Source organism: Zingiber officinale, chromosome 10A (genome assembly GCF_018446385.1).
Source record: "Zingiber officinale cultivar Zhangliang chromosome 10A, Zo_v1.1, whole genome shotgun sequence".
Classification (NCBI taxonomy): Eukaryota; Viridiplantae; Streptophyta; class Magnoliopsida; order Zingiberales; family Zingiberaceae; genus Zingiber; species Zingiber officinale.
Genome location: NC_056004.1, coordinates 63,070,719 through 63,214,897, shown reverse-complemented (window position 1 = coordinate 63,214,897; position 144,179 = coordinate 63,070,719). Strand labels below are relative to the sequence as shown.

Below are 144,179 nucleotides of genomic sequence, written 5' to 3'. Positions count from 1 at the left end.
TTCTTTAGCCGCCTCAGAGGCTGCTACATACTCGGCTTCCATGGTTGAGTCCGAAACACATTTCTGCTTAACACTCCTCCATTGAATGGCTCCACCTCCTAAAGTAAACACATAGCCTGATGTAGACTTACTGTTGTCCCTATCTGATTGGAAATCTGAATCCGTGTAACCTACAGGGAGCAAATCGTCTGCTTGGTAAACTAACATATAATCTCTAGTCCTTCTCAGGTACTTTAATATATGCTTTACCGCAGTTCAATATCCTTGTCCAGGGTTACTCTGATATTTGCTAACCATGCCCACGGTAAAACAGATATCAGGTCTCGTACATAGCATTGCATACATTAGGCTTCCTACAGGCGAAGCATAAGGAAATGCTTTCATGCCCTCTATCTCCTTTGATGTCTTCGGAGACATCTCTTTAGATAGAGCTACTCCATGCCTAAAAGGTAAAAAACCTTTCTTGGAATCCTGCATGCTAAAACGAGCAAGGATTGTATCTATATATGAAGCTTGGGACAGACACAACATTCTTTTCTTGCGATCCCTTATAACTTTGATCCCAAGAATGTGTGCACAATCTCCTAAGTCCTTCATATCAAATTATTTGGATAACCATACCCTTACGTCCGATAATACCTTGACATTGTTGCCAATTAACAAAATATCATCTACGTATAGTACAAGAAATACCACCATGTTTCCGTTACGCTTCTTGTATACACAAGACTCGTCCGGACACTGAATAAATCCATATGACTGGATTACTTCGTTAAATCGGATGTTCCAAGATTTGAAGCTTGCTTCAATCCGTAAATGGACCGATTAAGCTTGCACACTAGATGCTCTTTGCCTTTTTCAATGAACCCTTCTGGTTGCTTCATATGGATGTTTTCTTCAAGACTTCCATTAAGGAAAGCTATCTTGATATCCATTTGCCAAATCTCATAATCCATATGAGCAGCAATGGATAAGAGTATCCGGATAGACTTAAGCATGGCTACCGGCGAAAAAGTCTCCTCATAGTCGATTCCCTCTTTCTGAGTATACCCTTTCGCAACAAGCCTTGCTTTAAAGGTTTCTACCTTCCCATCTGTCCCTCTTTTCCTTTTGTAGATTCACTTGCATCCAACGAATTTTACACTATCTGGTGGTTCTACAAGCTCCCAGACCTTATTAGAGTACATTGACTCTATTTCAGAATTCATTGCCTTTTGCCAAGATACTGCATCTATATCTTAGAGTGCTTTATCATATGTCCGGGGATCAGGTTCATGTTTACCCAGGATCAAGTCCGAAGACTCTCCCAAAAACATGAATCTCTCAGGTTGCCTTACAACCCTCCCACTACAACGAGGCACCGTCTGTGGTTGTGTATCATGTGCAACACGTGTTGCAGTCTCTTGTGGTACTTCATCTTGTACTGTTGGTACTGAAGTAGACGTGTCCTCTCTAATTTCTTCTAGAACTATTTCACTCATGGGCTTATGGTTCATTACATAATCTTCTTCTAAAAAATGAGCATTGGTGCTAACAATGATCTTCTGATTTTTAGGATTATAAAACAAATCACCTTTCGTTTCCTTAGGATATCCAACAAACAGACAAACTTCTGTACGTGATTCCAACTTGTCAGTATCTCCCTTCAGCACATGTGCTGGACTACCCCATATCCAGATATGATTCAGACTAGGCTTACGCCCATTCCATAATTCCATGGGAGTAGAAGGAACTGTTTTAGAAGGTACCATATTCAGAATGTACACTGCTGTTTCTAAAGCATATCCCCAAAATGAATTTGGTAATTCTGAATAATTCATCATTGATCTAACCATTTCCATAAGAATCCTATTTCTTCGTTCTGTCACACCATTCTGCTGGGGTGTACCAGGTGCAGACAATTAGGATTAAATCCCGACTTCTGATAAGTAATTCCTAAACTCTCCAAAGAGGTATTCGTCATCACGGTCAGACCGTAGTGTCTTGATACTTTTACCAAGACGTTTCTCCACATCAGCCCTATATTCTTTGAACTTGTCAAAGCATTCAGACTTGCGGCGCATCAGGTAAATGTATCCGTATCTTGAATAATCGTCTATAAAGGAGACGAAGTATTCATAACCTCATCTTTCCTGGATAGACATAGGACCACACAAATCAGAATGAACCAGTTCTAACGCATCTTTGGCTCTATACCCCTTGGCCTTAAAAGGTCTCTTGGTCATTTTACCTTCCAAGCAGGATTCACATGTTGGAAAGTTTTCCAACTCTAATGAACCCAAGAGTCCATCGGCTACAAGCCTTTGAATCCTACTTAGGTTAATATGTCCAAGCCTTAGATGCCAAAGATATGTTTGGTTCATTTCCGAAGGTTCTTTTCTCTTATTAGAGTTAGAAGAAGTGTTATTAATTTCCATATTTTGCTTTGTGGGAGAAATTGGATTTAAAGTGTATAAATTGCCAACTAATGCACCAGAACAGATAATCACCTTATTTCTCTTTATAACGACATTGTTACTAAAAGAGACTGAATATCCATCCAAATACAGTTTAGAAACTGAAATTAAATTCTTTCTAAAACTGGGTACATAAAGACAATTTCTTAAAATCAAATTTCTATTCCTATCAAAAGATAAGTAGACGTTTCCCACTGCAATAGCCACCACCTTAGTAGCATTGCCCATGTAGACAGTTATCTCTCCATCAAATAGTCGTCGGGTTTCCTGGAACCCCTGACACACCAGGTGCTGGTAGATAACACCGCTAAACATGTTTCAACTACTAGAGTATGAGATATACTTTTATTGTTCTGGTTCCTACGAGGACGATCCGCCTTCCAATGTCCAGTCTGTTTGCAAATCCTATATTCTGAGATTTATTCACCTTCTTTGCTGAAAAGACCGGTTTCTTCTTCTTCTTGCCTTTCGACTTAGTAGTAGAACCATTTTCAGCATAGTGAATCTGAGAATTGTGACGAAATATTCCTTCTGCTACCTGTAGTTCTGTCAGAAGTTCCGCCAACGTATATTCTCTTTTGTTCATGTTATAGTTCAGGCGGAACTGCTCAAAACTTCTGGGTAGCGTTTGGAGAATTATATCGACCTGGGTTTCCCCATCGATTTCTCCTCCAAGGACTTGTATTTCATTCAGATAAGCCATCATTTTGAGGATATGATCCCTTACGGGTGTCCCCTCAGACATGGTGGCTCATTGCCTCTTGCCTAGCAGTCTGACTCTGGTGCCCAAAGAGTTCTTTGAGATTGTTTATTATATCATAAGCTGTTGGTAAATCTTGATGCTGATGTTGCAATATATTTAACATTGATGCCAAAATGTAACACCGCGCCATCTCATCAACTTTACCCATTTCTTATGATACTCAATCTCCTCTGGGGTAGAGTCACCGTCAGGTGCATCAGGGCAAGCCTCATAGCTTTCAGCAGTAAGAACTATGTCCAGGTTTCTTTTCCAATGAATATAGTTGGGACCAGTAAGTTTGTTCTCTTTCAGTATAATGGCTAGTGGGTTGAAAGTCATCCTAAGAATCACAAAAGTAAACTTTGGTCAAGACTCTAAATTTAGAATAATATTGATTCCTCAAATAATACTATTTTAAATTAACCAACACCTCAAATCACCGTGAATATTGCATGTCACGTTAGTGTGGACGTATACAAATTCATCATTTGTAAGAGGAGGGTGTGACCCATTAATTTTATTATCTTGTCATCCTAACTTTATGACAAATAAAATTAATAGTTGGTTTCACTTTGGTCACACAAGACAATAGCAGTGACTCCGTTGGGGAGGATATTATTGAATGCGTCTAAGTGTATACCATTACTTGATACTAAGTCTATTAAATAGGATTGTGCCCCTTCAGTTGGAGAAGATCACACACTCCTAAATAATTTCCTTTAACCATCCATAAAAGGAAGTTTGATCTAGTGATCCGCAACAAACTCATCCGTTGTGGAGGGAGGCACTCAGAGCCAACACGTAAGCTTGTTGCATCACTTACAAACCAGTAATGGAGACTATGAGATTTATTAAAATCCCTCTCCCACTTAGTTATTTAGAAATGAGGATTTTAACCTATGCTAGCATACATCACATGCATATAAACATCACAGTAAATAAAAGCAATAAATTTGGAAATTAATTTTCCAACTATTATGACCTTTTCCATCACTGTCTTCAGTATGCTCCAACCCTAGCTGCTGCCGCCATCTTTAGCCACCGCCATCGGGTCGAGTTGTCGCATCCTTCTTGCTTCTTATTCCGCTGCGTGTCTGGTGCTCCGAAAGTACCTCGCCTCGCAAGAATCCGATCCGCGATAAAAATAGAATTTTACATATATCGATCCTATATTCCACGAGGGAATGTACATGTATTCTAGATCGAACAAAAATAAAATTCTAAAAATAATACAGCTCTTGCTGTATTTTTTTACATACAATCATGCACACAAATAATGCCCTTGACATGTCCAAGGGTCCAATCACACACAATATCAATAAGCCATAATAGTTGGAGCCTGCAACCAAAGAGTTAGCACATCCTACTATTTTCCTGCATAAATTATGTATGACATGTGCATAACCTATTTGAATTCTAAAAATACACAGAGGCAAACCCTAGCTCTGATACCAATTGTTGGTTGCTACTCGAAAAACCTAATGGTTCCACTGTACAAAAATTTTGTACAAAGGTCTGAACCTTTTCCTAGCTACCATGTGTTCTTTTAAATTAAACTTGGATCGTCTGCGGAACTTAACACGTTTGATCCAAAGTTTAATCTATTTGTTCTTTTAGGTTTAGACTTGGATCTCCTGCGGAACTTAACATGTTCGATCCAAATCACCTAGGTTATTAATTCCATTAAATATTAATTTCCAAAATTGGCTTCCAGGACTGCATGGCGAGGCACATGACCTTCTTGGATATGGGAACAACCACCACCGCCTAGACAAAGCCTTTTAAGGAAAGCTAATATTTAATTTCCTTAAATAACTTTAGGTCAACCGAAAAGAACAATCAAATCACAAGGAAAAGAAAAACAAAGAACACAACATTGAAAATAAATTCGAAATACTAGAATCGCATGCCTCTTGTATTTGGTATTTTTTTACATGAAGATGAAACTAGTATGATGCGGAAATAAAATACTAGTATACCTTTTCTTTTGCAAGCAAAAACCTCTAGGTCTTCTACCGTATTCCTCTTCTAACCTCGGACGTTGTGTGGGCAACGATCTTCCGAGATGAGAAACCACCAAAGCACCTTCTTCTCCTCCTTGCAAGATTCGGCCAAACCAAGTGCACCTCCAAGGAAGAAGAGAAACCACCACCAATGCTCCAAGGGATGAAAGCTTTCTCTCCTTCTTCTCCAAGCTAGAAAACCGGCCACCACTTGATCTCCAAGAGGAAGAAGAGATTCGGCCACAACAAGGAGAAGAGAGATCTTGAAGGGGCCGGCCACACCAAGGAAGAAAAGAGGGAGAAGAATAATAAAGTTGTGTGTCATGAAGGCACCCCAACCCCCTCTTTTATATGTTGGTGCGGGAAGCATCCGACGATCGAACTCGTGTTTTGATAATGGCAAAGGATTCAAAGTTAAGGTGTTTTGTAATCTAACAAGTCTGCTTGAGGATTTCAGGAAAGTCCTAGCTGCGGTTAGACAAAGGAAAATCCCTAGGGGGTGGTAACCCTAGGTCATAGGGAGTGGTAACCCTATGCGGAAAGTCTTGGCAGGTCGATGGCTTCAGGCAAAAGTCCTAGGGGGTGGTAACCCTAGATGGAAAGTCCCGTGTCGCGAACTGGGCCGGGAAGCGGAAGTCCAGCAGAAAGTCCGGAGCCTCGAGTGTCGAGCAAAGTCCGGATCCGGAGGATCGAACCGGCATCGTAATCTCTCCCGGGGAGTAGGAGGACACGTTCCTGTAGCAGTGGCATCAGTCGACCTAGGGTTTTTGATCATCGAGACTGTCTATACTTCATTTATCATGTTTATTGTGCTAACTTTGTGTTGCAGGATAGTGTTTGGGACTAACGTATCTTGCAGGAGCAAAGGAGCAACCTAAAGCCTTGGATGAACAGTGTCCGAGGCGCCTTCATGGAGCTTGGAGGCGCCTCGGGTGCAAGGCAGAAGCTGCGCTGGAAGCAACATTGGAGGCGCCCTCATGGAAGCTTGAGGCACCTCTCTCCTTATCTCCGCGGCTGACTCGGCCTATTCAAGGCGCCTTGGGTAGCATTCAAGGCGCCTTGAACACTATTTATAAAGGGGGTTCGACCAGCAGCTTGTATTAAAAACAAATTCCAAGTCTTCCTTCTGCATTCAGCTGCTAACGAACTCATCTCGAAGTGCTGCAACTTGACGACGACGACCCGAACCTTCAATTTAGAATTTCCTATTGTCGGTATAATTTATTTATTGCATTTCTTGTAAATCATCTTTTGTAAATTTACGATCTTATAGTTGTTACTCACCAGAAGCGATCAAGGATTGCGGGCCTTCGAGTAGGAGTCGCCTTAGGCTCCGAACGAAGTAAATCCTCCGTGTTCTTCTATGTGTGTTTCTCTATTTTATTTCCGCTGCATTAATTTCTGAACGACGATTTAATTACTCCGATAGTTTTACGATTCCGATACGAACGAAATAGCCACGAGCGCTATTCACCCCCCCTCTAGCGCGTCTCGATCCAACAATTGGTATCAGAGCGGGGTTGTTTTTGAATTGGTGCAACCACCATTCAAAACAGTTTTTTTTCGTGGTATTTTTGTTTATTTTTCTTTCGGAGTCAATTAGAAATTAGCTAATTAGCTAAATTTCTAATTCTTTTCAAATCGGTGTTGCTTAATGTTGGTCAATACCACTTGGGCTCGTTATTTTTTCTTCTTCATCCCGCACTACTAATCCAAGACTCAGTCTTGGAATAGATCTTCTTGTTTATGTTTTTTTTAGATCTAAATGGCCCAACAAGAAGGATATAGCACTGTTCGTCCCCCACTATTTTCCGGAGAAGACTTCGGATATTGGAAGGGGCGAATGGAGATATATCTGAAGATCCAGTTCGACACCTGGATGATAGTCAAATGCATCCTGTGAGAACTGGGAGCCATCCTTTATCAAAAAGGTGGAAGCCGACGCCAAAGCTACCTGCACCATCCAGTGCGGTCTTACCAAGGAAGAGCTCAACAGAGTCGGTCCGTTCTCTTCCGCAAAGGAGCTGTGGGAGAAACTGCTTGAACTTCACGAAGGCACCTCGGAAACCAAGGTAAGTAAGCGTGATTTGTTACTTAATAAACTATACAATTTAAAAATGCAGGAATGCGAGACGGCAAGTTCGTTACACGCTAGAATTCAAGATATTCTGAATTCTCTTCATGGAATCGGGCAGAAGGTAGAAAATAGGGACATTATAAGGTATGCTCTTAACTCGTTTCCTAGGAGTACATTGTGGGCATCGATGGTAGATGCCTACAAAGTCTCCAAGGATTTATCTTCTTTAAAATTAGATGAATTGTTTAGTGAATTTGAACTTCATGAACAAACTAATGCACAGCCATCCGAGAAGGGTATTACTTTGGTTGCAGGTACGAGTCGAACACGGGAATCAAGAGTACGGCGAAAAATTGAATCAGAATCAGAAGAACTAGTGAATCTCGTGAAGAAGCTCTACAAGAAGAAGAAGGGCTTCAACAAGAAAGATCTGAAGAAGGCAGTTCAATCCAAGGAGGCCCAACCGAACTCGAAGGTAAAGTTTGAAGTCACCTGCTACGGGTGTAACCAGAAGGGGCACATCAAAGCAAACTGCCCCAACCAAAAGGAAGCCAAGAAGCAAAGAAGAAAGAAGGCCCTAAAGGCAACGTGGGACGAATCTTCCTCGGATGACGACGACGACGAACTCGATCAGACGAGTCTACTCGCACTGATGGCCAGGGACCAGATCATCGAGAGCGAGAGCGAGTCAAAGGCCGAGTCCGAGCAAAGCCACGGATCCGCATCCGTTTCAGAAGTGCCAGACTCCACTGTAAGTATTCCAAGGCTCAATAATTTAGTTAATTACTTATTACGCAAGTTAGCTAAGTCAAACATTAGGATTAAATCACTTCTAAAGGAAGTAGCTGTCCTTAAAGAAGTGACTAACACTAATTTCTTACCTGATCAAGTTTAGACTGGAAATTCAACTCAAGTTCAAAAACTTGAGGAAGAAAATTCTAGTTTGAAAAATCAGGTAAAAGATTTAAAAAATACCTTAGAACGGTTTTCTATGGGCTCCAAGAATTTGGACCTAATTCTTGGGACACAAAGAGCCGTCTACAACAGAACTGGGCTAGGATATAAAAGTAAAAAGAAATATAGATCTTATCTATCCTTAATAAACAAACAAAGTAGTAAATTAGTCCAAGCATGGGTCCCCAAGTCCAAATTGATCAATCAAGTTGGACTTGGCCAATACTGGGTTCCGAAGGATCAAATACACTACCTCGATAGACCATATCAAGGCTATGCTCCAGGGAGATCTAAAAGAAAAATGATCTTAAAAATTTAAAATTCAAAATCAAGTTAAAAAATTCGAAATTAACTTAAAAATTTTAAATTCAAAATTCAAAATCAAATTAAAAAATTCAAAATTAAATTATAAATTCAAAATTCAAAATTCAAAATCAAATTAAAAAATTTGAAATTAACTTAAAAATTTAAAATTCAAAATTTAAAATCAAATTAAAAAATTCGAAATTAACTTATAAATTCTAAATTCAAAAAAAATAGCTGGAGGATCCAAACTAGCTGGCACCTCCAACTGAACTACCCGACAGGGTAACTGAACCTAATTTACCCGAAATGGGTAAAACAAGAGTAGATAACCCGGCAGGGTAATTAAGGTTAGATTAAAACGGGCTAAGTTTAACTTGAACCACAGTACTGGTGAAATTTTTGGATGATAGTACGTTAGGGAAGCTTGGGCATCGCATGTCTAGGAAGATATGACCTGGACCTGGTGCATTTGGCCAAGTGAAACTGACCGAAGCTACCCTTAAATGGATCCAAACTAGTTAGACCAAAGATTAGTATTAAGTTCAATGGGTAGGACTATTTGGAAAACCTCGAAGGCATGGTTACTTTAATGAGCTCCTTGTGACTCACCATTGCTCAGAAGTTTATCCAAAGAATGCTTACTTGTTGAACCCAAAAGCTAAACTTGAATCTAACATAAAGTTAAACCAGACCCTTAAATTAAACAATAATTCATCTCACAGTAATTATAGGATTTCCTAATTGACAATTTAAATTGGGTGAGATGACTAAGAAACAAAATTGTTTTAAAAACTTAAATAAAAAAAATTGTTTTAAAGTCTTAAATTTCAAAATTATTTTAAAACTCAATTTCAAAATTATTTTAAAACTCAATTTCAAAAATTGTTTTAAAAACTTAAATTTCAAAAATATTCTAAAACTCAATTTCAAAATTATTTTAAAACTCAATTTCAAAATTATTTTAAAACTTAAATTTGAAAATTATTTTAAAAACTTAAATAACAAAAATTATTTTAAAGTCTTAAATTTCAAAATTATTTTAAAACTCAATTTCAAAAGTATTTTAAAACTCAATTTCAAAAATTGTTTTAAAAACTTAAATAACAAAATTGTTTTAAAAACTTAAATTTCAAAATTATTTTAAAACTCAATTTCAAAATTATTTTAAAACTCAATTTAAAATTATTCTAAAAACTTTAATTTTAAAATTATTTTACCTTAAATTTCAAAATTAATTAAACATATTTCAAAATTAATTAACTATAAAATCTTTTTTTTTAAAAAAACGTTAATTGAAAATAACCATAGGATTAAGTGTTTGCTAAATTACTTCGAATACAATTGAGATAGAAAATCTAAGGAGTCTACTTCAATTAAGCTATCTTTAAATCCATTAAAAACCAATTCAAACTACTTCATGTGTAGGAATTGGATCAATGGATGTTGGATAGTGGATGCTCCAGACATATGACTGGAGATAAGTTGAAGTTTACTAAACTCAAGTACAAGAAGTTAGGATCAGTTGCATTCGGCAACGACGGTAAACTTAAAGTAATCGGAAAAGGTAATATTGAACTTAGTTCCGATTTCATTATTCGAAATGTTTTATTTGTTGAAAATTTTAACTTTAACTTACTAAGTATAAGTCAATTATGTGACAGCGGATATCTAGTTAATTTTGATAAATCTGGATGTCTAGTTAAAAACATCGAAAACTCTGAAATTAGACTTAAGGGACTTAGGAAGAATAACATCTACACAATTGACTTATCAATATCCTCAATAAAATGTCTCCTGACACAACAAGAGGAAACCCGACTATGGCACAGAAGACTGGGTCACACTCACACAAGACTCATTTCAAAACTGAGTCAAAATGGTCTAGTTAGAGGTTTGCCCAAATTAAAATTTATTGAAAACTCAACCTGTGATGTGTGTCAAAAAGGAAAACAAACCAAGTCAACCCACAAATCAACCAACCTAGAAAGAACTAACTCCTTACTTGAGCTCCTTCATCTTGACCTATTTGATTCCCATGGAGCCAAATCATTAAGCAAGAACCAATATTGCCTAGTGATAATTGATGACTACTCTAGGTACACATGGGTAAAATTCCTAAAAACAAAAGATGAAACCTATGAAATATTTAGTAATTTTTGAAAATTAACAGAAAATGAAAAAGATACTAAAATTAAAAGAATAAGAAGTGATCACGGGGGGGGGGGGGGGATTTGAAAATCATAGGTTTACCCAATTTTGTAAAATAAATGGATATCAACATGAATTTTCATGTCCTAGAACCCCCAACAAAATGGTCTAGTGGAACGTAAAAATAGAACATTACAAGAAGCCGCTAGAACTATGTTAAACGAATATCATTTAAATCATCAATTTTGGGCTGAAGCGATAAATACTGCAAATTATATTCAAAACAGAATTTTAATTAACAAATCTCACAATAAAACACCATATAAACTCTACTATCATAAAATTCCCAATCTAAACTATCTAAAAGTATTTGGGGGTGTAAAGTTCACATTTTAAATACTAAAGATTACTTAGGAAAATTTACACCCAAGTCTAACCAAGGAATATTCTTAGGATACTCCTCTACCAGTAGGGCCTTTAGAGTATATAATCAAAATACCTTGAAAGTTGAAGAAACAACTAATGTAATATTTGATGAAGAAAACAGCTTACCTAATATAAACGAAAATATTGACATTAATCCAAGAGCTATAGAAGATGATGAAATCCAACCTAATCTTAATGAGTCAGAAGAACCAGTTTCTGACCCACAGATAAGACCAACTAGAGTAAGTACCTCTCACCCACCTGACCAAATTTTGGGTGACCCAAATCTAGGAGTCAGAACTAGATCATCCTATAGAAACCTTAGTCAGATTGCCCTTATTTCTAAAATTGAACCTAAGACTATAGAAGAAGCCCTACCTGACCCAGACTAGATCATTGTAATGCAGGAAGAATTAGCACAATTTGAGAGAAACCAAGTCTGGGACCTTGTACCTAAACCCATAGATAAATCAATAATAGACACCAAATGGGTTTTTAGGAACAAGTTGGATGATCACGGTGATATAATAAGAAACAAAGCTAGGCTAGTAGCCAAAGGGTTTAGTCAAGTCGAAGGCTTAGACTATGATGAAACCTATACTCCGGTAGCTAGACTTGAGTCCATTAGGATGTTATTAGCCTATGCAGCAAATAAAGGGTTCAAATTGTACCAAATGGACGCTAAGTCAGCCTTTTTAAATGGATTTATCAAGGAAGAGGTCTACGTAAGCCAACCTCCAGGGTTTGAAGACATAGACTACCCAAACCATGTATTTAAATTAAAAAAGGCGTTATATGGACTAAAACAAGCCCCTAGAGCATGGTATGAAATATTATCCAATTACTTAATATCCAAAGACTTTAACCAAGGATAAATCGATCCGACCTTGTTCGTGAAAACTATAGAAAAATACATCTTTATAGCCCAAATCTATGTTGACGACATAATTTTTGCCTCAACTAACTCAAAATTTCTAAAATAATTTGTTAAATTAATGGAAAGTGAATTTGAAATGAGTATGGTTGGGGAACTCAACTTTTTCTTAGGCTTACAAATAAAACAAACCAAAGATGGAATCTACATTTATCAAACTAAATATGCTAAGGAGTTAATTAAAAAATTCAGCATGGAAAATTCAAAAATTATAAATACTCCAATGACAACCAACATAAACATTGACTCTGACCCTGAAGGAAAACCTGTAGACAATACTATAGGAGTGCCATAGGTAGTTTACTTTATCTAACTGCAAGTCGACCCGACATATTGTTTGCAGTAGGTATGTGCGCAAGATACCAATCCTGTGCAAAAGAGTCACACCTAACATATGTTAAAAGAATACTTAGGTATATTAAAGAAACTCTAAATGTAGGACTCTGGTACCCAAGAACTTGCACCTTTGACCTTTATGGCTATTCTGATTCAGACTATGCTGGGTGCAAATTAGATAGGAAAAGTATAAGTGGTAGCTGCCAGATTCTAGGTTAGTTCCTAGTAAGTTGGTCAAGCAGAAAGCAACATTGTGTTGCTCTATCCACTACAGAAGCTGAATACATAGCCCTAGGAGAATGTGCATCCCAATTGTTATGGATGATGCATACATTAAAAGACTATCAACTAGAATATAAAAATATAAAAATCTTTATTGATAATATCAGCTCAATTAATCTGACCAAAAATCCTATTCACCATTCTAGGACTAAACACATAGAGGTAAAATACCACTTTGTAAGGGATCACGTAGCTAAAGGTGAAATTGCACTCAACCATGTTGAGTCCAAATCAAACCTAGCTGACATCTTTACAAAATCCTTACCTGAACTTGAGTTCAGTGCACTTAGAAGGCAAATAGGAATGTGTTGGGTAGAGTAGGTGTCTTATCTTGTTTTTATTATTATTTCTCAAATTCTAGGAAAAATAAATTTCAAAATTCAACTTTATTAGACTTTACAAAAGATGGACTTAGCCTAAGCTTTCCCCTAGAAATCATGTTCCCCTAGAATTAAGACAGAGCATCTCACAAACACCTAGGTATACCTTGATTGTGATTGAAAAACATAGAATGGTGTGAGATGCATAGGGTACAGCCTGGACTCAAGAATGCTTATATCTGTGCATCAATATAAGTCTGGGCGTTAAACATGCAATATACATTAATCAAGTCAAGTCTTCCAGCTCTAGTCAAATCTAACTGGACCAAATTGACTTGACTTGACTAACCATGTGAAAGTTGTTGCTCTATAGGCAATCAACAAGTAGCTAAAGGTTAGACAGTTGGTAAGGGATACTCAATTTTCTAGTTAAGCATGTTTTGATCTTTAGGGCTCTCATACCTAGTAAGTTAATCTATTGAACATGATTCATGCTTGGACTTAAGGACCAACTGCCTTTGAATGAATAACCTAAACCAAATTATTAGCTACTCTGCTCCTTCCTAGCCCCAAAATTTAATAAGTATTGTTTAAAATTAAGCTAAGTTTTTTAAGCCATAGTCTTCAAATCCAATACTTGCAAAGAACTTAGTTTTATTTTCAAAATTTAAAAACTGAGCTTACTTTGAAATCTAACTTTATAAATTCCTGTTTTCTTAAGTAGAGCAATGATTTCAAAGCTACTTCAAAGATTACAAAATAAAGATTATTGTTTTACTAGCTTTTTAACTATCAAAAAGATCCACTTTCTAGAAACTTTTTCTAAGTTTCTAAAATATTTTCTCACTTAGATAAACTGTTAAATTTTTTTTTTCGAAACCTTGTTAAATCAAAATGACTATTTTTTATTTTTTTTGATATATGGCAAAGAGGGAGAATAGCAATAAAATTCAAAATTAAAATAAAAAGGGGGAGCAATAGTTAAGGGGGAGCATATAGTTGGCGCTAAACTTTAAATTCGTAGGGTTTACTTTATCAAATTTGCTTTGTTAAATGTGTTGATCTATTTTTAGCAAATTTGCCTGTGTTAAAAGTATTCATCTATTTCATCTATTCGTTTGTTTACTTAACTTTGAATTTGAGTTGCCATAATCAAAAAGGGGGAGATTGTTGGTGCGGGAAGCATCCGACGATCGAACTCGTGTTTTGATAATGGCAAAGGATTCAAAGTTAAGGTATTTTGTAATCTAACAAGTTTGCTTGAGGATTTCAGGAAAGTCCTAGCTGCGGTTAGGCAAAGGAAAAACCCTAGGGGGTGGTAACCCTAGGTCATAGGGGGTGGTAACCCTATGCGGAAAGTCTTGGCAGGTCGATGGCTTCAGGCAAAAGTCCTAGGGGGCGGTAACCCTAGGTGGAAAGTCCTGGTGTCGCGAACCAGGTGAAAGACTGGATCAGCCGGGAAGCGGAAGTCCAGCAGAAAGTCCTGGAGCCTCGAGTGCCGAGCAAAAGTCCAGTCGATCTGGAGGATCGAACTGGCATCAGGTAATCTCTCTTGAGGGGAGTAGGTGAGGACGCGTTCCCCGTAGAGGGAACAGTAGGCGTCGGGTTGACCTAGGATTTCCGGAAACCCGAACAGACTTGGAGCTACCGAGACCCTATACTTCATTTATCATGTTTATTGTGCTAACTTTGTGTTGCAGGATAGTGTTTGGGACTAACGTATCTTGCAGGTGCAAAAGAGCAACCTAAAGCCTCGGATGAACAGTGTCCGAGGCACCTTCATGGAGCTTGGAGGTGCCTCGGGTGTAAGGCGCTGGAGTCAAGAAGGCTTCAAGGCGCCTTGATGAGCGATGGAAGGCGCCTTGACAGATGAAGCGCCTGTGTGGAAGGCGCCTTGAATCTGTGATAAGATTCGACCAGTTCGCTCCTTATCTCCGCGGCTGACTCGGCCTATTCAAGGCGCCTTGGGTAGCATTCAAGGCGCCTTGAACACTATTTATAAAGGGGGTTCGACCAGTAGCTTGTATTAAAAACAAATTCCAAGTCTTCCTTCTGCATTCAGCTGCTAACGAACTCATCTCGAAGTGCTGCAACTTGACGCCGACGACCCGAACCTTCAATTTAGAATTTCCTATTGTCGGTATAATTTATTTATTGCATTTTTTGTAAATCATCTTTTGTAAATTTACGATCTTATAGTTGTTGCCCACCGGAAGCGATCAAGGATCGCGGGCCTTCGAGTAGGTGTCGCCTTAGGCTCCGAACGAAGTAAATCCTCCGTGTTCTTCTGTGTGTGTTTCTCTATTTTATTTCCACTGCATTAATTTCTGAACGATGATTTAATTACTCTGATAGTTTTACGATTCCGATATGAACGAAATAGCCGTGAGCGCTATTCACCCCCCCTCTAGCGCGTGTCGATCCAACATTATATTCCTTAGCTTTGGTAAATAAGGAAATTTAATTACAATAAAATTTCCTTAACTTTCCTTGACATGAATTAATTAAGAAAAAATTAAACAAAATTTCCTTAACCTCCATGTCATGGCCGACCACATCAATAAGAGCAAACAAGGTAATTTCAATCAACAATTTAAAATTCCTTATTTGTCTTCGGATATTTTAAAAAATAAAATTTCCCTTTAAAATCCCTTCATGGTTGATAAAGAAATTTCTATAGTTTTAATTTTTCAACATGTGAATAATTTACAAAGAAGAAAAATAAAATATCTTTCCAATCTACAAATAAGGAAAGAGATCTAATCTCTTTCTTTAATCTTTTGTAGATCCTTTTAAGAGATATTTTAATTTTTAATCTCTCAAATTAAATTATATCTTTCACATAAGAAAATTTTAAAATTAAAATTCTTTTTAATTTAATAGGGGGCCGACTACCTAAGCTTGGGTTCAAGCTAGGGCCGGCCACCCATGAACCAAGGCTTGGCCGACCCTAGCTTGATCCACAAGCTAGCTTGGCCGACTCCTATATCATGGGTATGAAGGTGGGTATAGGTGGGTATAGTACTCTATAAATAAGAGGCTACGATAGAGATCGAGAGGAGGAATTGGTTTTGGTCTCCCGATAAAATTAAGCATCCCATGTTCGCCCCGAACACACAACTTAATTTTATCAATAATAATTCATTCCACTAGAGAACTATTATTGAACTACCGCACCAATCCCAAATTACATTTTTGGGCTCCTTCTTATTATGAGTGTGTTCGTCTCCCTATGTTTAAGATGTCAAATGTCCACTAATTAAGTGAGTTACTGACAACTCATTTAATTAGTATCTTAGTCCAAGAATAGTACCACTCAACCTTATCGTCATGTCGGACTAAGTCCACCTGCAGGGTTTAACATGACAATCCTTATGAGCTCATCTTGGGGACATTATCAACCTAGATCACTAGGACACAGTTTCCTTTTATAATCAACAACACACACTATAAGTGATATCATTTCCCAACTTATCGGGCTTATTGATTTATCGAACTAAATCTCACCCATTGATAAATTAAAGAAATAAATATCAAATATATGTGCTTGTTATTATATTAGGATTAAGAGCACACACTTCCATAATAACTGAGGTCTTTGTTCCTTTATAAAGTCAGTATAAAAGAAACGACCTCTAATGGTCCTACTCAATACACTCTAAGTATACTAGTGTAACTATATAGTTAAGATAAACTAATTCTTAATTACACTACGAACTTCCAATGGTTTGTTCCTTTCCATTTTGGTCGTGAGCTGCTGTTTATAATTTATAAGGTACTGATAACATCATCTTCTGTATGTGACACCACATACTATGTTATCTACAATATAAATTAATTGAACAACTACAAACAAATGTAGATAATTTGACCAAATGTGATTCTTTATTCAAAATAAATGTTTACAAAAAGTTAGGCTTTCAGTATACACTCTAACATAACACACTCATAATAAGAAGGAGCCCAAAATGTAATTTGGGATTGGTGCGGTAGTTCAATAATAGTTCTTTAGTGGAATGAATTATTATTGATGGAATTAAGTTGTGTGTTCGGGGCGAACACGGGAAGCTTAATTACATCGAGAGACCAAAACTAATTCCTCCTCTCGGTCCCTATCGTAGCCTCTTGTATATAGAGATTTATACCCACCATATACCCACCTTCTTACCCAACCTATAGGGGCCGGCCAAGCCAAGCAAGCCTAAAGGTTGAGCCTTAAGGTGGCCGGCCAATTGCTTGGAGCCCAAGCTTAGGTGGCCGGCCACATCATATTAAAAAGGGTTTTTATTAAAATTATTTCTTATGTGGATATCATGGTTTTAAAAGAGAGTTTGAAATTTAAATCTTTCCTTTTATAGCTTTCTACAAAAGATTAAGAAAAGATTTGAAACTTTTCTTATTTGTAGATTGAAAGGAGATTTTAATTTTGAGAAAACTTTCCTTTTTTAACCATGTTCATAATTTAAAAGAGAGTTTAAAAATTAAATATCTCTTTTATAACTTTCTACAAAAGATTAAGAAAAGATTTGATATCTTTCCTTATTTGTAGATTGAAAGAAGATTTTAATTTTTAGAGATAACTTTCCTTTTGAAAATTATCCACATGTTTAAAAGAAAGATTTTAATTTATAAAATTTCCTTTTTATAATCCACCATGAAGGGAAAAATTATTGGAGAAATTTTTATAAATTTCCGGAAGCAAATAAGGAAATTTTAATTTGTGTTTAAAATTTTATTTGCTTGGAGATTTTAATGTGGCCGACCATTGTAATTGGAAAAATAAATTTAATTTTAATTAATTAAAATTTTCTTTTTCATGGCAAAAGAATTAAGGAAGTTTTTATTTAAATTTCCTTATTTGCCAATACCAAGGATTATATAAGAGGGGGTAGAGGTGTCTTCATGGTTAACGACTCTATTAGTCTTTTCCTCCCTCTCTTCCTTGGTGTGGTGGCCGGCCTCTTCCTCTTCTCTCTTCTCCTTCTTGTGGCCAAACCATCTTGTTCTCTTGGAGTCCTTGTGGTGGCCGGATCTAGCTTGGAGAAAAGGAGAGAAAGGAGGCTTCGTTCTTGCATCCCTTGGAGCTTGGTGGTGGTGGTCGAACCTCATCCTCTCTTGGAGTCTTGTGGTGGCCGAACCTTGCAAAGAAGAAGAAGGTGCTTGGTGTTTCTCATCTCGAAAGATCGTTGCCCACACAACGTCTGAGGTTAGAAGAGGAATACGGTAGAAGATCAAGAGGTTATTTTTGCTTACAAAGAAAGGTATAACTAGTAATTATTTTCCGTATCATACTAGTTTTCTTTGTATAGTTATTTATGGAAATACCAAACACAAGAGGCATATGATTCTAGAGTTTTTTCGAAATAGTTTTTTTTTCCAAGTTTGTGTTTTCTTCTTTTTCGAATTTGTTATTCGATTGTTCTTTTTGGTTAACCTAGAGTTATTTAAGGAAATAAATATTAACTTTCCTTAAAAGGCTTTGCCTAGGCGGTGATGGTTGCTCCCATATCCAAGAAGGCCATGTGCCTCGCCATGCAGTCCTGGAAGCCAATTTTGAAAATTAATATTTATGGAATTAATAACTTAGGTAGATTTGAATCAATAGTGTTAAGTTCCGCTTGCGATTAAGAACAGATAAGTTAAATTTGGAATCAATGATGTTAAGTTCCATCTGTGATTCCTAATTTAACTTCTAAAGAACACAATAGGTTATTTAAGGAAAGATTCGACATTTGTACAAAAAAAATTTTGTACAGTGGAACCAGTACGATTTTCTTAGGACTAACCAACAATTGGTATCAGAGCTAGGGTTTGCCTCTATGTGTTTGGTTTTCAAATAGGTAATGCACATGTCATACATAATTTAGGCAGAATAATAGTAGGATGTGCTAACTTTGTGGTTGCAGGCTGCAACTAATATGACATATTTTTATTGTGTGTGATTGGACCCTTGGACAAGTCAAGGGCATTTAATTGTGTGTGCATGATTGTAAAATTAAATACAGTAGGAGCTGTATTAGTTATTAAGATTTTACATTTTTTGTTCGATCTAGAATATATGTACATTCCTTTATGGAATATAGGATCAATGCATGTAAAATTCTATATTTGTCGCGGATCGTATCCTTGCGAGGCGTGGTGCTATCGGAGGACCAGAGGCGCAGCGGAATAAGACGCAAGATAGATACGACAACTCGACCCGATGGCGGTGGATAAAGATGGCAGCAGCTAGAGTTGGAGCACACGGAGGACAGTGATGAAAATGCCATAATAGTTGGAAAATTAATTTCCATGTTTATTGCTTTTATTTATTGTGATGTGTGTGTATGCATGTGTTATATGCTAGTATAGGTTAAAATTCCTCACCTTAAATAACTAAGTGGGAGAGGGATTAGTATATTAATCCCACGGTCTCCATTACTGGTTTGTAAGTGATGCAACAAGCTTACGTGTTGGCTCTGAGTGCCTCCCTCCACAACGGATGAGTTTGTTTGCGGATCATTAGATCAAACTTCCTTAATGGATGGTTATAGGAAGTTATTTAGGATGTGTGTGATCTTCTCTAACTGAAGGGGCACAATTCTATTTAATGGACTTAGTATCAAGTAATGGTATACACTTAGACACATTTAATAGTATCCTCCCCAACGGAGTCACTGCTATCACTTGTGTGACCAAAGGGAAACCAACTATTAATTTGTCATAAAACTAGGGTGACAAGATAATAAAATTAATGGGTTAAAATCCCTCTTACAAATGATTGATTTTGTATACGTCCACACTAACGTGGCATACAAGATTAACGGTGTTTGAGATAATTTTATTTGTCATAAAGTTAGGTTGACAAGATAGTTAATGGGTAAAACCCTCCTCTTACAAATGATGATTTTGTATACGTCCACACTAACGTGGCATGCAAAATTCACGGTGTTTTGAGGTGTTGGTAAATTTAAATAGTATTGTTAGAGGAATCAATATTATTTTAAATTTAGAGTCTTGACCTAATATTTGATCAAAGACAGATCAACTATTAATTTTATTTGTCATAGGTTGACAAGATAATAAAATTAATGGGTAAAATCTCTTTTTAGAATTTGTATATATCCACACTAACGTGGCATACAAAATTCACGGGGATTTTGAAATGTTGGTCTTGACCACATAATTTTGTGCTTCTTAGGTTTTCAAATGTTAGTCAATCCCTTAGCTGTTATACTAGAGAATAGACTTAGTAGTCCCAATTGTAATTATTGGAAAACTTGGACATTATGGTAGACTGTTCTCACAAAACTGAGAACAATAACGATGTATTTTATTGAAACATATTTAGTGGTGTTATCTAATAGTACCTGGTGTGTAGATACAGGAACCACTGATTATGTCTGCAATTTATTGCAGGGGTTCCAGGAAATCTGACAACTATATAAATCACCGTCCACATGGGCACTGCTGTAAAAATAGCAGCTGATGCAGTGGGAGATGTTTATCCTTTGATAGGAATAAAATATGGATTATTAGAAATTGTCTTTACGTACTAAGTTTAGAAAGAACCTGATTTCAGTTTCTAAACTATTAAAGAATAGATATTCTGTCTATTTTGATAATAAACTTGTTATCAAGAAAAATAGGGAAGTTATCTGTTCTAGTATGTTGGTTGACAATTTATAATCCAATAACTCTCACGATGCAATAAATGGAAATTAATAACACACTTTCTAACTTTAAGAGAAAGTAACCTTCGGAAATAAACCAATTATATCTTTGGCATCTAAGGCTAGGTTATATTAACTTGAGTAGGATTCATTGGTAATCAATGAACTCTTGGGTTCATTGGTAGTGGAAATCTTTCCAACCTGAGAGTCTTACTTGGAAGGAAAAATAACCAAGAAGCTTTTAAGTCTAAGAGATATGGAACCAAAGATATAATGGAATTGGTTCATTCTAATTTGTGTGGTCCTATGACTATCCAGATAAGAGGTAGTTTTGAATAGTTTGTCTATTTTATAGACAACTATTCGAGACACAGATAGATTTACTTGATATACCGCAAGTCTAAGTGCTTTGATTAGTTCAAAGAGTATGAGGCTGATGCGGAGAAATGTCAAAGTAAAAATATCGAGACACTACGGTGAGATCGTAGTAGCAAATACCTCTGGGGAGAATTTAGGAGTCACTTATCAGAAGTAGGGATTCAATCCCAACTAACTACACTTGGTACATCCCAATAGAATGGTGTAGTAGAAAGAAGGTATAAGGCTCTTATGGAATAATTAGAATGATGATGAGTTATTTAGAAAATTACCAAATTCATTTTAAGGATATACACGGAAAATGGAAGTGAACATAGTACCTTCTAAGTCAGAACTCTCTACTCCCACAGAATTGCAGAATGGACGTAAGCCTAGTCTGAAGTATATTCGGATTTGGGTGGTCTAGCACGTGAGAGACACTGAAAAGTTGGACATGAGTTCACTTGTTTGTGAGTTATCCTAGAAAAACGAAAAGAGGTTTGTAGTCCTTAAAATTGGAAGGCCATTGTTTGTAACACCCACGAACTTCTTAAGCTAAGTATGTGAAGATTTTCTCTTAAGAATAAAAGAAGATAAGATGGAAAAAAAAAAAATATATATATATATATATATAAAGAATTGGTCAAGGATTGAACCTTGAACCTTCTTAAGCTAAGAATTATAGAATTACCACTAGACCATCATGAGTTATTGTTAAATAGAGAATGGATATTGTAGATAAAGATAAAACCATGATTAAGAGATGAAAGCAAGAAAACATCAAGTAGCTTCTTCCTCCTTCTCTTGATCAAGAAGCAAGACAAGTTGTCTTTTTCTTCCTCACTCTTTTTTTTCATTTTCGTGGATGACAAGAGAGAAGGAGAGGAGAGGAAGTAGGGATGAATGAAGACATTTCTTCATCATTAAGAGAATAAAAGATGAGTTAAGAAGAGGGGAAAGCAAAGCCTCTTTTTGCTTCTTACTTCCACCTAGCATAAGAGGGAAAATCAAGAAGGGACTTCATTTTTTCTTCCCTTCCCTCATCTTGCCGTGACCTAGAGCCTCCTCTTTTCTTTTCCCAAAAATCCAACTAAGGTTTTCTCCCTAAGAAAACCAAACCACAAGAAGGAACTCTCAAGATCTACCTCTCACAAGCAAGAAGAACACAAGGAGCACTAGGAGGAGGAGCTCTCTTCTTTCTTTTCACCAAAGGGTACCTTCTCTTAGGAAAAGACCAAGCAAGAGGATGTGAGTATCCCCTCACCTGTGGTACAAGTGGTTATATGATTTTTGTTGAGTTTATATGAATTTATAACCTAGACTTTTCCTATAGTAATTTCGGTTATGATACTTGTAAAGTTTATGGAAGCTTAAAAACAAAAACCAATATGTTTAAGTTTTCCTCATGATATGTTAGGAACATGATTTTGATATTTCATTCTTGCATAAGGCTTAGAGTTAGGTAATACTCTACCTTAGGGTTCGGCCATGAAGAGGCTTAAAAACCTAGGGAAGCTCAATTTAAAAAACTAACATGTCTATGATCTCTTCTATAATGTTATGTGAATATTTTCCTTGATGTTTATACTTTTATGTTGCTTAGAACTAGTAGGAACCTATCACAAGGTTTCGGCCATGAAGGGATTTAATACCTTAAGGAGGCTAAACCTCAAATCTAGCTTGCTTATGTTTTACCTTATGAAAAGATATGAAAAATAACATAAAGCACTTGAGATTCATGTTGCTTAGGGTTAGGTTTTTACATGGTAAACATTCGGCCACCATGAAATGTAGGGCTTAGGCAAGCCTAAATTCAACCCTAACATGTTTATGTTCCTCCCCATGATATGCTATGAAATTCATAAGGTACTCACATGCTTGTAAATTCTAGAAGAGGTATCAAGTATGAAGTTCTCCACTATATGTTGTGAATGCTCTCTTGATGTTTCATACTTGTATGTTGCTTAGAACTAGTAGGACCCTATCACAAGGTTTCGGCCATTGAGGGATTTAATACCTTAATAAGGCTCAACCTCAAATCTAGCTTGCTTATGTTTTACCTTAAGAAAAGATATGAAGATAACATTATGCACTTGAGATTTCATGTTACTTAGGGTTATGTTTTTTTTTCACATGTTGAACATTCGGCCACCATGAAATGTAGGACTTAGGCAAGCCTAAATTTAATCCTAACATGTTTATGTTCCTCTCCATGATATGATATGAAATTTATAGGGTACTCATATGTTTAGAATCCATGCTTTGTAGCATTCGGCCACTTACACTTGGTGAAATTAGGAATCTTGAACTTTAACCTAATATGCTCATGTGAATGCCTAGGATAAATGCATGGAAAAATTTATTTAGATTCACATGCTTACATGCTATTGTAACCAAGTTTGGACCTTGTATGTTTCGGCCAAGGTGGGTTTAAAACCCTAGGAAGCATAGAACCTAAATCACATATGCTTATGATGTTCCTTATGTTAAATGTATGGAAATGAATATGGGTTCATATGCTTGTATGATTTCATGAAACCTAAATGAGCCTATGCATGTTTCGGCCACCCTTAGTGGGTTGAGAATTTAGACTAAGTTATGACTCAATATGTACTTCCCTTGCTATGACTTTAATTGGAAGAAGTTAACTTGTGATCCATGCATGATTATGTTTTCTTTTTGTGTTATATTGCTCATTTGAATATGTTTATGAACCATGCATGAGAATGATATCTAAATGGCTATGTGCCAAAATATGATGGCTATGTGCCCAAGACAAGTATGATGGCTATGTGCCCAAGTATGCATGGCTATGTGCCCATTTATGCATACCTTATGAATGACATGAATGATATGAACATGATATGCCATGAATGACATGAATGAAATATGCTATGCTATGAATGACATGAACATGATATGCTATGAATGACATGAACATGATATGCTATGAATGACATGAACATGATATGCTATGATTGACATGAATAAGATATGCTATAAACGACATGAATACGTTATGAAATGATAGAGATATGATATGACATGTATTTTACTTTGATGGCTTGTACCAAAAGGGTGCCTGTAACGACCCGCCTTCTGGGTACTGGCTGTAAGGCCGGTCGCTACAATATTGCTAAACTATACTGTGCGAAAAGCTGGGCTAATTAAAATTTTGCTCTACTAAGGATGGATACAACTGATAAGAAAGGTCTAAAGACCTTCTTTGCTGGTGTACACATGCTAAGGAGAAACCAACATCCCCAGCGAGCTAGGGACTGATAAACTTCCAACTACCACGGATGCAATTGATCCTGCATCCATCGATCGGGAGGCTATGACTCATCTTGTTCCCACGATCGGTCGGTGGACCGATCCGTGTGGGCTCGGTCGGCGGCGGGGCCGATCCAGTATGTCTAGATCGGTCGGTGCCGATCCGAGCACCTGAAACTCTCACGCTCTCATATCGTCTTTGGATCGGTCGGGATCGATCCGGGGAGGATATAGTAATATCTTGTATCTGTTTGGATCGGTCGTGGCCGATCCATGCTTCGCAGGCCTTGATCGGTGCAGGCCGATCATTGTTACGATTCGGGAACTACGATTTGACACTTTGGCGTGCCAAAACCTCACACAACAACTCTAAACCAATGCAAATCACACTAATATAAAACTACTAACATTCTAAACTGACATACTACATAGTCGGTTTACTATTTCATAACACTTAACAATCAAACTGAATAATGAAAACTAAAGCAAGTGCTATATGTAAAGCTGTTTGGATCCCGTAGATCTTTATTCCAACTCACCTTACACACATCTTGATAGCATTGCCCATTTCCTGCTCACTGATCCAATTTTTCCTTTACCTTTATCGCGGTATAAGAAAAGTAGTATCTATAAGCTAAAAAGCTTAGTAAGAAACCATCTACCTCACAAAACACGCATTACATGATGCAAATATGATTTTAAATCATCTTGTTTAAAACATATCTTTGGATATCTTGAATAAACTAAGCATGGCATAGCATATAAGCATACAATCATTGCATATCTAAAGTCAACATAAAGTCATTCACGCATATTCAGGAAAAGTTATTTCTGAGACTTAATCTGATCTCTTGCTAAAATCTGAATTCACAAACTAATTTGTGAAAGGTTCGTATACATATAGTAAGTGAAAATACTAAACACTTTCTTTGAGGGCCGGCTTATTTGTCGTACTATCGCGCATCTACTAGACAGGGTTGCAAGTCCCAAAATTTAGTGGGAGCTACTGGGTTATCTAAACACAAGGGATGACTATAGAATGACCCGACCCAGTGGATATCTAATCCGGTCACGGTGCCAAGCTGAAAAGTAAAATCTTGAGTATAGCTAAAAGCTATTTCTAAATTACTTGTTCTAGGTTATACGAACCTAGAGTTAGGTTATCTGAACCTAGAAGTATTTGTAGGGGCCACCCAGGTATAGTATAAATGGATCTGGCAGTTTCTTGATTTAGTGTCTAATGCATTTCATTGTGTAATAAAAATAACTAGGTTGCATTTTTTCTAAGCTAGTTATTTAATCGACCACCTAGTGTGCTTTAACTCCCCACCTCTCTATTGGGGACTACCTTTAAGCACTTGACGCACTCTAAAGCGCGAAGGAGAAAAACGTCTGTCTTTAGGCACCCATCTAAAAGGTACTCTCTAAATCCCCAAACACTACAGAACGGTCCGCCCATCTAAAGGTACTAGGTAAACTCACCGCGAGGAAGGTTAATATATGAGAATAATCCCATGTCGACTACATAGCACATAACTAAGCGGTAGCTTCTCTGCGCAGGAGTGTAGGGGTTTTCTTAAATTCGTAATTTAGCTCACGATTATAACGCTAGAGTTCCTGGAAGGAGAATGATCCTTCTCGACGATTCGTAATTTCACGCCTCATGCTCTTTCGCGCTAGAGTCTCGGTACGGGAGAAGGACCTTTTCTTTTTTGTGTGTCTGGGCCCCTGCCAAGAGTTCCCGTCCCTTCGACCCCCTCGTTCTCAGGCCGAAAGGAGGAAAGAGGGTGGTTCATGTCTTGTCATGAGGGTTGAGGAGAGGGAGGTGGTCACGTTTGGAACCCAAAAGGTGGTCACCCACCCCACTTAGAGGTTAAGTGGTAGTTAGGTTCCTAAAACCCAACTTAAATAGAATTAAATTTCCTTTCCTAAAGTTCAAATGGCAACTAGGTTTCATTGGCCTTGCCCTTTCCGCATTTCCATGCTTCTAAGCTTCAAGTTTAGTTTAGTGGGTATGATCTTCATAAGTCTCGGGTTCAATCCCTTATTCTTTTATAAAATTATAGCGCTGTGCATCATGGCCTACTGCCGGGTCTCAATTCCGTTCAAAGCATTATCCCTAAATTTCTCAGGTTCAACCCCGCTAAGCTATTTTATTTCTAATGCAAGTTTAATGCAATATTGCCGATATAAAATTCCTTATAAGTTAGTTCGTTCGCCTAGCTAGAAGTCCTAGAACGAACATCTGCACTTATTGTCGGCAAGTCTGCCGTCCAGTCATCGATCTAAATTCCGGACTTTGATTCTCACTGGTACTTCCTCCTGTTACTTGGCCTTTTCTGTCAGGTCTATTATCGTGCTGAATGACTTTGCCGGTCTCCCTTGTTCCGCAAGGCCGACTATCGATATTCTCTAATAGGCCTGCCGGCTAATAGTCCCTTCTCACCGATGGCATCTCATCAAAGAAGAGATAGAAGGAATATCGTTATGGACGCTATGGATTTATCCAGGTAGGTTCTATGCTCGTCATATGCTATGTGCCTTCATTGATAAGTGTAGTCATATATATGGGACTTACGCTTGCCCTTTTTTCCAAAACAAAAACGCGATTACTCCCTCTATGCCACCCACTCTCCAATCACCACTTTAAGAAGAAACTCTAGGAGTGTCGCCTCTTGCCAGACAAGCGACCTCATGTGTACACTGAATCCTGTCGCAAGTGCTGCTGGCCCTACAGTATTTGCCTAGATGCATCTGCTGCCTGTGGTTAGTTCCATACTCGTATGCAGAGATTGGCAGATCTATCTACTCACTCCGCCGCCATAGAGAGCTCGTGGTGAGGCCGATGGGTGCCATGGCCGATGAGTCGTGTGTGTGGTCTGAATGCATGCATGCATGCTATTTGCTTTATATTTAAACCCTAGAGCCATGGCCAGGAGCATCATATGGCACAGGTTACCTCCGCGTCCCGTCCGACCATCCGTCTGAGGACGGAATGCTGTACAACTTTAACTTAGTGCCCAACGCCGACCGCATACACTCCCTGCAAGTGTGATGTGAATCATTGCCTGCCTAAACATGTCTGTGACCCATGTAGTCTCGACCTATCTCCGGAGATACAACCTATTAGCTTCTCCACGGAGTAAGAGCATCTCGATAGCTGGGCTATGGGCCGACGTAGTCAACCTGCCGACTATTACCCAGACGGCGTTAAAACCATTCGTGGCTCGGGGCAAATTCCCACTATGAAATCCTTAGAGATATCCTCCCACTTCCACTGAATCAGAGGCCACATGTTCCGCCTTGACCCTCTGACAGGTGAGGTAGATGCTAACATATCTGGCGATGTCTCGCTTCATCCGGGCCACCAAAAATGGTTCTTGGTCTTGGTACATTTGGTGGAACACGGATGCATCGCATAAAGTCTTGTGAGCCTCATCTAAAATCTGTCTCCGTCACCCCGCTATCGGACACTCTGAATTCTCTACTTTCTGATTCTGCTAGCCCTTGCATGATTTTCTGAATTTCAGGGTCCTGCTCCTGAGCTGACTGAATATCACCAAGCAAGGTAGACTCTAAGGTCATAGTAGAGAGCTGTCCAACGATGAGTTCGAGACCAAAATCTACAATCTCCTTCTGTAGGGGCGGCGACATGGCTGTAAGAGATAACAAGGTAGCACTGGATTTTCTGCTAAGTGCGTCGGCTACCTTATTTGCTTTCCCTGGGTGGTAGAGGATGTCTATATCGTAGTCTTTGACTAGCTCAAGCCATCTTCCTTCTGAGTGAAGAAGTACTTCAAACTCTGATGATCTGTATACACTCTGCACTGAACTCCATATAAGTAATGTCTCCAAAGTTTGAGAGCGAACACTACTGCTGCAAGCTCGAGGTCATGAGTAGGGTAATTCTTCTCATAATCCTTGAGTTGTCTGGAGGCATAGGCGATCACCTTGCCGTTTTGCATGATCCTAGTCCCAACTTAGAGGCATCACTATAGATGTCAAAGCTCTTGTGTTGCGTAGAGCCAAAATGGGAGCTTTCAATCTCCTTTTAGCTCACAAGCTATTCTCACACAATTTCTGTTCTTTACGGTAAGAGTCACGGGAGGCTATCTGGAGAAGTCCTCTGACTTTCTGTAGTATCCTGCTAATCCCGAGCTCCGATTTGGCGTTCTTAGGTCTCTTCCAGTTACTTACTACTTCTATCTTGCTGAGATCTACCATAATACCATCCTTGGAGATGATGTGACCTAGGAAGGACACTGATCTAACCAAAATTCACATTTCGTGAACTTTCTTAGGTGCTCTGCATGTTCTTCCTGAGTTCCCGAGTAGATAAGAATGTCATCGATAAACACAATAACAAAATTATCTAAATACTCCCAGAATACTGTTCATGAGATCCATGAATGTAGCTGGAGCATTGGTAACACCAAAGGGCATGACTATGAACTCGTAGTGTCCAGTTCTCAATCTGTCTTGGGTATATCCTTCTTTAACCTTGACTGATGATAACGATCTAAGATCTATCTTGAGAACACTGCTCCCTTGATGGTCGAGCAGTCATCGATTCAGGAAGGGATACTGTTCTTGATGGTGACTTGGTTCAGTGATATCTATGCATAGGCGCATGCTTCCATCCTTCTTCTTCACGAACAACACCCCCATGGTGAGTGACTAGGCATATGAAGCCCTTGTCAAGCAGCTCATGTTCCTTCAGTTCTGTTGGAGCCATGCGATATGGCGCTTTGGAAATAGGATTGGTGCCGGGAAGAGCTCTATCTCAAATTCAATCTCACTGTCTGGTGCAGGGAAGACCGCTGGGTAGTCACATACAACTCGGACTCCTACTAGGCTGTTGGTCCTTGTCTGCCGTATTGACTACATGTGCTTTTAACCCGAATCCATCAACTGCCTTCGAGAAATTTTACGGCTTTTCTCTTTGGTTCCCGATGTAGCCGGGTTGGAATCGATTTACGGCACTCTATGGAAGCAATCGATCAGAAGTCCATTCCAAGGATGGTGTCATTTCTAGCGGATCGATTAGAAGAGTTCACATGATAATGACCGCGACCGTGGATGCCATGATCTCAAGGTAGTGTCATCAAAATCACCACCGAGTACCTCGAGGGTATTTCTAATTTTGGAGAACACCACGGCTATATATGAATGGGTTGCCCAGATCAAATAGAACAGTGCTAAAAATGCTAATCGACCTGTGACAACTGCCGAGGCATTGGCTACGTCCTCTCTGGTGAGTGAGTAGATCCTTGCATTCGTCGTAGCCCGGCGATAAGTGGACCTTCTGAGCTGGCTGGCCTGCATACTGAATCTGCTGTGGCGGAGGAAGACCGGTCTTGTTCGGACGGCCATGTGCCCTTCTTGTCCACATTCAAAGCATCCTCGTGTGCCCTTGCGACAAACCCCACGGTGGAATTTCCCACAAGTAGCACACTTTGGATAACTGGGTCGCTTGCTAGATGGTCCTCCTTTTGGGTCACTCCCTGATTTGCGCTTGTTGTTGGAGTTCCCTTTCCAGTTAGAGCTGTGGCCTTGCTGTTTCTGAGTGTGGACTCTGAGGAGACTTGCTTCTGTGCTTTATCTTGTTCGGTAATGCTCTGTGGTCAAGGCACCGCTCACTAACTCCTCTGTGGTTTGTGGCCTATGTATGCCACCATTGCTATCTCCGGCCTCAGCATCTTGAGCATCAACCGGATTCGTTCCTTTTCTGGCACAGACGAGCCAACCTGTTGAATTTCTTCAGGGCCTGATGAAACTCGGTGAACTCGTCGTAGTGGAAATTTGACATATGAAAGAACTCCTCGAAGAACTCCTTCTCAAGTCAGCCCATAACATCCGGTTTCTTGGGTGCTTTCGATCCTTTCCCACCACACGCGCGTCTCTGTGTAGGAGGCACACTTCACCTTCTCGTGTTCGGCCAGTCCAGCTCCATCGTGCTCTCCAGTGTTTTGAACCAGGCTTGTGCATCCCATGGTTCACTAGTGCACGAGAAGTTATCCGCTTGACTCGCCTTTGGATCGGATAGGCTTCCTTTCTTAGCTCACCTTGAGCTTTGTCAGTCGGTAGGTGGTGGAACCTCTAAGAGTCGTCTGGTTCGGGTGTGGGGGTATGATTAGCCTTTAAGGTGGCTATTTCTGTTCTGCTCAATTAGCTATGAATCGAGCCACTAATCAGAGTCGGAGGAGGCACGCCTCTTGCTTGGGCTTTAGTCTAGTCCTCGTGCCATTTCTAACGACATAGAGAACATAACATAACTAATGTAATCGCAGTTATATAACTCGATATCATGTTTAAAACATACTAGCAAGCGGTAGGCATATGAACATGAACCGTAATAACAAAACAAGGAGCATAAATTAAGTATAGGTATTCTTACTTGGAAGCTGCAGGTACAATCTGATGTGTGTGTAGGAAGTATAGAACACTGCTCTGATACCACTCTAATATTGCTAAACTATACTTGCGGAAAGCTGGGCTAATTAAAATTTTGCTCTACTAAGGATAGATACAAGCGATAAGAAAGGTCTAAAGACCTTCTTTGCTGTGTACACATGCTAAGGAGGAAGCTGAACATCCCAATCGAGCTAGGGACTAGAAACTAAACTTCCCAACTACCTACGGACCTGTCGATCGATCCACGGATCGATCCAACTGGATCGATCGACTGACCGATCCAGGAGGATACAGTAGCATACTGTATCTGTCTGGATCGGTCGGCTGACCGATCCAGTGGCACTGCTCAGGCCCTGATCGGTCTGGAGACCGATCAGAGTTCTGATTTCGCTCGGGAACTCTGATTTCAGCACTTTGGCGTGCCAAAACCTCACACACCAACTCTAAACCAATGCAAATCACACTAATATAAAACTACTAACATTCTAAACCTGCCATACTACATAGTGCATGGTTTACTATTTCATAACACTTAATAATCAAAACTGAATAATGAAAACTAAAACGTAAAGTGCTAATACTAAAGTAAAACTGTTTAGATCCCAAAGATCTTTATTCCAACTCCTGCCCACACACATCTTGATAGCATTGCCCTCCAGCCTCCGCTACTGATCCAATTTTCCTTTACCTTTATCTGCAGTATAAGAAAAGTAGTATCTATAAGCTAAAAAGCTTAGTAAGAAACCATCTACCTCACAAAAACATGCAACGATGCAAATATGATTTTAAATCATGCTGTTTAAAATCTGGATATCTTGAATAAACTAAGCATGGCATGGCATATAAGCATACAATCATGGCATATCTAAAGTGAACATAAAGTCATCATGCATATTAATACTAAGAACTGAGCTACGCTAATACTGAGCTACTGCTAGAACTGCATCAATTCACGAACTAATTTGTGAAAGGTTGAAAACCATATACATATAGTAAGTGAAAATACTAAACATGTTGTTGAGGGCTAACTAGACCCGGGTTGCAAGTCCCGAATTTAGTAGAGCTACTAGGTTATCTAAACCTAGGGACCGACTATGGAAGCCCAACCCAATGGATATCTAATCCAACTGTTCTAAATTGCTGTTTCTAGGTTATCTGAACCTAGAGTTAGGTTGTCTGAACCTAGAGGCGACTGTGGGAGCCCACCCATTGGACCGTGGCCCCATATAAGCTAGGATAACTGATTTACTGATTTAGATGCTTCTAATGCATTCAACTGTGCTAATAAAAATAACTAGGTTGCATTTTTTCTAAGCTAGTTATTTAATCGACCACCTAGTGTGCTTTAACTCCCCTCTCTATTAGGGGGACTACCTTTAGGCACCCAACAACATCTAAACCTCCAACTGAAGGAGAAAAGACGTGTCCGGCCCATCTAAAGGTACTCACTAAATCCCTAAACCTGCGAGGAAGGTTAAATACACCCTATATGTCGAAAACATACGCATATAACTAAACTAATGCACAGAAAATCAAACGGTAGCTATTATACTGCAGGTGAGGGGTTTCTTACCTCCTATTCGTAATTTCTTACGATTCTAATCGCTAGAGTTCCGGTGGAGATAACCTTCTCGACGATCCGCTCACGTCTTTGCGTTCCTCTCGCGGAGAAGAACCTTTTTCGTGTTGGAGTCGTCGCCGGAAGATGTTCCCTTGACCCTTGGCTTAGTGTGCCGAGAGGAGGAGGAGGGAAAAAGGGGTGGTTGGCGGAACTAGGTTGGGGAGGAGGAAAGGTCACGAACCCAAATAGAAAATAAACCAAACCCCACTTAAATTTTCTATTTATATTAAGTGGTAAAGTTCCGCCCAAATCCAACTTAAATAAAATTGTTTCCCTTTCCTTTCAGCACGGCCTTGCTGGGTTCAACTGGTTACTAGCATTATCCCTAAGCCATAGGTCTCGGGTTCAATTCCCGCCTAAGCTATTTTATTCTTTTAATTATTTTTGCTACTTCCGCTACTCGAAAAATTCCGAAAAAATATCTAAAAATTTCAGAAAAATCATAGAATAATTCTAATGCAAGTTTGAGAATTTTCGGGTGTTACAGTTCCCCTAGGACGAGCTACGGGCCTAGTTTCCTAGTAGGTTCAAGACTTGCTACCTTGGGTCTACTTAGGATGCGCGCATTATGTATGTATGTGGTACTAAGCCGGGCCCCTTTCATGTTGAGATTCTTTTCAAGTACTATATGATATTGTTTTAAGACATCTCACACATGACATAAATCATGTTTTGAAAGGCATATTGCACATGACATATACATTTCCCATGTTTTAAAGGACATCTTGCATCCATGCTCATGATATGATGAAAAGTAATGCTTACAAGATATGCTATGATATGATGCCTTGATGTTATGAAAAGAAATGTCATGATGTTTTCACTATGCTATGATGTACACTTATGTTATGATATGATCTATACCATGATATGGTGATTTTCTTATGTTATGATAGTACCTCCATGCTATGATAGGATCTATGCCATGATACGCTGATTTTCTTATGTCATGATAGTACCTCCATGTTATGATATGAATTATACCATGATATAATGATTTCTTATGTTATGATGTGATTTATGCTATGATAGGATGTTACTTGTACCATGATAAGAATTAGACCATAATATGTTGTTTACTTTACCTTATGTCATTACTGAGATTCATGCCATGATTTGATATGTTTTAATTACATGATGATATGAGCACCAATTACTCTATAATGTATGATATGATGATGTTGCATGATACGTTGGTTTTTGTGAGTAGGAAAGGATCTCACTAATCCTTGAGTGCTTACAGATACTTTTCCTTGTACCACAGATAAAGGTAAAGAATGGAGAAACTAGAGGCGCAGCAGGAAGGGGCAAGAGATGTGTGATGGTGACTTGGCTAAAGAAACAAAATAACCTGCTTAAGTGAACTTAGAATAATATGTTATGTCATGGGATGTCTTTTATGATTCTCTATGCATGAGTTAGAAATGAATACTATGACTATTTAAGTTGAACTATGTTATTTCTTATACATATGCTTACTATGTTACTCTATGCTTAGAAACATAGATATGCTTCCGCTGTATGTATGTATGAATGTTTAAGTTACTAAGTCTAAGGATAAGGAAAGTAACCCCACCCACACTAGGCAGGAGTGGTAGTAAAGGGGCGGGCGTTACAGGTTGGTATCAGAGCCAAGTTAGCCATCTCACTACACACATCAAGCCTCCATCCTGCCGCTCCAAGTAAGAATTTTCTATGCTTACTTTATTTTTTGTCTGATGTGTTTATTTAAATATGCATGCCTATTTTATTGTGATGATTTTTAGTCTAGGGAATATATGATGGTAGGATAGGATTGACGATAACATATGTTAGGTCGTGTTAAGAATGATAACTACCTTATGTTATTCTAGTTGGGAACTATAACGACTTATGCTAGCATTGTTATTATTTATGAAGATAATCATGGCTACTAGAAGACACGGTGGTAGACCTGAGGAGACAGTAACTCCACCAGACCTAACTCAGGTAGTCACAGACCTCCAGCGTCAGATCACCGAACAACAACAATTGATTACTACTCTGATGGGTCAGCAGGGAAATCCGGTCACCCCGCCAGCAAATCAAAACACTATGCTCGTTATACCTGCAGCTGCCCCGGTGCCACCGGCAGCCCCTGTTCCAGTAGTCCGACAGGAAACTTATCTGATACAGTGGCTAAGATCAAGTGCGTGTCTTTCTGTTTTTCTGGAGACGCAAGGATGTGGTGGGAAAGAGTTAAGGCCAAGAGACAAGTCAATCTGATGAACTGGGCAGATTTCGAAGTAGAATTTTTGGAGGAATATTTTCATATGCGAGTGACAAATCGGCATTATGACGAGTTCACCGAATTTCGACAAGGCGATTTATCAGTTAGTGATGCTGTGAAGCGCTTCAACCGCCTCGCACGCCTATGTCCAGAGTTAGTCAGCACGAAAAGATGAAAATGCTCCGATCTGAAATAGCTTTGAATGTGGCCGTGGAGTTAATAGACCGCAAACCATGGAAGAGCTAGTCAGCTTTGATCACCGAACATTATCAAAAGGCGATGAGCGAAGGAAAGAGTCAAGAAGGACGGTACCAAGACGAACTGGAAAGGAAATTCCACTGGAAAAAGAAAACAATGGAGCAAAGTGGTCCAACAAACAAGCGAGGTACCCTCTGTGCCACTTGTGGAAAGCGATTCGGGAGTATGCCATGGTACGAGGAAGTGCTACGAGCGGAAGGACATATGGTCGAGATTGCCTAATCGATTCCGGTACCATCTTAGCGATGACCGAATAGTAATATGCCTACATCAGATGTAACTTTAGAAGGACTCGATTGGAGATTAGAAGCCCACAGAATGCCGTGGTTTTCTCTCACCAAGGAAGGCGTGGCAAGTGCTTCTACCGTGGTCACAGGTTTTAGTCTACTGTATTATTTGATACCGGAGCAACCCACTCGTTTGTCTCCATACCCTTCATGACAAAGTTAGAAGTACCACCACAAGTCATAAAAGGCAAATTCTTAACAAACTTACCTTCGGGAGAAGTGATGCCTTCCGATCAGATGCTGCGAGCCGTACCTATCCGAATCAAAGATAGAGAACTCTACTGTGATCTGATAATACTCAACATGCAGGATTTTGATATTATACTAGGCATGGATTTCCTGAGCAAATACGGCGCTTCAATCGAGTGTCGTAAAAGAAAATTAGTCTTCCAACCGGAAGCCGAACTAAGGTTCGAATTTATTAGAGAACCAAGAAAAGGCATTGAGGGATTCTTATCAGCTATAAAGGCGCAGAAGATTCTAGACAAAGGATGTACTACCTTTTTAGCACAAATGGTCGACGCGAGTCGAACTAATGACCAGAAACTAGAAGATGTCCCGGTAGTATGCAAATATCCAGGGGTATTTCCCGATGAACTACCCGGATTAGCCCCTGATAGAGAGATAGAATTCGATATTGAATTGATTCCTGGCACTAAACCTTTCTCTAAAGCACCCTACCGAATGGCGCCGGCTGAGTTGAAGGAACTACAGGGACAACTATCAGAGTTACTTGACAAGGGACTTGTCCGCCCTAGTCACTCCCCATGGGGAGCTCCGATACTGTTCGTAAAGAAGAAGGACGGAACCATGCGAATGTGTATAGACTACCGAGAATTAAATAAGGTGACAATCAAGAACCGGTACCCTCTTCCACGGATCGACGACTTGTTCGACCAATTGAAGGGTGCAACGTCTTCTCAAAGATTGACTTGAGATCCGGCTATCATCAGGTGAAAGTGAAACAGGGTGATATTTCGAAGATGAGATTTCGAACAAGATACGGACACTATGAGTTTATAGTTATGCCCTTTGGCGTAACTAATGCTCCTGCTACATTTATGGATCTGATGAATCGGGTATTTACGGCGTATCTCAACAAATTTGTGATCGTCTTCATTGATGATATCCTCATCTATTCCAGAACCCCAGAGGAACACGTTGAACGCTTGAACACAGTACTACAGATCCTTCAGGAGAAACAACTATATGCAAAGTTTTCCAAATGCGAGTTCTAGCTTGATCGAATATCATTCTTGGGTCATGTTATCTCCAAAGACGGAGTAATGGTGGATCCAAGTAAGATCGAAGCTATAAGTAACTTGAACAGGCCGAAAAGTGCCAGCAAAGTCAGGAGCTTTCTCGGACTTGCAGGCTATTATAGGAAATATGTAGAAGATTTTTCCAAAATTACAGCCCCTATGACATGTCTCACCAAAAAGAACAAAAGGTATGAATGGACGGATGACTGCGAGAAGAGTTTCACAGAATTAAAAAGGAGACTGACTAGTGCGCCGATCCTTACTCTTCCGGAATGTGACAAGGGCTTCGATATGTACAGCGATGCCTCTATATTAGGATTGGGAGCTGTACTCATGCAAGACGGCAAGGTCATTGCCTACGCCTCTAGACAACTTAAGGAACATGAAAAGAATTACCCCACCCATGATCTGGAACTAGCAGTTGTGGTCTTTGCACTCAAAACATGGAGACATTATTTATATGGAGTGCAGTGTAAGATTTACACCGACCACCAGAGTCTGAAATACTTCTTCACCCAGAAAGACCTGAATATGAGACAACGTAGATGGCTCGAACTAGTCAAGGACTATGACTGTGAGATCTTTTATCATCCAGGAAAGGCAAACAAGGTGGCTGATGCACTCAGCAGGAAGTCTTGTGCCACCTGATGTCGCTATTTTAAAGTTCGAGGACGAACTTTCTATGAGGTATGGGGTACTGTAACACCCATGAACTTCTTAAGCTAAGTATGTGAAGATTTTCTCTTAAGAATAAAAGAAGATAAGATGGAAAAAAAAAATATATATATATATATATAAAGAATTGGTCAAGGATTGAACCTTGAACCTTCTTAAGCTAAGAATTATAGAATTACCACTAGACCATCATGAGTTATTGTTAAATAGAGAATGGATATTGTAGATAAAGATAAAATCATGATTAAGAGAAGAAAGCAAGAAAACATCAAGTAGCTTCTTCCTCCTTCTCATGATCAAGAAGCAAGACAAGTTGTCTTTTTCTTCCTCACTCTTTTTTTTCATTTTCGTGGATGACAAGAGAGAAGGAGAGGAGAGGAAGTAGGGGGATGAATGAAGACATTTCTTCATCATTAAGAGAATAAAAGATGAGTTAAGAAGAGGGGAAAGCAAAGTCTCTTTTTGCTTCTTACTTCCACCTAGCATAAGAGGTAAAATCAAGAAGGGACTTCATTTTTTCTTCCCTTCCCTCATCTTGCCGTGACCTAGAGCCTCCTCTCTTCTTTTCCCAAAAATCCAACTAAGGTTTTCTCCCTAAGAAAACCAAACCACAAGAAGGAACCCTCAAGATCTACCTCTCACAAGCAAGAAGAACACAAGGAGCACTAGGAGGAGGAGATCTCTTCTTTCTTTTCACCAAAGGGTACCTTCTCTTAGGAAAAGACCAAGCAAGAGGATGTGAGTATCCCCTCACCTGTGGTACAAGTGGTTATATGATTTTTGTTGAGTTTATATGAATTTATAACCTAGACTTTTCCCATAGTAATTTCGGTTATGATACTTGTAAAGTTTATGGAAGCTTAAAAACCAAAACCAATATGTTTAAGTTTTCCTCATGATATGTTAGGAATATGATTTTGATATTTCATTCTTGCATAAGGCTTAGAGTTAGGTAATACTCTACCTTAGGGTTCAGCCATGAAGAGGCTTAAAAATCTAGGGAGGCTCAATTTAAAAACTAACATGTCTATGATCTCTTCTATGATGTTATGTGAATATTTTCCTTGATGTTTATACTTTTATGTTGCTTAGAACTATTAGGAACCTATCACAAGGTTTCGGCCATGAAGGGATTTAATACCTTAAGGAGGCTAAACCTCAAATCTAGCTTGCTTATGTTTTACCTTATGAAAAGATATGAAAAATAACATAAAGCACTTGAGATTCATGTTGCTTAGGGTTAGGTTTTTACATGGTAAACATTCGGACACCATGAAATGTAGGGCTTAGGCAAGCCTAAATTCAACCCTAACATGTTTATGTTCCTCCTCATGATATGCTATGAAATTCATAAGGTACTCATGTTCCGAAGAACCCAACAGTGGTATCAGAGCCACGTGCAAAGACTACTACGAGTTCGTTTGTATTTTTAAGAAAAATATACCTTCTATGATTTTCTGTAAAAATTGAGCTTTTAGGGCTTCGGCTATCGGAAAGTTTTCTTTTAAACGGCTTCGTTTTGCCCCAAATTCGTTTGGGACAGCGGGGTCGGGTGCCATTAGATCGCAAAGGAGCAACTCACGATGGTTAGATCGTGGGTAGGGGCATTGCCCCTAACCCCGCAAGGGAATTTGCTCCGCGATTGCACCCGAAATCGCTAAAAACGAACCCGCCGGGAAGATTTTTCCGAAACGGCAATGTCTCGACCCAAATCGTTTTGGGACAGCGGGTTTAGGCACTGTTGGATCGCAAAGGAACCCTCGCGATGGTTAGATCGCGGGTAGGGGCGCTGCCCCTGGGCCCCGCAAGGGGATCCGTTCCGGCTAAACGGGACCGCTGGGAAATTTTACTTATAAAAATTGTAAAAATTATTTTTAAAATTACAGAAAAATTATAAAAATATATAATTTTGAATTATATATTAATTTGTGATAGTCATGGCCCAAAATACCCAATAAGATTGGATTTGTGTTGTAATTCATAATACGGTCTGCGTGCTGTCATATGATTATTTTCCACGGCCTGCGCGTCGTGCCTTTCTCTTATTCTGGTTGTAAATTAGATTTAGACTCGAATGTAACTCGAGTTTCAAATTGTAATGTACAAATTGGAGCAGTGGAGGGTCCACACGAGACGGAGTTCCGAGGCGGGCACGAGCAACACAAGGTGGTCAAAGGGAGGAGCTTGGAGAAGCTGTTGACCCTAGGTTGACCATTCGATCTTCTCATTGGCTTGAGAAGATCGTAGTAGGGCCATGACTAAATCACAAATAGATTAATTAATTAATTGTTATGTATCTGATGCATGTTTAATAATTAATTAATTAATTAGTGCCTTAACGATTAGATTAGATCTAAGTCATGCACATGATGCACCCTTGCGATTAGATTAGATCTAAGTCGTGCACAAGATGCATCCTTCTCGATTAGATTAGATCTAGATCGAACCAACTCTAAATGCCTAACCGTGCCGTGATACCTATCACTACCTCGATCACATGTATTGTTGAAAGCAGAGCAATACATATTATCTTGGTAGGGTACGGAGGGACAATCTTGGTCCCGCCTATCAACGCATGGGTGAATACAAACTCAATTAGATTGAGTATTCCTAGTTACTCGGTTGGATCGAGTCAACTATAGGCATTATTCCAACGGTTGGAAAAGATAGGTCAAAATCACATCTATATTAACTCTCGGGTATTAGCCAAAGCTAACTCGAGTTTTAATATAAATATTGATTCTATAAACAAGAGTTGCATAGAGATGTAATTGGTAATCGTTATCTACCGATCATACTAAGCCTTGGGCGTATTAGCCAAAGCTAACTCAAGGGTTAGTATGATGTGGATCTTGTCCCACATGAATTATAGTATTCGAGCATCTTTAATTAAAGGCCTAATTAAATGATTTTAAAAGAATATGATATTTATTTCAAATTTTTCTTTGTAGATAACCATGACGTCGAATCCGAACTCTTTCTCCCTGCGTTACGTCCTTAAGAAGGACAAGCTCAAGAGCAAATTTCCGTGATGCAGAACCGAGAATTGTTCTCACTCAGCGTATGTTGAGCAGCCCATTTCGAGGCTCCTCACCCTGCCACTTGTGAGATGCTTACAAGAAGCATCAAGATGACTCATTAGATGTGTCCTGTCTTATGCTCGCGACCATGAACTCTGAGCTTCAGAAGCAACATGAGTTGATGGGCGCTTACGATATGGTTGAGCATCTTTGTCACCTATATCAAGAACAAGCAAGGCACTGGAAGAGGAACTCCAAAGAATACCGGGAAGATCTTAAGAAGAAGAGAAATAAGATTTCTACTTCAGGTATACATGTTATAGAAATCAACCTCTCTATTTCTTCATCGTGGGTATTAGATACCGGATGTGCTTCGCACATTTGTACTAGGGTGAGATAGACCTACGAGTAGGCAATGGAGCATGAGTTGCTGCTATTGCTATAGGAACTTATCATCTATCTCTTCCCTCTGGGCTTGTACTAGAATTAGATGATTGTTGTTATGTGCCTGCCTTGACTAAGAACATTATATCAGTTTCTTGTTTGGACAAGAAAGGATTCTCGTTTATAATAAAGAACAAATGTTGTTTTGTCTATTTAAACGATATGTTCTATTGTAGTGGACCTCTGATAAACGGACTCTATATTCTAGATCTAGAGAGCCCTATCTATAACGTTAGTACCAAGAGGTTCAAATCGAACGATATGAACCACACCTATCTCATCGCTTAGGTCATATAAATGACAAGCGCTTATCCCACTCCATTATGGACTCATTTGATTTTGAATCATATGAGATATGCGAGTCATGCCTCACGAGGCAAGATGACCAAGACTCCCTTTAGTGGGCAGAGCGATTTGTTAGGACTCATACATAGTGATGTATGTGGCTCTTTCAATGTTGCTAGAGGCGGTTATAGGTACTTCATCACATTTAATGACTGTAGATATGGTTATGTTTATTTGATGACATAAATCTGAATCCTTTGAAAAGTTCAAAGAATTCAAGAATGAAGAACCAACTTGGCAAGAGTATTAAGGTACTTGATCGATCGAGGTGGTGAATACCTTAGCCATGAGTTTCGTGACTACCTAGTGTGGGATTTTATCTCAACTCACTCCTCCGGAACACCACGGTGGAATGGTGTATCGAAAGGTGGAATCGTACCCTATTAGATATGGTACGATCTATGATGAGTCACAGATCTTCCGACATATCTATGGGGATATGCTCTAGACACAGCTTTCATTCTCAACCGAGTTCCATCCAAGGCCGTGATAAAGACACCATATAGGATATGGACCGGGAGAGATGCCAGGTGTCTTTCATGAGGATTTGGGGTTGTGAGGCTTACGTCAGACGTCTCGGACAAATTAGGACCCAAATCCGACAAGTGCTATTTCATCGGATATCCCAAGGAAACTAAGGGATATTACTTCAACATTCCCAGTCAGGTAGTTGTGGCAAAGATCGGGGTCTTTCTAGAAAGGGACTTTGTTTCTAGAAAGACTAGTGGGAGCGCGTTCGATCTTGAAGAAGTTCAAGATGCGAACAATAGCACTAATGCCTCGATGGAAGTTGAACTAGAACCACAAAGTGTTGTGGATGATGTTGTTACACAAAGAGTTGAGGAACAACAACCAGTTCAAGTAGACATATATGGTACGTCGTCAGCCTGAGAGATACTCATTTCTCTTGTCTGACCATGATGACGTTGTGCTCATAGAGGATGAGCCTACCACCTATCAGGAAGTTGTGATGAGACCAGATTCCGAGAAATGGCTAGAAGCCATGAGATCCGAAATGGATTCCATGTACACCAACCAAGTATGGACTTTGGTTGATCCACCTGAAGGGGTAAAACCCATTGGGTGTAAGTGGGTCTTTAAGAGAAAGACTGACATGGATGGACTTATCTATAAGGGTCGCTTGGTAGCTAAAGGTTTCAAGCAAATTCATGGTATTGACTATGATGAAACCTTTTCTCCAGTAGCGATGTTTAAGTTTATTCGGATCATGCTTGCTATTGCAGCCTACCATGACTATAAGATATGGCAGATGGATGTCAAAACCGCGTTTCTGAATGGAAACCTACTCGAGGATGTGTACATGACACAACCTGAGGGTTTTGTAGATCCACAGCATACTAGCAGAGTATGCAAGCTGCATAGGTCCATTTATGGACTAAAGCAAGCTTCTCGGAGCTGGAATCTTCGATTCGATGATGCAATCAAATAGTTTGGTTTCATCAAGAACGAAGATGAGCCTTGTGTCTACAAGAAGGTTGTAGGGGATATAGTTGTCTTCCTCATATTGTATGTGGATGACATACTACTCATTGGGAAGGACATCCCTTTGTTTGATCAAGACTGGCTAGGGAGTTGCTTCTCAATGAAGTGGTGAGGAACCAGGGATCTGATCAGATCTATAGAGATAGATCTAAGTTGCTTGGCCAAGAGTCGGTAGTCATACATGGCAATACTCTCGCTTGCCGCGTAACTCCAAGAAGATTTCGATGATTCACATGGCGTGCAGTCTTCGAAGACTCAAGGTCCCTCTTCTAGAGAGGAGAGAGACGCATCGGATCGCAGACATACGATCGATCATGTACGCCATGCTATCTCAATATCGCGATGTCTCAGATGCTTGCGGCGGCCGGACGTCGGAGATCCGTGAAAGTCATCGGATAGCGGCAAGAATATACTTAAGTACTTAAGAAGGACTAAAGAATATTTCTTGATATATGGAGCAATGATGAGCTAACTGAAGGTTATGTTAGCTGTGAGCCTTCGGATCGATCGATGATTACCGATCGCAATGGTTCGTGTTTTGCTTAAATGGTGGTGCAGTGATTCTACAACAGAGGCCGAGTATATTGCTTCATCAGAGGCAGCAAGTTCATCACTGAACTTGGGGTGGTTCCTAGCATCGTTGACCAGTTGAGCTCTATTGTGACAACAATGGAGCTATAGCACAGGCGAAGGCACATACTACGGCGCTTCCATCTCATTCGAGAGATTATCGATAGAGGAGATGTGAAGATTTGCAGAGTACCTACAGAGGCTAACATCGCAGATCCCTTGACCAAGGCTTTGGCACAGAGGAAGCATGATGGTCACACTAGGTCTTTAGGCCTTAGAGCCTATACTGATTGGCACTAGTGCTAGTGGGAGATTGTTAGTTAGAGCCCTAGAGCCAATCATTTTGATGATTGTATGGACTCATGTATATCATATTCTTGTGTATTAATAAAGGCATTTGTTTAGTTATTATACTTATTTGTATTAGTGCCAAATAGACTAAGTATAATAGCGTCCTTGAGTAGAAGGTTCATACCTATATCAATCGATTAGTTGAATCGATAGTGAGATGATATAGGGAACACTACTCTAAATCATTCCTAGTCGAGTATTAACATTCAGGGACAATGTTAATGCAATAAGACTAGCATGTAGGTCAACTCGATGACTTGATCTCACAAGTCATGGATATGGAGATATCAAGTTGACACATGGGTATATATTGGAGAATGTATACTGAATGACCCGCCATGAGAAAGTATCATGGATCGTTATATGAGTGTCATATACTTTCTCATGTGGCTATTAGTATGACTATTAGTCCTTGGACCTGAAGTCACCATGGATCCCTACATAAGGAGTTATGTACTTTGGTTTCGTCACCCGTAACTGGGTGGACTACTGGGTATGTAACGAATTATGCAGAGGGATGTGAGTGATGTAGATGGGATCTATCCCTCCCATATGACGGGAGCGACATCGCTATTCTTGATAGAGTGAGACCACTAAGTGCATGGCCATGCCCAAATGAGTCAACATTAGATGTTGAGCTCATTTGATCGAGTGAGTCTACTTGGAGTTCAAGATTTAGATTGATTAGAGGATGACACAGTCTATGCCTCACATTGATCAATCTAGATGTCTAGGATAGAAGGACAATGTCATTATTTTGTGAGGAGTCACAATTGGTAGTCACAAGGTGATGTCGGATCTCGACATTCTTGTAACTTGGGTAGTAATGATGTGTTGCTAGATACCGCTCATTACTTATGCTCCTAAATGGGTTTAGGGCATTACCAACGTTACAAGAACCTATAGGGTCACACACTAAGGACAATTAGATGGAGATTTGGTTCATATGATGAACCAAGAGGATTAGATTCATTTGATGAATCATATTGGATTAAGAGTAATCCAAATTGGGCTAATTGAGTTGGACTCAAGTTGATTCATGTATTTAATGAGTCTAATTTAGATTATGACTCATTAAATCAACTTAATTTAATGAATTAGATTCATTATATTAAGTTGGCTTGAATCATATGGTTGGATTAGATCAACCATGAGAGAGATTTGATCAAGTTTGACTTGATTTGAGAGGAAGAGAAAAAGTCATGTTTGACTTGACTTTTTGCCACATCACTAGTGAGTTGGCAAGATGTGGACCAATAGGATTGCTCCACATCATCAATGTGTGCCACCTCATGGAGGTTACAAGCCTCCATAGCATTTAATGTGGTCGGCCCACATTAAATGAGGAGGTTACACTTGTTGCCATGTCATTTAGTGAGGTGGCAAGATGTGGACCAATAGTGTTGATCCACATCATCCTAGAGTGCCACCTCATGGGGGTTACAACTCTTAATGGTCTCCACATTAATTGGAATTAATGTGGAGAGTTACACCTCCAAGATGTGGCCGGCCACTCTAGTGAGGAATGAAAATATTCATTTTTCATTCAAGTGTGATTAAGTCATCTTCTTCCTCTAGAACTCTCTCTTCTCCCTCTCCTCCTCTCTTGGCCGAACAAGACAAGGTGCTAGCACACCTTTGTTTGGTCTTCTCCATCAAGGATTGTTCGTGTGGATACTTCTAGAGGACCGTACACTTGACGGTCTAGAGATCCGGCACCTTGGACGAGCGGGAACGCGAAGGGCTTCGCTACAAGGGTAATGATCTTAACTTTAGTGTAGATCTAAAGTTTTTACAAACTCGTACAAGAAAAAGGTTTTTCGAAAAGTTTTGTTTACGAATCTTTGCACGAGATCCATGGCTTTGGGTGACTCGGGGTTTCCGCGACGTGAAAAAGCGGTTTTCGCGGCCCGACGAACCCAACAACTCACATGCTTGTAAATTCTAGAAGAGGTATCAAGTATGAAGTTCTCCACTATATGTTGTGAATGTTCTCTTGATGTTTCATACTTGTATGTTGCTTAGAACTGTTAGGATCCTTCGTACGGCTAGAGAGGGGGTGTGAATAGCCGACCCCAATCTTTCGCGTTTCTTCCTACGATTAGGTTAGTTGCAGCGGAAATACAAGGAAGAAACTAAGAAGAAGAAAGCAAACCTCAAACGCAAGGATGTAACGAGGTTCGGAGATGAACTCCTACTCCTCGGCGTGTCCGTGAGGTGGACGAGCCCTATCAATCCGTCGGTGGATGAGCCCCCGGAAAACCGGCTAATACAATATACTCCTTGTGGGTGGAGAAACCTCGCCACAAACGTTTGCAACAGCAGACTAGAATACAAGGAATACAAGTAGAAAGACAAGAACAATGTATAAACACTAACTCGCCTTCTCGTCGATTGCCTGTGAAGCAACAACTTCTTGGACAACAGCAACAGCTACACAGAAGCAGAAGCTTCAATCGCAAGGAAGAAGAAGAAGTAGAAGAAGAAAAATCAGAGAAGCTCTCACCCTTTATACCGCGAAGAAGAAACAAAGAAAGAACTAGAACCCCCGATCGGACCGAGTATCGCGATCGAACCATCGTGGACCGATCAGCAACATGATCTGGATCGGGAAAAAAGCCTATGCTTCTTTGGTCCCTGATCGGTCCGCCCGATCGGAGAACCTCTGATCGGTCCACCATCGTGGAACTTCTGATCGGCCCACGGACCGATTTTCTCCGCCGCCACGGGCGATCGATCATTCGATGATCGGTCACCACCGATCATGAGCCATATCATTGGATCGGCCGATCCAAACTTTTCACCCTAAACCTAAGGCTTCCACACCAACATCCGGTCAACCTTGACTGTTGGTACATCACTCCCTTGACCTGCTAGCACTCCCCGCTAAGTGTCCGGTCAATCCTTTGACCCACTTAGACTTTTCAACACCGAAGTCCGATCATCCCCGATCCATCTGGATTTTCCTTTCACTCAGGACTTTCCAATGCCTAACATCCCGTTAGGACTTTCCCACCACCGGTTTCACTCAGACTTTCTAACATCCCTAGGACTTTCTCAGCTTCACTCACGGGACTTTCCAACCGCCTAACATCCCAGTTAGGACTTCTCGTGCCAAGCTCCCTGCTTGGACTTTTCCGTTCCAAGTCTCCATACTTGGACTTTCACAAGCTCCTGGACTTTTCCAGTGCCAAGTCTCCATACTTGGACTTTTCCAATGCCAAGCTCCCTGCTCGGACTTTTCGCGTGCCAAGCTCCCTGCTTGGACTTTTCCCGAATCAGGTCAACCAGGTCAACCTTGACCTAAGGTTGCACCTACAATCTCCCGAACACCTATTCTTGTCAAACATCAAGAATACAACTCTCTTCTTGTCAAACATCGTCAAACATCAAAACACAACTCGAGTCAGGTCAACTCGAGTCAGGTCAACCAAGTCAACCTTGACCTAAGGTTGCACCAACAAGAACTAGTAGGACCCTATCACAAGGTTTCGGCCATTAAGGGATTTAATACCTTAATAAGGCTCAACCTCAAATCTAGCTTGCTTATGTTTTACCTTAAGAAAAGATATGAAGATAACATTATGCACTTGAGATTTCATGTTGCTTAGGGTTATGTTTTTTTTTCACATGTTGAACATTCGGCCACCATGAAATGTAGGACTTAGGCAAGCCTAAATTTAACCCTAACATGTTTATGTTCCTCTCCATGATATGCTATGAAATTTATAGGGCACTCATTTGTTTAGAATCCATGCTTTGTAGCATTCGGCCACTTACACTTGGTGAAATTAGGAAGCTTGAACTTTAACCTAATATGCTCATGTGAATGCCTAGGATAAATGCATGGAAAATTTTATTTAGATTCACATGCTTACATGCTATTGTAACCAAGTTTGGACCTTGTATGTTTCGGCCAAGGTGGGTTTAAAACCCTAGGAAGCATAGAACCTAAATCACATATGCTTATGATGTTCCTTATGTTAAATGTATGGAAATGAATATGGGTTCATATGCTTGTATGATTTCATGAAACCTAAATGAGCCTATGCATGTCTCGGCCACCCTTAGTGGGTTGAGAATTTAGACTAAGTTATGACTCAATATGTACTTCCCTTGCTATGACTTTAATTGGAAGAAGTTAACTTGTGATCCATGCATGATTATGTTTTATTTTTGTGTTATATTGCTCATTTGAATATGTTTATGAACCATGCATGAGAATGATATCTAAATGGCTATGTGCCAAAATATGATGACTATGTGCCCAAGACAAGTATGATGTGTCGGGTTTTTCGGGACGCGAAAACCGCTTTTCGCGTCGCGGAAACCCCGAATCACCCAAAGCCGTAGATCCGTGCAAGGAAAATTTCCGGAAAACACGAGTACGAGTTTTAATACTTTGATCTACAGTAGATCTACAAGGAAAACATTTTTACCTTCGATGCGTGCCCTCGCAAATCCCGCTCGTCCAACGGTACGCCGGATCTCGAGAGTGTCAACGTAGACACTCCTCTAATGATATCCACACGAACAAGGAGTGTTTCTCACACTCAAAGGATGGAGAAGAGAGCCCCAAGTGTGCTAGTACTTTCTAGAGCTCTCGAATGGGATTGGAAAGGAAGAAAAGAAGAAGGTACAAAAAGAAATCTTATACACTCACTAGTAGTATCCTTCCTTTGTGACCTTCACTCTTCCTTTGCTCTTGGATTCACTCAACCACCTTCTCCTCAACATGGAAGTCACGGCAATAGCAGCAAGAAGGAGGAAGAAAACTAGGAAGAAGATGATACAATTACCACACATCAATACACACTCCTTTCCTTTAGTGTGGCCGGCCACACACATAACTCCCTCATTTAATGTGGCCGGCCACATTAAATGGAATGAGAGGTGTTGTAACCTCCATGAGTTGGCATGTGATGTGGCAAGGATGAGTCATCCTTATGATGTGGCAATACATCAAGTCAAACTTGATGTTTCAACTTCTACTTGGTCAAGTCAAACTTGACCAATTGTCTTCCTTGTTGAGTTCAATCCAACCTTTGATTCAAGTCAATTTCAATTTAATGAATCTCAATTCATTAATATAAATTGACTCAATGAATCAAATTTAAATTAGACTCATTCAACAATTGAATCTAATTGAGTCTAACTCAATAAGTCTAATTTGAATCCAATCTTTGGTGCATCATATGAACCTAATCCAATTGGTTCATCATATGAACCTAATCTCCATCCACTTGTTCTTTGTGTGTGACCCAATAGGTTCTTGTAACGTTGGCAATGTTTCTAAACTCCTTTAGAAACATAAGCAATGAGCGACATCTAGCAATACATCATTGCTACCCAAGTTACAAGAAATGTTGAAATCCAACATCACCTTGTGACTACTAATTGTGACTCCTCACAATATGTGACATTGTCCTTCTATCCTAGACATCTAGATTGATCAATGTGAGGCATAGACCGTGTCATCCTCTAATCAATCTAAATCTTGAACTCCAAGTAGACTCACTCGATCAAATGAGCTCAACATCTAATGTTGACTCATTTGGGCATGGCCATGCACTTAGTGGTCTCACTCTATCAAGAATACCGATGTCGCTCCCGTCATATGGGGGGGATAGATCCCATCTACATCACTCACATCCCTCTACATAATTCGTTATATACCCAGTAATCGCCTTTATAGTCCACCCAGTTACGGGTGACGTTTGACGAAACCAAAGTACATAACTCCTTATGTAGGGATCCATGGTGACTTCAGGTCTAAGGACTAATAGTCATACTAATAGCCACATGAGAAAGTATATGACACTCATATAACGATCCATGATACTTTCTCATGGTGGGTCATTCAGTATACATTCTCTAATGCATACCCATGTATCAGCTTGATATCTCTATATCCATGACTTGTGAGATCAAGTCATCGAGCTAACCTACATGCTAGTCTTATTGTATTAACACTGTCCCTGAATGATTTAGAGTAGTGTTCCCTATATCATCTCACTATCGATTTAACCAATCGATTGATATAGGTAAGAACCTTCTACTCAAGGACGTTACTATACTTATTTTATCTGACACTAATACAAATAAGCATAATAACCAAAAACCAAATGCCTTAATATATATTCAAGAATATGATATACATGAGTCCATACAATCATCAAATGATTGGCTCTAGGGCTCTAACTAACAATCTCCCACTAGCACTAGTGCCAATCAAGATAGGCTCTAAGGCCTAATGACCTAGTTTGACCATCATGCTTTCTCTTCCCAAAGCCTTGGTCAAGGGATCCGCGATGTTAGCTACTCTGCAAATCTTCACATCTCCTCTATCGATAATCTCTCGAATGAGATGGAAGCGCCGTAGTACGAGGTTTCTTAGCCTTTGCTATAGCTCCATTGTTGTCACAATAGAGCTCAATCAACGATGCTAGGAACCACCCCAAGTTCGGTGATGAACTTGCGGATCCGCCTCTGCATCGATGCAATATACTCGCTGTTGTAGAATCATCTCCTACTTGAACTCTTCCACCACACCACCATTTAAGCAAAACACGAACCCCGATCGTGATCGATAGTCATCCTGGTCACCCTTTACAGCTAGCTCATCATTACCTCCATATATCAAGAAATATTCTTTAGTCCTTCGTAAGTACTTAAGAATATTCTTGACCGCTATCCGATTACTTTCACCGGATCTGACTCGTCATGCTCAAAAATACGAGACATCGGTCGAGTACATAGCATGGCGTGCATGATCGATCCTATGGAGGCATAAGTGATCTGATCCATGCGATCTCTCCTCGCTAGAAGAGGGACCTTGAGTCTTGGAAAGACTCACGCCATGTGCCATCGGGAAATCCCTTCTTGGAATTCCGCATGGCAAACCGAAGGATTACCTTGTCAATGTATGTACTCGACTTAGGCCAAGCAATCTCTTAGATCTATCTCTATAGATCTGAATCCCTAGAATGGGATGCCTCACCTAAGTCCTTCATTGAGAAGCAACTCCTAGCCAGGTCTTGACCTTTCCCAATGAGCGGTATGTCATCCACATACAATATGAGGAAGACAACTATGTCCCTACAACCTTCTTGTAGACACATGGCTCATCTTCGTTCTTGATGAAACCAAACTCCTAGAAGCTTGCTTTAGTCCATAAATGGACCTATGCAGCTTGCATACTCGCTAGTATGTCGTGGATCTACAAAACCCTCGGGTTGTGTCATGTACACATCCTCGAGTAGGTTTCCATTCAGAAACGCGGTTTTGACATCCATCCGCCATATCTCATAGTCATGGTAGGTCAATAGCAAGCATGATCCGAATGGACTTAAACATCGCCATCGGAGAAAGGTTTCATCATAGTCAATACCATGAATCGGCTTGAAACCGCTACCAAGCGACCCTTATAGATAAGTCTATCCATGTCGTCTTTCTCTTAAAGACCCACTTACACCCAATGAGTTTTACCCTTGGTGGATCAACCAAAGTCCATACTTGGTTGGTGTACATGAAATCCATCTCGGATCTCATGGCCTCTAGCCATTTCTGAATCTGGTCTAGTCACAGCTTCCGATAGGTGGTAGGCTCATCCTCTCAAGCTGACGACGTACCCTATCGGACTGCGAAGAGGTATGTATACTTGAACCGGTTGTTGTTCCTCAACTCCTTGTGGAACAACATCATCCACAACACTTTGTGGTTCCAGTTCAATTTCCATCGAGGCATCGGTGTTATTGTTCGCATCTTGAACTTCTTCAAGCGAGTCTTTCTAGAAACAAAGTCCCTTTCTAGAAATACCCTCTTGCCACAACTATCTTGTGCTGATTGGGAATGTAGAAGTAATATCCCTTAGTTTCCTAGGGATATCCAATGAAATAGCACTTGTCGGGTCCGAGACTTGACGTCAAACGTAAGCCTCACAGCCCCAAATCCTCATGAAAGACACAGGGATCTCCCGGTCCATATCTTATATGGTGTCTTTATCACGGCCTTGGATGGAACTCGGTTGAGAATGAAAGCCGTGTCTAGAGCATATCCCCATAGATATGTCGGAAGATGTGACTCATCATAGATCGTACCATATCTAATAATACGATTCCTCCTTTCGGATACACCATTCCACCGTGGTGGAGGAGTGAGTTGAGATAAAATCTCACACTCGGCTAAGTAGTCACGGAACTCATGGCTTAAGTATTCACCACCTCGATCCGATCAAGTATTTTAATACTCTTGCCAAGTTGTTTATACTTCATTCTTGAATTCTTTGAACTTTTCAAAGATTCGGACTTATGTGTCATCAAGTACACATAACCATATCTCCTCAATAAATGTGATGAAGTATCTATAACCGCCTCTAGCAATGACATTGAAAGGCCACATACATCACTATGTATGAGTCCTAACAAATCGATCGCTCTCCATTAAAGGGAGTCTTGGTTATCTTGCCTCGTAGGCATGACTCGCATATCTCATATGATTCAAAATCAAATGAGTCCAGCAAACCATCCTTATGGAGTGGGATAAGCGTTATATGACCTAAGCGACAGTGCCAGAGGTAGGTTTGGTTCATGTCATTTGACTTGAACCTCTTGGTATTTATGTTATAGATAGGGCTCTCAAGGTCTAGAATATAGAGTCTGTTTATTAGAGGTGCACTACAATAGAACCTATCGTTTAAATAGACAGAACAACATTTGTTCTTTATTATAAACGAGAATTCTTTCTTGTTCAAACAAGAAACTGAAATTATGTTCTTAGTCAAGGCAGGCACATAACAACAATCATCTAATTCTAGTACAAGTCCAGAGGGAAGAGATAGATGATAAGTTCCTACAGCAATAGCAGCGACTCGTGCTCCATTGCCTACTCGTAGGTCTATCTCACCCTTCGTCAATGCCCTGCTATTTCTCAGCGCTTGTACATTAGTACAAATGTGCGAAGCACATCCGGTATCTTACCCACGATGAGGAAATAGAGAGGTTGACTTTTATAACATGTATACCTGAAGTAGAAATCTTATTTCTCTTCTTCGTAAGATCTTCTAGGTATTCTTTGGAGTTCCTCTTCCAGTGCCTTGCTTGTCCTTGATATAGGTGACAAAGATGTTCAACCATATCGTAAGCGCTCATCAACTCATGTTACTTCAGCTCGAGTTCAAGGTTGCGAGCATAAGACACATCTAATGCGTCATCTTGATGCTTCTTGTAAGCATCCCGGTCAGCTCGCGTGTGGGGAGCTCCAGAACGTACAGTTTACGTTCTGAGTGAGAACTATTCTCGGTTCAGTCCCGGAAATTTGCTCCGTTGAGCTTGTCCTTCTTGAGGACAGAAAGAGTTCGTATTCGACGTCATGGTTATCTACAACAGAAAATTTGCAGAAATAAATATAATATTCTTTTAAAAATCATTTAATTAGGCCTTTAATTAAATGATGCTCCCACTGAATTCTATAATTCTTGTGGGACAAGATCCACATTATACTAACCCTTGAGTTAGCTTTGGCTAATACGCCCAAGGCTTAGTATGATCGGTAGGTAACGATTACCAATTACATCTCTATGCAACTCTTGTTTATAAAATCAATATCCGCATTTATATTAAAACTCGAGTTAGCTTTGGCTAATACGCCCGAGAGTTAATATAGATGTGATTTTGACCTATCTTTTCCAACCGTTGGAAGAATGCCTATAGTTGACTCGATATAACCGAGCAACTAGGAATACTCAATCTAATTGAGTTTGTATTCACCCATGCGTTGATAGGCGGGACCAAGATTGTCCCTCCATACCCTACCAAGATAATATGTATTGCTCTGCTTTGGCAGATTCAACAATACATGTGATCGAGGTAGTGATAGGTATCACGGCACGGTTAGGCATTAGAGTTGGTTCGATCAAGATCTAATCTAATCGAAAAGGATGCATCTTGTGCGCGACTTAGATCTAATCTAATCGCAAGGGTGCATCATGTGCACAACTTAGATCTAATCTCATCGTAAGGCACTAATTAATTAATTACTTATTAAACATGCATCATATACATAAGCAATTAACTAATTAATCTATTTGTGATTTAGTCATGGCCCTACTACGATCTTCTCAAGCCAATGAGAAGATCGAATGGTCAACCTAGGGTCAACAGCTTCTCCAAGCTCCTCCCTTTGACCACCTTGTGTTGCTCGTGCCCGCCTCGGAACTCCGTCTCGTGTGGACCCTCCACCGCTCAAATTTGTACATTACAATTTGAAACTCGAGTTACATTCGAGTCTAAATCTAATTTACAACAAGAATATAAGAGAAAGCACGATGCGCAGGTCGCGAATATCATACAACACTCGCAAACACATAACGGCACGCAGGCCGTATTATGAATTACAACACAATCCAATCATATTGGGTTTTGGGCCATGACTATCACAAAATTAATATATAATTCAAAATTATATATTTTTCATAATTTTCTATAATTTCAAAATAATTTTTACAATTTTTACGAGTAAAATTTCCCGGCGGTCCCGTTTAGCGGTTTCGGGCCAGGGGCAGCGCCCCTACCCGTGATCTAACTATCGCGAGGGTTCCTTTGCGATCCAACAGTGCCCAAACTCGCTGTCCCAAAACGATTTGGGCCGAGACATTGCCATTTCGGAAAAAATCTTCCCGGCGGGTTCGTTTTTAGCGATGTTAGGGGCAATGCCCTACCCACGATCTAACCATCGTGAGTTGCTCCTTTGCGATCTAATGGCACCCGACCCCGCTGTCCCAAACGAATTTGGGGCAAAACGAAGCCGTTTAAAAGAAAACTTTCCGGTAGCCGAAGCTTACAAGTGCCGAGACACTTGTGCTTCGCTTCTACGGAAAAATTACCCATAAAAACTATAAAATCATAATTTTACAGAAAATTACAGAAATTTTAGTTTTCATAAAACCAAAAATCAAACTCGTACAAGCCTTGCACGTGGCTCTGATACCACTTTTCGCGTCGCGGAAACCCCGAATCACCCAAAGTCGTAGATCCGTGCAAGGAAAATTTCCGGAAAACACGAGTACGAGTTTTAATACTTTGATCTACAGTAGATCTACAAGGAAAACATTTTTACCTTCGATGCGTGCCCTCGCAAATCCCGCTCGTCCAACGGTACGCCGGATCTCGAGAGTGTCAACGTAGACACTCCTCTAATGATATCCACAAGAACAAGGAGTGTCTCTCACACTCAAAGGATGGAGAAGAGAGCCCCAAGTGTACTAGCACTTTCTATATCTCTCGAATGGGATTGGAAAGGAAGAAAAGAAGAAGGTACAAAAAGAAATCTTATACACTCACTAGTAGTATCCTTCCTTTGTGACCTTCACTCTTCCTTTGCTCTTGGATTCACTCAACCACCTTCTCCTCACCATGGAAGTCATGGCAACAGCAGCAAGAAGGAGGAAGAAAACTAGGAAGAAGATGATACAATTACCACACATCAATACACACTAAATGAAAAACAACTCATCCTTTAGTGTGGCTGGCCACACACATAACTCCCTCATTTAATGTGGCCGGCCACATTAAATGGAATGAGAGGTGTTGTAACCTCCATGAGGTGGCATGTGATGTGGCAAGGATGAGTCATCCTTATGATGTGGCAATACATCAAGTCAAATTTGATGTTTCAACTTCTACTTGGTCAAGTCAAACTTGACCAATTGTCTTCCTTGTTGAGTTCAATCCAACCTTTGATTCAAGTCAATTTCAATTTAATGAATCTCAATTCATTAATATAAATTGACTCAATGGATCAAATTTAAATTAGACACATTCAACAATTGAATCTAATTGAGTCTAACTCAATAAGTCTAATTTGAATCCAATCTTTGGTGCATCATATGAACCTAATCCAATTGGTTCATCATATGAACCTAATCTCCATCCACTTGTTCTTTGTGTGTGACCCAATAGGTTCTTGTAACGTTGGTAATGTTTCTAAACTCCTTTAGAAACATAAGCAATGAGCGGCATCTAGCAATACATCATTGCTACCCAAGTTACAAGAAATGTTGAGATCCAACATCACCTTGTGACTACTAATTGTGACTCCTCACAATATGTGACATTGTCCTTCTATCCTAGACATCTAGATTGATCAATGTGAGGCATAGACCATGTCATTCTCTAATCAATCTAAATCTTGAACTCCAAGTAGACTCACTCGATCAAATGAGCTCAACATCTAATGTTGACTCATTTGAGCATCGCCATGCACTTAGTGGTCTCACTCTATCAAGAATACCGATGTCGCTCCCGTCATATGGGGGGGATAGATCCCATCTACATCACTCACATCCCTCTACATAATTCATTATATACCCAAAATCGCCTTTATAGTCCACCCGCCACGTGACGCTTGAACCAAAGTAAACCAAAGTACATAATATGTGATCCATGGTGACTTCAGGTCTAAGGACTAATAGTCATACTAATAGCCACATGAGAAAGTATATGACACTCATATAACGATCCATGATACTTTCTCATGGCGTGAGTCATTCTACATTCTCCCATACGTACCCGTGTGCGATATCTCTATATCCATGACTTGTGAGATCAAGTCATCGAGCTGACTTACATGCTAGTCTTATTATATTAACACTGTCCCTATGTTAATACTCGACTAGGAATGATTTAGAGTAGTGTTCCCTATATCATCTCACTATCGATTCAACCAATCGATTGATATAGATAAGCTTCTACAAGGGCGTTACTATACTTATTTTGACACTAAAATAAAATAACAAACCAAATGCCTTAATATATATTCAAGAATATGATATACATGAGTCCATACAATCATCAAATGATTGGCTCTAGGGCTCTAACTAACTTGATGGCTATGTGCCCAAGACAAGTATGATGGCTATGTGCCCAAGTATGCATGGCTATGTGCCCATTTATGCATACCTTATGAATGACATGAATGATATGAACATGATATGCCATGAATGACATGAATGAAATATGCTATGCTATGAATGACATGAATATGAATTTCCATGAATGACATGAACATGATATGCTATGAATGACATGAGCATGATATGCTATGATTGACATGAATAAGATATGCTATGAACGACATGAATACGTTATGAAATGATAGAGATATGATATGACATGTATTTTACTTTGAATGGCTTGTACCAAAAGGGTGGGCTCCTCATGCGCCCCTAGGTCAAATTACGGGCCTAGTAAAGGGTGGGCTCCTTACGTGCCCCTAGGCCGAGCTACGGGCCTAGTTTCCTAGTAGGTTCAAGACTTGCTACCTTGGGTCTACTTAGGATGCGCGCATTATGTATGTATGTGGTACTAAGCCGGGCCCCTTTCATGCTGAGATTATTTTCAAGTACTATATGATATTGTTTTAAGACATCTCACACATGACATAAATCATGTTTTGAAAGGCATATTGCACATGACATTTACATTTCCCATGTTTTAAAGGACATCTTGCATCCATGCTCATGATATGATGAAAAGTAATGCTTACAAGATATGCTATGATATGATGCCTTGATGTTATGAAAAGAAATGTCATGATGTTTTCACTATGCTATGATGTACACTTATGTTATGATATGATCTATACCATGATATGATGATTTTCTTATGTTATGATAGTACCTCCATGCTATGATAGGATCTATGCCATGATACGCTGATTTTCTTATGTCATGATAGTACCTCCATGTTATGATATGAATTATACCATGATATAATGATTTCTTATGTTATGATGTGATTTATGCTATGATAGGATGTTACTTGTACCATGATAAGAATTAGACCATAATATGTTGTTTACTTTACCTTATGTCATTATTGAGATTCATGCCATGATTTGATATGTTTTAATTACATGATGATATGAGCACCAATTACTCTATAATGTATGATATGATGATGTTGCATGATACGTTGGTTTTTGTGAGTAGGAAAGGATCTCACTAAGCCTTGAGTGCTTACAGATACTTTTCCTTGTACCACAGATAAAGGTAAAAAATGGAGAAACTAGAGGCGCAGCAGGAAGGGGCAAGAGATGTGTGATGGTGACTTGGCTAAAGAAATAAAATAACCTTCTTAAGTGAACTTAGAATAATATGTTATGTCATGGGATGTCTTTTATGATTCTCTATGCATGAGTTAGAAATGAATACTATGACTATTTAAGTTGAACTATGTTATTTCTTATACATATGCTTACTATGTTACTCTATGCTTAGAAACATAGATATGCTTCCGCTGTATGTATGTATGAATGTTTAAGTTACTAAGTCTAAGGATAAGGAAAGTAACCCCGCCCACACTAGGCAGGAGTGGTAGTAAAGGGGCGGGCGTTACATTGTTGGCACCAATGCCTGATTTTAGAAATGGACTATACTATGAACCATAAGCTCATAAGTAAATTTGTTCTTAAGAAAATAATAAAGGATATGTCTAATCTAGTACCAACTGTACAAGATGAAATATCACAATAAACTGCAACACGTATCACAATTGATACACAAACAGTGCCTCGTCATAGTGGGAGGGTTGTGAGGCAACTTGAGAGATTCATGTTTTTGGGAGAATCTTTGGACTTGATCCCGAGTAAATATGAACCTGATCCCCAGACATATGACGAAGCACTCCAAGATAAAGATGCAACATCTTTGCAAAAAGCAATAAATACAGAATTAGAATATATGTATTCTAATAAAGTCTGGGAGCTTGTAGAATCACCAAATGGTGTAAAAGCCATTAAGTGAAAATAAGTCTACAATAGGAAAAAAGGGATAGACAAGAAGGTAGAAACTTTCAAAGTAAAGCTTGTTGGAAAAAGGAAACTTTTTACCGGTAACCATGCTTAAGTCTATCAGGATTCTTTTATCTATTATGAGATTTGGCATGTGGATGACAAGACAGTTTTCCTTTATGGAAGTCTTGAAGAATGCATCCATATAAAGCAACCAGAGAGGTTCATTGCAAAGGGCAAAGAGCATCTAGTATGTAAGCTCAATTAGTCTATGGATTGAAGTAAAGTTTCAAGGTCTTGGAACATTCGATTTAATAAAGTAATCCGGACCTATGGATTTATTTAATAATCGAATGAGTCTTGTGTATACACGAAGTTTGATGGAAACGTGGTGGTATTTCTTGTACTGTATGTAGATTACATTTTTGATAGTTGGAAACAATATCAAGGTGTTATCGGAAGTAAGGGTATGGTTGTCCAAGCAATTCATTATAAAGAACTTAGGAGAATGAGCACATATTCTTGGGAACAAGGTACGCAAGAAAAGAATGTTGTGCTTATCCCAAGATTTATATAACGAGCTCGTTTTAGCATGCAAGACTCCAAGAAAGGTTTTATACCTTTTAAGCATGGAGTGTCTTTATCTAAAGAGATGTCTCCGATGACATCAAAGGAGATTGAGGACATATAGGCAGTTCTTTATGCTTCGACAGTTGGACAGCCTAATGTATGCTATGTACGAGATCGGATATCTGTTTTGCCTAGTGCATAGTTAAGTAGATATCAAATTAAGGACATTGAACTGCAGTAAAGCATATATTGAAGTACCTTAGAGGCACTTGAGATTATATGCTAGTTTATAAGGCAGTTAATTTGGTCCCTGTGGGTTGCACGGATTTTGACTTCCAATCGGATAGGAACAATAGTAAGTTAACCTCGGGGTTTTTGTGTTTACTTTAGGAGGTGAAGTCATAACTATGGAAGAGTGATAAGTGTTGGTGCAGCGTAGACCGGCAAGAGGGGGGTGAATTGCTGAAAACAAAAACAAAAATACCCTCCTCGGATTTCAACTCAGAATAAACGCAGTAGTAAAATAATAAAGACAGAAACTAAAAGCAGAAACAGGAATTTAACCTAGTGAAAAGCGCACTAAGAAAATTCTCCTTCTCTGAAGGCGGAGAAGCCTTTTACACTCTAATTGCTCAGAACTACTGCTAGAAATTGCTTACAGATTGATTGCTTGAGTTGTTGTCTAATTCCTAGCTCCAGGGGCCTTTAAATAGCCTCTGGAAATTCTATCCCGAGGGTCCAAGGCGCCTCCAACAAGGTTCAAGGTGCCTCCACAGCTCGGTCAGCGGATAGAACTCTATCCGAACACAAACGGTCATTTTGACCTGTTGAAGGCGCCTCCAATCAGGCGAAGCCTCGGCTGGCGCGCTGCTAACTTGGTTGGCGCCTTCATCTCGGAGGCGCCTCGCGGTCGTTGGAGGTGCCTCAAGGCTCCACGGCTTTTGACTTCGTTTCGACTTTTGCGACTTATGCTCGATCTTTTGGGTGATTGTGGACAAATAGGGCTTCCTCGAGACCTTCCATCCCGGCTTAACATCCCTCGAGGCGCACCATTCTTCAAGCCCACCGGAGTACTCTTCGCAGCCTCTCTGTCCTTGGACGACCAGCCGTCGGCTCCCTTCCCGTGTCGTCCTTCTGCGCTCGTGCGTCTTCGCTCGACTTCCGTGCTCCTAAGCTCCTCGCACACTCAGGACGGGATCAAACACAACAGGACCTAACTAACTTGGTTGATCACATCAAAACTACCACGGGGTCCAACAATCTCCCCCTTTTTGATGTGCATCAACCCAAGTTCAAGTTTGGGTTAAAAATAGACATAAACAGTAATTTTAAAGAAAAAATTACTAAACTAACAAGTTAAGTATAATTTTTGCAATTAGTAACATTGCAAGAAAAAGAAATTTAAATATTTTAAAATTTTTCTAACTCCCCCTAAACTTGTACTTTTCTCTCCCCCTTTGATCACAGCAAAAATGGGGTCTTAAGAATTTTCAAGTAAGATTGAAGTTTTTGAAAAAAAATTGCTAAGTTAAAATCAATTTTTTTTTTTTTACAAAAAAAATCCTAAGTAAATGTTCAAATGTTCCAAAAAAATTTCTAAATCAAGTAAATGATTTTTTAGAATTTTCCAGAAGAAAATTTCTAAGGAATTTTTGTTTAATTTAACAAATATTTGATAAACTTTCAAAACATTATTTAATTCTTGTTTAATATTTTTTCAGAAAGTTAATTAAACATTTTCTTTCAATATTTTAGCTTCCAGGTCGTGGCGAGGCACTAGGCCTTCTTGGTTATTGGAGCAACAACCACTTCCTTAGACAAAGCTTCCATAGAGAATTTCAATGTTTAATTTTCTCACTTGAAGCTTTTAATTTTTGAAAAATTAATTAAGCACAGATTTTGGAACCCAATAGAGGTTCCTTCCTACAGGATTATTCAAAAATCTAGGGGGTACATAGTTTCTTGGTATTTTTCTAAGTTGACCTTGATGCTTCCTTATATACCAATTTAATTTACCATAAATTCTAATTTTTGACTTTGGAAATTTCTTTAAGCATGCATCATTTTTCAATTTTTCAATTTCTAATTTTAAATTTTCATTTTCTAATTTTAGATTTTCATTTTCTTTTTCTAATTGATCTAACTCTTTAGAAAGAGACTTGATAAATTGAAAGATTGAGTTGGGGTTAGATTGCGTACCTTACTTACCAGTCCGTTGACGCTCCCCTTCACTGCTGCTTAATTCTTCAGATGTTCCTCACCTTTAATCGATGCTAATCTCAGAGCTTGAGTCTTCTTCCGGTTGATGGTTCGCCAAAAGCGCTAACCCTGAGAATTCTTCGATGTCCGACTCAGAGGTTGACGAATCTGACCAAGTAGCCTTCAGATTCTTGTGCTTGGAGGGTTCTGGTTTCTTGTATTTTGGCTTTTCCCTTTCTTTCTCCTTTCTCTTTAGCTTTGGGCAGTCATCTTTGATGTGCCCCTCTTCGTTGCAGTTGTAGCAGCGAACCATCCTCTTTTTTCGATGATGCCTCTGCGATTTAAATTTATTAGTACTAAAACACTTATTGAAGCGTCTTACCAGTAGTGCCGCTTCGGATTCGTCGACTGAGGCTTCGGAGTCAGAACTGTTCATCTTTGCCTTTAAGGCAATGTTCTGACTTGTCTTCTCTGCTCCGTTGGGTTCTGAAACTCGAGATTCATGAAGTTCAAAAGTTGAAAATAATTGTTCTAACGTACTTACCTCGAGGTCCTTAGAGATGTAGTACGCATCTACTAAGGAGGCCCACTCTGGAGTTCTCGGGAAGGCATTGAGCGCGTATCGGATAGAATCCCGGTTGGTTACCTCTTCTCCAAGGTTCCTTAGTTGCGTTATCAGCTCCTTGATTCTCGCTTGGAGTTGCGCTACCTTCTCGCCTTGGTTCATGGAGGTTTGTTAGCGGAGGATGTCGCGGCTATAGCCTCGGAGTACCTTCGTGAAGCTCAGAATTTCTCCCGAGATCTTCGAGTCGTAGCTTCGATCCGATTTACCTCCTGCAGTGGCCTGGAGCGGTGGAATTACCCCTTTCCATTGGCGTGAAATCGGCTTGCTCCTTCTTGCTCCTTGTGTTTTCTTCTTTGTCTTTCGGCGTTGCAAAACCATATTTCATTGTAATAAGAATATCAAAATCCGTTTTAAAAAATACCTCCATTTTGCGCTTCCAAGTGGCGAAGTCTCCATCGAACTTCGGGGGATGAATGTTAGCTCCGGCCATCGTTTTGATCGTAGTGCTTCAGTTGGCGGTTAGTCCTTACGGCGATCGGGCTCGATACCACTTGTTGGTGCGGTGTGGGCAAGAGGGGTGGCTGAAAACAAAAGCGAAAATACCCTCCTCAATTTCAACTCGAATAAGCGCAGTAAAATAATAAAGGCGAAACTAAAAGCGGCGAGAATTTAACCTAGTTACAACCAAGGAGGTTGTTAATCCAGGAGCAATGAAAAGCACACTAAGAAAATTCTCCTTCTCGTGGTGGAGAAGCCTTTACACTCTAATTGCTCGGAACTACGCTAGGAATTGCTTGATTGATTGCTTGAGTTGTTTTCTAATTCCTAGCTCAGGGCCTTTAAATAGCCGAAATTCTATCCAGGGGTCCAGCGCCTCAACAAGGTTCAAGGCGCCTCCAGGCTTTCGGTGTGGATAGAACTCTATCCGAACAGCAGCAGTCATTTTGACTGTTGAGCGCCTCAATGAGTGGGCGCCTCCGGCCGGTGGGCGCCGAGGCGCCTTTGAGGCACCTCAAGCAGTGAGCTCTTTTGACTTCGTTTCCAGCTTGTTGCGACTTCCGATGCTCCGATCTTTTGGGTGATTGTGGCCAACCGAAATAGGGCTCACCCGAACCTAATTTCTGGCCTTCCTCGAGCAGCCTTCCGTCCCGGCTTAACATCCCTCGAACACCGCGCATGCTCTTCACGCCCACCGGAGTACTCTTCCGCAGCTCTCTCGTCCTTCGGACGCACCGAGCCCGTCGGCTCCCTTCCCGTGCCGTCCTTCTCTCTAGCTGCGTCTTCCGCTCGACTTCCTGTGCTCCTAAGCTCCTGCACACTCAGACACAGAGATCCAACACAACAGGACCTAACTAACTTGATTGATCACATCAAAACTACCACTGGGTCCAACAATAAGCAGAGGTGCTTTTTAGACTCCACTATGGAAGTTGAGTATGTGGTAGCCTCAGAAGTAGCCATAGAAGCTGAATGACTCAGTAACCTCAAGATGGACTTAGATATGATTTCTAATTTGTCCAAAGATTATTACAATTTATTGTAATAATATTGGTGCAGTGACAAACTAGAAGAAACCATGAGTTCATAAGGCAAGTAAACACAATAGAGCGCAAGTACCACCCAATACGAGAAATCGTATAAACGAGGAGAAGTTGTTGCCGCCTAGATTGCATCAGGTGATGACCTATAGATCCTTTCACTAAGGTCCTTAAGGCAAGAGCTTTTAATGGGCATGTTGAAGGGTTGGGAATCAGATGTATGGTAGTATTTATGGCAACATAGTCTTTTAGTATAAGTGGGAGATTGTTGGAGTGTATACTATAAGCCTAGCTTTTGTATAAACATTTATATGAATCATATTGGTCAAGTGTCTACATTTATATACCAAATGTAGATGTTCAATTAATTTATATTGTAGATAACATAGTGTGTGGTGTCACACAGAGGATCATGTTATCAGCACTTTATAAATTATAAACAGTAGCTCATGACCAAGATGGACAAGAACAAACCATTGGAAGGTCATAGTGTAATTAGGTATTAGTTTATCTTAACTATATAATTACACTAGTACACTTAGAGTGTATTGAGCAGAACCATTTAAGGTTAGTTCTTTTTATACTGATTTAATAAAAGAACTAGACCTTAGTTATTATGGAAGTGTGTTCTCTTAATCCTAATATAATAACAAGCACATATATTTAATATTTATTTCTTTGACTTATCAAAGGGTGAGATTTAGTTCGATAATCAAAATGCATGATAAGTTGGGAAATGATGTTACTTATAGTGTGACTTGTTGATTATAGAAGGAAACTGTGTCCTAGTAATCTAGGTTGATAATGTCCCCAAGAGGAGCTCATAAAGATTGTCATGTTAAACCCTACAGGTGGACTTAGTCCGACATGACGATAAGGTTGAGTGGTACTACTCTTGGACTAAGATATTAAATAAATGAGTTGTCAGTAACTCACTTAATTAGTGGACATTCGACATCTTAAACACAGGGAGACTAACACACTCATAATAAGAAGGAGCCCAAAATGTAATTTGGGATTGGTGCGGTAGTTCAATAATAGTTCTTTAGTGGAATGAATTATTATTGATGGAATTAAGTTGTGTGTTCGGGGTGAACACGGGAAGCTTAATTTCATCGGGAGACCAAAACCAATTCCTCCTCTCGGTCCCTATCGTAGCCTCTTGTATATAGAGATTTATACCCACCACATACCCACCTTCTTACACAACCTATAGGGGCCGGCCAAGCCTAAAGGTTGAGCCTTAAGGTGGCCAGCCAATAGCTTGAAGCCCAAGCTTAGGTGGTCGGCCACATCATATTAAAAAGGGTTTTTTATTAAAATTATTTTTTATGTGGATATCATGGTTTTAAAAGAGAGTTTGAAATTTAAATCTTTCCTTTTATAGCTTTCTACAAAAGATTAAGAAAAGATTTGAAATCTTTTCTTATTTGTAGATTGAAAGGAGATTTTAATTTTGAGAAAACTTTCTTTTTTAACCATGTTCATAATTTAAAAGAGAGTTTAAAAATTAAATATCTCTTTTATAAGTTTCTACAAAAGATTAAGAAAAGATTTGATATCTTTCCTTATTTGTAAATTGAAAGGAGATTTTAATTTTTAGAGATAACTTTCCTTTTGAAAATTATCCACATGTTTAAAAGAAAGATTTTAATTTATAAAATTTCCTTTTTATAATCCACCATGAAGGGAAAAATTATTGGAGAAATTTTTATAAATTTCCGGAAGCAAATAATGAAATTTTAATTTGTGTTTAAAATTTTATTTGCTTGGATATTTTAATGTGGCCGACCATTGTAATTGGAAAAAGAAATTTAATTTTAATTAATTAAAATTTTCTTTTTCATGGAAAAAGAATTAAGGAAGTTTTTATTTAAATTTCCTTATTTGCCAAGACCAAGGATTATAAAAGAGAGGGTAGAGGTGCCTTCATGGTTAACGACTCTATTATTCTTTTCCTCCCTCTCTTCCTTGGTGTGGTGGCCGACCTCTTCCTCTTCTCTCTTCTCCTTCTTGTGGCCGAACCATCTTGTTCTCTTGGAGTCCTTGTGGTGGCCGGATCTAGCTTGGAGAAAAGGAGAGAAAGGAGGTTTCGTTCTTGCATCCCTTGGATCTTGGTGGTCGAACCTCATCCTCTCTTGGAGTCTTGTGGTGGCCGAACCTTGCAAAGAAGAAGAAGGTACTTGGTGGTTCTCATCTTGGAAGATCGTTGCCCACACAACGTCCGAGGTTAGAAGAGGAATACGGTAGAAGATCAAGAGGTTATTTTTGCTTACAAAGAAAGGTATTACTAGTAATTATTTTCCGCATCATACTAGTTTTCTTTGTATAGTTATTTATGGAAATACCAAACACAAGAGGCATATGATTCTAGAGTTTTTTCGAAATAATTTTTTTTTCCGAGTTTGTGTTTTCTTCTTTTTCGAATTTGTGATTCGATTGTTCTTTTTGGTTAACCTAGAGTTATTTAAGGAAATAAATATTAGCTTTCCTTAAAAGACTTTGCCTAGACGGTGGTGGTTGCGCCCATATCCAAGAAGGTCATGTGCCTCGCCATGCAGTCCTGGAAGCAAATTTTGGAAATTAATATTTATGAAATTAATAACTTAGGTAGATTTGAATCAATAGTGTTAAGTTCTGCTTGCGATTCAAATCTAAACCATTAAGAACAGATAATTTAAATTTGGAATCAATGATGTTAAGTTCCGTCTGCGATTCCTAATTTAACTTCTAAAGAACATAATAGGTTATTTAAGGAAAGGTTCGACACTTGTACAAAAAAAATTTTGTACAGTGGAACCGGTACGATTTTCTTAGGACTAACCAACAGGTATAACTAGTAATTTTTTTCTGCATCATACTAGTTATTTTTCTTTGTAAGAATTCTAAATACAAGAGGCAATTAGATCTAGTTTATCGAATTTATTTTTTGAGTTTGTGTTTTCTTCTTTTTCGAATTTATGATTCGATTGTTCTTTTTGGTTAACCTAGAGTTATTTAAGGAAATTAAATATTAGCTTTCCTTAAAAGGCTTTGCCTAGGCGGAGGTGGTTGCTCTCATATCCAAGAAGACCTTGTGCCTCGCCATGCAGTCCTGGAAGCCAATTTTAGAAATTAATATTTAATGAAATTAATAACATAGGTGGATTTGAATCAATAGTGTTAAGTTCCGCTTGCGATTCAAATCTAAACCATTAAGAACAGATAAGTTAAATTTGGAATCAATGATGTTAAGTTCCGTCTGCGATGTTGGGTTTTTCGGGCCGCGAAAACCGCTTTTTCGCGTCGTAGAAACACCGAAACCCCGCCACCGGATCCATGCGAAGAATAAAACTTTCGAAAAACATTACGAGTACGAGTTTTATGCTAGTTCTAAACTAGATTTACAAGGAGAAAACCTTTTACCCTTGATGCGTGTCGTTCGCGAGTCCCGCTTGTCCAAGGAGATGTCGGATCTCAAGTTGTCAAGGTAGACAACTCTCTATGCGTATCCACACGAACCAATTAGGTGGAGAAGACCAAACAATAGGTGTGCTAGCACCTAGGTGGTTCGGCCAAGGAGAAGAGGGAGAGCAAGAAGAGAGAGCTCTAGGAGGAAGAAGATGAGTTGAATGAGCCTTTAATGAAAAATGAATTCCATTCACAATCAAAAGTGGCCGGCCACCTTCATGGATTGTAACCTCCATTCACAATTAATGTAGCCATTAAAGGAGAGTTGTAACCTCCATGAGGTGGCACACACATGTGCTAGCCTTGATGATGTGGCACATCATCATTGGCCACTTAATGCCAAGTCACAAATGATGTGGCATAAAGTCAAGTCAAACTTGACTCTTCCTCTTGCTCTCAAGTCAAGTCAAACTTGACTTAATCTCTCTCATGGTTGATCTAATCCAACCATTTAATTCAAACCAATTTAATATAATGAATCTAATTCATTTAATTAAATTGATTCAATGAGTTATAATCTAAATTAGACTCATTGAACACATGAATCAACTTGAGTCCAACTCAATTAGCCCAATTAGGATTACTCTTAATTCAATTTGATTCATCAAATGAATTTAATCCTCTTGGTTCATCATATGAACCTAATCTCCATCTAATTGTCCTTTGTGTGTGACCCTATAGGTTCTTGTAACGTTGGCAATGCCCCTAAACCCATTTAGGAGCATAAGTAATGAGCGGTATCTAGCAACACATCATTACTACCCAAGTTAGAAGAATGTTGAGATCCAACATCACCTTGTGACTACTAATTGTGACTCCTCACAATATATGACAAGTGTCCTTCTATCCTAGACATCTAGATTGATCAATGTGAGGCATAGACCGTGTCATCCTCTGACCAATCTAAATCTTGAACTCCAAGTAGACTCACTAAATCAAATGAGCTCAATATCTCATATTGACTCATTTGGGCAAGGCCATACACTTCATGGTCTCACTCTATCAAGAACATTGATGTCGCTCCCGTCATATAGGAGGGATAGATCCCATCTACATCACTCATATCCCTCTGCATAATTTGTTACTGTTGGATTTTTCGGGCCGTAAAAACCGCGTTTTCGCGTTGCGGAAACCCCGAAAGCCCCAAAGGCAACGAATCCGTGCAAAGAAAAATTTCGGAAACTACGAATACGAGTTTCTACCGAGATCTATTCCTAGATCTACATGAAAAAGGGTTATACCTTTGAAGCGAAGCCCTTCACGTATCCCGCTCGTCCTCGGTTCGCCGGATCTCGAAAGTGTCAAAGTAGACACTTCTCAATGTGTATCCACACAAGCAAGAGATGGAGAAAAACCTCTAAGGATGTGCTAGCAACCTTAGAGATCAGTAGTGGAGGAGGAGAGGGAGAGAAGAGAACCAAGGAAGAAGAAGATGGAGTTACACATGAAAAATGAAACTCCTTTTCATGAATAAAAGTGGCCGGCCACATTTTTGGCTTGTAACTCCCATGGAATATCAAGAGTCACCACTCTTGATAACTCCCATGAGGTGGCATTTGGTCAAGTCAAACTTGACCAAATGAAGAAGCCTTGATGATGAGGCATTGGTCAAGTCAAAGTCAAGTCAAAACATGACTCTTCATCTTCCTACTTATGTCAAGTCAAACTTGACCACTTCTCTCCCTTGGTTGATCTAATCTAACCATTGGTTCAAGTCAATTTTAATTTAATGAATCTCTATTCATTGAATTAAATTAATTAAATGAGTCTAAGTCCAAATTAGACTCACTTAACACATGAACCAAATTGAGTCCAACTCAATTAGCCTACCTTGGATTACTCTTAATCCAATTTGGTTCATCAAATGAACCTAATCCTTTAGGTTCATCAAATGAACCAAATCTCCATCTAATTGCCCTTTGTGTGTGACCCTATAGGTTCTTGTAACGTTGGCAATGCTCCTAAACCCTTTAGAAGCATAAGTAATGAGCGGTATCTAGCAACACATCATTACTATCCAAGTTACAAGAATGTTGAGATCCAACATCACCTTGTGACTACTAATTGTGACTCCTCACAATATATGACAAGTTCCCTTCTATCCTAGACATCTAGATTGATCAATGTGAGGCATAGACCGTGTCATCCTCTAATCAATCTAAATCTTGAACTTCAAGTAGACTCACTAAATCAAATGAGCTCAATATCTCATATTGACTCAGTTGGGCATGGCCATGCACTTCGTGGTCTCACTCTATCAAGAATATTGATGTCTCTCCTGTCATATAGGAGGGATAGATCCCATCTACATCACTCACATCCCTCTGCATAATTCGTTACATACCCAGTAATCGCCTTTATAGTCCACCCAGTTACGGGTGACGTTTGACGAAACTAAAGTACATAACTCCTTATGTAGGGATCCATGGTGACTTCAGGTTTAAGGACTAATAGTCATACTAATAGCCACATGAGAAAGTATATGACACTCATATAACGATCCATGATACTTTCTCATGGCGGGTCATTCAGTATACATTATCCAATGTATACCCATGTGTCAACTTAATATCTCTATATCCATGACTTGTGAGATCAAGTCATCGAGTTGACCTACATGCTAGTCTTATTGCATTAACATTGTCCCTGAATGTTAATACTCGATTAGGAATGGTTAAGAGTAGTGTTGCCTATATCATCTCACTATCGGTTCAACTAACCGATTGATATAGGTGAGAACCGTCTACTCAAGGACGTTATTATACTTAGTTTATTTGGCACCAATACAAGTAAGTATAATAACCAAAAACCAAATGTCTTTATTTATATAGAATATGATACAACAAGTCCAAAATACAATCATCAAATGATTGGCTTTAGGGCCCTAGCTAATAATCTCCCACTAGCACTAGTGTCAATCAGTGTAGGCTCTAAGCCCCAATGACCTAGTGTGACCATCATGCTTCCTCTGTGCCAAAGCCTTAGTCAAGGGATCTGCGATGTTAGCCTCTGTGGGTACTCTACAAATTTTCACATCTCCTCTCTCGATAATCTCTCGAATGAGATGGAAGCGCCGTAGTATGTGTTTGGTCCGCTGGTGTGAGCGAGGTTCCTTCGCTTGTGCTATAGCTCCATTGTTGTCACAATAGAGCTCAATGGGGTCAGCAAAGCTAGGAACCACCCCAAGTTCAGTGATGAACTTGCGGATCCAAACTGCCTCCTTTGCTGCCTCTGATGCAGCAATGTACTCGCCTTCTGTTGTAGAATCAGCTACTGTATCCTGCTTCGAACTCTTCCAGCTGACAGCACCACCATTAATGTAAAATACGAACCCTAACTGTGATCTATAGTCATCCTGGTCGGTCTGGAAGCTAGCATCACTGTAACCCTTTATAGCTAGCTCATCATCGCTTCCATATATCAAGAAATATTCTTTAGTCCTTCTTGTTGGTTGCTACTCGGAAAACCTATAGGTTCCACTGTACATTAATTTTGTACAAAGGTCTGAACCTTTTCCTAGCTACCATGTGTTCTTTTAAATTAAATTTTGGATCGCCTGCGGAACTTAACACGTTTGATCCAAAACTTAATCTATTTGTTCTTTTAGGTTTTGACTTGGATCTCCTGCGGAACTTAACACGTTCGACCCAAGTCTCCTTAAGTTATTAATTCCATTAAATATTAATTTCCATAAAAGGTTCCCAGTACTAACGTGGCGAGGCACATGGCCTTCTTGGATATGGGAGCAACCACCACCGACTAGACAAAACCTTTAATAGAAAGCTAATATTTAATTTCCTAAAATAACTTTAGGTTAACCAAAGAGAGCAATCAAATCACAAGGAAAAGAAAGAAACAAAAGAACACAACTTCGAAAAAACATATTTGAAATTCTAGAACGTAAGCCTCTTGTATTTAGTATTATTTCCATAAATAACTAGCATGATGCGGAAATAGAAATTACTAGTTATACCTTGTAGAAAAACCTCTTGATCTTCTCATATTCCTCTTCTAACCTCGGACGTTGTGTGGCAACGATCTACCGAGATGAGAAACCACCAACCACCTTCTTCTCCTCCAGCAAGGTTCACAAAGGAAGAACTTTACCAAAGAAGAAAATCAAAATACTAACTAAGCTCCAAGAGATGCTAGCTTTCTCTTCTTCTTCTTCTTCTTCTCCAAGTAGTATCCGCCACCACAAGAACTCCAAAAAGATGAAGCCACCACAAGAGGAAGAGAGGGAGAGGTAATGGCCGACAACACCAAGGAAAAAAGGGGAGAGAAAACAATAGAGGTTGTATCTCATGAAGGCACCCCTACCCCTTCTTTTATATTCCTTGGCCTAGGCAAATTAGGAAATTTATTTACAATAAAATTTTCTTAATTTCCTTGACATGATTTATTTGAGAAAAATAAAATAAAATTTCCCAAATAAACTCTAATGGCCGGCCACATCAAGAAGAAGCAAATTGGACAAGTTTCAATCAACAATTAAAACTTTCCTTATTTGTTTCCGGAAATTTTTTAAAAAATAAAATTTCTCTTTAAAATCTCTTCATGGTTAATAAAAGGAAATATCTATAATTTTAATTTTATTAACATGTGAATAATTTTAAAGAGAAAATAAAAAATCTCTCCAATCTACAAATAAGGAAAGAGATCTAATCTCTTTCTTTAATCTTTTGTAAATCTTTTACAAGAGAGATATTTTAATTTTAATTCTCTTTAAATTATATCTACCACATAATAAAAATTAAAATTAAATTTATTTTTTAATTTATTTTGGCCAGCCCTACTAGCTTGATCCCAAGCTAGCTTGGCCGGCCCCTATTGGGTGGGTATAGAAGGTGGGTATAGGTGGGTATAGAACTCTATAAATAAGAGGCTACGATAGGGACCGAGAGGAGGAATTGGTTTTGGTCTCCCGATAAAATTAAGCATCCCGTGTTGGAACACACAACTTAATTTTATCAATGATAATTCATTCCACTAGAGAACTATCATTGAACTACCGCACCAATCCCAAATTACATTTTTGGGCTCCTTCTTATTATGAGTGTGTTAGTCTCCCTGTGTTTAAGATATCGAATGTCCACTAATTAAGTGAGTTACTGACAACTCATTTAATTAATGTCTAAGTCCAAGAGTAGTACCACTCAACCTTATCGTCATGTCGGACTAAGTCCACCTGCAGGGTTTAACATGACAATCCTTATGAGCTCCTCTTGGGGACATTATCAACCTAGTATCTCTAGGACACAGTTTCCTTCTATAATCAACAACACACACTATAAGTGATATCATTTCCCAATTTATCGGGCTTATTGATTCATCGAACTAAATCTCACCCATTGATAAATTAAAGAAATAAATATCAAATATATGTGCTTGTTATTATATTAGGATTAAGAGCACACACTTTCATAATAACTAAGGTCTAGTTCTTTTATAAAGTCAGTATAAAAGAAACGACCTCAAATGGTCCTACTCAATACACTCTGAGTGTACTAGTGTAATTATATAGTCAAGATAAACTAATACCTAATTACACTACGACCTTCTAATGGTTTGTTCCTTTCCATTCTGGTCGTGAGTTACTGTTTATAATTTATAAGGTACTGATAACATCATCTTCTGTATGTGACACCACATACTATGTTATCTACAATATAAATTAAATGAAAACTACATGAACAAATGTAGATAATTAGACCAAATGTGATTCTTTATTCATAATGAATGTTTACAAAGCTTAGGCTTTCAGTATACACTCCAACAATCTCCCACTTATACTAATGACTAAGCTGCCATATCTTCTACCATACATCTGATTCCCATTCCCTCCACATGCCGATCGAAAGCTTTCGCCGGAAGGGCCTTAGTGAAAGGATCTGCCAGGTTATCCGCTGATGCAATCTTGGCGATGACAACTTCTCCTCGCTTCACAATATCTCGTATCGGTGGTACTTGCGCTCTATATGTTTACTTGCCTTATGAGCTCGTGGTTCTTTCGAGTTTGCAACTGCACCGCTATTATCACAATAAATTGTGATGATTTTGGGCAAACCGGAATCACATCTAAGTCCATTAGAAAGTTCACATAGCCAGCTTCTTTAGCCTCGGAGGTCTACATACTCACTTCCATGGTTGAGTCCACGCATTTAACACTCCTCCATGAAATGGCTCCACCTCCCAAAATAAACACATAGCCCGATGTAGACTTCATCTTATCCCTATCGATTGGAAATCTGATGTAACCCACGGAGGAGATCGTCTCGCTTGGTAAACTAGCATATAATCTCTAGTCCTTCTCGGTATTTTAATATATGCTTTACCGCGATCAATGTTCTTGTCCAGGTTACTCGATATCCTGACCATGCCCACGAAAGATATCGGGTCTCGTAATAGCATTGCATACATTAGGCTTCCCTCAACCGAAAGCTGCTTTCATGTCCTCTATCTCTTTCGATGTCTTTGGAGACATCTCTTTAGATAGAGCTACTCCATGTCTAAAAGGTAACAAACCTTTCTTGGAATCCTGCATGCTAAAACGAGCAAGGATTGTATCTATATATGAAGCTTGGGATAGACACAACATTCTTTTCTTACGATCCCTTATAACTTTGATCCCAAGAATGTGTGCACATTCTCCTAAGTCCTTCATATCAAATTGTTTGGACAACCATACCCTTACGTCTGATAATACCTTGACATTGTTGCCAATTAACAAAATATCATCTACGTATAGTACAAGAAATACCACCACGTTTCCGTTACACTTCTTATATACACAAGACTCATCCGGACTTTGAATAAATCCATATGACTGGATTACTTCATTAAACCGGATGTTCCAAGACCTTGAAGCTTGCTTCAGTCCATAAATGGACCGATTAAGCTTGCACACTAGATGCTCTTTGTCTCTTTCAATGAACCCTTCTGGTTGCTTCATATGGATGTTCTCTTCAAGACTTCCATTAAGGAAAGCTGTCTTGACATCCATTTGCCAAATCTCATAATCCATATGAGCAGCAATGGATAAGAGTATCCGGATAGACTTAAGCATGGCTACCGGTGAAAAGGTTTCCTCATAATCGATTCCCTCTTTCTGAGTGTACCCTTTCGCAACAAGTCTAGCTTTGAAGGTTTCTACCTTCCCGTCTGTCCCTCTTTTTCTTTTGTAGATCCACTTGCATCCAACGGCTTTTACACCATCAGGTGGTTCTACAAGCTCCCAGACCTTATTAGAGTACATGGACTCTATTTCAGAATTCATTGCCTTTTGCCAAGATGCTGCATCTATATCTTGGAGTGCTTCGTCATATGATCGGGGATGTTTACCGGGATCATGTCCAAGACTCTCCCAAAACATGAATCTTTCAGTGCCTCACAACCCTCCCACTACGACGAGGCACTGTCTGTGGTTGTGTATCATGTGTGACACGTGTTGCGGTCTCTTGTGGTACTTCATCTTGTACTGTTGGTACTGAAGTAGACATGTCCTCTCTAAGTTCTTCTAAAACAACTTTACTACTGGGCTTGTGATCCATTATATAGTCTTCTTCTAAAAACTAGGCATTGGTGCTAACAATGACCTTCCGGTCTTTAGGACTATAAAATAAACCACCTTTCGTTCCTTTAGGATATCCTACAAACCGAACTTTCAGATTCTAACTTATCGAGATCTGGTTTCAATGTGGGACTACCCAAATCGAATATGTCTTAGACTGGGTTTTCGCCCATTCCACAATTCTATGGGAGTAGAAGAAACTGATTTAGAAGGTACTAAGTTCAGAACGTCACTGCTGTTTCCAGAGCATATCCCCAAAACGAATTTGGTAATTCAATAACTCATCATCGATCTAACCATCTCCATAAGAGTCCTATTTCTTCGCTCTGCTACACCATTCTGTTGGGGTGTTCCAGGTGCAGACAATTGGGATTGAATCCCAGCCTCTGATAAGTAATTCCTAAACTCTCCTAAGAGGTATTCGCCACCACGATCAGATCGTAGTGTCTTGATACTTTTACCTAATCGTTTCTCCACATCAGCCTTGTATTCTTTGAACTTGTCAAAGCACTCGGACTTGCGGCGCATTAGGTAAATGTATCCATATCTTGAATATGAAAGAGACAAAATATTCAAAACCTCCTCTTGCATGGACAAACATAGGACCACACAAATCAGAGTGAACCAACTCTAACACTTCTTTGGCTCTATACCCCTTGGCCTTGAACGGCCTCTTGGTCATTTTACCTTCTAAGCAAGATTCACAAGTTGGAAAATTTTCCAACTCTAATGAACTCAAAAGTCTATCGGCTATAAGCCTCTGAATCCTACTTAAATTAATATGACCAAGTCTTAGATGCCAAAGATATGCTTGATTCATTTCTGAAGGTTCTTTTCTCTTATTAGAATTAGAAGATGAGTTATAAATTTCCATGTTTTGCTTTGTGGAAGAAATTGGATTTAAGATATACAAATTGCCAACTAATGCACGAGCAGAGATAATCACTTTATTTCTTTTAATAACTATATCGTTACTGAAGAAACCGAATATCCATCTAAAAACAGTTTAGAAACCGAAATTAAATTCTTTCTAAAACGGGTACATAAAGACAATTTCTTAAAACCAAATTTCTATTTCTACTAAAAGACAAGTAGACGTCTCCCCACTGCAACATGCCACCTTAGTAGCATTGCCCATGTAGCGTAATCTCCTTCGGATAGTCGTCGGGTTTCGAATCCCGCAAGAATCGGTGGACATGATCATGGCTCCAGTTCTACACGGTGCAGATAACCGCTAAACATGTTTCAACAACTAGAGTATGAGATATACCTTTGTTTTGGTTCTTGACGTCAGTTCCAATGTCCTGCACTCGCTTGCGATGAAGCACTTGCTTTCCTTCTTCATTCACTTTAAATCCTCACTGACAGATTTATTCACTTTCTTTCTGTGAACAGTTTGTTTCTTCTTCTTCTTTCCTTTCGGTTTAGAAGTAGAACCATTTTCATAGTGAATTTGAGCATTGTGAAATAACCCTTCTGCTGCTTGAAGTTCTGTCAAGAGTTCCCCTAATGAATAAATCCTTTTATTCATATTATAGTTCAGTCGGAACTGCTCAAAACTTCTAGGTAGGGTTTGGAGGATCATATCGATCTGGTTTCCCATCAATTTCTCCTCCAAGGATCTGCATTTCGTTCAGATAAGCCATTATCTTTAGGATATGATCCCTTACAGGAGTACCCTCTTGCATGGTGGCTGTCATTATCTTTCTCATGGCTTCTTGCCTAGAAGCCCTATCCTGATGACCAAAGAGTTCCTTGAGATTATTCATGATATCATAGGTTGTTGGTAAATCTTGATCTTGATGTTGCAATACATTTGACATTGAAGCCAAAATGTAACACCGCGCCATCTCATCTGCTTACCCATTTCCTATGATATTCAATCTCCTCTTGGGTAGATTCACCATGGGTGCATCAGGGCAATGCTCAATCAGACAAATTTATAGCTTTCAGCAGTAAGAACAATGTCTAGGTTTCTTTTCCAATCTATGTAGTTAGGTCCAGTAAGTCTATTTTGTTGAAGTATGATGGACAGTGGGTTGAAAGACATCCTAAGAATCACAAATAACTTTTGGTCAGAACTCTAAATTTAGAATAATATTGATTCCTCAAACAATACTATTTTAAATTAACCAACACCTCATAACACCGTGAATTTTGTATGCCACGTTAGTGTGGACGTATACAATTTCATCATTTGTAAAAGGAGAGTTTTAACCCATTAATTTTATTATCTTGTCAACTTAACTTTTTGACAAATAAAATTAATAGTTGGTATTATTAGATAATAGTGACTCCGATGGGGAGGATACTATTAGATGTGTCTAAGTGTACACCATTACTTGACACTAAGTCCATTAATAAGATTATGCCCTTCCGTTGGGGAAGATCTTAATTAACTTCCTATAGTCATCCAAAATGGAAGTCTCTAGTGATCAAACAAGCTCATCCGCATGGAGGAAGGCACTCAAGCGCACCACTTGTTTGCATCACTTACAAACCAAGAATGGAGACCATGGGATTTACTTAAAATCCCTCCCATTAGTTATTTATAAATGAGGAATTTTAACTATGCTTGCCTACTAAACTTGTAAACTAACATGCACACAGCACAATATAAAAGCAATAAATAGAAAATCTAATTTTCAACTATTATGGCTTTTATCTTTAATTATCTTCCGAGTGTGTATGTGTCCCAGCAGGCCGCCGCCACCACGGTAATCGTCTTTCGCGATTGCTCCTAGTTCCGCCTACGCCGGTCCTTAGAAGGTTCCACGCTTTGGATTCGATCCACGACATAAATAGAATTTTATTTTGATCCTATATTCCATAAAAGGAATGTACATGTATCTAGATCAAAATAAAATCCTAATAAATCTAAATACAACTCCTTCTGTATTTAATACAATCATGCACACACATATAAATTGCCCTTGACAGTCGGGTCCAATCACACACATAATTAAAAAGCCATAATAGTTGGATGCATCCATGTAGTTAGCACATCATCTACTATTAACTCTCAATTTATATGACATGTGCATAATTAAACTAAATATCAAATACACAGAGGCAAAACCTAGCTCGATACCAATTGTTGGTTGCTACTTAAAATATAGTTCCCCTTAAAATTTTGTACAAAGGTCTGAACCTTTCCTAGCTACCATGTGTTCTTTTAAATTAAATTTTGGATCGCCTGTGGGAACTTAACACGTTTGATCCAAAACTTAATCTATTTGTTCTTTAGGTTTTGACTTGGATCTCTGCGGAACTTAACGTTCGACCCAAGTCTCCTTAAGTTATTAATTCCATTAAATATTAATTTCAAAGGTTCAAGGCGGTGGCGACATGGCCTTCTTGGATATGGCAACCACCACCACTAGACAAAACCTTTAATAGAAAGCTAATATTTAATTTCCTAAAATAACTTTAGGTTAACCAAAGAGAGCAATCAAATCACAAGGAAAAGAAAGAAACAAAGAACACAACTTCAAAAACATATTCAAATTCTAGAACGTAAGCCTCTTGTATTTAGTATTATTTCCATAAATAACTAGCATGATGCGAAATAGAAATTACTAGTTATACCTTGTAGAAAACCTCTTGATCTTCTACCGTTCCTCTTCTAACCTCGGACGTTGTGTGGGCAACGATCTACCGAGATGAGAAACCACCAACCACCTTCTTCTCCTCCAAGCAAGGTTCGGCACAAAGGAAACTTTACCAAAGAAGAAAATCAAAATACTAACTAAGCTCCAAGAGATGCTAGCTTTCTCTTCTTCTTCTTCTTCTCCAAGTAGTATCCGCCACCACAAGAACTCCAAAAAGATGAAGTATTCGGCCACCACAAGAGGAAGGGAGATGACCACAACACCAAGGAAAAGAGAGAAAACAATAGAGGTTGTGTCCCATGAAGGCCCTACCCTTTTATATTCCTTGGCTAGGCAAATTAGGAAATTTATTTACAATAAAATTTCCTTAATTTCCTTGACATGATTTATTTGAGAAAAATAAAATAAAATTTCCCAAATAAACTCTAATGGCCGACCACATCAAGAGGAAGCAAATTGGACAAGTTTCAATCAACAATTAAAACTTTCCTTATTTGTTTCCGAAAATTTTAAAAAAAATTTCTCTTTAAAATCTCTTCATGGTTAATAAAAGGAAATATCTATAATTTTAATTTTATTAACATGTGAATAATTTTAAAAGAAAATAAAATCTCTCCAATCTACAAATAAGGAAAGAGATCTAATCTCTTTCTTTAATCTTTGTAAATCTTTTACAAGAGAGATATTTTAATTTTAATTCTCTTTAAATTATATCTACCACATAATAAAAATTAAAATTAAATTTCTTTTTATTTATTTGCCCTACTAGCTGTTCAAGCTGGCCGAATCACTTTATACCCATACCTAGCCGGTCCTTGATCCCAAGAGCTTGGCCGACTGGGTGGGTATAGAAGGTGGGTATAGGTGGGTATAGAACTCTATAAATAAGAGGCTACGATAGGGACCGAGAGGAGAATTGGTTTTGGTCTCCGATAAAATTACATCCCGTGTTCGTTCGCCACACAACTTTATTTATCAATGATAATTCATTCCACTAGAGAACTATCATTGAACTACCGCACAATCCCAAATTACATTTTGGGCTCCTTCTTATATGAGTGTGTTAGTCTCCTGTGTTTAAGATATCGAATGTCCACTAATTAAGTGAGTTCTACAACTCATTTAATTAATGTCTAAGTCCAAGAGTAGTACCACTCAACCTTATCGTCGCCAGGACTAAGTCCACTGCGAGGTTTAACATGACAATCCTTATGAGCTCCTCTTGGGGACATTATCAACCTAGTATCTCTAGGACACAGTTTCCTTCTATAATCAACAACACACACTATAAGTGATATCATTTCCCAATTTATCGACTTATTGATTCAACTAAATCTCACCCATTGATAAATTAAAGAAATAAATATCAAATATATGTGCTTGTTATTAGGATTAAGACACACTTCATAATAAGTCTTTGTTCCTTTATAAAGTCAATATAAAAGAAACGACCTCAAATGGTCCTCAATACACTCACGGTGTACTAGTGTAATTATATAGTCAAGATAAACTAATACCTAATTACACTACGACCTTCTAATGGTTTGTTCCTTTCCATTTTAGTTACCATTTATAATTTATAAGGTATTGATAACATCATCTTACTTCAGATGACACCACATCATGTACAATATATTATGAACAACTACTACAAATGTAAATTAGAAATGTGACATTCTAAATGTTACAAATGTAGACTTTATATATAACCAAAATGTATTCTTTAAGAATGTCTTAATAACTAGACTTCAAAGATTTTACAACAGAGTATAAGAATATTCTTGAGCATATCGATGACTTTCACAAATTCACTGCTCAAAGCATTGAGCCATACGACCGTGGGGCATGGTGCGATGGTGGGAGAGATCCGGATCCAGTCTCTCTCCTATCTAGAAGAGGGACCTTGAGTCTTTGAAAGACTCACGTGTGACTCATCGCAAAATCCTTCTTGGATTCTCGCAAACCAAGGGTTACCTTATCAATGTACTCGACGCCAATCTTTAAATCTATCTCTATAGATCATATCCTAGAATATGGGATGCTTCACCAAGTCCTTCATGAGAAACATGTCCCTAGCCAAGTCTTGGCAGTAGCAAAGGGATGTCTTTCGAATAAGCGTATGTCATCACATACAATATCGAGGGAAGACAATCGTTTTCTACAACCTTCTTGTAGAACAAGGCTCATCTTCGTTCTTGATGAAACCTGTTTGATTGCATCGATCAAATTCGAACGAGAGAAGCTTGCTTTAGTCGAGGACCTAACAGTGCATAGTATCTCTGTGGATCTACAAAACCTCAGGTGTCATGTACACATCCTCGAGAGGTTTCCATTCGAGCACGTTTGACATCCATCCGCATATCATATCTCATAGTCATGGTAGGCGCAAAGACGATCAGATGGACTTAAACATCGCTCTTGGAGAAAAGTTTCATCATAGTCATGATCTACCAACCTTTTTGAAACCCTTGACCCTTATAGATAAGCCATCCATATCGTCTTTCTCTTAGACCCACTTACACCCAATGGATTTTAGCCCTTTAGGTGGATCAACCAAAGTCCATACTTGGTTGGTGTATATGGATTCCATTTGGATCTCATGGCCTCTAGCCATTTCTCGAATCTGGTCTCATCACGACTTCCTAATAGGTGGTAGGCTCATCCTTTATGAGCACATCATCATGGTCAACAAGAGAAATGTATATCTCTCGGTGACAATGTACCCTATCTCTGACACTGTACTGCGGTTGTTGTTCCTCAACCTGTGGAACAACATCATACCTTGTGGTTCGTTCGACTTCCATCGAGGCATCGTCGATATTGTTGTGCATGATATTCTTCAAGATCGACGTGCTCACTAGTCTTTCTAAAACAAAGTCCCTTTCTAGAAAGACCCTAGTCTTTGCCACAACTACCTTGTCTTGACCGAATGTAGAAAGTAATATCCCTTAGTTTCCTTGGGATATCAATAAAGTAACACTTGGGGTTTGGGTCCTAACTTGGACTTGACAACGTAAGCCTCCAATCCCAATCCTCATGAAAGACACCGGCATCTCTCCGATCCATATCCTATATGGTATCTTTATCACGGCCTTGGATGGAACTCGGTTGAGAATGAAACGGAGTGTCTGCATATCCCATAGATACGGAAGATCTGTGTGACTCATCATAGATCGTACCATATCTAATGTGATTCTCCTCCTTCGGATACACCATTCCAGTTTCCAGGGAGTGAGTTGGGATAGAATCCACACTCAACTAGGTAGTCACGAAACTCATGGCTAAGGTATTCTCCACCTCGATCCGATCGAATATCTTAATACTCTTGCCAAGATGGTTCAGTTTCTTCTTGAATTCTTTGAACTTTTCAAAGGATTCACTTATGTGATCAAGTACACATAACCATCTCAGAATTCAAGATAAAGTGATGAAGTATCTAATCTCTAGAAACATTGAAAGCATACATCACTATGTATAAGTCCTATCGCGCTCTCGCGAAGCCCACTAAAGTCTTGGTCATCTTGCCTCGTAGGATGACTCGCATATCTCATATGATTCAAAATCAAATGAGTCCAGCAAACCATCCTTATGGAGTGGGATAAGCACTTGTCATTTATATGACCTAGCGGTTGCAGATGAGGTGGTTTATGTCATGTCATTGACTTGAACCTCTTCTTATTTATAGATAGGGGCTCTCAAGATCTAGAATATAGAGTCCATTTATCATAGGTGCACTATAATAGAACATATCGTTTAAATAGGCGGCGGAACATTTGTTCTTTAAATTAAAATCCTTTCTTGTCCAAACAAGAAACTGAAATTATGTTAAAGCAGGTACATAACAACAATCATCTAATTCTAGTACAAGCCCGGAGGGAAGGAAGAGATAGATGGTAAGTTCCTCACCAATAAGTAGCAGGTGCTCCATTGCCTATGAGGTCTATCTCACCTTTCGTCAATGCGCTTTCTCCGTAAGACTTGTACATTAGTACAAATGTGCGAAGCACATCCAGTATCTAATACCCACGATGAAGAAATAGAGGTTGACTTCTATAACATGTATACGAAGTAGAAATCTTATTTCTCTTCTTCTTAAGATCTTCGGTATTCTTTGGGTTCCTCTTCGTGTCTTGCTTGTCCTTGATATAGGTGACAAAGATGTTCAACCATATAAGTGGCCCATCAACTCATGTTGCTTCCAGGCTCGAGTTCATGGTGCGATGAGCATAAGGACACATCTAATCGTCATCTTGATGCTTCTTGTAAGCATCACCTGCAGTGGCGGGGAGCCTCACAGGAAGTCGTAACGCGAGTCTGCTCCCTGATGCTACTTGATCACTCAGTACACTCGCATTACGGTCTGGAAATTTGCTCCGTTGAGCTTGTCCTTCTTAAGGAGAGAGAGAGAGAAGATGTTCGTGTGGTCATGATCTCTACATGAAATAAATGCGAAATAAATATCATATTCTTAATCATTTAATTGGGCCTTTAACTAAATGACTGAATTCTATAATTCATGTGGGACAATATCCACATCATACTAACCCTTGAGTTAGCTTTGGCTAGCAAGACTTAGTATGATCGGTGAGTGGATTAACCAATTACCAATTACATCTATGCAACTCTTGTTTATAGGATCAAAATCCGCATTTATATTAAAACTCGAGTTAGTTTTGGCTAATCGCCCGAGAATAATAATATATTTTCCTACCTTTCCAATGTTGGAAGAATGCCTATAGTTGTACTCGATCAACCGGGTTAACTAGTTACTCAATCTAATTGAGTTGTACTCACCCATGCGTTGATAAGCGGGACCAAGATTGTCCCTCACCTGCCCTACCAAGATAGTATGTGTTGCTGGCCTGCGTTCAACAACAACGATGCGATCGAGTAGGTGGTAGATATCACGACGCGGTGGGCATTAGAGTTGGCGTGATTTAGATCTAATCTAAACGCCGATGTTATATCATACACGATATAAATCTAATCTAATCGATAGGGTGCATCTTGTACAGATGTAGATCTAATATCTAATGGTGCATCTTGTGCACGATTTAGATCTAATCTCTCGCAAACTAATTAACTACTTAATTAAACATGCATCACATACATATAAGCAATTAATTAAATAATTTTGTGATTATGTCATGCCCTTACTCGAGCCAATGAGAAGATCGGATGGTCAACAGTTATGATGACTTCTCAAGCTCCTTCCTTTGACCACCTCGTGTTGCTCGCGCTCCTCTCCTCGTGCCTCGGTGGACCTTCCACGCCTCAAATTTACATTACAATTTTGAACTCGAGTTACATTCGAGTCTAAATCTAATTTACAACAGAATATAATAGAAAGACACAACAAGTGAAAATAAAATAAAAATATAACGTCTGCACATATAACTAATAACGGTATTGAATTTACAACATTTCCAAATCCAATTTGGGTTGTTTGGGCCATGACTATCACAAAATTAATATATAATTCAAAATTATATATTTCTATAATTTATTTTTTTTAAAATTTTACAGATTTTATGAGTAAATTTTTCCGCGGTCCGGATATTAGCGATCAATCATGGAGCAAATCCTTGCGGGGGAAGTACCTATCTGCGATCTAGCGAATGTGTTAAAGCGATCCAAGCGCTTTAGCACTGTCCCAAAAATTTTGAGGGAACTTTTATGAAAGATTCTTCCTGTTTAAAACCTACCAAAACACTTGTGCTTCTGAAAAATACCCATAAAACTCTAAAACCATAAAATTATAGAATATCACAGAACTGAATTTTTGTCATAAAAAAACTAAACAGTGGCTTCACTGATATGCGTGGCTTATGGATTTAGACGCGACCCGAAAAGCCCCAAAACGGATCCGGCAATGAAAATTTGAAAACTATGAATAGTTTCCGAGATCTACTCCTAGATCTACATGAAAAGGTTATACCTTGAAGCGGCGTATCTTCGGCCGTCGGGGTTACTCATCAAGTGTGTAGACACTTCTCTGTGTATCCACACAAGCAAGAGATGGAGAAAACCTCTAAGGATGTGCTAGCAACCTTAGAGATCAGTAGTGGAGGAGGGAGAGAAGAGAACAGAAAGAGATGGAGTTACACTCCTTTTCATGAATAAAAGTGGTCGCCACATTTTTGGCTTGTAACTCCATGGAATATCAAGAGTCACCACTCTTGGTAACTCCCATGAGGTGGCATTTGGTCAAGTCAAACTTGACCAAATGAAGAAGCCTTGATGATGTGGCATTGGTCAAGTCAAAGTCAAGTCAAAACTTGACTCTTCATCTTCCTACTTATGTCAAGTCAAACTTGACCACTTCTCTCCCATGGTTGATCTAATCTAACCATTGGTTCAAGTCAATTTTAATTTAATGAATCTCTATTCATTGAATTAAATTAATTGAGTCTAAGTCCAAATTAGACTCACTTAACACATGAACCAAATTGAGTCCAACTCAATTAGCCCACCTTAGATTACTCTTAATCCAATTTGGTTCATCAAATGAACCTAATCCTTTAGGTTCATCAAATGAACCTAATCTCCATCTAATTGCCCTGTTGTGTGACCCTATAGGTTCTTGTAACGTTGGCAATGCTCCTAAATTCATTTAGAAGCATAAGTAATGGCGGTATCTATCTATCAAGTTAGAAGAATGTTGAGATCCAACATCACATTGTGACTACTAATTGTGACTCCTCACAATATATGACAAGTGTCCTTCTATCCTAGACATCTAGATTGATCAATGTGAGGCATAGACCGTGTCATCCTCTAATCAATCTAAATCTTGAACTCAGTAGACTCACTAAATCAAATGAGCTCAATATCTCATATTGACTCATTTGGGCATAGCCATGCGCCGTGGTCTCTATCAAAATATCGATGTCTCTCCCGTCATATGGAGGGGATAGATCCCATCTACATCACTCACATCTCCTCTCATAAGCTACATTGAATATGAATCTTATAGTCCACCAGCCACTGATTCTGGTTTGAGAAACTAAAGTATATAACTCCTGTAGGATCCATGGTGACTTCAGGTCTAAGGACTAATAGTCATACTAATAACCACATGAGAAAGTATATGACACTCATATAACGATCCATGATACTCATGGAGGGTTCATTATACATTCTCTAATGTATATCCCATGTGTCAACTTGATATCTCTATATCCATGACTTGATATCAAGTCATCGAGTTGACCTACATGCTAGTCTTGCATTAACATTGTCCAATGTTAATACTCGATTAGGAATGATTAAGGTAGTGTTCCCTATATCATCTAACTATCGGTTCAACTAACCGATTGATATAGGTGAACCGCTTACTCAAGGACGTTATTATACTTAGTTTATTTGGCACCAATACAAGTAAGTATAATAACCAAAAACTAAATGCCTTTATTTATATAGAATATGATACAACAAGTCCAAAATACAATCATCAAATGATTGGCTCTAGGGCTCTAGCTAACAGTTAAATACCTAGTAATTGTCTTTATAGTCCACCCAGTTACGGGTGACGTTTGACGAAACCAAAGTACATATCTCCTTATGTAGGGATCCATGGTGACTTCAGGTCTAAGGACTAGTAGTCATACTAATAGCCACATGAGAAAGTATATGTCACTCATATAACGATCCATGATACTTTCTCATGGCGGGTCATTCAGTATATATTCTCCAATGCATTCCCATGTGTCAACTTGATATCTCTATATCCATGACTTGTGAGATCAAGTCATCGAGTTGACCTACATGCTAGTGTTATTGCATTAACATTGTCCACAGTTAATACTGCTAGGAATGATTAAGAGTGTTCTATATCATCTCTCTACTGTTCAACTAACCTAGATTGATATAGAGTGAACCTTCTCGCTATTATACTTAGTTTATTTGGCACCAATACAAGTAAGTATAATAACCAAAAAATAAATGCCTTTATTTATATAAGAATATGATATAACAAGTCTATAATACAATCATCAAATGATTGACTCTAGGGCTCTAACTAACAATCTATAAACGACGCCAACGGTCTAAGCCCAATCTAGTGTGATCATACTTCCAATCGATGGGGAGGCTTGGTGGATCTGTTGGAGTGTATACTAAAAGTCTAGCTTTTGTATAAACATTTATAAGAATCACATTGGTCAAGTGTCTACATTTATATATACCAAATGTAGATGTTCAATTATTTTATATTGTAGATAACATAGTGTGTGGTGTCACACACAGAAGATTATATTATCGGTTCTTTATAAATTATAAACAGTAGCTCATGACTAAGATGGAAAGGAACAAACCATTGGAATAGTCGTAGTGTAATTAGACATTGTTTATCTTGACTAATAAATTACACTAGTGCACTTTAAGTGTATTGAGCAAGACCATTTAAGGTAAGTTCTTTTTATACTGATTTAATAAAAAAACTAGACCTTAGTTATTATGGAAGTGTGTGCTCTTAATCCTAATATAATAACAAGCACATATATTTAATATTTATTTCTTTGACTAATCAAAGGTTGAGATTTAGTTCGATAAATCAAAATGCCCGATAAGTTGGGAAATGATGTTATTTATAGTGTGACTTGTTGATTATAGAAGGAAACTATGTCCTAGTAATCTAGGTTGATAATGTCCCTAAGAGGAGCTCATAAAGATTGTCATGTTAAACCCTGCAGGTGGACTTAGTCCGACATGACGATAAGGTTGAGTGGTACTACTCTTGGACTAAGATATTAATTAAATGAGTTATCAGTAACTCACTTAATTAGTGGATATTTGACATCTTAAACACAGGGAGACTAACACACTCATAATAAGAAGGAGCCCAAAAATGTAATTTGGGATTGGTGCGGTAGTTCAATAATAATTCTTTAGTGGTATGAATTATTATTGATTTTGATTGTTAAGGAGTGTTTCGGAACAGCTAATTTCATCGGGAGACCAAAACCAGTTCCTCCTCTCGGTCCTGTCTGTATATAGATTATACACACCACATACCCACCTTCTTACCCATCCTAATGGGGTGGAAAGCTAGCCAAGACTATGGAACCCAACTAAGCACAAGTGGATGAGCGAGTTGGTGTGGAAGCTTGGGTCCCAAGCTTAGGTGGCCGGCAACTAAGAAATTAAAAGGAATTTTTATTAAAATTATTTCTTATGTGGATATCATGGTTTTAAAATAGAGTTTAAAATTTAAAACTTTCCTTTTATAGCTTTCTACAAAAGATTAAGAAAAGATTTGAAATCTTTCCTTATTTGTAGATTGAAAGGATATTTTAATTTTGAGAAATCTTTCCTTTTTTAACCATGTTCATGATTTAAAAGAAAAAGATTAAGAAAAGATTTGATATCTTTCCTTATTTGTAGATTGAAATTAGATTTTAATTTTCAGAGATAACTTTCCTTTTTGGAAATTATCCACATGTTTAAAAGAAAGATTTTAATTTATAAATTTTCCTTTTTACTAACCAATAATGAAGGGATTAAAATTATTGAATTTTTTTTTATAAATTTTTGGAAACAAATTAGGAAGTTTTAATTCTTATTTTAATTAAACTTTCCTTGTTTTGGGGAGAAAGTGGCCGGCCAAGAAAATTAGAAAAAGAAAATTGATTTTTAATTAATTAATTAATTTTTTTTCTTTTTCATGGCAAAAGAATTAAGGAAGTTTTTATTAAAATTTCCTTATTTGCCAAGACCAAGGATTATAAAAGAGGAGGTAGAGGTGCCTTCATGGGTGAACGACTTTATTCTTTTCTTCCTCTCTTTTCTTCCTTGGTGTGGCCGACCCTAGGGTCTCCTCTTCTCCTTCTTTTCTCTTCCTCCTTTGTGGTCGGCGGCATCAACACAAGAGCTTTCCATGGTGGCCGGTTCTAGCTAGGAGAAGAAGGAGAGAAAGAAGACTTTGTTTCTAGCATCCCTTGGAGCTTGGTGGTGGTGGTCGGACCTTTACTTCTCATGGAGAATTAATGGTGGCTGAATCTAGCTTGGAGAAGAAGGAGCTTGGTGGTTCTCGTCTCAGAAGATCGTTGCCCACACAACGTTCGAGATAAGAAGAGGAATACGGTAAAAGATCAAGAGATTATTTTGCTTACAAAGAAAGGTATAACTAATAATTGTTTTCCGCATCATACTAGTTTTCTTTGTATAGTTATTTATGGAAATATCAAACACAAGAGGCATATGATTCTAGAGTTTTCAAAATAATTTTTTCGAGTTTGTGTTTTCTTCTTTTTCGAATTTGTGATTCGATTATTTATTTTGGTTAACCTAGAGTTATTTAAGGAAATAAATATTAGCTTTCCTTAAAAGGCTTTGCCTAGACAGTGGTGGTTGCTCCCATATCCAAGAAGGTCATGTGTCTCGCCATGCAGTCCTGGAAGCCAATTTTGGAAATTAATATTTATGGAATTAATAACTTAGGTAGATTTGAATCAATAGTGTTAAGTTCCGCTTGCGATTCAAATCTAAACCATTAAGAACAAATAAGTTAAATTTGGAATTAATGATGTTAAGTTTCGTCTACGATTCCTAATTTAACTTCTAAACAACACAATAGGTTATTTAAGGAAAGGTTCGACACTTGTACAAAAAATTTTTGTACAGTGGAACTGGTACAATTTTCTTAGGACATGATGTTACTTATAGTGTGACTTGTTGATTATAGAAGAAAACTGTGTCCTAGTGATCTAGGTTGATAATGTCCCCAAGAGGAGCTCATAAAGATTGTCATGTTAAACCCTGCAGGTGGACTTAGTCTGACATGACGATAAGGTTGAGTGGTACTACTCTTGGACTAAGATATTAATTAAATGAGTTGTCAGTAACTCACTTAATTAGTGGACATTCGACATCTTAAACACAGGGAGACTAACACACTCATAATAAGAAGGAGCCCAAAAATGTAATTTAAGATTGGTGCGGTAGTTCAATAATAATTCTTTAGTAGTATGAATTATTATTGATGAAGTTAAGTTGTGTGTTCGGGGCGAACACGGGAAGCTTGATTTCATCGGGAGACCAAAACCAATTCCTCCTCTCGGTCCCTACCGTAGCCTCTTGTATATAGAGATTTATACCTATCACATACCCACCTTCTTACCCATCCTAATTGGGCCGACCAAGCTAGCTTGGATCCCAAGCTAGGGCCCGCCAAGACCAAGTGGATGAGCCAAGTTGGTGGTCGGCCAAAGCTTGGGTCCCAAGCTTAGGTGGCCGCCCACTAGGAAATTAAAAGGAATTTTTATTAAAATTATTTCTTATGTGGATATGATGGTTTTAAAAGAGAGTTTAAAATTTAAATCTTTCCTTTTATAGCTTTCATATCCAAGAAGGTCATGTGCCTCGCCATGCAGTCCTGGAAGCCAATTTTGGAAATTAATATTTATGGAATTAATAACTTAGTTAGATTTGAATCAATAGTGTTAAGTTCTGCTTGTGATTCAAATCTAAACTATTAAGAACAGATAAGTTAAATTTGGAATTAATGATGTTAAGTTTCATCTGCGATTCCTAATTTAACTTCTAAAGAATACAATAGGTTATTTAAGGAAAGGTTCGACACTTGTACAAAAAAATCTTGTACAGTGGAACCGGTACGATTTTCTTAGGACTAACCAACAGTTAGCCTCTGTAGGTACTCTGCAAATCTTCACATCTCCTCTCTCGATAATCTCTCGAATGAGATGGAAGCGCCGTAGTATGTGTTTGGTCCGCTGGTGTGAGCGAGGTTCCTTCACCTGTGCTATAACTCCATTGTTGTCACAATAGAGCTCAATAGGGTCAGCGATACTGGGAACCACCCCAAGTTCAGTGATGAACTTGCGGATCCAAACTACCTGTAACACCCCTAGAAAGCCTAGATAAGAAAGTAAGGATAATGAGAGTACGAATGAAAAGAAGGTGTAAATATTCTAAGTTAAATATTAAGATGGATTTAGATGATTAAAACTTTATGAAAGAAAAATAAAGTTGAGAATATAAATCATCTATGCATGATTTAAAATGTATGGAATTAATATGGACAAAAGGAAGAAATATGAGATAATATATATATGTATGAAATGTTTATGCATAATGCATAATATAGTAATATACGAATTATTATGTACAAAAGAAAATAAAATGTTAGAAGAGACATTGAACCTTGGATCTCTTGTAAGGAACATGTATAGGATACCAAAGGGGATAGGAGAATTATTGATAAGGAGAGAAAGGATTAAGTAGTTAAGAATAAGAAAGGATTCTTTCTACTTAAAAGGAAAAGGAAGTAAAAAGAAATAAAAATATACATAAACAAGTTTTGATCCTTGGTTCTCTTATGGATGCATGCATGTGTTAACCAAGTGGGATAGGAGAGGATATTGTAAGAGGAGAGATAGGAATTTTAATTAAAGGAGAGAAAAGAGAGAAATTAAGGGAAAGAAAAGAGAGAACTCAAAAGGCATTTCTCTAGAATATTCTTGTCATTTAAGGGGAGAAATGAATAGGGAGGATGAATCAAGTCAAGTTTCCTCCCCTCATTTTAGTATAAATAGGCATGGAGGGGTGACTTCAACTTCATCCCCCACTCATTCTCCTCCTCTCCTCCCTTTTGTGCCGAGACTCACCTCTCCCTCTCTTCTTCTTCTTGTTGCCGAGCAACACAAGAGGAAGAACCTCTTCTTCCTCTTCACTCTCTCCCTCTTTCTCTCTTGTTGTTGCCGAGCAACACAAGAGGAAAGAGAAGCCTCTTCTTCCTCCTCCTCTCCACCAAAAGACCTAGCCACTCCTCTCCTCCATTGGTACCGAGCAAAGCAAGCAAGGAAGAAAGGTCCAAGCAAGTTCTCAAGTCTAGGAAACTTAAGTGAAGAAGGTAAGCTTCCCCTCACCTGTGGTACAAGGCTTTTTATATATTTTTCAGATTTTATGAGGATTTTAAAACCTAGAAACAAGTTTGAGAAAATTCGGTTAAGAAGAGCTTTCGAAATCTAGTGAGGTTTAACTAAGTCTACACTACATGATAGATTTTCTATGCCATGGAAAAGGGATCTTCTTCATGTTTTTACACCTATATGATGCTTGATCAAAGGAGTACTTAACCCTAGAATTTCGGCCAAAAATAGTTTTAAGAGGCTAGGGAAATTATTGTTTTACCCAACTAGTACGAGGTTCTCCCTATGAAATGTTAAGGATCATGTATTTGTTTTCTTGTTTAGAAGATAATTGAAAATAAAAGAAAAAAAAAAAAGGAATGGAACCTAGGAAGTGTTATACATAATGAGAAAGAATGAAATTTATGCTATGTATATGCCATGATATGTGATAGCATAGGAAATGCTATACATAATGAGAAAAGAATGAAATTTATGTTATGTATATGTCATGATATGTGATAGCATAGGAAATGCTATACATAATGAGAAAAGAATGAAATTTATGTTATGTATATGCCATGATATGTGTTAGCATAGGAAATGCTATACATAATGAGAAAAGAATGAAATTTATGTTATGTAAATGCCATGATATGTGATAGCATAGGAAATGCTATACATAATGAAAAGAAATGAAAAATGAAATGCATGAAAGATTGTTAGGGATATGATATGATAGTTATGCATGATAAATTATTTTTGTATGGTTTGTACCAAGGGTGGGCTCCGTAAACGCCCCGGGGTCGATGGAATTAGACTCGGGCCTCGTCAGTAATGGGCTTCTAAATGCCCTAGGTCGATGGAGTAAGACTCGGACCTAGTATGTATGTATGGTAGGGTTCAAGACTTGCTACCTTGGACCTACTTAAGAAGCGCGCGCATTATGTATGTGGTACAAACCGGGATCCCCTCTAATGATGATATGAATTTCAAGTACTTATAAGTATAAGCTTTCAAATTCATGATGCATTGCCTACATATGTGCTTGAATTATCTGATGATATAATGTCATGATATGAATATGATACCCTTGTATGTCGTATGCTTATGATACTACGCATGATATTAATATACGATGATTTTCGGTTTTAGTGAGTAGGAAAGGAACTTACTGAGCCATGAGTGCTCACAGCTTACTTTCCTTGTACCGCAGATAAAGAAGCTGGATGAGCTAGAGGAGCAACAGGAGGAGCAGATAGTGATGTGTGTGGTGGTGGCTCGGCAAAGAACGATCCGGACAAATTAATATGATTAGTTATAGAATCAACATATGCACATTTAATCTGTGATATCATGCTTATAAAATGAATGTTTAAAAAGAAAAAATTTCTTCACTAAGTAGTATAAGAACGTAGCGCCGCCCTAGGGTAAGAAGGGTGGGCGTTACACTACCTCTTTGGCCACTGACGATGTGAACCTCCGCCTCGTCGTAGAATCAGTACTATGTCTTGAACTCTTCCATCTCACAGCACCACCATTAATGCAAAATACGAAACCGATCGCGATCGATAATCATCACGTGTCGGAAGCTAGCATCAACAGAACCCTTTACAACTAGCTCATCATCGCCTCCATATAAAGAAATATTCTTTAGTCCTACTTAGTACATAAGAATATTCTTGACCGCTATCGACATTCACGGATCAGTCTTCTTTCCATGCTCAAAGTATACGAGACATCAGGTCGAGTACATAATATGGTGTACATGATAGATCCTATGAATGAGACATAAGGGATCTGATCCATGCAGTCTCTCTCCTCTCTAGAAGAGGAACCTTGAGTCTTCGAAAGACTCACGCCATGTGACATCGGCAGAAATCCCTTCTTGGAGTTCTGCATGGCAAACCGTAGGAGTACCTTGTCAATTTACTTCTGACTTAGGCCAAGCAATCTCTTAGATCTATCTCTATAGATCGTATGCCTAGAATGCGAGATTCTTCACCTAAGTCGTTCATTGAGAAACAACTCCTAGCCGGTCTTGACATGTGAAGCAAAGGATGTCTTTCCCAATGAGTAGTATGTCATCCACATACAATATGAGGTAGACAACTATATCCCTACAACCTTCTTGTAGACACAAGGTTCATCTTCATTTTGATGAAACCAAACTGCTTTGATTGCATCATCGAATCAAAGATTCCAGCTCGAGAAGCTTGCTTTAGTCCATAAATGGACCTATGCAGTTGCATACTCTGCTAGTATCCCAAAACCCTCGGGTTGTGTCATGAACACATCCTCGAGCAGGTTCTGAAACGTGGTTTTGACATCCATCCGCCATATCTCATAGTCATGGTATGCTGTGATAGCAAGCATGATCCGAATGGACTTAAACATCGCTTCTTGGAGAAAGGTTTCATCATAGTCAATACCATGAATGCTTGAAACCTTTAGCTACCAAGAGAACCTTATAGATAAGTCCATCCATGTAGTCTTTCTCTTAAAGACCCACTTACACCCTATGGGTTTTACCCTTTGTGGATCAACCAAAGTCCATACTTGGTTGGTGTACATGGATTCCGTTTCGGATCTCATGGCCTCTAGCCATTTCAATCTGGTCTCATCACAACTTCCGATGGGTGGTAGGCTCATCCTCTATGAGCACAAAATCATCATGGTCGGGATAAGAGAAATGAATATCTCTCGGGCTAACGACGTACCCTATCGGACTGCGAAGAGGTATGTCTACTTGAACACGTGTTATTCCTCAACTCCTTGTGGAACAACATCATCCACAACACTTTGTGGTTCCAGTTCAACTTCCATCGATGCTATGGTCGCATCTTGAACTTCTTCAAGATCGAGGCGTACTCAACTAGTCTTTCTAGAAACAAAGTCCCTTTCTAGAAAGACCCCAATCTTACTACAACTACGCCGACCTTTGTTGAATGTAGAAGTAATATCCTTAGTTTCCTTGGGACATCCAATAAAGTAGCACTTGTCGAGTTTGGGCCTAATTTGTCCGAGACTTGACGTCTAACGTAAGTCTCAAACCCCAATCCTCATAAAGATACTTGGGCATCTCTCACCATATCCTATATGGTGTCTTTATCACGACTTGGATGGAACTCGGGAGTATAAAAGCTGTAGTATCTGGAGCATAGCCCCAAAGGAATGACGGAAGATCGCGTGACTCATCATAGATCGCATATCTAATAGATGCGATTCCTCCTTTCGGATACACCATTCCACAGTGGTGTTCGGGGGAGGAGTGTGGGATAAAACCACACTCATCTAGATAGTCATGAAACTCATGGCTAAGGTATTATCCATGATCAAGTATCTTAATATTCTTGCCTAATGTTACATACTTCATTCTTGAATTCTTTAAACTTTTCAAAGTTCAGACTTATGTCATCAAGTACACATAATCATATCAAAATGATGTGATGCTTATAACCGCTTCCATGATTAAAGGACATACATCACTATGTATAAGTCCTAACAAATCGATCGCTCTTTCGCTCACTAAAAGGGAGTCTTGGTCATCTTGCCTAGTAGGCATGACTCGCACGTCTCATAAGATTCAAAATCAAATGAGTCCAGCAAACCATCTATTAGTTAGAGCCCTAGAGCCAATCATTTGATGATTGTATGGACTCATGTATATTATATTCTTGTATATATATTAAGGCATTTGGTTTTTGGTTATTATGCTTGTTGTGCCGATAAAATAAGTATAGTAACGTCCTTGAGTAGAAGGTTCTTACTTATATCAATCGATTGGTTGAATCGATAGTGAGATGATATAGGAACACTACTCTAAATCATTCCTCAGTATTAACATTTAGGACAATGTTAATACAATAAGACTAGCATGTAGCATGACTTGATCTCACAAGTCATGGATATAGAGATATCAGGAGTCGACACACATTAGAGAATATCTAATGACCCATCCGATGAGAAAGTATCATGGATCGTTATATGAGTGTCATATACTTTCTCATGTGGCTATTAGTATGACTATTAGTCCTTTGACCAGAAGTCACCATGGATCCCTACATAAGTTATGTACTTTGGTTTCAAACGCCACGTCACCGTAAAGGTGTGGACTATAAAGCTGGGTAACAAATTATGTAGAGGATGAGTGATGTAGATGGATCTATCCCTCCATATGGCGAGGAGAGATCAATATTCTTGATAGAGTTAGACCACCAAGCATGGCCATGCCCAAGTGAGTCAACATGAGATGTTGAGCTCATTTGATTGAGTGAGTCTACTTGGAGTTCAAGATTTAGATTGATTAGAGGATGACACTGATATGCCTCATTGATCAATCTAGATGTCTAGGATAGAAGGACAATGCCACATATTGTGAGGACAATTAGTAGTCACAAGGTGATGTTGGATCTCAACATTCTTGTAACTTAGGTAGTAATGATGTGTTGCTAGATACCGCTCATTACTTAATGTTACAAGAACCTATAGGGTCACACACTAAGGACAATTATATGGAGATTTGGTTCATACGATGAAAGAGGTTTAGATTCATTTGATGAATCAAATTGGATTAAGAGTAATCCAAATTGGGCTAATTGAGTTAGACTCAAGTTGATTCATGTATTTAATGAGTCTAATTTAGATTATGACTCATTAGATCAATTTAATTTAATGAATTAGTTTCATTATTGGCTTGAATCAAATGGTTAGATTAGATCAATCATGAGAGATTGAGTCAAGTTTGACTTGACTAGAAGAAGAGGAAGAGTCAAGTTTGACTTGACTCTTTACACATCATGAGTGGTGGCAAGATGTGGACCAATAGTGTTGTTCCACATCATCTTGCTTACCACCTCATGGAGGTTAACCTCCATTGCATTTAATGGGTTGGCCACATTAAATGAGTGGAGGTTACTCATTGCCACATCATTGGTGGCAAGATGTGGACCAATGGTAATGGTCCACATCTTCATGATGTGCCACATCATAGGAGTTACCTCTTAATGCCTTCACATTAATTGTGATTAATGTGGAATGAGAGTTACACTCCATGGAGTGGCGGCCACACAAAAGTGGTGAATGAAATTTGATTTTATTCAAGGCATTACTTCTTCTTCTTCCTCAAGGCTCTCCTCTCCCTCTCCTTCCTTGGCCGACCACACAAGGTGCTAGCACACCTTTGTGTGTGGTCCACCTACGTGTCCGTGTGGATACTTCTAGAGGACCGACGCCGACGGTAGAGCGGCTTGGACGAGCCTTGGCCGAAAGCGGGACACGCAGCATGGGGTAAAGCTTCAACACATAGATCTAGGAGTAGATCTAAAGGTTTTTATTTTAACTCGTACTTGTATTTCGTTTGGTTTTCCTTTTCGACGGCTCGTGGTGATGGCCCAGAAAGAAGTTTAGTGTGACCCAAAACACCCACACTTTTATGGGGTGCTTGTCATTTATATGACCTAAGCGACAATGCCAGAGATAGGTTTGATTCAAGTCATTTGACTTGAACCTCTTGATATTTATGTTATAGATAAGGCTTTCAAGGTCTAGAATGTAGAGTCCGTTCATCAGAGTTGCACTACAATAGAACATATCTTTTAAATAAACAGAACAACATTTGTCCTTAATTATAAAAGAGAAACCTTTCTTGTCCAAACAAGAAACTGAAATTATGTTCTTAGTTAATGCAGGCACATAACAACAATCATCCAACTCTAATACAAGCCCGGAGGGCAAAGATGAAAATAAGTCCCTACAAGCAAGAACCTGTGCTCCTGCTCAGGCATTGCTCACGCCCTTCAACCCCCGCTATTTCTCGTACTAGCGCACATTAGTACGATGCACATCGATATCAATACCCATGATGAATAAATAGATAGGTTGACTTACTTAATATCATATACGAAGTCTCAGTCTCACTGCCTTCTTAAGCTTCAGTACATCTCCAAGTCGACTCTTCTTGCGCATTGCGGTCAAGCAAGGCGGTGTAGCATCGGTAGCTTGACCCTCCTTTGGCTGCCTTGCCTTGGCTTGCTTTTTTGTCGCCTTGTGTGCCCTTGTGTTTGAACCATCGAGTAGGGCTTAGCCTTCTTAAGGTTGTTCATGATTCTTCTCTATAGGCTCAAGAAGGATGCTATCGTGTCAGTCAGTAAGATTCAAAATCCCAACCTCTGTTTTCTATGTCATTTTGAGTACATATGGGCCTGAGCCCCATCGACATCCTTGAAATAGTGCCTTGAGATCTCAAATCTCATCCCGCTTGTCCTTGTCCTAATTGACAAAGATGTTCAACCATATCGTAAGTGTCCATCAACTCGTCGCTGAGCTCGAGTTCATGGTCGCGAGCATTAGCAGACATCTAATGCATCATCTTGATGCTTCTTAAGCATCTTTGTCACCCTGGCATGGCGAGAGTAGGAGACTCGATGTGCGGCCTCAGCATGTACGATTCACGACAGGTGAGAACTATTCTCAAGTTCTTGTATCGAGTCAGAAATTTGCTCGCTGCTGAGTCCTTCTCAGAACGACGCAGGAGAAAGAGTTCGTATTCGACGTCATGGTTATCTACAACAGAAAATGCAGAAATAAATATCATATTCTTTTAAATCATTTAATTAGGCCTTTAACTAAATGATGCTCCCACTGAATTATATAATTCATGGGACAAGATCCACATCATACTAACCCTTGAGTTAGCTTTGGCTAATCGCCCAGTATGATTGATAGGTAACGATTTACCAATTACATCTCTATGCAACTCTTGTTTATAGGATCCACAGCTATATTAAAACTTGAGTTAGCTCATTAATGAAAATATGTGATTTATCTATCTTTCCAACTATTGGAAGAATGCTAAACTCGATTTAACTAGTTGTATTCAATCAAATTGAGTCTCTACTCACCCATGCGTTGATAAGCGGGACCAAGATTGTCTCTCCGTACCCTACCAAGATAATATGTGTTGCTCTGCTTGATGTAGTGATAGGTACCACGGCACGGTTAGGCATTAGAGTTGATGCGATTGAGATCTAATCTAATCGAGAGGGTGCATCTTTAGATCTAATCTAATCGTTATGCACTAATTAATTACTAATTATGCATCACATACACACAAGCAATTAATTAAATTATTTTGATTAGTCATGGCCCCACTCTTTTCTCAAGCCAATGAGAAGATCGGATGGTCAACCTAAGGTCTGAGCTTCCTCCCTCTTTGACCACCTTGTTCGCCCTGGGCCTCGTAACAGTGGACCTTCCACCGCTCCAATTTTGTACATTACAATTTTGAAACTCGAGTTACATTAGTCTAAACTAATTAACAAGAATAAAAAGGAAGGCACTGTCGAGCCTGTCGCTTTCAAGACACATGACTGCCGGTGTGGAGAATATATGAATACAACATAATTTCAATCTAATTGGGTATTTTGGGCCATGACTATCACAAATAACACATAATTCTAAATTATGTAATTTCTATAATTTTCTGTAATTTTTCCTACAATTTTAGTAAAATTTCTCTCGTCCGTTTAGCGATTTTGGGCAATCGCAATCGCGGGGCCGCCCTACCCCGATCTAACCATCTCGAGTGTCCCTTAGCGATCCAATAGCGCCTTAGCCCGCTGTCCCAAAAAGATTTGGGACGAAACCTCGCCGTTTTGGAAAACTTTTCGGTAGTCGAAACACTTGTGCTTCGCTTCTACGAGAAAAATACCCATAAAAATCATAAAACCATAAAATTACAGAAAGTTACAGAACCTATATTTTTCATAAAAATCAAATTAAATTCATACAAGACTCGCACGTGGCTCTAATACCACTGTTGGGAGAAACCCCGAAACCCCGCCACCGGATCCATGCGAAGAATAAAACTTTCGAAAAACATTACGAGTACGAGTTTTATGCTAGTTCTGAACTAGATTTACAAGGAGAAAACCTTTTACCCTTGATGCGTGCCCTTCGCGAGTGCCGCTTGTCCGAGGAGATGCCGGATCTCAAGTTGTCAAGGTAGACAACTCTCTATGCGTATCCACATGAACCAATTAGGTGGAGAAGACCAAACAATAGGTGTGCTAGCACCTAGGTGGTTCGGCCAAGGAGAAGAGGGAGAGCAAGAAGAGAGAGCTCTAGGAGGAAGAAGATGAGTTGAATGAGCCTTTAATGAAAAATGAATTCCATTCACAATCAAAAGTGGTCGGCCACCTTCTTGGATTGTAACCTCCATTCACAATTAATGTAGCCATTAAAGGAGTGTTGTAACCTCCATGAGGTGGCACACACATGTGCTAGCCTTGATGATGTGGCACATCATCATTGGCCACTTAATGCCAAGTCACAAATGATGTGGCATAAAGTCAAGTCAAACTTGACTCTTCCTCTTCCTCTCAAGTCAAGTCAAACTTGACTTAATCTCTCTCATGGTTGATCTAATCCAACCATTTAATTCAAGCTAATTTAATATAATGAATCTAATTCATTTAATTAAATTGATTCAATGAGTCATAATCTAAATTAGACTCATTGAACACATGAATCAACTTGAGTCCAACTCAATTAGCTCAATTAGGATTACTCTTAATTCAATTTGATTCATCAAATGAATCTAATCCTCTTGGTTCATCATATGAACCTAATCTCCATCTAATTATCCTTTGTGTGTGACCCTATAGGTTCTTGTAACGTTGGCAATGCCCCTAAACCCATTTAGGAGCATAAGTAATTAGCAACACATCATTTACAAGAATGTTGAGATCCAACATTACCTTGTGACTACTAATTGTGACTCCTCACAATATATGACAAGTGTCCTTCTATCCTAGACATCTAGATTGATCAATGTGAGACATAGACCGTGTCATCCTCTGACCAATCTAAATCTTGAACTCCAAGTAGACTCACTAAATCAAATGAGCTCAATATCTCATATTGACTCATTTGGGCATGGCCATGCACTTCGTGGTCTCACTCTATCAAGAACATCGATGTCGCTCCCGTCATATAGGAGGGATAGATCCCATTTACATCACTCATATCCCTCTGCATAATTTGTTATATACCTAGTAATCGCCTTTATAGTCCACCCAGTTATGGGTGGCGTTTGACGAAACTAAAGTACATAACTCCTTATGTAGGGATCCATGGTGACTTCAGGTCTAAGGACTAATAGTCATACTAATAACCACATGAGAAAGTATATGACGCTCATATAACGATCCATGATACTTTCTCATGGCGATTCAAGACATTCTCCAATGCATACCCATGTGTCAACTTGATATCTCTATATCCATGACTTGTGAGATCAAGTCATCGAGTTGACTACATGCTAGTCTTATTGAATGTTAATACTCGACTAGGAATGATTAAGAGTAGTGTTCCCTATATTATCTCACTATCGGTTCAACTAACTGATTGATATAGGTGAGAACCTTCTACTCAAGGACGCTATTATACTTAGTTTATTTGACACCAATACAAGTAAGTATAATAACCAAAAAACAAATGCCTTTATTTATATAAGAATATGATACAACAAGTCCATAATACAATCATCAAATGATTGGCTCTAGGGCTCTAACTAACATGTGATTCCTAATTTAACTTCTAAAGAACACAATAGGTTATGTAAGAAAAGGTTCGACACTTGTACAAAAAAATTTTGTACAGTGGAACCAGTACGTTTTCCTAGGACTAACCAACAATTGTATCAGAGCTAGGGTTTGCCTCTGTGTATTTTTAGAATGCGAATAGGTTATGCACATGTCATACATAATTTAGGCAGGATAATAGTAGGATGTGCTAACTCTTTGGTTGCAGGCTCCAACTATTTTGGCTTATATAGATATTGTGTGTGATTGAACCCTTGGACATGTCAAGGGCAATATTTTGTGTGTGCATGATTGTATGTATCAAATACAGCAGGAGCTGTGTTATTTTTAGAATTTTATTTTTTGTTCGATCTAGATTACGTGTACATTCCCACGTGGAATATAGGATCGATATATGTAAAATTTTATTTTTGTCGCGGATCAGATTCTTGTGAGGCGTACTTATGGAGGACAAGGCCAAGAAAGCAGAGATAGATGCATAAGACCACGAATGGATGGCGGTGGCTAAAGATGGCGACAGACTAGGGTTGAGCATCGAGACAAGATGAAGGAAAGGTCATAATAGTTGGAAAATTAATTTCCAAATTTATTGCTTTTATTTATGCATAGCTTAAAATCCTCATTTTAAATAACTAAGTGGAAGGATTTTAATAAATCCCATGGTCTCCATTCTTGGTTTGTAAGTGATGCAACAAGGTTGCGTGTTGGCTCGAGTGCCTCTCCACAACGAATGGGTTTGTTGCGGATCACTAGATCAAACTTCCTTTTATGGATGGTTATAGGAAATTATTTAGGGTGTGTGATCTTCTCCAACGGCACAAATCTATTTAATGGACTTAGTATCAAGTAATGGTATACACTTAGATGCATTCTAGTATCCTCCCCAACGGAGTCATTGCTATTGTCTTGTGTGACCAAAGTAAAACCAACTATTAATTTTATTTGTCATAAAGTTAGGATGACAAGATAATAAAATTAACCCTCCTCTTACAAATGTTGAATTTGTATGCATGCATACAATATTCACGGTGATTTGAGGTGTTGGTTAATTTAAAATAGTATTGTTTGAGGAATCAATATTATTCTAAATTTAGAGTCTTAACCAAAGTTTATTTTGTGAGATTCTTAGGATGACTTTCAACCCACTAGCCATTATCGAGAAACAAACTTCTCGTCCCAACTATATTGATTGGAAAGAAACACCGGACATAGTTCCACTGAAAGCTATAAGTTCTGGAGGCGACTTGTTTCGACATACACGACGATGACTTACCCTAGGAGATTGAGTATCACAAGAAATGGGTAAAGGTGGCATCAATGTCAAATGTATTGCAACATCAACATCAAGATTTACCAACGATATAATGAACAATCTCAAAGAACTCTTTGATCGTGAGTCGGACTCTAGCTAGAGAGGCAATGAGAAAGCTAATGTACCACCATGTGAGGGGACACCGTAGGGACCATATCCTTAAAATGATGACTTATCGAATGAAATACAAGTCCTTGGAGGAGAAATTGAAAACGCAGTCGATATAATTCTCCAAAACCTACTCAGAAAGCGGTTCCTGCAACTATACGAACCAAAAGAGAGAGTATACGTTGCTCCGACGCGGATAGCATAGAAGGAATATTTCATCATAGTTCTTAGATTCACTATGTTGAAAATGGTTCTACTTCTAAGTCGAAAGCAGAAGAAGAAGAAGAAATAGGTCTTTTTGCAAAGAAGGTGAATAAACCTCGTGCACACGGTGATGAATAAAGTTGAGAGGCAGTGCTTCATCCCATGGACATTGGACGGTTCTCTCATAATGAACAATAAAGGTATATCTCATACTCTAGTAGTTGAAACATGTTTAGCGTGTGTTACCAACACCTAGTGTGTACTGATGCCGATCATGTCTGCAATTTTTTGCAGGGGTTCCAGGAAACCCGACGACTATTTGATGGAGAGATAACTATCTACATGGGCAATGCTACTAAGATGGCGGCCATTGCAGTGGGAGACGTCTACTTATCATTTGATAGGAATAGCAATTTGATTTTAAGAAATTATCTTTATGTACCCAATTTTAGAATGAATTTAATTTCAGTTTCTAAACTGTATTTGGATGGATATTCTGTTTCCTTTAGTAACAATGTCGTTATAAAGAGAAATAAGGTGATTATCTATTCTGGTGCATTGGTTGGCAATTTATACACTTTAAATCCAATTTCTCCCACAAAGTAAAATATGGAAATTAATAGCACATCTTCTAACTCTAATAAGAGAAAAGAAACCTTCATGAACAAATCTTTGGCATCTAAGGCTTGGACATATTAACTTAAGTAGGATTCAAAGGCTTGTAACCCATGGACTCTTGGGTTCATTAGAGTTGGAAAATTTTTCAACATGTGAATCTTGCTTGGAAGGTAAAATAACCAAGAGACCTTTTAAGGGCAAGGGGTATAGAGCCAAAGATGCTAGCGGTTCATTCAGTTGTGTGGTCCTATGTCTATCTAGAGGTGGTTATGAATACTTTGGCCTTTTATATTATTCAAGATACTGGATATATTTAACAGTGTCTAAATGCTTTGACAAGTTCAAAGAATATAGGCTGATGTGGAGAAACGTCTTGGTAAAGTATCAAGACACTACTGATCGGGGTGGTGAATACCTCTGAGAGTTTAGGAATTACTTATCGAGTCGGATTCAATCTCAATTCAAGTTGGTACACACCAACAAAATGTGGCGGAATAAAGGAATATGACTCTTATGGAAATGGTTAGATCGATGATGAGTTATTCATTATCAAATTCATTTTGGGGATATGCGAAAGCAAGATATACATTCGAATATGGTACCTTAAACAGCTCCTTCTACTCCTATGGAATTATGGAATGAAGCCTACGAATCATATCCGATAGTAGTTCGAACATGTCTTTGAAGGGAGATACTAACAAGTTGGAATCACGTGTCGAGTTTGTCTGCTTATGGGATATCTTAAAGGACGAAGGTGGTTTATTTTATAATCCTAAAATCGGAAGATCATTGTTAGCACCAATGCTCGATTTTTAGAAGAAGATTATGTAATGAACCATAAGCCCATGAGTGAAATAGTTCTAGAAGAAATAAGAGAGGACACGTCTACTTTAATACCAACAGTACAAGATGAAGTACACAAGAGACTACAACATGTGTCACACATGATACACAACCATAGACGGTGCCTCGTCGTAGTGGGAGGGTTGTGAGGCAACCTGAGAGGTTCATGTTTTTGGGAGAGTCTTCGGACTTGATCCTAGGTAAAAATGAACCTGATCCCCGAATATATGACGAAGCGCTCCAAGATATAGATGCGGTATCTTGGCAAAAGGCAATGAATTCCGAAATAGAATCTATGTATTCTAATAAAGTCTGGAAGCTTGTAGAACCACCTGATGGTGTAAAAGTCATTGGATGCAAGTGGATCTACAAAAGGAAAAGAGGGATAGATGAGAAGGTAGAAACCTTCAAAGCAAGGCTTGTTGCGAAAGGGTATACTCAGAAAGAGGGAATTGACTATGAGGAAACTTTTTCACCGGTAGCCATGCTTAAGTCTATCCGGATACTCTTGTCCATTGCCGCTCATATGGATTATGAGATTTGGCGAATGGATGTCAAGACAGCTTTCCTTAACGGAAGTCTTGAAGAAAACATCCATATGAAACAACTAGAGGGATTCATTGAAAAGGACAAAGAGCATCTAGCGTGCAAGCTCAATCGGTCCATTTATGGACTGAAGCAAGCTTCAAGATCTTGGAACATCCGGTTTAATGAAGTAATCCAGTCATATGGATTTATTCAGTATCCGGATGAGTCTTGTGTATACAAGAAGTGTAACGGAAACGTGGTGGTATTTCTTGTACTATACGTAGATGATATTTTGTTAATTCGCAACAATGTCAAGGTATTATCGGACGTAAGGGTATGGTTGTCCAAATAATTTGATATGAAGGACTTAGGAGAATGTGCACACATTCTTAGGATCAAGTTATAAGGGATCGCAATAAAAGAATGTTGTGCTTATCCCAAGCTTTATATATAGATACAATCCTTGCTCATTTTAGCATGCAAAACTCCAAAAAAGGTTTCTTACCTTTTAGGCATGGAGTAGCCTTATCTAAAGAGATGTCTCCGAAGACACCAAAGGAGATAGAGGACATGAAGGCAGTTTCTTATACTTCGGCTGTAGGAAGCCTTATGTATGCAATGTTATGTACGAGACTTGATATCTGTTTTACCGTGGGCATGGTTAGCAGATATCAGAGTAACCCTAGACAAGGACATTGGACTGCTGTGAAGCATATATTAAAGTACCTGAGAAGGACTAGAGATTATATGTTAGTCTACCAAGCAGACGATTTGCTCCCTGTGGGTTACACGGATTCAAACTTCCAATCAGATAAGGACAATAGTAAGTCTACATCAGGCTATGTGTTTACTCTAGGAGGTGGAGTCATTGCATGGAGGAGTGTTAAGCAGAAATGCGTCTCGGACTCAACCATGGAAGCTGAGTATGTGGCAGCCTCTGAGGCAGCCAAAGAAGTTGTATGGCTCAGGAACTTTCTAATGGACTTAGATGTGATTCCTGGTTTGCCCAAGATCATCACAATTTATTGTGATAATAGCGGTGCAGTTGCAAACTCGAAGGAACCATGAGCTCATAAAGCAAGTAAACATATAGAGCGCAAATACCACCTGATACGAGACATCGTCAAGCGAGGAGAAGTTGTCGTCGCCAATATTGCATCAGCGGATAACCTGGCAGATCCTTTCACTAAGGCCCTTCCGGCGAAAAGCTTCTATTGAAAGGAATCTAGGAAATGCATTGACAAAATATAGACAGACTTAGTATAAGTGGAAGATTGTTGGAGTGTATACTAAAAGCCTAGCTTTTGTAAACATTTAATTTTGAAATAAAAGAATCACATTGGTCAATATCTGTATTTATTTGTTAAATGTAATTGTTCAATTAATTTATATAGTAGATAACATGGAGTGTGGTGTCACACTCAGAAGATCATGTTGTCGGTTCTCTATAAATTATAAACAGTTGCTCATGACTAAAATGGAAAGGAACAAACCATCAGAATAGTCATAGTGTAATTAAGTATTAGTTTATCTTAATTAATAAATTACACTGATACACTCTAAGTGTATTGAGTAGGATCATTTAGGTAAGTTCTTTTTGTACTGACTTAGTAAAAGAACTAGACCTTAGTTATTATGGAAGTGTGTGCTCTTAATCCTAATATAATAACAAGCACATATATTTAATATTTATTTCTTTGACTTATCAAAGGGTGAGGTTTAGCTCGATAAATCAATATGCCCGATAAGTTGGGAAATAATATTACTTATAGTGTGTGTTATTGATTATAGAAGGAATCTGTGTCCTAGTTATCTAGGTTGAGAATGTCCCCAAGAGGAGCTCATAAGGATTGACATGTTAAACCCTACAAGTGGACTTAGTCCGACATGACAATGAAGATGAGTGGTACTACTCTTGGAGCTAGATATTAATTAAGTGAGTTGTCAGTAACTTACTTAATTAGTGGATATTTATTATCTTAAACACAGGGAGACTAATACACTCATGATAAGAAGGAGCCCATAATGTAATTTGGGATTGGTACGGTAGTGCGGTAATAACTCTCAAGTGGAATGAGTTATTATTGATGAACTTGAGTTGTGTGTTCGGGGCGAGCACGGGATACTCAAGCTCATCGGAAGGCCAAAACCAATTTCTCCTCTAGGTACCTATTGTAGCCTCATTACAGCCTCAAGTCCATCCAAATGTAAGGCTCTTCTTGGTGTCCAAGAAGTGGGCCGGTCCAATGCTTGGTGACCAAGCAAGGGCCGGCGACATCCTCTTTATAGGGGCCGGCCCTTTGCTTTTGTGACCAAGCATGTAGGGGTCGGCCATAATATTCAAACAAGGAGGGTTGTTTTTGAATTTTTAAAATCTTCTCTTTGTAGAAAACTATAAGTTTTAAAAGAGAGATTTTAATTTTAAAAATTTTCCTTATTTGAATTTGGTCACATGTTTTAATAGAGACTTTTGAAAGTTTTAAAACTTTTCTTTTTTAACCATCTTCTTGGTTTAAGAAAAAAAGGAAGATAAGTTTTAAAATTAAAATTTTCTATCATTATGTTAAAAAAAGAAATTTTATAAGAGAAGTTTTAAATTTTAAAACATGATTTTAATTTTTAAAACTTTCCTTTTTTAACTCTAGGAGAGAGAGCTTGTAAAATTTTATAAGAGTTTTTTCTTCTTGTAAAATTTTATAAAAAAAAATTATTCCTAAATATGGAGGCCGGCCACCTTGCTTGGTGCCCATGCAAGGGGCCGGCCAAACTCAATCCTAAACCAAATAGGATTGATCACAACCATTGATTTGGAGATTGATTCAATCAAAAGGAAATAAAAGGAAAAATTAAAAAGGAAAAGGAAAAACTCTTGGATGATTTATTTTTGTAAAAAGTTTTTCCTTATTTGCCTTGGGCAAGTAATATAAAAGAAGGGGTGAGGGAGCTTCATGAGAAACAACTCTTATTCTTTTGCTTGAAGGATCTCAAGTGGCCGACCCCTCTTTCCCTTCTCTTTTCCCTTTTGCTCTCTTCTCCTTGGTGGTGGTGGTGGCCGGATATTAGAAGAAGAGGAAAAGCTCTTTTGGGTGGTGTTCATCTTGGAGGATCGTCGCCCACACGACGTCCAAGGCGAGACGAGGAATATGGCAGAAGATCTCGAGGTTATTAGCTTACAAAGAGAAGGTATAACTAGTAATTTTCTTCCGCATCATACTAGTTATTTTTCTTTGTAAGAATTCTAAATACAAGAGGCAATGAGATCTAGTTTATCGAATTTATTTTTCGAGTTTGTGTTTTCTTCTTTTTCGAATTTGTGATTCGATTGTTCTTTTTGGTTAACTTAGAGTTATTTAAGGAAATTAAATATTAGCTTTTCTTAAAAGGCTTTGCCTAGGCGGTGGTGGTTGCTCCCATATTCAAGAAGGCCATGTATCTCGCCATGTAGTCCTGGAAGCCAATTTTGGAAATTAATATTTAATGAAATTAATAACATAGGTGGATTTGAATCAATAGTGTTAAGTTCCGCTTGCGATTCAAATCTAAACCATTAAGAACAGATAAGTTAAATTTGGAATCAATGATGTTAAGTTCCGTCTGCGATTTCTAATTTAACTTCTAAAGAACACAATAGGTTATTTAAGGAAAGGTTCGACACTTGTACAAAAAAATTTTGTACAGTGAAACCGGTACATTTTCCTAGGACTAACCAACACGACACAACGCTGCTATGTGCTCAAACAAGCCTAGACTTGGGTAACAAGTAGTTATTGCTTTATATTACTCTCACTTTCTTTCTGCATTTTATATTTTAAGGTTGGTAGTCTTGTTACCTACCTATCTTTTGTAAAGAAGTGATTTGATAGTGAATTACTTGTCGGAAAGGTCTAAAGGGCCTGAGTCTTGGAGTAGGAGTCGCCAAAGACTTCAAATCAAGTAAATTGTTGTGTCTTGTTTATTTCTCTTCCTTCTTTCTTAATCATTTTATTTTACTACGCACTTATTTTTTATAAGTCTGAAAGACTCATTTTTAAATACACGTGATTCATCCCCTCTCACGTACACACGATCCTACAATTACTTCTTTGATCAACCAGTTTATATCAATGAAATGTTTTGGCAAAGATTTTGAATGCGGAGAGAGTTATTTTTGGGCATTGCTAAAAAATTGCCAAATCATTTAGAGTATTTTCAATGGAGAATCAATGTAATGAGAAGGATGGGTTTGTCACCACATTAAAAATGCATAGTGGCTCTCTATCAATTGGCATATGGAGCTCTGCTAACCAATATGATGAGTATCTAAGGCTTACTTTAACTACTAACATCAACTGTTTGATCAACTTTTGTAAATGTGTGTATGAAGTATTTGAGGACCAATACTTAAGAAGATCAACTGCAGCTGACATCCAATATTTTCTTGAAATGCATGAGTGAAGGATGGTTTCCCTAGCATATTGGGTAGCCTTGATTGTATATATTGGGAATGGAAAAATTGCCCCGTCGCTTGAAGAAGCTAATTTATTCGAGGCGATCATGAGCACCTAACAATTGTGCTTGAAGTAGTCATATACTGACTTATGGATAGCCATGCTTTTTTTTAGGCAGCAATATATGTAATGATATAAATTTGATTTATGAATCACCTTTATTCAACAAAGTTTTGGAAGGAGGTGCACTAGAGGTTATTTTACAATAAATGACACAACATATACTAGATCGCCTCTGGGATCCTTTGAGGCTCCAAAGCTAGATTGTGTTCACCACCTTGATCATATGTGTTCACCTGCCTTGTCTCTTATGATTATCCTATTGGTGCAATTATGCCCTGAAAGTTTCAATGTATTGACAATTATTTAAGTTTAGGTTAATACATTGGACCTAACATTAACTGCGAGTTTGCAGGAGAAGTCCTTGTAGGTCGGAAGACTGGATGCGAGGCAAGGGAAGTCCAAGGAAGTCGAGAACCGGATTCTTAGCAAGCGAAGTCCTTGTAGGTCGAAAGACTAGATGCAAGGCAAGAGAAGTCCAAGAAGTTCAAGGACCGAATTCTTGGCAAAAGAAGCCCTTGTAGGTCAAAAGGTCGGATGCAAGGCAAAGTGAAGACCAAGGAGGTCGAGGACCAGACTTTTGGCACAAAGCTCGGTGATGAAAAAACTCCAGGCACAAAGTCCAGGGAACAAGTGTTCATTTGGCATGAGATGTACTCTAATCGATTCACGGCGACATCCATGAGAGAAACAACTATATTTCGAAGACGTTTAAAAGGATGAAATATAAAGAATGAATTTTGCATGGGAAAAATACTGTTCGATTGCTCTCAAGCGCTCTCAAGTGATCAAGATCTCTCAAGTGCTCAAAAACAAATTCAAGCTCTCCTCCTTGCCAGATTTTCAAGTTGTACTCTACAAAGAGAAGCTATTTCAACTTTGTAAATCATCCTCTTCTTCTTCCTTGTAGTTGTTGTGAGCTATTTCTTTGGAGAGAGGGAGAGAGCTGTAAACCTTATATGGTTTCTCCAATTTCGATGTAGTTCCGAGAAGGAGAAATTTCATAGTGGAAGAGTGACTGTGGTGTGGATCCTTGGACTAGTCACCTCCTTGAGGAGGTGAATACCAAGTAAATACAAGAATTAGCATTGTCTTCAAGTTTCCGCTGAGCAAAATCAAGTCGACAAAGAAATTGATGTGAGCCATTCACCCCCCCCCCCTCCCCCCTCTAGCTCAACCGGTCTTAACATATCCCATATCCTATATGCTAATTAAATAATCAAGAACCAGCACTATAAGAAAAAAGCTCATAGACAACAGTTTTCCACCGGTGTCTATGAAAAAATCGACCGGTGTATATGAAGGCGTTGTAAAAGGTCTGATATTTTAGATACCGATTTGTAACTGGTGTAGTATCACTTAACGACACTAGTTTCTGAATCGGTGTAGTATCACTTAACGATACCGTTTTCTATAACGATGTAAGACCGATGTAATATATATTAATAACATCAGTTTTGGCAACGATTTTTGACCAATGTAATATTAATGACACCGATTCCAGTAACAATGTAAGACCGATGTAATATTAGTTAATGACATCGATTTCGATAATGATTTTCTACCGATGTAATATTAACAACACTAAAGCTAAAACTACTATAATACCACTTATTTTTTTCTTATTATTTGTAAATTGTGATCGAGCAAGAGTATGAAATTGATCTAATTCCCAATAGTACAAAATTAAGTTAATATTATAAATTCACCAAGAAAATCATAAAAACAATGCACTGATGTATTTAAACACACCAAGTCAATATCCATCGATGTAACAAACACATAAATATATTCGTCCTGCAATATAAAAAGCTAATAGATATTGTAGAGATACACATCAAGTCAATATCCACAGGTTACATTTCATAAAATTGCATGGGGTTAATTCTCAATTTAGTCCCTCATTTTTGACATGGTGCTGATTTCGTCCCTAATTTTTCAATTGACCAAATTTAGTCCTCCAATTTTTGAACGTTTTCCCAAATTGATCCTTCCGTCCAAATCCCCGTTAAAATAGATGGGAAGACTTGTTTAACCAATGGAAGTGACCTATGTGTTGCTTTTATTTTTGCATTATTTCCCCATTCTGGAGATGACCTAGAAGGAGATACTAACGCCTTGTTCACCGATTTCGGGAGAGGTAGCATATTCTTGCTGCTGTTGCCATTCTTTCTCCTCTCTGTTTCCATTTCACCCTTCAACAGGTCTCCCCTCTCCTTCCACCATTTTCTCTTTGTTATTTTAATTTTAGCTTATCATTCATTTGTCACCGAGTTTCGTCAAGCTTATCATTCATCTGTCATCGAGTTTCGTCAATGATTGATTGCTATAGGCACTTGGTAGAATTTAATCTCATTGAGTTTTACTTTCTCTCATTTTCTCAAAAAGATTTACTCTTTCTAATCTTCCCACGAGGCTACGTCGATTCAATTTCTGTACCCCACTTTGCAAAATAAAAAATATGCTAGTTTGTTATGTTATTTTGTTTTCGAAGTGAAAAAGGGAAGCTTTAAAAGTTTGTACAGTTGGAAGTTTGATCATGATGCCATATACAGATATACTCCCTCACTAAGCACTGTCAAGTAATTTTGGCTATTATTTTGTTGTAGCTTTTGTGTTTACATTTAAAAATTTTAACTATGTATTGACTATATTATGCAAACATAGTTGAACTTCTTAAGGTAACTAGTGTTAAAATGGCGAGCCTTTTGAAAATTTTAATCTTTTAACGTAATTTATACTTTTTCTCATTGGAAATAATGTTCTTTTAAATATATTTCTGATGTAGGACAAAACATATATTGTATTTGTTGGACGTAAACCTGGTATTTATGATAGTTGGGAAGAAACACATAATGAAGTGAATAAATTTAGTGGTGCTTTACACAAATCATATTGGAGCAGAGAAGAGGCAGAGAAAGCTTATGGTGCATTTTTAAAGACACAGTCGAACCAACCCGCAGTTGCTTCATTTTCTTTCAGTGGCAACAATTGTTTGACTTCAACTTCAAATTCTAGTTCAAATTCAAGTACAACACCTAACGAATCTGACAAAATTGCTAAGCTACGAGATGCTCAACTGGAGTTAAAACGTGAGAATTGCGATCATGCAGCAAGAGTTGCGAAGATATATGAGAAGATGGATACAATATTTAAATCCTTGCACTTGTGATGATGATGGAACTTGTTATTGTTACTACTCAATTGTGTTATTAGTTAATATTGTTCTCAGATATTAACCCTTCGTGAAGAGCAAACACACAACAAAAGTTGCCTTACTTGTCGAAGTTGCTCCAAAATCTCCAGTATGTACCAAAGGAGGGTTTTTGATTTAGCTGTACTTGCGTAGTTGTATCTGTATGAATGATAAGCTAAACTCAAAATAACAAAGAGAGGTGGGAGGGGAGGGGAGGGGAGGGGAGACCTATTGGAGGGTGAAATGAAAGTAGATAGGAGAAAGAATGACAACAGCAGCAAAAATACGCTACCTCTCCTTACATCGATGAACAACACGTGAGTCTCTACGATTTCTAGGGCAACTCCGGAATTAGGGAAATAACGCAAGAATAAAAGCAACTAGTCACTTACACCAGTTAAATAAGTCTTCCCGTCTATTTTAACAAGGGTTTGGATGGAAGGATTGATTTGGGAAAACGTTCAAAAATTGGAGGACTAAGTTTGGTCAATTGAAAAATTAGGGACGAAATCGGGACTACGTCAAATAATGAGGGACTAAATTAGGAATTATCCTAAATTGCATGCATCCTCCAAAGCTTTCAAAAATTGAATATCTTTCCTACTCAAATGTAATCTAGCATTCATTCAGCCCACTCGAACCTCACTTCATCAATTTCAACTATAGAGTACTTGAGATTTGTAAACTGTAAAAACACATAAATGATATATTAGTAAAACCATATACTAATCACTTTGCAAAAAGATATTTTGAATGTACTAGATGACCTTAGTGCTTTAATTACTAAAAGATTATTGATTAAGTACTTTATTTAATTTGATACAAAAATATTGTTGGAAAATTCAACAAATTTTCCTTAGGGCATAACTAGTAGGATAACTAGTATATTAGTAAAACAACAAGATTCAGCCGCAAATATACAAATGTAAGCTCAAACTCTTTCTCATCATACACACACACATAGAGTGACAAAGTAAGAATCGTCCAACTAGATCATGACTAATTGACTACTACCGACATAATACTACACAGAAGGGAAACCCCAAGAAATGCTCAAAGTCTAACAAAATTCAGCAGATACTAATAACCTTGCACAAAGATATTAATGAGTTAGTTTTCAAATCAAATATGTAAAATGAAAGATATTATATTATTACCATTGATGGAAGTGAATCCTTATGGCCAACTTCAAAATTTTCAATTATATCTTTCATATATCACATGATATAAAAACCATATTGCTCTGGATCCGATTGTCAAGGAGTCTATGTTAGAAAATAAATATTTAAATAACTCCTTCGATGACAATGAAACAGTTGCTAATCACAAGAACATATCTTGACAACTTTTCATGTTGGTTGTTTTTCTCATTCCTTCCCACCTCCACATTATACATTTTCAAGGCCCTTCATGCATATAAGAGTTTATTATATTGTCACATCAAAATAAATCCATGTTTTAACAAAGGTAAGAAAAAAAAAACTTACATGTTTACACATTTCTTGACAAATCGCAATGATTCATGTTCTCATGATCTATCATCAATGCTCAAGCTTGCCATGATACGAATATGTTGAATCAAATTAGGGTAGGAAGGTATGTTGACTTCACACAATTCAGAATTGATCTACTCCCAACTGAAAATATGATTTTTTTTTATTTTTTTTTGCATCAGAGTATTAATCTACCATGCTCATCCCCAGTGTTATACCCTTTCCATGCAGAACAGAAGGAATCCAATCCAAATATTCTACTCCAAATGTCTGGAAATGAACTCTCCCATTCTATGGGCTAACCAACTGAGATCCAATTAGAACAAATGGCAGTGGATATGACATTTCCAAAAGCAGTTTTCTTGACATTGATTTAGCAAGTGCATAATGAATAAATTATAGAAATGACTATATGGAATCCTTTTCTCTAATTCTATATGCTACACAAAAAATGTAGTGGACATTGCATTGCCAACAAAAATCTAATATAATAATTCAGGTATCATGGTATTTGGTATTATATTTGTGACTCCTGAAACCCATAATTAGATTAACCCCTAATCATGAAATTTAGGGAATTCTCTCATTCTGTAATAAAAAAACTAAAATTAAAATTGCTGAATACAGATTTAATATATCAAGAGAAATTTGAGTATTTTTTTATTTCCAGGCTCAGACACATAGAAAGAGGTTTCACAAAGAAATTACAAAAATGTACAAGATTTTGTAATATTAGGCTTAGAGATGTATGACAAATTAGAAGAATGTGTTGAACTTGAAGATATACGGTAAAAAAACCATGCAAGAAAAGAGGAAAAATATTACATATGCAGGAAATGTAACACAATGATAAGAGACATGGTTTCAATTCATGCCTGACAACTAATTTAATATATCTTTGGAACATTGGAAGAGCATCTAGGAAAGTTATTATCTTCATTCCAAGAACACTTCGGTTGCCTCCAACTCGACCCACAAGAGAAAGGCTGTCTGAGCTTTCTCTACTGTCTTTGGCCTACCGGTGAGACATTTTGAAACAATGGAATCACAAACTTCCTTCGCGTACCTAAATTAAAACAACAAATTCATTAACCATTAGTAGGTTAAGTGTCAACACAGAGAGAAAAAAGCATTCACCTTCCCGCATCGGCGTCGACTGCACATAAAAATGAAATCAGGGCATCAAGCGCCTTCTCCTGCACTAGCGCATTGGAGTCGGCCACTCTCTTTCTTAAGAAAGAACCTAATCACCAGAATTTCAAAACAAATTAAAACCTAATAGTTTCGCTCAGATTAAGTACCGACGATTAAAAAATATTCAACTAACAAAATCACCACTCAGACCAGCAAAAAAAACCATGGATCAGGTGGAAGCGCACACAGAAAAAAGGAAAAAGGAATGACTCGGATCAAGGAAGGATTAGGGTTTACCGAACTCTAAGGCATGGATCCTTCGGATCGGTAATGAAGTCACAAACGGCGGCCAGATCGATCTTGGCTTCGTTTCGCACCTTCCAGTTCTTATGAAGGAATCGATCCTCCCATGGAAGTTTTTTCGCCTCTTTTAGCAACTTCTCTTCCTCTGTCGACATCTCTCCGTTGCCGCCGCCGCTATCTACCCCCTCCCCCCTTCTTCTTTCTACCCTACCTCACCTTCCAACACATGTTGGCAAACCAGTAGGAATAGCCTCGGATCGGAACACACAGACGAGGGTTTTGCCTCTCCACCCCCTCTTTGATCTCTTTGCCGGAGAACGAGTGCGACGAAAGGGCAAGAAAACAAAAGAATAAGCGAGAGAAATAGGTTGCAGACGAGAGGAGAGAGGCGAGATAGTAGATGCCGGCAGTGGTAGCAGCGTGTTTTTTTTTTTTATTAAATTAACACTACTTGTAACAACATTTTTTACTTATACAATTTCATAGATAAATTAAAATCAGTGTCTATTGTCAAAAAAAAAAGGGCGTTTATATACACTATTTTTTTAAAAACCCGATTTAAAATACTTAAAGACACAAAAAAAAAAATTACTTCTATGCGTTTTTCTTGTAGTGCAACATTAGATTGTAACATTTTCAAAGGAACTAGTTGTTTTGGAGAGTTGTGGTTTCAATTTCGCCCTCAGTTAATTAAGAGAGTAGATCCTGTGATCTAAAAAAAAATAGATTAAGGATGCACCACTTTCAATTGTTGTCGGATTATAATTATGATCGGGTCGTAATTAGTTACGATCTTTTCCTGGGTTTATCGTTCCCATCAAATTATAGTTTGAGTCGGAGTGGACGGCCGGAGGTCGTCCGGAAGCTGCCCCCTACTCAGCGCCCGACAACCTGGATACTTGCCCACTTCCGGCAGCCTCCGAGCGACTTTCGACTGTCGTTCCAACTCAAACTATAACCTGGTGGGGATGATGAACTTAGGAAGGGATCATAATCAATTGCGACAGGATCATAATTATGATCTGACCATAATTAAGAATAAATTATCCCCTGATCCATTTTTTTATGGATTAAGAAATCTGATCTCGTTAATTAAGGATGGGATTTTCCTTTGAAAATCCAGCTGATTGAGAATGGGATGCTCCGTTGAAAAACCAACATGGCTTCTAAGTTGTTACAACTCCTAAAATCCATCCTGCATTGAAAAACAAGTGGTGCACCGAATCCCCATGGACTTAGTTAAACTGACATATGACACAAGCTGCACAAAATGGAACCCCCTTCTTTGTTGATCGGATTGTTATAGTGTTAACTCTATCCAACAATATCAACTTTAGCGTCAATACAGTTTTGAAAGAATCACTAGAATTTGCTAATGGTTCACAAGCTAAATTGAAATTATCTCGATCGTGTCCATTTTTTTTTCTTTTATTTTCTTTGTAGTGTAAGCTAATTTATTATTATTAAAATCAAATATTACTATTACGATGAAAGAAAACTAATTAACTATACATTGTCAATTTTCTCAGTAAATCAACTTTGACTTCAAAATCAAAGCTTTTCTACCATTATAAATTTCAGGATCTTACTAGACCATTGATACTTGATATAGCCTAGAGTACTTGAGCCCTTCAATTAGGAACCTGAGTTGATGAACTCAGCAGCCCAACATTAGGTGTGGCCTCCAAGGCCTGAATTCTTGGGCTAGATGGTCTGGAAGGCCACAACTTAGAGTTAAAAAAAGTAGAGGGAGAGGATATTCTATCTCTATAATTTTATCTAGTAAATCATAAAATTATTATTTGCACCTTCATCATTGGATGACTAAACACAAACCCCACTATTCATTATATTTTTTCCCATTCCATATTTTTAAGTATGAAAATTATATCTATTTATAAAATATACTAGCCAAGTGTGTACTAGCTTGATTATCATGAACTTAAAGTCAAATAAATATGTTTAAAAGTATATATATGTGTAAACCAAATTTATATTATCTACATAGATATGATTTGAACCATGGTGTAAATTCTTCTTTGCATAAGCGATCAAACTCTTGTGTCGACAATTTAGAATATATGTTTTGAAAAATTCTACCATAAAAAAAAATAAATTATAACACAAATAATTTATGACATAAGAAATATAAAAAATAGGAAATATATACTAACTCGTAATATGACAATACTTCTAGATAATTCAGTAAAATATATGTCTGTGTTGTCCGTCATTCTTGACCACGTATCTCTGCTTACATGGTCCGCTTGGTCGACCAAGGTAGTTAAAAATTGAAAATGAATTTAAATTTGGATCAATAGGACCCTCAGCATTTATTCTCATTCTTCGCCTTTTGCTCTTAAAGTGAGACTTAAAATAATATGATGCAAAATATCATGAAAGAAAATATTTAACTCTATAATGACACCCCATATAAAATTGAGTAGGAGTTCCTTAAAAGCAATAAAAATAAGCCTTTGCATGCCATGACTTTTCAACCAAATCAATTTACATTTCTTCATTTCAACACATCTTCTAAGATTAAATATATGACCATTTGGAAATTTCAATAATTTTAAACATTCATAAATAATACATCTTTAATCCTTATTCAATGTATAAATTACCTTTGGCTTTGACCCCCTACTACTTTTATCGACATCAAGAATGAGTCTTTTGCAAAGGAGTTGCATATCTTTTTTTTTTGCATTCAGATTGTCTTTAGTTTTTCTCGCAATATCCATCACTATATTTATCATATTATCAAAAATATTCATCTCAATAAGCATACATTGAGATTATGATGAATCAAAAGGCTAAACCAATATGGTAAATCCTAAAATATACTTCGTTTAGTCTATTTATGGGTACTTCCAAATTCATATGGTATACCATGTGACTCTTCAATAATAGATGAAAAGTTAACCACTCTGAACCAAATCTGTTCACCTATTAATCTTAATGGCAGAGGATTTTTTTTATTCTATTCTTAGTAAATTCATCTTTATTCTTTTTGAAATTATGATTTGGTAGCAAAAATTATCTATGACAATCAAAACCACTCGGTTTCTTTCCATGTTTCAATTTGATTGACTTTAATCTCTCCATACATATTGGGTATTCTAAGAGCCCAGCGGTATTCCAACCTGATAGCATACCATGAGCTAGAAAGTCATTTATGGTTCAAAGAAGAATAACTATCATTACAAACATCTGATCAGTATAAACATCATATGTAGGAGGAAAACCTTCATCTGATAATTGTTTCAGCTCTGCAATCAATGATTGCATATAAACATCTATTAACTTCTTCATATTTTATGCATCAGACATAGCCAATGTTAAAAACATATAGAGTATTTTCATGCACATCTCAGGTGGAAGATTATATGGAGTTAAGATAATTGGCCAACAAGAATGATTTCTTCTTGATTTGCCAAATGGAGTAAAGCCATCAACATATAGACCTAACCTAATGTTTGAGTTTCCTTCTCAAATTCTGGATATGTTCTATCAAAAATTTTCCATTCCTTTGCATTTGATGGATGACACATTAGCCCCTCTTCTATTTGATAATTTACATGCCAAGTCATGTGTTCAATAGTTACCTTTTATGCATAAAGCTTTGTAACCTAGGAGTTAAAGGCAAATAAAATAACTGAGTATATGATTTACATCACTGTTGACACCTTTTAGTGCTCTTGTACCTAGTTTGATTATAGAATTTATAAATATCTGCATCTTCATCATCTCCCCAATTTAGCATGCAATTATCTTTGCAAACATCAATTCTTTCTATCAGAAGACCTAATTCTTGTTGGTGCGGAAAGTATCCAATGATCAAACCTTAGTTTTGATAATGATAAAGGGTTCAAAGTTAAGGTTATTTGTGATTTAATGTGTTTGAATGAGCTTGCAGGAAAGTCCTAAGTGTACTTAGGCAAAAGTCCTAACTACGGTTAAGCAGGTGGAAAACCTTAGGGGGCGGTAACCCTAGGTCTTAGGGGGTGGTAACCCTAGGCGAACAGTCTTGGCGGGTCAAGGGCTTCGGGCAAAAGTCCTAGAGTCGTGGACTCTAGGTGGAAAGTTCTGGTGTCGCAAACCAGGTTAAAGACAGGGCAGGTCATGGAGTGGACGTCCAGTGGAAAGTCCTGAAGCCTCGAGCACTGAGCAAAAGTTTAGTCAGTCTGGAGGACCGGTCTGGCAACAGGTATATTCTCTTGAGTGGAGTAGGTGAGGACGCGCCCCCCGGTGAAGGAACTGTAGGTGTCAGTTCGACCTAGGGTTTCCGATAAGGAATATGAAGTCAGAACCGGACAGTCCGATGATCGTCAAATTCTTTATCTTTTATGTTTATATTATCCTAACTTTGTTTTACAGGGTATGTTGGACTAACGTATTTTGCAAGAAGTGAATTGGACGTGTTTGCCTCGGGTAACCTGGAGAAGCAACCTCGCAGCAAGGCGTGAGGGCGCCCTGGACACTGGCGTAAGGGCACCCTCCATATGATTGGAGGCGCCCTCGAGCAGATAAGCAGCGAAGGTTAGAGCTTATCCGCGCGTGGTTGACTCGGCGGGTTAGAGGCGCCCTCATAGAGCTTGAGGGCACCCTCCACATGCTATAAAAGGCAGTCTCGAGCAGCAGCTTGGAACAACAATGAAATTGTAATCTGTCTTCTCCATGCTGCTCAAAAGATGATCCAGAAAAGCTATAGCAAGACCCTGACGACCAGGAGCTTCAAACTTATTATTTTTTGTTGTCGGTATAAGATTTTACTACTGCTCTATTATTGTACTTAAATTGTAAAGAATATTTCGTGCTTATAGTGATTGCTCAAAGTAAACGCTCAATGAGCGTGGGCTTTGGAGTAGGAGTTGCCCCAGGCTCCGAACCAAGTAAAAAATCCTTGGTGTTTGCGTTTGCATTGTTTACTTTTCCGCTGCGTTTACTCAAAAGTTTTCCAAAACAAAAGGGAAAGACACGAGCGCTATTCACCCCCCTCTAGCGCTTTTGATCCAATAATAGGTATCAGAGTGGGGTCATTTCGATTTGGTGCAACCACCAATCAAGCATTTTTTTGTGGTAACTTTCAATTTTTCGGAGTCGATTGGAAACTGTAAGATTGCCACCTTCCGATCTAGTTATTTCGTAATAGAATTTTTTCCTCGAAGTTAGTGCAACACCACTCGAGTTTGTATTTTAATTTCTTAATCACGCACTACTAATCCAAGACTGAGTCTTGGAACAAGTTTTTTATTTTTGTGTGTGTGCAAGATATTTTGATCAATGACCCATCAAGAAGGCTACAACACAGCCCGCCCTCCGCTCTTCGCCGGTGAGGATTTTGGCTACTGGAAGGGCTGAATGGAGTCATACCTCCAAACCCAGTTCAAGATGTGGATGATCATCTAGACTAGGATCACACTTCCACTCGACGGCTGGGGAAAACCGATACCATGCGAGAATTCGGACACTAGCATAATTTAGAAAGTCAAGGCCAATGTCAAAGCAACCTGCATCCTCCAATGTGGACTAACAAAGGAGGAGCTGAACTGAGTCGGCCCATTCTCAAGGGCGAAAGAGCTGTGGGGAAAACTGATCGAGCCGCACGAGGGCACGCCTGACACAAAGGTAAGTAAGCGTGATCTCTTCTTTAATAAATTATATAACATCAAAATGTAGGAAGGAGAGACAGCGAGCCCACTTCACACGCAAATTCAAGACCTGCTGAATGGACTCCACGCAATCAGACAGAAAGTGGAGAACCGCGACATCATAAGGTACACACTTAATGCTTTTCCAAGGAACACTTTGTGGGCATCCGTGGTTGATGCTTACAAAGTGTCCAAGGATCTCTCTCAAATTAAGTTAGACGAACTTTTCTTTGAACCTGAATTACACGAATAGACTAATGCACGTCCGACCGAGAAAGGTGTTGCATTGTCTGAGCGAACATACTAATGCACGTCCGATCGAGAAAGGTGTTGCATGAACAGACTAATGCACAAGCAAGACAAAAGAGGCAAGAAAGAAGCTTCAGATCGAACCTTAGTTCGAAGAAGAACCGGACTCAAATGACGACGATGACGACGAGATAGCAACCGAACTAGTCAACCTAGTACGCAAGCTCTACAAAAAGAAGAAGGGGTTCACAAAGAAGGATATCAAAAGGGTGGTTCAGTCCAAAAAGGCTCAACCAAGTCCAAAGGTGAAATTTGAAGTAACCTGCTATGGCTGCAATCAAAAGGGACACGTCAAGCCAATTGTCCGAACATAAAAGAAGCAGAGGAAGAAGAAAGCACTACAAGCCACATGGGACGAGTCCTCATCTAAAGATTCCGATGAAGAGCTCGAACAGACGAGCTTTCTTGCACTGATAGCCCGGGAACAAGTCAATGAAACGGAGACCAAGAGTGAATCGGAAGTTGAGTCCGAGCGAAGCCATGAATCTGTATTCGTTTCTGAAGGGATGAAACCCACTGTAAGTACTTGTCAAATAGAAAAACTTTACAATTTAGTTAATTATTTATTGCGTAAGTTAACTAAATTAATGTCTGGGTCAAGTCTCTTCAAAAGGAGGTAACATCCCTTAAAGAAGTGACTAACCCTAGCTCCTTGACTAATCTCGTTCAGACTGGAACCTCAACCCAAGTCCAAAAGTTTGAGGAAGAGAATTCTATCCTGATAGATCAAGTCAAGGAACTAAAGGACATGTTGAAATAGTTTACTCTAGGTTCCAAGAATCTTGATCTGATTCTTGAAAAACAGCGATCCGTTTACAACATATCCGAATTTGGATTTAAAACTAAGCGCAAGTACAGGTCTTATTTATCCCTTGTTAACAGAACAAATAGCAAATTAGTCCAAGCATGGGTCCTCAAGTTGAACTTGGCTAATCAAGTTGGATTTAGACAATATTGGGTCCCCAAGGATCAAATCCATTACCTTGATAGACCATATCGAGGCTATGATCTAGGGGGAGCCAATAGGAAGACCATTTTTAGAATTGTTTAATGATTGCCTTTTTTGCTTTCACTATACATGCTTAGATTAGGCTAGATAAGGACCTAAGCATAATTGACACTTGACTAGTTAGACCTAGGGGTTTCAAAAGGAAAATTGAATATCCAATTTCTTTGAAAGGCTTTGTCTAGGAGTGATGAATGATCTCATACCCAAGAAGGCATAGTGTCTTGCCATAGCTTGGAAGTTAATCTTTGAAATGTGTATTTAATTAACTAATTGAAAAACATAACTCTAATCCAAATGTAAATTAATCCTTTGACATAATCTAAATCAAAGATAAAATGAACCATCTCATAAAAACCTATAAGGTTCCTTGATTGACAACTTAGAAATTGGTGAGATAGACCTAGGTAAAATTTTTAATAAAATAATTTAACCTAATTTTACTTAATTAATAAAATAATTTAACTTAATCAACATAAAACATTTTAACTTAATTAATGAATCAACCTAAATTAAAACATTTTAACTTAATAAATCAACCTAAATTAAAACAATTTAACTTAATTAATTAAAATAATTTAACTTAATTAATAAATTAACCTAAATTAAAATAATTTAACTTAATTAATAAATCAATTTAAATTAATTAATAAAACAATTTAACCTAATCAATTTAAATCTATAAATAAATCAATCAATTTCAATCTAAATAATAAATAAATAAATAAAAAAAATATTTTACCCGCATAGGGCGCCTCACGAAGAGGCCAAAGGCGCCGCAGAAAAACGCGATGGGGCCTGACCACATTGCCTCCCATTCCGAGCACCCCAGGAGCAATGATTGATTGAGGCACAGTGAGAGCGCCTCAGTTGCTTTCCATGAACAGATCCTCTGATCTCATGATGCCCAACGAAACAACTCACAGGGCCCTCCTTGACGCAGATTCTCCCAGCCCCAAAAAATGCCTCCTAGGTATATTCAATTATTCGATCAGTTTTTCTCTATTTTGTTATATGTTTTCATGTATAACAATAGGAAGAGAAGGAATATAGATCTTGCTAGTAGTATCCCATCACTGCTAGGTTTCCTCCGAGAGGATAGAGTTCCTTAGGCATAAATTTGCTCCTTTAAAATGTCGTTATTTAAGCAGATCTTTTTTTACTAAATATTATCCATCTATCATCCAGATGTTTGAGCACTACCAACTAGATAAGCTGGTTTAGTGCAACCATGCAATTAATCATGACCTATGTGCACAGTTTTATAATAATCTAGATAGGGTGATTTTTCGCACTGAGTTGGTTGGGTTTTCAGTTTTCTCCCACCCTTTTATGCACTAAGTCTAGGCCATCATGTGTATTCATTCTTGTGACCCTAGTAGTGGTGAGCCCTACTCCCATATCACCTTAGATACTATCTATATGTATCTTTTTGGGGAGGAGAGGCCATCTGTAGTGACTGACTTAAGGTCACTCTCTCTTAGGATCTAGGACTATATTATGCATCGAGTCCTGACTTCCTGTATTTTTTCGATCGCATCTCAGAACATTCCAAAGATGCGCCCTTCTCATTCTTTCTTTTTATATGCCCTTTGTCAGTGGTTGGACATAGATATAGCTTTACATATGTTCCATAACATTATATGTGCCTCTGGTCTCGTCACTAGGCTCGAGATTCATATGCCCTACTGTTATGTCTTGACATATATGTTTTCAACCTTAGAGATAGACACTACCCAGGGGAGGGTTACTTCCCTTAGTCCTTACGATGAGTTCGGACAGTGTCAGTTAGCCCTAGTGCATGCAGATATTACCGCTTAGGGGATCCTAGCCTGGAGGGGTGGGCCACATCCAACTGCTTCAGCAGGAGATGATTTTTATGCCCCTGCCGAGGGAGAGGAGTAGTTAGAGTTTACAGAGGCAGATCTCTTTGAGGATCCTACTCCAGCACAGCCGTTGACCTTGACCCGACCCTTGACTTCGGCTCAACCCTCGACTTCACTATCCGTTGAGGATCGCCTCACTCATCTCGAGGAGTCCTCCACATATTTACAGCAGTCAGTCTCGGATGGCTTCAGCACACTTCGGGGAGAGATGACTGCTCTCCGGGATGACGTGACTTTCAGACTTGACCAGTTTCTTTAGACTCTATGGGGCCTTGAGCGATCATTACCACCACCTACTGACGATGCTCTGACTTGATCAGTCCATATATTCCTCTATGCTTTGTATATGTTTGACATACTTTCTATAGACAGTTTGTTCTAGTCTATTTGAAAAACTTGCTTTATAGACTTGGATTTGTTCTACCTTCTAAACTGCTATTTCAGTTTGTTACTTAGTTTTAAAATTCTAGGAAAAATACTTTCAAAATTCTAAATTTATTAGTTTTTCAAAATATTGGACTTAGCCTAGGTATTTACCCCCTAAAAAGCATGCACCTCTAGTTCTTAGTTAGAGCATCTCACAAGCTCACTAGGATTACCTTGTTTGTGAATGAAAAATACTTAGAATGTGTTGGGTTATCGGGCCGCGAAAACCCCGAATCACTCATGCCAATGGATCTCGTGCGAAGGATAGATTTCAAAATTTACATGTACGAGTTTCTACTTAGATCTACTTCTAGATCTACATGAAGAAAAGGTTTTATACCTTCGATGCGTGCCCTTCGCGAGTCCTGCTTGTCCAAGGTACGCCGGATCTCAAGATTGTCAACGTAGACAATCCTCTAGAAGTATCCACACGAACAAGATGTGTTCTCTAACACACAAGGATGGAGAAGAGAGCACCACAAGTGTGCTAGCACTTTCTAGGGCTCTCGGGTAGGATTTAAAAGGGAGAAAGGAGAGAAAGAAAAAGAATCTCATACACTCCTCTAGGTACCCTCCTTTGTGACCTTCACTCCACCCTATTCTCTTGGAACTCAACTCACTCACCTTCACCTTGCTTGGAATCCACGGCAACAGCAGCAAAGGAGGAGGAAGAGAGCTAAGGAGGAAGAAGCATTCAACACCACCAAATCAATGCCACAAAATGAAACTCCTTTTTCATTTTATGTGGCCGGCCACACATGGGTAACTCCCCATTTAATGTGGCCGGCCACATTAAATGGAGGATTATAACCTCTTGATCTCCCTTTATGATGTGGAGATGATGTGGCAAGGTTAGTCATGCCATGTAGGATGAGTCAACCTTCATGATGTGGCAATACATCAAGTCAAACTTGATGTTTCAACTTCCATTTGGTCAAGTCAAAATTGACCAATTCTCTTCCTTGTTGAGTTAAATCCAACCTTTGATTCAAGTCAATTTTAATTTAATGAATCTCAATTCATTAATATAAATTAACTCAATGAATCAAATTTAAATTAGACTCATTCAACAATTGAATCTAATTGAGTCTAACTCAATAAGTCTAATTTGAATTAATCCGAATCCAATCTTTGGTGCATCATATGAACCTAATCCAATTGGTTCATCATATGAACCTAATATCCATCCACTTGTTCTTTGTGTGTGACACAATAGGTTCTTGTAACGTTGGCAATGCCCCTAAACCTATTTAGGAGCATAAGCAATGAGCGGTATCTAGCAACACATCATTACTACCCAAGTTACAAGAATGTTGAGATCCAACATCACCTTGTGACTACTAATTGTGACTCCTCACAAAATATGACAAATGTCCTTCTATCCTAGACATCTAGATTGATCAATATGAGGCATAGACCGTGTCATCCTCTAATCAATCTAAATCTTGAACTCCAAGTAGACTCACTAAATCAAATGAGCTCAATAACTCATATTGACTCATTTGGGCATGATCATGCACTTCGTGGTCTCACTCTATCAAGAATATCGATGTCTCTCCCATCATATAGGAGGGATAGATCCCATCTACATCACTCACATCCCTCCGCATAATTTGTTACATACCCAATAATCGCCTTAATAGTCCACCCAGTTACGGGTGACGTTTGACGAAACCAAAGTACAAAACTTCTTATGTAGGGAACCATGGTGACTTCAGGTCTAAGGACTAGTAGTCATACTAATAGCCACATGAGAAAGTATATGACACTCATATAATGATCCATGATACTTTCTCATGGCGGGTCATTCAGTATACATTCTCCAATGCATACCCATGTGTCAACTTGATATCTCTATATCTATGACTTGTGAGATCAAGTCATCGAGTTGACCTACATGCTAGTCTTATTGCATTAACATTGTCCCTGAATGTTAATACTCGACTAGGAATAATTAAGAGTAGTGTTCCCTATATCATCTCACTATCGGTTCAACTAACCGATTGATATAGGTGAGAACCGTCTACTCAAGGACGTTATTATACTTAGTTTATTTGGCACCAATACAAGTAAGTATAATAACCAAAAACCAAATGCCTTTATTTATATATAGAATATGATACAACAAGTCCAAAATACAATTATCAAATGATTGGCTTTAGGGCACTAGCTAACAATCTCCCACTAGCACTAGTGCCAATCAGTGTAGGCTTTAAGCCTAAATGACCTAGTGTGACCATCATGCTTCCTTTGTGCCAAAGCATTGGTCAAGGGATCTGAGATGTTAGCCTCTGTAGGTACTCTGCAAATCTTCACATCTCCTCTCTCGATGATCTCTCGAATGAGATGAAAGCGCCGTAGTATGTGTTTAGTCCGCTGGTGTGAGCGAGGTTCCTTCGCCTGTGCTATAGCTCCATTTTTGTCACAATAGAGCTCAATAGGGTCAGCAATACTAGGAACCACCCCAAGTTCAGTGATGAACTTGCGAATCTAAATCGCTCTCTTTTTGCCTCTAATGCAGAATATACTCGTCGTAAGAAATCGTGTCCCCGCTCAACTCTTCCACTCACAAGACCACCATTAATGCAAAACACGAACCCCGATTGCGATCTATAGTCACGTTTTGAAGCTAGCATCACTATAACCCTTTACAACTAGCTCATCATTGCCTCCATATATCAAGAAATATTCTTTAGTCCTTCTTACATATTTAAGAATATTCTTGACCGCTATCCATGACTTTCACTGGTATCTGCTCGTCATGCTCAAAGCATATGAGACATCGGGTCAAGTACATAGCATGGCGTACATGATAGATCCTATGGCTGAGGCATAAGGGATCTGATCCATGCGGTCCTCTCTAGAAGAGGGACCTTGAGTCTTCGAAGACTCACGCCATGTGACATCGGCAGAAATCCCTTCTTGGAGTTCTGCATGGCAAAAAGACCTTGTCAATGTATGTACTCGACTTAGGCCAAGCAATCTCTTAGATCTATCTCTATAGATCTGTATCCTAGAATGCGGGATGCCTCACCTAAGTCCTTCATTGAGAAGCAACTCCCTAGCCAGGTCTTGACAGATCAAGCATAGGGATGTCCTTCCCAATGAGTAGTATGTCATCCACATATAATATGAGGAAGACAACTATGTCCCTACAACCTTCTTGTAGACACAAGGCTCATCTTCATTCTTGATGAAACCAAACTGCTTGATCGCATCATCAAATAGAAGATTCCACCGAGAAGCTTGCTTTAGTCCATAAATGGACCTATGCAGTTTGCATACTCATAAAACCCTCAAGTTGTGTCATGTATACATCCTCGAGCGCTTTTCATTTAGAAATGCGGTTTTGACATCCGTCTGCCATATCTCATAGTCATGGTGCGATAGCAAGCATGATCCGAATAGACTTAAACATCACTCGGAGAAAAGGTTTCATCATAGTCAATACCATGAATCAGCTTGAAACCTTTAGCTACCGCGACCCTTATAGATAAGTCCATCCATGCTGTCTTTCTCTTAAAGACCCACTTACACCCAATGGGTTTTATCCTTCGTGGATCAACCAAAGTCCATACTTGGTTGGTGTACATAGATTCCATCTCGGATCTCATGGCTTCTAGCCATTTCTCGAATCTGGTCTCATCACAGCTTCTGAGAAATGAATATCTCTCAGGCTGACGACGTACCCTATCAGACCTGCGAAGAGGTATGTCTACTTGAACTGGTTGTTATTCCTCAACTCTTTGTAGAACAACATCATCCACAACACTTTGTGGTTCCAGTTCAACTTCCATCGAGGCTTCAGTGCTATCGTTCGCATCTTGAACTTCTTCAAGATCGAATGTGCTCCCACTAGTCTTTCTAGAAACAAAGTCCCTTTCTAGAAAGACCCCAGTCTTTGCCACAACTACCTTGTGCTGACTAGAAATGTAGAAGTAATATCCCTTAGTTTCCTTGGGATATCCAATAAAGTAGCATTTGTCGGATTTGGGTGCTAATTAGTCTAAGACTTGACGTCTAACGTAAGCCTCACAACCCCAAATCTTCATGAAAGACACCTGGGCATCTCTCCCAGTCCATATCCTATATGGTGTCTTTATCACAGCCATTGATGGAACTCGGTTGAGTATAAAAACTGTCGTGTCTAGAGCATAGCCCCAAAGGTATGTTGGAAGATCTGTGTGACTCATCATAGATCGTACCATATCTAATAAGGTACGATTCCTCCTTTCGGATACACCATTCCACTGTGGTGTTCCAGGAGGAGTGAGTTGGGATAGAATCCCACACTCAGCTAGGTAGTCACGAAACTCATGGCTAAGGTATTCTCCACCTCGATCTGATCGAAGTATCTTAATACCCTTGCCAAGTTGGTTTTGTACTTCATTCTTGAATTCTTTGAACTTTTCAAAGGATTCTGACTTATGTGTCATCAAGTACACATAACCATATCTACTGAAGTCATCAGTAATTGTGATGAAGTACCTGTAACCACCTCTAGCAGCGACATTGAAAGGGCCACATACATCACTATGTATGAGTCCTAACAAATCAGTCGCTCTCTCGCTGTGCCCACTAAAGGGAGTCTTGGTCATCTTGCCTCGTAGGCATGACTCGCATATCTCATATGATTCTAAATCAAATGAGTCCAGCAAACCATCCTTTTGGAGCTGGGATAAGCGCTTGTCATTTATATGACCTAAGCGACAGTGCCAGAGGTAGGTTTGGTTCATGTCATTTGTCTTGAACCTCTTGGTATTTATGTTATAGATAGGGCTCTCAAGGTCTAGAATATAGAGTCCGTTCATCAGAGGTGCACTATAATAGAACATATCGTTTAAATAGACGGAACAACATTTGTTCTTTATTGTAATTGAAAATCCATTCTTGTCCAAACAAGAAACTGGAATTATGTTCTTAGTCAAGGCAGGCACATAACAACAATCATCTAATTCTAGTACAAGCCCAGAGGTTAGAGATAGATAGTAAGTTCCTACAGTAATAGCAGCAACCCGTGCTCCATTGCCTACTCTTAGGTCTACCTCACCCTTCGTCAATGCCCTGCTATTTCTCAGCGCTTGTACATTAGTACAAATATGCGAAGCACATCCAATATCTAATACCCACGATGAAGAAATAGAGAGGTTGACTTCTATAACATGTATACCTGAAGTAGAAATCTTATTTCTCTTCTTCTTATCTTTGGAGTTCCTCTTCCAGTGCCTTGCTTGTCCTTGATATAGGTGACAAAGATGTTCAACCATATCATAAGCACCCATCAACTCATGTTGCTTCTGAAGCTCAGAGTTCATGGTCGCGAGCATAAGACAGGACACATTTAATGCGTCATCTTGATGCTTCTTGTAAGCATCTCGGTCTGCTCGCCAGAACGTACAGTTTACGTTCTTGGGTGAGAACTATTCTCAAGTTCCTATACCAGTCCAGGAGTTTGCTCCGTTGAGCTTTTCCTTCTCGAGGACAGATCGCAGGGAGAAGGTGTTCGTATTCGACATCATGGTAATCTACAACATAAATAAATGTAGAAATAAGTATCATATTCTTAATCATTTAATTAGGCCTTTAACTAAATGATGCTCCCACTGAATTCTATAATTCATGTGGGACAAGATCCACATCATACTAACCCTTGAGTTAGCTTTGGCTAATATGCCCAAGACTTAGTATGATCGGTAGGTAATGATTACCAATTACATCTCTATGCAACTCTTGTTTATAGGATCAAAATCCGCATTTATATTAAAACTCGAGTTAGCTTTGGCTAATACGCCCAAGAGTTAATATAAATGTGATTTTGACCTATCTACCAACCATTGGATAATGCCTATAGTTAAACTCGATCCAATTGAGTTAACTAGTTACTCAATCTAATTGAGTTGTACTCACCCATGCGTTGATAGGCGGGACCAAAATTGTCCCTCCGTACCCTACCAAGATAGTATGTGTTGCTCTGCTTTGGCAGATTCAACAACAACATACGATCGAGGTAGTGGTAGGTATCACCGCATGGTAGGCATTACGAGTTGATGTGATTTAGATCTAATCTAAATGATGATGCATATCAAATACTTGATTTAGATCTAATCTAATCGTGGGGTGCATCATGTGCACGATTTAGATCTAATCTAATCGCTAGGCACTAATTAACTACTTAATTAAACATGCATCACATACATATAAGCAATTAATTAAATTATTTTGTGATTGTGTCATGGCCCTACTACGATCTTCTCAAGCCAATGAGAAGATCGGATGGTCAACCTAAGGTCAACAGCTTCTCAAGCTTCTTCCTTTCACCACCTCGTGTTGCTCGCGCCCTCCTTGTAACTCCGTCTCAAGTGAACCTTCCACCGCCTCAAAATTTACATTACATTTTGAAACTCGAGTTACATTCGAGTCTAAATCTAATTTACAACAAGAATAAAAGAGAAAGGCACGACGCACAGGTCGCGAAAAAAAAATAAAATACAACACGTACATCACATCACGGCACGCAGGCCGTATTATGAATTACAACACGAATTATCCAATCGAATTGGGTCTTTGGGCCATGACTATCACAAAAATAATATATAATTCAAAATTATATATTTCTATAATTTTCTGTAATTTTTCTATAATTTTTACAATTTTTACGAGTACAATTTCCCGGCGGTTCCGTTTAGCGGTTTTCGGGCGCAATCGCGGAACGAATCCCCTTGCGGGGCCAGGGGCAACGCCCCTACCCGCGATCTAACCATCGCGAGGGTTCCATTGCGATCTAACAACGCCTTAGCCCGCTGTCCCAAAAAGTTATCTAACAACGCCTTAGCCCGCTGTCCCAAAAAGTTTTGGGGCGAAACTTGGCCGTTTTGGAAAATTCTTCTCGGTAGTCGAAGCCTACAAGTATCGAAACACTTGTGCTTCGCTTCTACGAGAAAAATACCCATAAAAACTATAAAAATCATAAATTTACAAAATATTACAGAACTGAAAAGTTTTCATAAAACACAAAATAAACTCATATTCGTCTTCGCACGTGGCTCTGATACCACTGTTGGGTTTTTCGGGCCGCGAAAATCGCGTTTTCGCGTCGCGAAAACCCCGAAAGCCTCAAAGCCAACGGATCCGTGCAAAGAAAAATTTCAAAAACTACGAATACGAGTTTCAAAATTTTTCTTTGCACGGATCCATTGGCTTGGCTTCAGGGTAAAGCGGTGGCGATTGCGGCGTCAAAAACCATAATCAGGTCCGGGCGATGAATACGAGTTTATTTTGTGTTTTATGAAAACTTTTCAGTTTTGTAATATTCTGTAAATTTATGATTTTTATAGTTTTTATGGGTATTTTTCTCGTAGAAGCGAAGCACAAGTGTTTCGATACTTGTAGGCTTCGACTACCGAGAAGAATTCCCATAAAAACTATAAAAATCATAAATTTACAGAATAATACAGAACTGAAAAGTTTTCATAAAACACAAAATAAACTCGTATTCATCTTCGCACGTGGCTCTGATACTACTGTTGGGTTTTTCTGACCGCGAAAATCGCGTTTTCGCGTCGCGGAAACCCCGAAAGCCCCAAAGCCAACAGATCCGTGCAAAGAAAAGATTTCAAAATTTACATGTACGAGTTTCTACTTAGATCTACTTCTAGATCTACATGAAGAAAAGGTTTTATACCTTCGATGCGTGCCCTTCGTGAGTCCCGCTTGTCCAAGGTACGCCGGATCTCGAGATTGTCAACGTAGACAATCCTCTAGAAGTATCCACACGAACAAGATGTGTTCTCTAACACACAAGGATGGAGAAGAGAGCATCACAAGTGTGCTAGCACTTTCTAGGGCTCTCGGGTAGGATTTAAAAGGGAGAAAGGAGAGAAAGAAAAAGAATCTCATACACTCCTCTAGGTACCCTCCTTTGTGACCTTCACTCCACCCTATTCTCTTGGAACTCAACTCACTCACCTTCACCTTGCTTGGAATCCACGGCAACAGCAGCAAAGGAGGAGGAAGAGAGCTAAGGAGGAAGAAGCATTCAACACCACCAAATCAATGCCACAAAATGAAACTCCTTTTTCATTTTATGTGGTCGGTCACACATGGGTAACTCCCCATTTAATGTGGCCGACCACATTAAATGGAGGATTATAACCTCTTGATCTCCCTTGATGATGTGGCAAGGTTAGTCATGCCATGTAGGATGAGTCAACCTTCATGATGTGGCAATACATCAAGTCAAACTTGATGTTTCAACCTCCATTTGGTCAAGTCAAAATTGACCAATTCTCTTCCTTGTTGAGTTAAATCTAACCTTTGATTCAAGTCAATTTTAATATAATGAATCTCAATTCATTAATATAAATTAACTCAATGAATCAAATTTAAATTAGACTCATTCAACAATTGAATCTAATTGAGTCTAACTTAATAAGTATAATTTGAATTAATCCGAATCCAATCTTTGGTGCATCATATGAACCGAATCCAATTGGTTCATCATATGAACCTAATCTCCATCCACTAGTTCTTTGTGTGTGACCCAATAGGTTCTTGTAACGTTGGTAATGCCCCTAAACCTATTTAGGAGCATAAGTAATGAGCGGTATCTAGCAACACATCATTACTACCCAAGTTACAAGAATGTTGAGATCCAACATCACCTTGTGACTACTAATTGTGACTCCTCACAAAATATGACAAATGTCCTTCTATCCTAGACATCTAGATTTATCAATATGAGGCATAGACCGTGTCATCCTCTAATCAATCTAAATCTTGAACTCCAAGTAGACTCACTAAATCAAATGAGCTCATCATCTCATATTGACTCATTTGGGCATGGCCATGCACTTCGTGGTCTCACTCTATCAAGAATATCTATGCCTCTCCCGTCATATAGGAGGGATAGATCACATCTACATCACTCACATCCCTCCGTATAATTTGTTACATACCTAATAATCGCCTTTATAGTCCACCTAGTTACGGGTGACGTTTGACGAAACCAAATTACATAACTCCTTATTGTTAGTTAGAGCCCTAGAGCCAATCATTTGATGATTGTATGGACTCATGTATATCATATTCTTGTTTATTAATAAAGGCATTTGTTTGGTTATTATACTTATTTATATTAGTGCCAAATAGACTAAGTATAATAGCGTCCTTGAGTAGAAGGTTCATACCTATATCAATCGATTAGTTGAATCGATAATGAGATGATATAGGGAACACTACTCTAAATCATTCCTAGTCGAGTATTAGCATTCAGGGACAATGTTAATACAATAAGACTAGCATGTAGGTCAGCTCGATGACTTGATCTCACAAGTCATGGATATAGAGATATCAAGCTGACACATGGGTATGCATTAGAGAATGTATATTGAATGACCCGCCATGAGAAAGTATCATGGATCGTTATATGAGTGTCATATACTTTCTCATGTGGCTATTAGTATGACTATTAGTCCTTAGATCTGAAGTCACCATGGATCCCTACATAAGGAGTTATGTACTTTAGTTTCGTCAAACGTCACCCGTAACTAGGTGGACTATAAAGCCGATTACTGGGTATATAACAAATTATGTAGAGGGATGCGAGTGATGTAGATGGGATCTATCCCTCCCATATGACGGGAGCGACATCGGTATTCTTGATAGAGTGAGACCACTAAGTGCATGGCCATGCCCAAATGAGTCAACATTAGATGTTGAGCTCATTTGATCGAGTGAGTCTACTTGGAGTTCAAGATTTAGATTGATTAGAGGATGACACGGTCTATGCCTCACATTGATCAATCTAGATGTCTAGGATAGAAGGACACTTGTCATTATTTTGTGAGTAGTCACAATTGGTAGTCACGAGGTGATGTCGGATCTCGACATTCTTGTAACTTGGGTAGTAATGATGTGTTGCTAGATACCGCTCATTACTTATGCTCCTAAATGGGTTTAGGGCATTGCCAACGTTACAAGAACCTATAGGGTCACACACTTAGGACAATTAGGTAGAGATTAGGTTCATATGATGAACCAAGAGGATTAGATTCATTTGATGAATCAAATTGGATTAAGAGTAATCCTAATTGGGCTAACTTGAGTTCGACTCAAGTTGATTCATGTGTTAAATGAGTCTAATTTAGATTTTGACTCATTGAATCAATTTAATTTAATGAATTAGATTCATTATATTAAGTTGGCTCGAATCAAATGGTTGGATTAGATCCACCATGGTAGAGATTGAGTCAAGTTTGACTTGACTTGAGAAGGAAGATCAAAGGTCAATTTTGACTTGACCTTTTGCCACCTCATTGGTGAGTTGGCATTAGGTGGACCAATAATGATGTTCCACATCATCATGGGTGCCACCTCATGGAAGTGACAAAGCCACTCTCTTAATGGTTTCATATTAATTGCAATTAATGCAATTAATGTGATTTTATGGTTTCATATTAATTGCAATTAATGCAATTAATGTGAATTTTGAAATGTGGCCGGCCACTTTGTTTTGGGTGAAGAAATTCATTTTTCATTCACTTGTGTGCCTCTTCCTCCTTCTCCCTCTCAAGCTCTCCCTCTCCCTCTCCTCCCTTGGCCGAACCACATAGGTGCTAGCACACCTTGGTTTTGGTCATCTCCATCTAGTGTGTCCGTGTGGATACTTCTAGAGGACCGGCGCTTGACGGTCTTGAGATCCGGCATCATTTGGACGAGCGGGAACGCGAAGGGCATCGCATCAAAGGTATAAATGGTTTATCCTTATGTAGATCTACTGTAGATTAAAGTTTTCAAACTCGTACTTGTATTTTCGTTCGGTTTTACCTTGCACGAGATCCGTGGCTTGGGCGATTCGGGGTTTCCGCGACGCGAAAAACCCAACAGTGGTATCAGGGCCACGTGCAAGGCTTGTACGAGTTTGTTTTTATTTTTATGAAAAATAAAACCTTCTGTGATTTTCTGTAAAAATTAGTTTTTTTTATGATTTTATGGGTAATTTTTCCGTAGAAGCGAAGCACAAGTGTCTCAACACTTGTAGGCTTCGACTACCGAGATCTTTCAAAACGGCGTTTTGCCCCAAATCCTTTTGGGACAGTGAGCTTGGGTGCCATTAGATCGCAAAGGAGCAACTCACGATGGTTAGATCGCTCGGGAACTTCGCCTAACCCCGAGGATTTGCTCCGATCGCACCAAATCGCTAAAACAAACCCTCCGGGAAGATTTTTCCGAACGGCAATGTCTCGACCGAATCGTTTGGGACAGCGGGTTTAGGCGCTGTTGGATCGCAAAGGAACCCTCGCGATGGTTAGATCGCGGGGGGCGCTGCCCTGGGCCCAGTCAGGATCCGATTGGTTGCAGCTACGCTAAAGCGATCAACGGGACCGAAATTTTACTCGTAAATTGTAAAATTAATTTTAAAATTATAGAAAATTGTGAACAATATATAATTTTGAATTATATATATTAATTTGTGATAGTCATGGCCCAAAGACCAATATGATTGGTTGTGTTGTAATTCATAATACGGCCTGCGTGCCGTGATGTGTTTTCACGTGTTGTATTTATTTTATTATTCGCGACCTGCGCGTCGTGCCTCGTCTTTTATTCTTGTTGTAAATTAGATTTAGACTCGAATGTAACTCGAGTTTCAAATTGTAATGTACAAATTGGAGCGGTGGAGGGTCCACACGAGACGGAGTTCCGAGGCGGGCACGAGCAACACAAGGTGGTCAAAGGGAGGCGCTTGGAGAAGCTGTTGACCCTAGGTTGACTAATCGATCTTCTCATTGGCTTGAGAAGATCGTAGTAGGGCCATGACTAAATCACAAATAGATTAATTAATTAATTATTATGTATTTGATGCATGTTTAATAATTAATTAATTAATTAGTGCCTTAACGATTAGATTAGATCTAAGTCGTGCACATGATGCACCCTTGCGATTAGATTAGATCTAAGTCGTGCACAAGATGCATTCTTCTCGATTAGATTAGATCTAGATCGAACCAACTCTAAAATGCCTAACCGTCGTGATATCTATCACTACCTCGATCACATGTATTGTTGAATCAGCCAAAGCAATACATATTATCTTGGTAGGTGCGGAGGGACAATCTTGGTCCGCTCTATCAACGATGGGTGAATAAAAACACAATTAGATTGAGTATTCATAGTTACTCGGTTGGATCGAGTCAACTATAGGCATTCTTCCAATAGTTGGAAAGATAGGTCAATATCACATCTATATTAACTCTCGGGCGTAAAGCTAACTCGAGTTTTAATATAAATGCGGATATTGATTCTATAAACAAGAGTTGCATAGAGATGTAATTGGTAATCGTTACCTACCGATCATACTAAACCTTGGGCGTATTAGCCAAAGCTAACTCAAGGGTTAGTATGATGTGGATCTTGTCCCACAAGAATTATAGAATTCAGTGGGAGCATCGTTTAATTAAAGGCCTAATTAAATGATTTTTAAAGAATATGATATTTATTTGTAAATTTTCTGTGTAGATAACCATGACGCTCAATCTGAACATTTTCTCTGCGATCTCTAAGAAGGACAAGCTCAGCAAATTTCGACCGATCATGGATGGAAGAGAATAGTTCTCACCGCGAGGCGTTCACGTTCGCAGGAGCGCCGGGCCTCCTTCCATCGCCACGCGTGCGACAGAGATGCTTACAAGAGCATCGAGATGACCAGATGTGTCTTGTCTTATGCTCGCAACCATGAACTTTAGAAGCAACATGAGTTTATGAGCGCTTACGATATGGTTGAACATCTTTGTCACCTATATCAAGGACAAGCAAGGCACTAGAGGAACTCAAAAATACCTGGAAGATCTTAAGAAGAGAAATAAGATTTCTACTTCGGTATAAATGTTATAGAAGTCAACCTCTATTTCTTCATCGTGGGTATTAGATACCGGATGTCCTTCGCACATTTGTACTAATGTACAAGCGAGGAATAGGAGCATTGACAAGGGTGAGATAGACTCTCAGGTGGCAATGGAGCACGAGTTGTTAGCTATTCGTGGAACTTATCATCTATCTCGCCCTCCGGCTAGTACTAGAATTAGGCGATTGTTGTTATGTGCTGCCTTGACAAAGAACATAATATCAGTTTCTTGTTTGGACAAGAGATACTCGTTTATAATAAAGAACAAATGTTGTTCCATCTTTTTAAACGATATGTTCTGTAGTGCACCTCGATAAGCGGACTCTACATTCTAGACCTAGAGAGCCCTATAACATAAATACCAAGAGGATCAAGTCGAATGACTTGAACCAAACTTATCTTCACATTCCTGGGTCATATAAATGACAAGCGCTTATCGACTCCATAAGGATGGTTTCTTGGACTCATTTGATTTTGAATCATATGAGATATGCGAGTCATGCCTACGAGGCAAGATGACCAAGACTCCTTTAGTGGGCATGCGAGAGAGCGGGTGATTTGTTAGGACTCATACATAGTGATGTATGTGGCCCTTTCCATGCTAGAGGCGGTTATAGGTACTTCATCACATTTACTGATGATTTCAGAGATACATATGTGTACTTGATGACACATAAGTCAGATCCTTTGAAAGTTCAAAGAATTCAAGAATGAAGTACAGAACCAGCTTGGCAAGAGTATTAAGGTACTTCGATCGATCGAGGTGGTGAATACTTAAGCCATGAGTTTCGTGACTACTGAGTGTGGGATTTTACCTCAACTCACTCCTCCTGGAACACCACAGTGGAATGGTATCCGAAAGGAGGAATCGTACCTTATTAGATATGGTACGATTTATGATGAGTCCCAGATCTTCCGATATCTATGGGATATGCTCTAGACACGGCGACTTCATACTCAACCGTGTTCCATCAAAGGCCGTGATAAAGACACCATATAGGATATGGAGAGATGCCGGTGTCTTTCATGAGGATTTGGGGTTGTGAGGCTTACGTTCGACGTCAAGTCTCGGACAAGTTAGGACATGCTATTTCATCGGATATCCCAAGGAAACTAAGGATATTACTTCTACATTCCCAGTTGTGGCGAAGATGGGGTCTTTCTAGAAAGAGATTTTGTTTCTAGAAAGACTAGGGGGTACGTTCGATCTTGAAGAAGTTCAAGATGCGAACAATAACTGATCGATGTTCGATGGAAATTGAGAACCTGGAACAAAGTATTGTGGATGATGTTGTTCCACAGAGTTGAGGAACAACAACCAGTTCAAGTAGACATACCTCTTGGCAGGTCTGATAGGGTACGTCGTCAGCTGAGAGATACTCATTTCTCTTGTCGACCATGATGACATTGTGCTCATAGAGGATGAGCCTACCACCTATCAAGAAGCTGTGAGATTATGAGAATGGCTAGAAGCCATGCGATTCGAGATAGAATCCATGTACACCAACCAAGTATGGACTTTGGTTGATCCACCAAGGGGTAAAACCCATTGGGTGCAAGTGGGTCTTTAAGAAAAGACTGACATGGATGGACTTATTTATAAGGGTCGCTTGGTAGCTAAAGGTTTCAAGCGATTCATGGTATTGACTATGAGGAAACCTTTTCTCCAGTGGCGATGTTTAAGTCCATTCGGATCATGCTTGCTATGCTTACCATGACTATGAGATATGGCGGATGGATGTCAAAGCTGTGTTTGAATGACCTACCGAGGTTGTGTACAAGACACAACCCGAGGGTTTTGAGATCCAAACGATACTAGCAGTAGTAACCGCATAGGTCCATTTATGGACTAAAGCAAGCTTCTCGGTTGGAATCTTCATTTGATGATGCGATCAAACAGTTTGGTTTCATCAAGAACCAAGATGAGCCTTGTGTCTACAAGAAGGTTGTAGGGGACATAGTTGTCTTCTATTATATGTGGATGACATACTACTCATTGGGAAGGACATCCTATGCTTCAGTCAAGACTGGCTAGGGAGTTGCTTCTCAATGAAGGACTTAGTGAGGCATCCCGCATTCTAGGGATACGATCTATAGAGATAGATCTAAGAGTTGGCTGCCTAAGTCGTCGTACGTACATTGACAAGGTACTCCTTCGTTTGCCATAACTCCAAGAAGGTTTATTGTCACATGGCGTGAGTCTTCAAGACTCAAGGTCCCTCTTATAGAGAGGAGAGAGACCATGGATCAGATCCCTTATGCCTCACCCATAGGATCGATCATGTACGCCATGCTACTCGACCTGATGTCTCGTATGCTTGAGCATGACCACCGAGATCCGTGAAAGTCATCGATAGCGGTCAAGAATATTCTTAAGTACTTAAGAAGGACTAAAGAATATTTCTTGATATATGGAAGCAATGATGAGCTAACTGTAAGGGTTACGATGATGAGCCTTCCTTCGGACTGACAAGGATGATTAGATCGCAGTCGGGGTTCGTATTTTGCATTAATGGTGGTCGGAAGAGTTCAAGGGATACATTAGCCGATTCTACAACGGAGTATATATTGCATCGAGAGCAAAGGAGATGGATCCGCAAGTTCATCACGAACTTGGGGTGGTTCCTCAGGCATGACGATTGAGCTCTTGTGACAACAATGGAGCTATAGCAGACGAAGGAACCTCCCAGCAGACCAAGCACATATTACGGCGCTTCCATCTCATTCGAGAGATTATCGATAGAGGAGATGTGAAGATTTCGAGTACCTAAGGAGGCTAACATCGCAGATCCCTTGACCAAGGCTTTGGCACGAAGGAAGCATGATGGTCACACTAGGTCTTTAGGCCTTAGAGCCTATCTTGATTGGCACTAGTGCTAGTGGGAGATTGTTAGTTAAAGCCCTAGAGCCAATCATTTGATGATTGTATGGACTCATGTATATCATATTCTTGTTTATTAATAAAGGCATTTGTTTGGTTATTATACTTATTTATATTAGTGCCAAATAGACTAAGTATAATAGCGTCCTTGAGTAGAAGGTTCATACCTATATCAATCGATTAGTTGAATCGATAGTGAGATGATATAGGGAACACTACTCTAAATCATTCCTAGTCGAGTATTAACATTCAGGGACAATGTTAATGCAATAAGACTAGCATGTAGGTCAGCTCGATGACTTGATCTCACAAGTCATGGATATAGAGATATCAAGCTGACACATGGGTATGCATTAGAGAATGTATATTGAATGACCCGCCATGAGAAAGTATCATGGATCGTTATATGAGTGTCATATACTTTCTCATGTGGCTATTAGTATGACTATTAGTCCTTAGACATGAAGTCACCATGGATCCCTAAATAAGGAGTTATGTACTTTAGTTTCGTCAAACGTCACCCGTAACTGGAAGGCGATTACTGGGTATATAACGAATTATGTAGAGGGATGTGAGTGATGTAGATGGGATCTATCCCTCCCATATGACGGGAGCGACATCGGTATTCTTGATAGAGTGAGACCACTAAGTGCATGGCCATGCCCAAATGAGTCAACATTAGATGTTGAGCTCATTTGATCGAGTGAGTCTACTTGGAGTTCAAGATTTAGATTGATTAGAGGATGACACGGTCTATGCCTCACATTGATCAATCTAGATGTCTAGGATAGAAGGACACTTGTCATTATTTTGTGAGTAGTCACAATTAGTAGTCACGAGGTGATGTCGGATCTCGACATTCTTGTAACTTGGGTAGTAATGATGTGTTGCTAGATACCGCTCATTACTTATGCTCCTAAATGGGTTAAGGGCATTGCCAACGTTACAAGAACCTATAGGGTCACACACTTAGGACAATTAGGTGGAGATTAGGTTCATATGATGAACCAAGAGGTTTAGATTCATTTGATGAATCAAATTGGATTAAGAGTAATCCTAATTGGGCTAACTTGAGTTCGACTCAAGTTGATTCATGTGTTAAATGAGTCTAATTTAGATTTTGACTCATTGAATCAATTTAATTTAATGAATTAGATTCATTATATTAAGTTGGCTCGAATCAAATGGTTGGATTAGATCCATCATGGTAGAGATTGAGTCAAGTTTGACTTGACTTGAGAAGGAAGATCAAAGGTCAATTTTGTCTTGACCTTTTGCCACCTCATTGGTGAGTTGGCATTAGGTGGACCAATAATGATGTTCCACATCATCATGGGTGCCACCTCATGGAAGTGACAAAGCCACTCTCTTAATGGTTTCATATTAATTGCAATTAATGCAATTAATGTGATTTTATGGTTTCATATTAATTGCAATTAATGCAATTAATGTGAATTTTGAAAAGTGGCCGGCCACTTTGTTTTGGGTGAAGAAATTCATTTTTTCATTCACTTGTGTGCCTCTTCCTCCTTCTCCCTCTCAAGCTCTCCCTCTCCCTCTCCTCCCTTGGCCGAACCACATAGGTGCTAGCACACCTTGGTTTTGTTCATCTCCATCTAGTGTGTCCGTGTGGATACTTCTAGAGGACCGGCGCTTGACGGTCTTGAGATCCGGCATCATTTGGACGAGCGGGAACGCGAAGGGCATCGCATCAAAGGTATAAATGGTTTATCCTTATGTAGATATACTGTAGATTAAAGTTTTCAAACTCGTACTCGTATTTTCGTTCGGTTTTACCTTGCACGAGATCCGTGGCTTGGGCGATTCGGGGTTTCCGCGACGCGAAAAGCGATTTTCGCGGCCCGAAAAACCCAACACTTATGTAGGGAACCATGGTGACTTCAGGTATAAGGACTAGTAGTCATACTAATAGTCACATGAGAAAGTATATGACACTCATATAATGATCCATGATACTTTCTCATGGCGGGTCATTCAGTATACATTCTCCAATGCATACCCATGTGTCAACTTGATATCTCTATATTCATGACTTGTGAGATCAAGTCATCGAGTTGACCTACATGCTAGTCTTATTGCATTAACATTGTCCCTGAATGTTAATACTCGACTAGGAATAATTAAGAGTAGTGTTCCCTATATCATCTCACTATCGGTTCAACTAACCGATTGATATAGGTGAGAACCGTCTACTCAAGGACGTTATTATACTTAGTTTATTTGGCACCAATACAAGTAAGTATAATAACCAAAAATCAAATGCATTTATTTATATATAGAATATGATACAACAAATCCAAAATACAATCATCAAATGATTGGCTCTAGGGCTCTATCTAACAGAATTGTGTGAGATGCATAGGATACTGCTTGGACTTCAGAATACTTATGTCTGTACATCGACATAAGTCTGAGTAATAAATACAAAATTTATATTAATCAAATTAAGTTATCCATGCTTAGTCATACTAACTGGAAACACTTGCTTAATTTGACTAACCACGTGAAAGCTACTATCTCTTGGTAAGCAGCTAATAACTAAAGGTTGAACATTTGTTTAAAAATAGAATTTTTGTCTCTTGTTACTCATGTTTGGACTCTAGGACTTTAACTTTTTGTTAAATTGGTTGGCAATAATCAAGGGGGAGTGGAAAAAGTTCTTTAACCATGTTGTTTTTAGTTTCTTAAATAAAATTATTTTGACTTTGAAATGAAATTATTTTTGACTTGGATTTGAAATTATTTTTGACTTGGATTTGAAATAAAATTATTTTTGGCTTGGATTTGAAATTATTTTTGACTTGGATTTGAAATAAAATTATTTTTGACTTGGATTTGAAATAAAATTATTTTTGATTTGGATTTGAAATTATATTTGACTTGGCTTTGAAATAAAAACTATTTTTTGACTTATTTCACTACAAGAAAAATGTTAGGATCTTCGGATAGCGGCTAGAGAGGGGGGTGTGAATAGCCAACCCCAAATTCTCGTTTCTTCCTACAATTTGAGTTAGCGCAGCGAAAATAAAGAGTAGAAACGAAGATGGAGAAGATCAAACCTCAAACACGACGATATAACGAGGTTCGGAGATGATACTCCTTCTCCTCGGCTTGTCCGTAAGGTGGACGAATCCTATCAATCCGTCGGTGGATGAGACCCCGGAAAATCGGCTAATAAGAACTCCTTCTGGGTGGAGAAACCTCACCACAATTCCTTTTGCAACAGCAATAATGGAGTACAAAGAATAGAGCAAGAAACAATGGACAATATGAATGTAAAGACACCCTATCAGGTTTGCTTGCCTTCTCGTTGTCGACTGGAGTCCGTTGATGAAGCAACAACTTCACAATAGCAGCTAGAAAACCAGCCGATGGAAGCTCACACGAAGCTTAAGAAAAATGAAGAGCTCAGCAAAGCTCTGGTCGTAGTCTTGAGGAGGAAGAAGTTATCCTATCCACCTTCACTGTAGAGGCTTATAAACTGCACCTGCGAAGAAGAAACAGAAGACACAGAAATCTAGCCGTTGTGACTCAACGTCTAGACCTGGACCGATCAGCCTTCACCCTGATCGGTCCACAAGATTCGATCGTGGGGACCGATCAGGGCCTTAGATCGGTCCCCGGTCGACGATCTCCAACTCTCTCAGAGTTGGTTCCAGCCTTGATCGATGCCTGCGGGACCGATCAGACTATGTGGATCCGCCCACGCATCGATCCTCCTATCGCCCATCGCTTCCGATCGGTCTGCTGGATCGATAACCAGAAGCTTCGTTTGGATCGGTCACTAGACCGATCGATAAACCAAATCATCGGATCGGCCAATGAACCGATCTAATGCCTATTTAGGTTTTAGAGCTCCCACCCTAAACCCTAAAGCCTTCCTTCTAGAGAACGCGAGCCTGCGAGCTCTCTAACCTAGTCGAGAACGAGCCACGAGCCCTCTCCGACTTCCTCATCCGGAGGAATGAGCCTGAGGCCTCTCCGGACCCTGAGTGAGAACGCCTACAAGCCTCTCCAACTCCTGCTGTCCAAGAACGAGCTACCAGGCCCCTCTCCGACGCTTGGTTCGCAGGAACGAGCCTACCGAGCCCTCTCGGCCTAGTCGAGAATGAGCTACCGAGCCCTCTCCGACTCCATCCAGTCCGAGAACGAGCCATGAGCCCTCTCGACTTCCACGTCCGTCCGGAGACGTCTGGAGCCCTCTCGACCTAGTCCAGGAGAACGAGCTCACGAGCCCTCTCGACCTTGTCCGGCCAGGCAACAGCCACCCCTCTCCAACCTCCCATGCCAAGCTTCCATACTTGGACTTTTCCCCGTGCCAAGCTTCCTGCTTGGACTTTTCCCGTGCCAAGCTCCCTGCTTGGACTTTTCCGTGCCAAGTCTCCATACTTGGACTTTTCCCGTGCCAAGCTCCTTGCTTGGACTTTTCCCGTGCCAAGCTCCCTGCTTGGACTTTTCCGTGTCAAGTCTCTATACTTGGACTTTTTTGTGCCAAGTCTCCATACTTGGACTTTTCCCGAACCAGGCCAACTCAAGTCGGGTCAACCAGATCAACCTTGACCAAAGGTTGCACCCACAATCCCCCAAGTTCCTATTCTTGTCAAACATCAAAATACAACTTCTCCATTCGTGTCAAACATCAAAATACACCTCGAGTCAGGTGAACTCGAGTCGGGTCACCCAGGTCAACCTTGACCTAAGGTTGCACCAACAATCTCCCTCTTTTTGATGTTTGACAAAAACCATAATCAAGTTAGGTTAACCCGATAACCTAACTTAGG

At 38.9% G+C, this 144,179-nt stretch overlaps 1 long non-coding RNA gene across 1 annotated transcript; it reads right to left on the bottom strand.

Annotated features, from left to right (window-relative positions):
- Positions 1-113,644: 113,644 nt before the first annotated feature.
- LOC122027368 lies at positions 113,645-114,759 on the bottom strand. Its single transcript, XR_006124398.1, has 3 exons — positions 114,309-114,759; positions 114,015-114,120; positions 113,645-113,943 (listed from the first exon to the last, which is right to left on the bottom strand). It is a non-coding gene; the product is annotated as an uncharacterized LOC122027368 (long non-coding RNA).
- Positions 114,760-144,179: the final 29,420 nt, after the last annotated feature.